Genomic DNA, 110,785 nt, shown 5'->3' on the forward strand with positions numbered 1-110,785 from the left:
AACATGGCAGCAGATAAAGGGAGCCGTCGTCATCAGTCATCTGTCAGCACCAGTAATTAGGGAGTTAAATCTTTGAGTCTATTCTTAGCCCATGCTCATTCCTTGGTAACACAGAGCTGAGCAGCAGACAGCTCATCAGTTTAATGCTTGACAGAAAACATTTAAAAACCGGCAGGAAGACTATAAATGAAATTAGGAAGTCTATTTATCTGCATTCGAATTTCACTACATTCAGTTTTTGTTAGATTAGATTAGCATTACATTTCTCCACTACATGCAAACGAGGGCAATGTTTATTAGGGTTTTTTTTTACAAAGAGTGTCTGCAAAGTCTGTTTGACTGTGCAAATACCAAAAAGCTTGTAAGGAAATGTTTTCAATAATAAACTGACTTAGATTGAATTAATCAATATTTTTTTGTTTTGCTTATCCAAGCTTGTCATAATTAAAGCAGACGTAATAAGTAACTTTGGTTAGAGTGATATGCAGAGATCATGCAAGAGCCATACTTCCATGATCTGAATATTTTATGTATATACATTCCTTTGGAAATAGCTATTTCTGTATCTAAATATGTTCCTTATAACATACAGGCATTAAATAATTAAATTTGTAAATTGGATCCAAAACCATGCAAAGCAAACAAAGTTAGAGTTACACAAAGTTGCAAATATTCACTGGGCAGTGAATACTGAACCCATTTCAACCATTTCATAACAGGTTAGCAACAACAGCAAGGTGAGACGGGGATGATTTCCGGCAGTACTTGCTAAGCCATCTTTGCTATAGATTGATGGTAACAATGTTTTTTCAGTTTTTAAAATGATCTGCATAATTATCTTTTTCAAACATGCCATATACGATCATTAACACAATATTTTGTCTCACTGTCCATAACTGCCATTTTTGGCCATCTTGTCAGTAACACATAATAACAAAACAAAATGACGTTGCTGCACCAAATAAACACTTTTGGTTAGTTTATTTTTGTCCAGGAATGACAATTACATTAGCGTTTCAGGTTGAGAGGTAGAATAATATGCCTCACAACATCACAAATGACCCTATTTATTTCAATGGTTTATTCTCCTGTATATACTTTTGTATTTTAAGTTACAAGCAAGCAATCAGGATCGGTGTTCTTCAAACACATGTCATCTCTATTAATCTCATATTATAGAGCACTGTTTCTGTTGTCTAGGCATTTTAATTAGTAGAAAGGTAATGTATTTTCACAAGTTTGCATTTTCTGGTGGAATCACGGGCTCCATTAAAGCATCTGAGGAGCATCACAGTCAGTGTACGTGAAGTAAGGATGCTTTAAATGATGGATGAATAATACGATTTTAGGCAATACGTAGTGGTTGCAAGTTGAAACTATACTGGCAAAAAATCATGCTATCAAAGGCTTTCTGTCCGTGAGCCACATGTATTAAATGAAGTAGCGTAAACAGTTAGCTCAAGGTCTATCTGGTCCTGTGTTAGGTTAACATTACTTTCTACGGAAGAAATAGTTTCTATACAAACTGATACAGAAAGGTCTGTGGACTGATCAAAACCTGGACAAATAAAACCATGGTTAGTACTGTAGATGTAAGTGAGATGTGTGTGGTTGTAATTTGGGTGAACTGAGCCTTTACAAATAAAATCTCAATACACTACTCAAAATGTTTTTTTCTGAAGTAAAATTATTAGTACAGCACAGTACAAGTCCATTCAAATGTTTACTTAAAGCAAAGAGTGAAAGAGGCAATCAGAACAATGTACTTAAAAATACGTCTGTTTAAGATGGAGCTTTCAATACTAATATAATGCTGGATATTAATAATGCATCATATTTTAATTGTTATATTTTGTAAGTAAAATCTGAATCTGCAACATAACCAGTAACATTTCTCTGTCAGGTAAATGTAGTGGTTAGGGCTGTCCAAATGAATGCGATAGTAAACGACTTAACGCAAATTTATTTTAACGGCACTAATGTTTTTAAGAGCGAGAACCCTCCTCCCCCTCACCAAAGGTAGGCCACGCTCGATAACATGTCATGCATATCTGCCCATCTGTTGTTGCTTGATGGGCTTGAGTTTGCCATATTATGCTTCCAGCATATTTTTTGAGCATACAGTACCTTTAAGGTTATTCTGGAGAATATTCTAGACAGTATTTGTCATTGTTTTGAATTGTTGTAATTAGGGGTGTACAAAAAAAATCGATTCACATTTGAATCGCGATTCAAGCTCTACCGATTCAAAATCGATTCATAGAATTCCAAAAATGTATAAATATTCAAATTATTATTATTATTTTATTGTATGTCTACTGCAATCACATGGGAAAAGTAACTACATTTACATACTGTGAATCGTGTTTTTGAATCGAGAATCGTGATATTCTCTGAATCATGCATCCCTAGTTGCAATAATTAACATTTGCATAAAGCAAGCATGTTGTCTGGTCCCATGTTGATAAGAGCATTCAAAACTTGAAAAATATCCCAGAACAGATAATAAATGTGTGGTGAATGAGTTAACTATGGACAATCATGCAATTAATCGCAATTAAATATTTTAATCGATTGATAGCCCTAGTAGTAGTACAATGTTTTCCTCTTAAGTAGAAGTACACAGTAGTATACAGTTGAGTTGCATATTTTTAAGTGCTTTGGGGGCCTTATGTAAGTTATTTCAGGGTACAATGAGTTAGAACAGCAAAATAATTCTATATTTTTCATACCTAAACATCATAATAAATCTATAGCTGTTTGGGGCTCCTTTACCTCGGGCTCCTAGGCAGTTGCCTAGCTTGCCTTTAGTAAAGTCTGCTCTTGATGTTTTTTTTCCCATGAACCAGATTGTATTTTACTGTTGTTTTTGACTGCGAGTAGCGGCGACTTGGGTATGTGACGCAACTATGTCATGGCAGGTGTATTATATGTAGAAAGCTGCAAGCAGCAATACCACGGGCCAAGCTAAAAAAAAATTGAACACTAGACTAGTACAATTAAAGCATAATACCTTATCTACCTTTCATTTTACATCTCAGAGACAGAAAATGATCACACAACAGCTTCTGCACACTGGACCATATAGGCAAACGGTTAACCATATGAAAAGCAGTTCAATTTCAAACAGAGTTACACCTGCTCCACACCAGTTAAGTCTAGGTGACGTGGGTGTAAAGATGTCGTAGGAACTCTCCTCTGGTGGTTGTGTCTCCGGGGAAAGCTGCCTGGCAGAACTCACAAACTTGAGACTGCAGTGCCACGTCTGACATCAGCAACCCACCAGACTGACTCAGGAAGTCTCCAACCAGGGAGGGACTGCCGGTCTGACACAAACAGAGAGGAAAAGACATGGAGTTTTTTGAGGGAGAACATGGTAAAATCTAAGGACTGATTTGAGAACCCCTGTCCACCAGAAAAGACACCTACACTCCCTGTGTGCTTTGTCCTGTCTCCTCTACGATGATCTGCTCGTCCCCGAGTATTGGAGACATCAGAAGAGGCTCCTTGACATCTTGTGAAGTCAAGGCTTAAAAGGGGTGCAACCATTTGCTCCAACGTCCCGTCTTCCTTTCCCTGACGAGGCACATCCACACAGAGCTTAGACATATCTTCAGCAAGGAGGTCAGAAAAAGTCCCCACATTTCTAGAGAGGTGATCAACGCCACACTGTGCTTCAGGGTTGCGTGCTGTGACTGTTAGTGGTTGAGGCCTTCCATGGAGATATACAGGGGTTTCTTTGGTACACTGGATGGGGATAGACATCATATCACTCAACTCTCCATTAGGAACAATGGCACCTACAGACAGAGAGTTTTAGATGTGTTAAGTGAATCATGACTGATACATGCTTATGAGCATTGGAATTACAATAGGTTTCATTTATGGACCTTGCTGCTGCTTCAAAGCCTTAGTGAGGTGATGTAGCAGAGCTGCCTGTCTCAGGCAAAGTGACCTTAGGCAAAGAAACTGCTGGTACAGTTCACTGTACGCTTCCTCCATCTCACTAGCTCAGGGATCTGCAGCTAGTAAATAGAAAAAAATACATGAATCTAATATACACACATTTTATACCGATGGGTGACAGGAACATAAGACTCTACAGCTGAGCTAGTGCTCCGGTACAGTGGAGCTTTGAGCTAAATGCTAATGTGAGCATGCTAACATGGTAAAAATGACAACGCTAAGGAAATATTTGCCATGATGGCCATCTTACTTTGCTTGTAAGGATTAAACAATTTAGTGACCCCTCGTACCCTGAATGGATAAAGGATATGAGGGGTCACTAAATAGCAAAGAGATTTTAAAATCCTACCTCTAACATACACTACACTGTATTGTATATCAGTACTGACCTACGTACCCCTTATAAACTCATCTGTCGCTGCTCCAAGAATTCAGGACTCCTCGTCATTTCTTACAGCTGTGTTCAGCCTCCTCCATCTTCAGCAGGTTTCCTGATCAGACAGTCTCGGTATGTAAATGTAGCCCATTAACGGAGCACCACAACAACACATTTGTGTCCAACAGATGAAGCCTTACCAATTACAGTGACTGTATGACAAGTCTGTTACTCCTTAGGCAGGCTAATGGAAAGTATGCTTTACTCATGTAACAACACTTGGTGTGTTGGAAAATGTTAACATAAGGAAGTAGCTGTTGAAAACAGGGAAGAGAAACCACTTTAGTATAAAAGGAACCTCACCATCACTCAGTACTGTAAATGAGAGTCTGCAATATTTTAGCATGACTAAAGAGGAAAGAGCCAGGCTCTATTTTTGTTCTGTGCTATTTTGTAAAATTTTAAAATGTTTGACTGTCAATGGTTTTACCCTCACATTGGTCCACAGTGTCAATTCTTTGTTTTTGAATGAAGCTATAGCATAAGTTGAGTCAATTCAATTCAATTTTATTTATAGTGTCAAATCACAACAGAAGCTATTCCCAAGGCAGTCTCCCGTCTAACCAGGACCGACCCCGCTTAACTTTCGAGATCAGACAATATCAGGCGTGTTCAGAGCCACAGGCCGTAGGCCTAGTCAGGAAGACTATCCTTTTGCATGCTTAGGCTTGTAGTTTTATTTCTCATGTATCCGCATTCAATCTCATCTATCCAAAAGCTGAGCAACACACGCTTACCTATTACCTTACCCATTATCTGGGTACCTGCTGCTGCCTCAGCCCCATGGGGGGATTTATCTTGCTGCTGCTCAGGGCAGACGCGCTCCTCGATTACAAATCTCCCTGTAGAGTCTAATTAAGCGGCAAGATTTTCTGCCAAGATTTTCTGCCAAGATTAATTTCCACAAATCATCTGTTATAATAAACATTTATCTTTACTTCATTCACTTATCTCTCCTGATTACAATTATTTTAACGAGGAATGTTAGAAGAAGATAGAAGATAGAGGGGCAGAATGAAAAAGAGTGCTGTCGAAGTTACACGGCATGCAGAACAGCATGCAATACTTGTCAAGTATCAGCAATTGGTTTTTTTATTCTTTTTAGTCTCACACAAAGATGCAAATCAAAAATGCATCCATCATCAGCTGCCTCGAAAGCTGCCTGACAGGCTTCTTCTCAGTAATGCTTTACAGAGTGGCCCTTATGGAAGTGTCTCTTTAGTTTCCTTCCTTTTCCTAACTTATTTTGTTTCTTATATATGTTTGAACAACAGTAGGCCTACAGAATCAGCTTCGAAACGTTTAACTGTGTAGGCTCTATCCGACCTTACATGAATCCTTATTGTGTAATTGTCTCTGTAATGTGAAAAGTCACACTTAATCTTGTTTGCTCAGTTTCACTGAAAAAATGCGGAACTCAAACTGAAATTCGTTTTGCTTTCGGCTTCTTTTCCTTTCCAGCTGTGAAACTTAAATAATGCGAGTACGATTTCCTCTGTAAATCATATATGGAAATATTAAAATGTACTTACTTTAAGTAGCCTATACGAGTATCCCGAACCAAAATCTTACACACCCATGACCAAAACACGAGTTCACCTGCGTCAAATTCACACAAACCTGCCGAAACAATACTTCCTGCTTCCTTCAAACTAAAAGGCACAACCTTTTCTCGGGTTATGCTGGCCGCAAATTCGTGTTTCCAAAGATGGCATAAGCACCACCCGCCGTCAGCTGCCACTGATTGACTAGCCTACTGGTTGCCTTCGTTGGATGGATTGGTTAGGTTTATGCATGAATACTAGGATAAGACAATCAGAGGTAGATTAGGGCTGGCCATGCCTTTACCATCCTAAGAAAAGAAATACCCATAGAAATAACATTATTTTATTTATTTATTATTAGAATTATTTTATTTTTATAGCCTATAAAAATAATTGTATTTCTATGGAAATATTGCTTTGTGGACATGCAAAAGATATCTCAACAAAAGGCTTTGGATTGAAAGTTTGTGTTGTGAGGATGTAACATTGGATGAGCATGGACAGTTAGTTCACATCACCAAAAAAAGGCCTTTTCTATTTATTATCTTGTTTAATTATGTTGTTTTTATCATGCTATCTTGTTTATTTCTTCTTATCTTGTTTTTATCTTGTTGTTTTCTCTGTTGTTTTTAATGCTAGTACAGAGCTAGTATTTTATTTTGACAGTTAAAGCTAGTGTGTAGTTTCTGTCGCCCCCATGAGGAATTCTAAGTAATGACACTGTCGGTGCGTCTGTAGTAACATTAATCCCTTAAAGCTCCATTGTGTAATTTTTTGAGTTGATTCTTAGCAAAAAAAACCTTTGTTCTTTCACAAATATGTGCTCATTCATGTGTAATTACTTCCACCAACTAATCAAAGTATTCTCGTAAGCGTAGAATCTGCCATTTAGAATCATTCAGAATACATGGGGGCGAGTCGCTCGAATGACGGCTGCCATGTTGCGCCTCCATCTTTAAAGGTCCCATGGCATGAAAATTTCACTTTATGAGGTTTTTTAACATTAATATGCGTTCCCCCAGCCTGCCCATGGTCCCCCGGTGGCTAGAAATGGTGATAGGTGTAAACCGAGCCCTGGGTATCCTGCTCTGCCTTTGAGAAAATGAAAACTCAGATGGGCCGATCAGGAATCTTGCTCCTTATGAGGTCATAAGGAGCAAGGTTACCTCCCCTTTCTCTGCTTTGCCCGCCCAGAGAATTTAGCCCACCCATGAGAGAGAGACATCATGGCTTTCAAATGAGCAAAGTGGCAGTTGGTCAAGGACACACCCCCACCCTCCACCTTGCCCCCCCTCTCTCCTCCTCAATAGCTACAAACACAGAAATGGCACATCCTAAGGAAAGCTCATTGAAGGCTGAATTTCGGGAAAGAGACTTCAGATACAGTATTAGGGGACCACTAAGGTCTATATAAAAGCATCCAAAGAGCACCATGTCATGGGACCTTTAAAATACATTAGCCAAAGAGGGACATACCTCCACCTTTCGCGCTTTTTCACTTAGTGGCACCATGACGAATGCCAGGGGGAGATTACTCACGACTGCTGGCAGATTTGAAAGCCTGTTGAAGAAGGAGGATCACTTAAGGACATGTAACGGAGTCACCAAGGAAGTTAAAAAGAGAATTAAAACGACAACGCGACAAAGCAACAAGACCAAAGTTAATGTTGGAGTGGCTTTTCCAAGATGGAAGGAGCAAGGATTTTAAAAGGGACGCCGAAGTTGCCTGCTTTCTTCTCAATAGGTAATTTAGCCTATTTGTGTATATTCGAAGTTTTATAGTTGCTTGGCTAACTATAGTATGGTTGTGCATAACGCTAGAACGACGTCTAGGATACTTTTCCTCGCGTCATTGATGAAAAAGGATTGTCTACCTTGTAACATAAACGTAATCTTATGTGTCGCGATTTCCCTGGCAGACAACTCACGTCATGTGCAGTTGTAACACAGACTAGCTACAGCTAGAACAGCTGCGTGTAAACAATGGAGATACTAAGAGCTAATTTCGGTTTCATTGACATTGTTCATACTGCTCAGAGAATATTAAAAACACAAACCTCCGTTGATTCTCTCCTAAGCTGTAAACATTGCCTTACACTATTAATCTCGTACAATATACAGAATAACAATAGCACTGATACTTTACTAACATTAGCTTGCATATGTTTTGGAACCTGCAGGTTCCAAAACATATGCAAGCTAATGTTAGTAATGTTAGTAATGTTAGCTGATGTTAGCAATGAAATGGTATCAAAATAATGTAAAACTATTATTACACTGGAAGAAACACTCATGGACGAAGTCATACTTCTTGGAATAATACGACCTCCGTAGAAGTTACAACGCACTCGGAATGGGAGGGGCTAGAAAGTAATATTCAGTTGGTTGTCATATGGTCATATACAATTTCACCGCTAAATGGGAGAAATTCTTACACAATGTAGCTTTAAAATCAAGGAGGACACGGAGGATTAAAAAAAACATGGACTCTTCAGGAGAGGTAATTTTCTTGTAATTTTTATGCAATATAAATGCGAAATAGTATGTTTAGAACTTAGTACCCTGACCTACAACATTGTTATAAACTGAAGCAGTCCTCTTCATCTCAAAAGCTAAACGCTGTTTCATTTCTCAGCGGTGACGTAAAACGCATCACTAACAAGTGAATGTTGCTGGATGACACCATTTTGTAAACATAGCGAAAGAAATAGATATTTAAAAAAGAAAATAAAGAAATAAAGAGAGTTTTGTAGAGTTGATAATTAATTAGCTTAGCATCAACTCATATCCAGTGGGTGGGACAAGGGTAGCCACTAGTGCCCCTCTAATATTAAGACTCATGACACATTTGCACGTAGCCCCAGCCTGGCCCCTCTATTTGAAATGGTTTAGATCCGCAACTGACGATCTTCACAATGGTTGGTACAGTCATTAGTTTTGCAGGACAAATTAAAATTTTGACCTGATGATCGCACTAGAAAAGTTAAGGGATCACCACAGTTATTAATTCTGGGGATATGATAACCAATGTGAGTACCAAATTTCATATCAGTCCATGAAGTAGTTGTTGAGATAATTCAATCCGGACCTACTGTGACAAGAGCTCTCCAGAAAATGTTTAGTCATGTTGAGTCCTGTTTCCCATAGGGGGTATTCAATGTATGTGCATGTGTGGCATTTTAGATGTTCAGTCATGTGTTAACTGTAGCCGATATTGATTTAAAAATAGACCAGCATTAAGTCAACAGAGTCCTGTGGGTGGCAGACTGCCTTGAAGGCCATCCAAACACTTAGAAGGAGCAGCAGTTTTTGCCCTCAATGTCAATCCCTGAAAGCTAAGCTCAGAGCCGCCTTGTGATCAGAGAGGTGCTAGCTCCCTTTGCTTCAGGCTGGTTATGTAACTCTGTGAGAGTGATGGGCAGTCTTCATCTCTCTGATACTGAGTTGTGTCTTTGTCAAGTCTCTTCTGCTCAAAAGGATCCATTTGTGCCATTGCCTAATTTTTGGCCGAAGAAACAGCTGCTAATATGCAGTATTTGCTTTCTTATTGTTAGTTTATTGTGTATAGCATAGCATAGCATCTGCTTGCTGACCTGGTACAGTGTAACGCTAAGTCAGAGATGCATTGATTAGGGGTAACACTTTATAATCCATTTTGCGGTTTACAGTGTAATTTTGTTGTGAATCAAATACCAATGAAATACTTACAGGTTCTTACAGGCAATCAATTTTGGTGCTTCAAGTTAGAGTTGCAGACTGGTCTGAGACAGGTTTGTCAGAGGGAGAGCAGGAGTGCGCTTGTGAAGTTTATCATTGGCGGTCCCCAGAGAAGAAGTTTGTTATTTCATGGCGCAGATTAGAACCCAAATTGAAACGTAAGCAACTAAAATTGCTGAATGTTAGAATATTGTGTCAAATTGGTTGTTATTACTGTGACTTATAAAGTGTTTAGTGTTTAGTGTTTAGTTCCATCATAGTGTTAAAGGAACACGCCGAGTTATTGGGACTTTAGCTTATTCACCGCGCAACACCTGAAAAGCACCGTTGTTACCCTCTGCTCCTCACCACAGGGCTTCTCAGGTGCTGCGAGCAAATCACTCCGGCCAAGTAGCAGAAGTGCTTCACCTTCTGAGAATATAGTACAGTATACGCACAACCGGCACATACGGGTACTTCGCTAAAAGGCTAAAGGTTAGGCTGAGTGTCGTCTGTAATTAATCAACCTGTTAATAATAACCAACTGTTCGATCTGTAAGCTGAGATCTAGTTGGAGACGACAGTCTGATGCTGCTAAACTGTTCCCTTCCCACTAAAGCTAACGTTAGCTATCCATCAGTAGTAACTGTCACCAGCATCATTTACCACATTGACTGACAATATTCACGTTTCTTATGAGCCTCATATATCAGTGTGAAAGTCTCGTTTAACCCGCTACACAACATCTGTTTCTCTCCTGATGTGACAGCGCGATTCTTCCCTCTCATAAGGAGCCTCGGTGATGCCGGTCTGGTCTATAGCCTGGAGCCAAAGCCCATCTATCAGGATCTATTTTAGGACATGGCAAGAGGACAAATCGAAGACCGGGCTTTTTGGATGTATTGTTGGTGCAACAAACTACTCAGCAACCTTTCAGCATAGTTATTAATTCAAAATGGTTTGTTTAAAGTAAAAGTTTGGAGCGATTTACATTTCCTCTTTCGCTATGCTGTTGTCGTCTATGGGGAACGCGGGATTGTTTTCCCCTAAAAGTGGGCATGAATCTGTTCAGAGACGGTTAGAAGATGGCTGTGTCTCATGTGACCTTGTTATTTGTACACGCTGTGACTATATAAATCACAACACATAAATAGGAAAATGTCGGGGTTATTTTGTCACTTATTGGGAGCAGTAGGCTAGATGGAGCCGGTTACCTCCAGGATATGTGCTAACAAGGCTAGCGGTGGGTGCGCCATACAGAGTTACGACACGCACGGAGATGAGAAGGGTATGTATGGACTTATCTAACTCTGGAGGATACGGTGAATAAGCTAAAGTCCCACTAAGTCGGCGTGTCTCTTTAATTGTGTCAAAAAACGTTAGCTGACATTGTTGTTCAGTAGCTAGCTCAGAGATGATCAGATAATGAAATTATTGATTTAGCAGGGAGGGTTAACACTTTTGCAAGGCACTGTATCCATGTCACATTCTCATTAGGGGCTAAGCCCCCCTAAAGGTTGGATCCTAGAATCGCTCCTGCTTACAGGTACTTAAATTTACTGTAAAAGAAAAAAACACTATGGACAACAACAAAATAACAACTAGGTATTTTAGATGAATGTAGATGGATTAAACATAGCCAATCCAAACCAATTATTTCTCATTCTTGTAATTACACAGTAAGAACAAATTATGGGGGCTGTGATCTAAAGTGTTCATGTTTCTCTCCTTTTTGCTCTTTAATTAAACAGCATTAACAAGGCAGTAATAGCAGGTGTTTGTAGTATATCTCTAAAGCAGTTTTTTGTCAGATGGACAACAGATTTTCTGTTGGGGTAACCTTCTAACTGCCATAAGTAAAGGGTAAACATTTTTTTTTACTGTACTTCATTGCGTTTTACTGTTAAGTCCACTATAAGTACATTGCTGCCCATCAGTTTAGCTCTTTGTCACACCCCCACAACATGACATACATACTAAAGAGTATATGTGATCATACAGTTATGCATGCTAACAAACAAGTTGACATGTTAAAACTTGCACTCTGGTACAGTAATAGGCTGCCACAAATGCATCGTACAAAAGTAAATAACCCTCATACTCCTTCTTTACAATGTGTGAAAGCCTATACGTTAATTCCTATTTTTAACAGCTCCTCATGTTTCCTCATGTGTGATGCTTTATCCTTTCCACAGCTCTCAAGGAGAAGTATCCAAAGCTGTTCAAGAAATGTTATTTCTCGTAATGGTTATAAATTACAGTTAAAGTATGTAAATACATTTTTAGCAGTCAGAGTGTGACTTGTTGATTGAGGCAGTTATTTAAATATATATGATGTACCTTATACCAACAGCCTATGCTAGTTTCTGGTTTGCACCATGTGTTTCCTCTGACCTTGAACCCATCCCTCAACACACACACACACGCACGCATGCACGCACGCACGCACAGACACACACACACACACACACACTACACCCTGTCCACCAGCCCCCTTCTTCTATCGCCATCCCCTTGCACCTGATCCTTGTGTCGGGGCTATGTGTGTGTGTGTGTTGTGTGTGTGTGTGTGTGGGTGTGGGTGTCTGTGAATAACTTCTCAGGCACGCAGCCAGGAACTGTCATCTGCCAGTGCAACACTATCTGTCCTGTCAATCTTGTTTTATAATTGTAACATTCTCATATTCTGCAGCTGACATATGCACGCGTACACACACGCACACACTCACACACACACACACACTTGTATTGCTAACTGCTTCTTCAGCAGTATATTCACATCTTTATAGTTAAGGTTAGTTAAGGTTTTAAAGGTGTAGAGGTATAAAGTTTATTGTTTGTAAAATAAAACTGTCTGTGATCTGTTTGCACTCAATGTTTCAGTCTTTTTCTTTTACCTGTGTTGCTCCAAACACCTTTTTTCTCGTTTTATACAGTAATAAATGAAAGGAAAAACTCAAGGCAAACAGAATAAAAGAGACTTAAACTCTTTGAACACATTGTATACAAAACATAATAAAATATATAGTATAATACTTTTAGGCAAAAAGCCAAACTGTTTACCGGTGTAATCTTAAATCTAGCATAATAAGAGCATAATTATAATTTTAGGGTTACTAGCTTTGAAGCATGTTATACGTCTTTGAAGTGCAGCACTGAAAGACCAGTTAATACCCAAGGACACAACAAAGACAGGCTGAGTAACTAGGTTTCCACCGTCCTTTCCTTTCTTACACTTCAGAATGATAATTCAGCCAGCTTGCCATTCACTTATGAATTTAATCCTGAGGAGACTAAGAGTTTAAGACAGTGATGTGGGGCGTACAGTTATCACAGTGATGGCATGAGCAATGACGTCTGCCAACTAATTTATCACCGGACTCCCTTGCTGAGACAAGATCCAATTACAGAGGTTTCTAGGGGCTCAACAATAGCCTGCTATAAATACACTCACAGAGGGTTTTCCAAACTCAACACCACACCATACATAAAAGTACTGTTGCATGTATATACAGTATGTGTACAAATGAATGTTTGTTTGGATGAACATGTGAGATTCTGTGGTCATCACTGGAACAAAATCATCATACCAACTTCTCTTAAGACACCTTCAGTGTTGTCTTTTTCTGAAGCATAGTGAGGGATATGTTCAGGAAAATAAATAGGATAAAAATCTGCAGAATGTTATGTGCACCTGTGCATAAAAGCGTACAGAAGAGGAAGAACAGTGAAGAAGAAAACAGAGGGAAACACAGAAGCCCCCAACGAGCGCTAAACAGCATCACAAAGCTATTTACAGCTCAATCCATCAACAAACGACAGGTGCAGCATCCTCACAAACAAACCTATTAGCTTTCCTCCCGCTGGAACAATATCCTCTCCAGCAATCAGCTGTTCACACACACACACACACACACACACGCATCTTTGTGACAGGCCAATATCTACAATTTTGATGACTTAAAGGTGCGGTACACAACATTAAAGGCTTGATTATACTCCCGAACAGACGTGTATACGGACAGCTGTGGATCCTACAGGTTCAAACTAGGTCTGTTTATACTATCCACTTGAAGGACTCGTTCCGCAAATGTAGTGAAGTGTCTACGCGTCACAAAAAATTGGCTGCATGCAGACATCCGCACAGAGCTCACGTATATACCCTCTGATGACGACATTTACATTACGGACTGTATTATTTGCTTAATGGTGCGAGTCCACAGTGGCATTTTTTGACGGGAGGGATCACTCTGCTTTTCAGCATTTGTACGCTGGATGGGCTTACCACTAATGCAAGTGTCATTTCCACGCTTTTCATTCACTGTCTATGTGAGCAGCTGGGCAATGCATTCTGGTAGCGTTGTGGCGATTTTCAAGAAGTGGGGCGTCGAGTTCCCGCTCCTCATTTGCATAAAGTTGAGGTCCAGACTACTTTTTGCAAATCAGGGGTGTCCAGCTCGACTCACCGCCTCTCGAAAACACACAAAAATCTTTAAAACTGATCATTGTCGATCTAAAATGAAGACTGATTCCCCAACTACATAGCTTATTTCTCGCATAAATTATTTCGGTGAACTATTTTCGTAAAATAAGAGAAAGTTTTCCAACTGAGCCACCATGTTAGTCTGCTTTTTTTAAGATTATTTTTTGGGCATTTTTAAGCCTTTATTTGGATAGGACAGTTTAGACATGAAAGGGGAGAATGACATGCAGCAAAGGGCTGCAGGTCGGAGTCAAACCTGCGACCGCTGCATCGAGGAATAAACCTCTACATATGGGCGCCTGCTCTACCAGGTGAGCTAACCAGGGGCCCCCGTGTTTGTCTGTTTTGAAATATGGGAGCAGAAAGCCCACGAGAGAAGTGTTTGTCCAATTAGATGCAGCCATTGCAGTTTTGGGAGGCTGTAGCCAGTTTTCTTTGCTTGTCATTAAAGCGAAATTGACAACTGCTAGTGGCAAACCCACCAAGCGTCCAATGCTAGGAAGCGGGCAATCACTGCCGTCAAAAAAACACCACAGTGGACACGTACCAGTTATCACTTTCTCTTCAATGACCACTGACAAGCAAAGGAAACAGGCTACATCCTCCCACAAACGCAATGGCCGCACCTGATTGTATGAACACTTTACTCGTGATGTCTGCTCCCATATTTCAAAATGGACCAACATGGCGGCTCATTGGGAAACTTTCTCAAATTTTACAGAAATAGTTCACAGAAATGTGTTTTTGAAAACATTTTATGAGAGAAATAAACATTGCAGTTGCTGAATCTGTATTCATATTGTTTTACTAGAGAACAGTTAGTTGGTTGGTCCACCACTTTAGTTTATACCAAAATATCTATATTTATCTAAAAACTATTGTATGTATTGCCATTAAATTTTGTACACACATTCATCAGCCTCAGAGGATGAAGTTAATGATCCCCTGACTTTTCCTCTAGCGCCACCAGAAGTTCAAAGTTTTCACCTTTTCTGTGAAATATTTCTACTGAATGTATTGGCACCTCCTAGTGCCCCCATGTTTGGAAACAACGCAGCAAAAGAACCCTCTTGGATGCACCTATGGTAAAAAAAAACATGATCAAGTGTCATCCACGTTGGCTCAACGTGCAAGAAAATGGGATAAAGTGTCTTCCAGTGGAGAAAACACGGTGCAGTGCAATATAGGCTGCCCTACATGCATGGGCAGCGACAGGGCTTGATTGAACTACAGCCCCACTAAGAAAACCGTGTGAAAAGAATAAGCCAACTCGTTCCATGTATTGAGGCTTACTTTGAACATTATGCTCTCCCAACATCGCCTACACATACCACAGCAGTACAGTACTTGAGTAAAAGTACTTAGTTACATCCTGGTTAGAAAGCTAAAAGAAAATTCTGCCCAAAAAATACATCTGTCCTAAATAAAATACAGCAAATATTTCACAAATTACACGTTATCAAACCATTCCTGTACAGTGGGAGGTGGTGCAGAAGCAAATGGGGTTCAGCATGTTCTTGCAACAAATCACCATGACAAGTGAGCCATGCAGAATGTTGCATGTCAGGGCACAGGTCAAAAGTTAAGGGTCCAATGGCAGCTTCAGATAGTACCTTTCCACTTTTGGAAAAAGATGGTGTGAAGAAACGCTGTGAATTTAAACATGACAAATAGACAGGGGGATGTATTTTGAGTTTGTGAAGAGGCAACGTGTCTGACTTGTCATGGATACGTGACCATAAAGTATGAAAAGTCAAAAGGGATTAACACAGTAGATAGTTCTGATTTAAAAAAAGCTGCCGTATTCATCTGAATCCTTCTTATGAAACTGTACTCGTCTGCTGTTCCCATTACATCTGACTTGGGCAGCATGCTTGCCATTTTGTAACATAATGAACACCTCAATGCAAGCTAGCTTTCATATTGCCTACTCCTTTTTTCTCCTCTTGTCCCTTTTTTTCCGCTCTGTCTGCCAACACCAAAATCCAGATGACCGGAACGTGGTGTACAGTAGGATCGGGTGTTGAGAGGCTGAATGCTGTGCTGCTGCAGTCTGCTCTGGCTGAGAGTGGCACGGTGTCGTCTTCCCTTTGGTCAGGGATGTTGCCAACATTAACACCATGTGTGACAAAACAACAGACTTAGTGAAAATGAGATGAAGGACTACTTTTGGTCACTTTTCATCACAACATTAATATGTAACAAGCTGCAGCATAGTGAGTGCTGTGTTAAATAACGCCTCAGCTTTGTTTCCCGCACTGCACCATCTGACTGAAAAACATTTTCTAAACTCTTCTTAAAGAATATGTCTGGTGATTTCTTTTTCTTTTTTTCTGTCAACAAATCATATAAAAACCAAAAACATCAATGAATTGATATAACTCACATGTTTTGCCCATGGATGTAGCCTGTGCACGGTGTCAGCATGTTAGCATGATGACAATGCTAATGCTAACATGCTGATGTTTCCGATGTTCACCATCTTAATTCAGCGTGTTAGCATGCAAACATTTGTTAATTAGCATTAAACACATGCTGATGGGAACGTCTTTAGTTCTTCGGGTATTTAGCAAAGTATTGGACAAATAAAATTTTTGAACTGGTGATGGCGCTAGATGAAAAGTCAGGGGATTACCAAAGTTATTTCAATTCATCCTGAAGGGGGCGAGCATGAATGCTGTATCAAATTGCATGGCAATACACCCATTAGATGTTAAGACATTTCAGTCAGAGTGTCAACCTCCTAGTGGCGCTAAAAGAAAAGGCAGGGGGTCGCCAAAGTCGTGAGGATTAATCTTATGGGAGGAATGAATGTTTGTACAAAATCAATGAGCCACATTGTTACACTGAGTGACATGTTCATTCATTACGATGAATCTGGGCACTGCAGTCCCACAAACACAGTTCTGCTGCTGCAAATACTTACTAGCACAAATCCACAGCTGAAAATAATTTACTTGTTGAAGTAACATTTGCTAAAAGCTACAGTGCCCCGCTGTTTGAGGAAATTATTTAGCTTTAAAAAAAAAATGAAAGTATATATTAGTGACCTGTTTTTAAAAAAGATGTACATCTTCTTCAGCAAGAACCAGTGGGCTTGGGGCTGAGAGCCAGAGACAGAGTAGGGAAGTTGGAAAGTATTGAGAGACGGACACATAACACATTGTTGATTTTGTTTTTTTGGTCAATTTGTTGATAGTCTACTGTATATCCTTGACGTTCCACTTCCGGGGTTGCTCCGTTGCCGCCGGAAAATCAGCCGGATTTCACTCATTTAGGTCGGATATCCGTTGCCTTGGGCTTCCTTTGTGTTGGCATTTTAAACTCCGGTCAATTTATGAGGACTATGGTTAACGTTTTCTCAGATAACTATGGGGTAAATCCAGACAGCTAGCTAGACTATCTGTCCAATCTGACTTTTCTGTTGCATGACTAAAACAACTTTTAAACATACACGTTCCACCAAAACAAGTTCCTTCCGAGCCTATTTTGCAGCGGCACCACAGCTTTTCTCCGGTGCTTAGCACCGCCCAAGATGATTGTGACTGGTTTAAAGAAATGCCAATAAACCAGAGCACGTTTTCCTCCTATCGCCGAATGCTATGTGGAGTAGCCAGACTCTCATCCAGCGCGCTTTGGAGGCGGGTCTGGCAAAGCAAAACTAATTTGTTGACAATAAAATCTAGAATATCGCCTGCCTTATCCTTTAACCATTTTATATATACAACCTGTGAGTTTTATACCATAATTAATTAAAACAAACATATAGAGAAATTGGCACTTATAGTAAATACTCATCTTCCCCAATAGAAACCAGAAGAAAATAAAGATATATTCGGACAGCATAGAAACTACAATATGGCAAAGGCAACAAGGCATACAGGAAATATATCACTCCATTCCCTAACATTTAAATAAAGGCAGCAAGTGGTGTCTCTTAACACTTCTGCACTATTTTACGAAAGCCCTGGCAGTATTTTCAAAGTCCACACACGTCGCAAACAAAACACATACAGTAGGAGAAAGAAGTGTTCTTCATATTGTTAGAATACTGTTTGAAGTGCTCATAGCTGCTCATCTTTTCATCACATTTCACTGTGATTCCTTAAGATATTTATTTAGCTCATTTTGAGATGAAAATACAAAATAAATCCAACCGCACAACTCAAAGAAATAATGTGGAAGACTTTACGAACACATGTAGGGTAACAGATTTGCAACCAAAGACAAGTAACCAGTTGATGCCAAACATGAAATGTCTGCTTGTGCATGTGTATTTTCAAGCAGTGTTGGGTAAAAACAAATCAGGGTATACTATATTGTTGTAATTGTGGATACAAGCAGACTTTGAAATGTGCTTTGACTCTATTCAATCTTAAACTGGATGGCTCATCACCTGATGTCCTCCCTGTTTAGCCGTGTGTCAAGTTCGTATGTTTTTGTCAAAGGGTATTGACAGTCGCATGCCTCAGGCACTTCATCTCAAATACAAAAATAATTTTGATGGTGTAAAAGATTATTTAACATCTGTAATAAATACGGCTATGTGATATTTGGAATTAAAACTCACTTAGTGTTACTTATTATGATTCGAGGAGTGAGGCTTTATAAAAGGCACTTTGTATTTCCATTCAGCAAGTCCATTTTTGTTCTTAAAAGTACAACGTATGTTGTTACAGGAACATGCAGTTCAACAGGAACCCTGCTAGCATCAGCCTTTACAAGGTGTTGCAAAATGGCAGGAAGGAGTTATAGCAGAACATTTTGATTAGCATAAGGCAATAAGGTTTGTAAGTGGCAGTATCAAAATAAGAGTAAACTTTGGTCCAAGACCTTCCACAGGAGCATGATTGGGACTAAAACTATCTTTTGTGATACAAAGAAAATAGTAAAATTTCCTTTTTGAAAAGTAGGGCTATCTCAGCTTGGATTAAAAAGCAAATCATGCTTTTTTAAGAGATTAGTGTGTTTCTTTTGTTTATAAGAAAAGCTGAGTATGTAACCAGGGATTGTGTTTAGCCAAATATCCATGTCTTAATAGCTGCATAGCAGGACAACATTCACACATCCAGCACAGCAATAAAGTCATTTTACAAATGCACACAAACATATATATAAACTGTGTCCTGAACTGTTAATAGTATTTCCGCTCTGTCTGTGACAGTTTCATTAAACTGAAATACATCTTTATGCGGTACTCACACAGGTAACATATTCAGTTTTTAAACTTAATGTTAGAAAAATAATGGTCTCTTGAACAATGCCAGACATTTGTCAGCACACAAGTCAGTGTGATAGAAGGAGGTTCACCAGTAGAGTTCAATGATAAAACCTCACATTAGGTGCTTTGTGTCTATCATTTTTTACAAATAACACATTTATGTTCGTGTTTTTTTCAGAACGGCAGAGTATCCATAAAGATTTTCTCCACTATTGGTGGAGGGGGAACCAGGTCCTCCAGTTTCAGGTAGAAGATGCGCTGTAGGCCCTGTGTGCACAGAGTCCTCAGTTCAGGGAGTTTGCCCAGAAGACGAGAAAGATAGCTGGACTGGGTGCGACTTGGTTCCGATCCGTTTCCGCTCATGTGTTCCCTTAAACAAGTGATGAGATGAGTCTGAAAGTCCTCGACCCGTTTGGGCTCTTTGAGGCCATGGCGATCTAGATGCAGAAGATGGTCTCATGAGAAATACAGTCCTGAATATAAACATAAAATTCAAATGCAGTGAGATTCACTGTAATGAAAGGCAAACAGAAGCTCTCACCGGTGATGATAACTAACGCTGCAAGGCAGGCAAACAAGGAGACATCTAAGTTCATGCGGTGAAGGCTCTGGGAGAAATCCATGATGGAGTCAATCCAGTCACCAAAACTGCGAATGCACTGCAGTCGGTGGAGGACCAAACCGTTACAGAAGATCAGCTTGTTCTTCTCAGGATTTGACCTGCACAGTTTCAAACCAACAGTAGAGTCAGCATATTGAAAAGGTGCACATTAGTCTAGTAAAATATTAGTTAACGTGGCTTTTTTTTTTTTTTTACTGTAAAAGAAGCTGACCTGTATGCGAGTCGCAGAATGAAGAGTTCAACAAAGCCTGATTCAAGGAGCAGCTCCTGGTCCTCTGTGCAGAATTCTGTGAATCCTGGGATGGTTTCAGCCCAGCTCCTTATTACATCCAAAGCACCAGTCAGCAAATCATAAAACTGCTGAATATCACCGGCATCCTCCTTTTCTTTCAGGTTGTCCACTGTCTCCTCGTACTGAGGAGGAAGAGAAGGGAAGGGTTAATGCTACTGAAAAGAACTGCAGATACCATCACTGAGCTGTTCACTATCTACGCTTTTATTCTACATCCTGTGTTGAGGTAATTGTAAGCGATCTGATTGGTACAAAAGAGCTCTGAACACGCTGCAATTCTTGAGATTTACCTTGGAGTAGTCGAGCTTTCCAATGGTTGGGTTTGAGTCTAAATGAGCCCTGACAAGAGAGGCTATGGTGCTGACACTGTGGGTTGTGGATGAAGACTCGGCCACAGTCTTGGGTTTGGAGGGAAGACGACCCCGGCGACCTTTAAGGCTGTCTGTGCGAACAACTAAGAGAGGGACAAAAAAAGAGGAACACTTGAAGCACATGTTTGTGACTCTTACATGGTCGTCGCTGCACCCCGCAATTTGAAAAACAACCGCTGTATCGGTTTCATTTTCTCTTTTTCTGCAGATGGCACTACAAGGCTCTGGTTTCATATGTCTGTCATTACAAACAACGGTTTCTGGTTGTCATACATGAGTCACTGAAAGTGAGTCTGACATTGCATTACCTTCTTTGACCATTCCCACTGCAAGACATTTCTGGAAACGGCAGAACTGGCAGCGGTTTCTCCTCCTCTTGTCCACAGGACAGTCTTTATTGGCAAGGCACACATACTTTGCATTTTTCTGTACAGTTCGCTGTCAAACAGAGAGAAAATTACATTAATACGGATTTATAATACTGCACACATAACAATGTAAATGACAAACGCCAAAAGAAAGCTGCATACTATCTTATGTAACTCAGTAATATAGTCCAACCAATACTGGATTTTTGAGGCTGATATCGATATCAATATTTGAGAGTTAAAAAAAATCCAATAATTGCTTTTTTACACAAACGCATGATAACATAAGGAAAGACTTTTAATAATGATGCCTTAAATATGTCTTGTGACCAAGATATTTACTTCCTTGCTACATTGTACAGTTGAAAAAATAAACTTGTCAATGCTCTCTGGTGGACAAAGTTTGTATGGTGTCACTTTTTCTAAACTACCTCAATCTTTGGCACTTCTGTAATGCATCTTATTGTTGCTTATCGCTCGACATATACGCTGATATATGCAAAAAGCTATAATCAGCCGATATGTCATCCCAGCCAAATTATCAGACTCAGTAGAATAAACCTGCAAAATACTGTCCAGCTATTTACCTTGAAGAAACCTTTACAACCCTCACAGGTGCGGACTCCATAGTGCTGACAGGATGCATTGTCACCACAAACTGCACAGCGGCCCTCACTGGATCCTGGGTTCTGGGTTTTTGGAGACGTCATGGCCCCCTCCGCTATCCTGGGGCTTTCCAGGGGTATGTGCTCCAGGGAAATGGGGGGACAATGAAGTGGAGAGACATGCTGCTGAGGAGGCATGAAGAAAGGGTCGTCGTGGCCCGGCTGAGCATCCTGATGCTGTCCCAGGGGAGAGTGCTGCTCTGGTGCGGTGCTAAAGGTGAAAAAGGAGAGCTGCTGGGCCATAGAGGCCTTATCAGCCACAGAGGAGGGGGGGGCTGAGGGGTAGGGGCTGAAAGGGGAATCCCAGACAGGGGCAGACTGGGCCTGAAAGCCAGATGATGGAGGAGAAGCAGCGGTATAAATTGGGCTGCCGTAGTAGTCAGATCCACATGACGTTTCATCAAGGCAGCTCAGTGCAAAGGCACCTGGGTAACAGCCATACACCTGAAGATCATCCAGTTTGAAGGCTTGGCTCTGCATCTGAGAGCAGGAGCTTTCAGCTACCGTGGCGTGGCTAAATGAAACTGTAGAGGCGGGAGGAGCACTGGTGGATATCTTGCAGGAATAAGCATCAAACTCTCCCACATAGCCATTTCCCACTAAGGTGTTGATGCTGGGCAATGAAGATGTAGACAGCTGGTCCTTTTGGCCACTGATGTCCATCACCAGTTTGGCACTGAGGTCAGGATTCAAGAACTCAGAGCTGAAGTAGGTCTCATGCGGCAGGGATGCATACAGGGTTTGTACACAGGGCATCGCTAGGACAGAGCACAGCAAAAAATACTACTGATGAAAACTCCAATGTTTGTCCATAAAATTTTGTTTACATGTATGTGTCATTAAATCGAAGAAAGTTTTTTTTGTAATTCAAAAAAAGTTTCTATGTATGAAAAAGTGTTGAAGGCGATTGTCACACATTCAAATTCCAAATTTGTACTTAAAAGTGTGACTTTTTATGCTTACTTTTTTCCAAAGAAGTTAAATCAGTGGGGATAACGAGGGCTGATAAGGAGGTGTCTGTCTGAACATGTTGTTATACATGCAATGGAGTTCAGGCATCCCAGTAAATTAGATCATGCATAAATCATCTAGGTCAGCATTTTTTAGTCCCCACTCTGCAACCATCCAAACAGTAGCCTACATTTACACCTTGAACGCACACGGTTTCATTTCCCCTGCATGCCATTTTTATAGCTTCAGGGACAATCCGTCCTCTTTATAAAATGCACAGGGTGGTCCAGTTGGGCATTCAGATATAATGTTACTGGCTGTTATTGCTTTGAAAACCTCTTTCAGCGGCAGGGCAACCCTCTTTCACAGGGACTGTACTAGGGAGTGTTGCAGATTGTATTTCAGGGTGGGCTGAATGCCAGCATGCCAGCTTAAATGGGAAAGGTAGGCAGGGAGGGGGGGGGGTGAATGGGTGTGTACCAACAAGTGCGTACTTCCTCACTCTGTAAAGTTTTCAATATAAAAGTGAAGCACACCTGGTCACTCTTCAAAAATTGTTCAAACTTAAACCTGATTGTTAAATTATATTCGTAAACTTAAGCTTGACTTATAGGGAGACCATGCTGCTCAAGTGTCCAACATGTATTTGATGCCCTATAAATATACCCTACTTGTTACTTCTTCTCATATAGCAACAGTAATAGACCCATACATAAAACGTACATGTAAAATCATGTTAATTCATCAAGATACTGACATACACTCTGACCTATTAATTTGAGAATGTTGATGAGACAGCTGATAAAACTCTTAGGAAACTACTGAACAGTACAGTAGCAGCAGTAGTAGTATTACTAGCAGGAGTCACTAATGACAAAATATACTCTATTTTAACAACATTTTATCATGTAACAAGAATTGCTCTTTCCATAATAATAATATTACACTCAGATGCTCAGCTTTATTAGGTGCACCTAGATAAAACTAATGCTCAGTTTTGGTTGAAATTGTTGTTTCATCTTCATGGTCACTTTGGAGGCTGTGGTTTGTTCTGCTGTATGGTGTTGTTTGTAATATGTTTCCACCCAAAAGGAAGTCTAGTTGAATCAACACATCACTAAAATGCTTTTAACAAAACTTAACTTTATAACTATGAATGAAAGGTTTGTTGCAGTGATGTTGTATTAGACTGCATTAGTTTTAGCTAGGTGTAGCCTACCTAACAAACTTGCAACTGAGTGTTAGCTGTGATTGCTACCCAAAGAGGGAGGCTGAGGCACATATGGCATCTTTAAACATTATTTGAGTATAAGGGTAGTCCAGTCAGCATTGTTCTATAAGCTTATATTATTATGGTAGTATAGTTATAATTAAGCATACAGGTAGGCATTTGATATCAGCATGAATGTGGCCCCTTGAATAAATAGCTTCAATACATGCAAACAAACAGTTCACTTTCACTTACCTGGTTCATGTAAATATCCGGATTTTAAAGCTTTTCATTTATTCCAAACGAGTGAAACTGAATGTCACCTTTGTCAGCTGCTGTCAGCGCACACACTCATTCAAACACACTCTCACACACACACATACTGGGTCAGACCAACGCAGGAGGCTCCATACGCTCTTGTTTTATTTTGGCTGCGTCGACAAAGGCGGGTCAATGCCCAAACATGGTGAACAGGGCGGTGGAACTTTCCGGGTCGTGAGCCAATCAGGGTCGTGTTCGACACAGACGTTCTTCCGTATGACGCACACACGGGATTCCATTGACGCAAGAGCCGGGGGAGTGTGCGTTCTAAAAATAAACCGACAGCGTCGTTCACGTGGGGCTATTACTGGATGAAAAATGCTAAAAATAGGCGTAGTTTGGAGGTGCAGACGTTTTATGAGTGGAAATGTAGATGTTATACACGTTTACAACAAGGAGGTGTGTGTGAATCCGACAGACCAGGAAGCACCTGTAGGGTTTTTTCATAATAAAGGAAATTCCCTACCCTCTCCCATCTATCAACTAAACTCTTGGAGGAAAAGGTACAACGAGCACACAATATATTCAGCAAAACACTTAACTGATGATTTTATACTTTTTAAAATGTATGGAGACCCAAGCAGTTTCTATTTAAAAGGACATTCTGAAATAAAAACTGCTGGAATCCTAGGCTACAAGTTACCTGCGTTAAAATCTGTTACGTCATATGACCTAGGGATATATGTTTTTTTTCTTCGTTTAGTTCATATGATTATTCATTCCATAATGTTTTATTTGTTTGCTATTTAACACTTTGGATCTCCATAGTAAGCTTGTTTACATTTGAGAAAACAGTCCTCAAGGTCCATTAGCTGTTCTTAAATCATCAGCAAATGGAGTTGTCCAGTTGGCATGGGATTGTGGACAAATGTCCAAGGACTTCTCGTCCATGTAGGCCTAAAAGCTGTATTTAGTAACTCCTGTGGAGCTTTCCCTCATACCACATGATCAAAAAATATGGACTCATTAATCAAATCAAATGAATGTAAATGTTAACATCTACATCATCTATCTATAAATTGCATGAACGTCTGTCTGTCTGTGTGTATGTGTGTGTGTGTGTGTGTGTTATGCGCATATCTCTCGAACCTTTAGTCCGATGGATTTCAAACTTGACAGGTGTCTTGCTACGGGCACGAGTAAGTGCGGTGCCAAGTTTGACGTTGTTTTGATTATAAATGCAGAATCCCACACATGCAAAGCACAACCAGCTACAGACAAGTGGCAGACAGCGTAATGCCACTTATAGGCAGGCTACCAGACACTGTTTTTGAGTCACATTGTTGTGACTCAAAAAACGCCACACGCAGACGCCACATGCAGAATGCTTTACAACAGGGGGGGAGGGGGGTGTTACTCCCTTTTGGCGTTTTTTCCATTACATGGTACCTGCTCAACTCGCCTCGACTCAACTCGACGCACTGTGCGTCCGTTTTCCATTGCAGATTTTAGTACCGCCTCAGCGTGGCTGTCCGTCATATTGACTGCCGTGGGCGTGGCTTGGTAGCGGTGCATTGGCATTTCCCCCGTCCCGACTCATTTCCTGGTTCTTCGTCTCCGTAAACAACATGAAATCAACAAGATATTTAACTTTTACTGCTCCAGATTTCCCACCGTGGTCAGAAAGAACAGAGGAGACACTTTGTTTCTCTCACTATATGACTCTAGAGTCACTACTCGATCCCTCGCTCACTGATCCCTCGCTCACCCACTCCCCACACGCACATGCACACACCAGCGCACAAGTATAAACATCAGGCCACTTGTATATAGCATATGCTACGGAGAAAGCTGGAGGCAGCAAAAAAACACCGCTGGCTAAACTATTTAAAAACGCTGGGTTGGTCAGGACACCCCCGTCAATTCAGTGATCAGTGACGATTCTTTCCCACCAATCTGTAGCCTGCAGGTTTTCACGCACACCTCGCCCGCCTGCACCCTTGCGCAAACTCCTCGACTGAGGTGGTACTAAAAAAAAGTATCTGTTAGCAGTTACCAGGTACTTTTTTTCGTAATGGAAAACCAAAAAAGGCGAGTAGAGTCGAGGCGAGTCGAGCAGGTACCATGTAATGGAAAAGCGCCATTAGACTCTTTTCCTGCTTACAATGTTAGCTACATGATTGCGGGATACACCAAACTTACTTCTCTTCACTTTCCTGGAGCACGGGCGGATAGCTGAAAGGAACATCACGACTGTTGTGTGGAATAAGGTTGGCGAAAAAAAGGCGCTACGCTTTTCCGTGTCTATTTTTTCGCTAAGAGGAAACTCAACAAAAAGCCATTTGCCAACACTAAATATCAAACAAAAGCCACACACTATATAGCATTAAGTTGCTGTGAGCTGTAGCCTACATTCACCACTTCTAACCAGAGGCAGAATATATAAAGTAGGCTAATCTCAGAGATTATTCCTTCACGGCGCTGTGCAATGCAAGAAAATCTCGGAGCTATCAAGCCACTAAATTGTTAAAGATCCTACAAGAGACAACACCGTCTCTCTCTCTCTGCACACACACACACACACACACACAGTCCGGTTATGGTGGTTGATTAACGCAGATACAGTATGTACTGATTAGCTCTCATAACGGGCCGGGGACGGGTGGATAGCGCACTGCCATGAGTCCATGAGTCCATGAGGCTAATGTCTGGTTATGCCACATTTTCATTGTGATATTTTGTGATTAGGCTACATTCTGAATCTGCAACGTTCTCTGTCGGGTAAATCAGTAAGTTAGTAGTAGGGTATACAGGGGAGTTGCATATGAAGTGGTTTGGGGTCCTTCTGCAAGTAATTTTGGGGTACAATTTGGTTTTAATGAAATCTACAAGCAGTAATACCACAGGCCAAGCAATCGGCCCTTTCCAAACAGGTACATTTTCAACGGGCACTGCACTAGTATTGAAAGCTCAAAAACAGCAGACAGAGACTTTTGACTCAATATGAACTTTTATTACTGCAATCACTCATGTTTCCTCTTGAAAAGTGTCTAAATGCAGGATTTTCTTTTTTAAATTCGATTTATTTAGATTTTTTTTTACTTTTAAAATTAATACTCCAAACTATATGTTGTCATGCTTTGGCATTAGGGAGATTTAAGCAACTTTCGATTTCAATAAGTGGGCTGCATGCAGAGTAACACTGCATACCCACAATACTTCAAATAAATACACAAGTCAGTACTTGCTGATAAACTTTCTTTATGGCAGATAAGCATTAGGAGTGCACTACACTATGTTAAAGATGTTTTTACAGGCAAATTTTTGTATTGTTCTACTTTACAGTATATTTCAATTTAAATTTTATTTATAGTATCAAATCATAACAAGAGTTATCTCGAGACACTTTACAGATAGAGTAGGTCTAGACCACACTCTATAATTTACAAAGCCCCAACAATTCCAGCAATTAAGTATAAGCAGTATGCAAGTCATATGGCCATGTTAACATTTGAATATGCTGCCTTTTGTCCTTTAAAAGTTTAAGATTTCGTTGAACATTTTCTGTATCCTCATAATAAACACTAGCACCTTATGGTAAAAGTCTCCATTATTCCAGTGTAACCAAACCATTGAGAGCATATTATTCAGCTGCAACTAATAGTGATATTTCCACAAATATAAATAGGTCAGATAGTATATAACAAAGTTACTTGTAATGGGAGCAACATATTGTAATTCTTTCTGAGAACAATTCAATGCTGTATGAGCCTCACTGAAACTGAATATGCAATATTGTCGAAACACATGCGAGCAACTACACAATTTAAAATTAAGACAAGATAATACAATAATAAGAATAATGCAAGCATGTTACATGTATATTCATACACTGAAAATCCAACATAAGACTGACCCCAGAAGGTTGAAGACACATAATGCACATCACTGAAACACAATCTTAACATCAGCATTTTCGCCCAACATTTCTCCAGTCACAAAATAGAAATATTGGGTGGGAAATATCTGACTTCATTAGATTTCTGAAGGTATCTCTGTATTGTTTGACTGTTTTAAGAAGCATAAGCAATGGGAGAATCTTGTTACAAAGATGATGCAAATACATAAATTGTCAGCAAAGCTACAGGACAACAGCTAGAAAACTAACGCAACTCTTGTCCAGTGCACCTTAATGTATTAAATTCAATGGAATGCGTTTTTTTACACTGAACTTGGAAAATTTGGGAAATCTCTATCAAACCCCCTCTGCCCAGCACTTTCAGGACTCAGTTATAACTGTGGATCAAATCTTTATGTCGCCACATTTATATTCTGTCAAGTGTTTCTCAAATAATTCTCCTCCTATCTAAGAGACAGTAAAAAAAACACTGACATTATTACATTATATATTTTTCTTTTAGTTGGATGAAAACTGACAGTGAAAGACACAAGAACAGACAGGTAGGATAGTGTTGTTGAACAAGGGTGAGCTGCTGTGAGCTTCTGAAGGCAAAAGCAAGTTTATCACTAGCTGCATTAGGAAGTACAGATGAAACTACTGTAAATTTGATTAAGCACAAAAAAGCTCTCACGACATACACAATAAGCAAATGTATTCTGTATCAGTCTACCGTAGAAGATGCTGTGCTCTTTTATTTACAGAAAACAAAAGGATGCATTGCATTTAAGTTGGCACACAATAGCAGTGATCAGACTGAGTAGTGCAATTTGCACTTTTGATTTGGCCTGTCAGTGTGGTCTCTGCCTGAGTGCAAACTGTCTGTACTTTGAAATTATTTAGAATTTTATCAGGAATTAGAGTGCAAAAGACATACACAATAATGCTTAATAATAGAAACACACAGTTACACACTCAGCGATGGATGCTCTCTTTTAAATACTCATCCTGCGTCATTCAAGATAATATAGATGTTCTGTTGTGACTCAGCAGATTGGAGGATGTAGTGGACGCGTTAATTTACTTGAGGTTAAAGAAGCCAGTTGGTTTTGTTGGTGCAGCCATCAGCATTTTAGCTTGGTTCTTGTGAGTTATGTGGATCTATAATAAATAAATAAATAAAACAATTTTGGTTTCATTATTTGTATTCAAAATTCCTTTAAAGTGATGCATAATATTTGATCAGCTCAGTGAAATGTATAAGATGCCTTAAGAAACCTTGATAAATTAGAAGAAAACAAACCTTCCAAATTGTCTAGTGAAACAAATATTCTGTCTGTAATTAAATAAAATTTAAATTGTTCCATTTATCCAAACATTTACAAAATGTACTTTTACTTTGAAGATACATCACTTCCTGTGTTATTTCAGCTTTTTTTGGCCAAGTTCCAATATCCACCCTCAGCCCTGAGCACTGAATTCTTCCTCACTGTAAATGACGTCACCTGCATGATCAGTGAGTATAACAGGGTGAAAGGGCTCCAAACACTCAGTTGCCAGTTTATTATGCAGTCTAATATAACAGTCCTGCAATAAATCCTCCCTTCTTCATGAAGGTTATAGCCTGGCATCGCTAGACCTATCCTCACAGGGCTGTACCAGTGCTGGTATATGGTCTGGCTACACCACTTACTGTATATATTTTGGGATAGGTGAAATTGCACACAATGTATTGGTGCGATAACTGTAAGTCACTTTGGATAAAATTAATGTAATATAATGTACAAAAAAAAGAGAACCCTCAAACACTTGCAGATTTTACAGTATGACAGCCCTGATCCCTCACAGATTAAATTTGGCTTCAACCAGCTCATACAGATAAACATAATCAGGGTGAATACTAACTGTGTTTGTGCTGTAGTGGCAACGTGTCTCTGCCACAGTAACCAAATAAATCTATGGATGAATTGAACTGTGTTGTACACTACGATGCTGTAACCACTGGCTTTATCAAATCTAATATGAGTCTTGACCATAGAAATAACATGGTCTTGACTCTTGGCACTGAATTAAATTGGTTAATAACACTTACAGTACATGGAGGCTGCATCCAGGGCTCCCCATCAATTTGCATGGGCAGGGCTTTGATTGTCCTGCACACAGGGAGGAGAGAAAGTGAGATTTAAATATACTGTACTATTTATACTGTACCTGAACGTTGTGTCAAATGTGTGTCTGTTTGCATCAGACTGCATAGAGAGAAATAAAATACCAGGAACACCTGACAATAAAATGCAATCCAAAACAATAACCACATAAGGTACATGCTTGTTGTTGTTGTTGTTTTTGTTTTATTATTGTCATGATCCACCTGTAGGTAAAAGTAAACAACCTGATGGTAATTTGGTAAGTCTGTGCCAGTCTGTGCCCGGCTCTCTTCAGTCCACTGTAGATCTGTCCCATCTCTATGGCTCCTTCCAGCCCCACCACTTCCAAACGCTCATCACTCATATCTGCGGAGTAACGAAACACACACACACAAAAAAAACCAAAGTGTCTAAAAGATTAAATCAGCTTTAAAAACAACCAGCTTGACGGGATCCACACGCACGCAGGGAGGGCTAACTGACAATATTCGGACACAAACAAATGTGGTGATTTATGAAAGTACAGACCTTGAGAGATCGTTTTTAAAAGGTCAGCGTCAGTGATAACCTCACTGTGCTCCACCTCTGTCACGCTATCAGGCTTCTTGGACTCGCCCCAAAGGTTGGAGCCTCCGTGCATGCTGGGTATGTTGAGGACAGCTATGCCCTCCAGAGACATGCTGCTCAGGTCCAGGGTCCTCCCACAGCACTGGTGAAGGCAAAAAACAACAACAACTTGTTTACGCAACTGAAAAAAAAGCAATTATGTGAATTACAAATAATTACTTTGGGCACAACAGCTACATGACTATATCAGATATTCTAACCTCAATCGTTAGACACTCCTTCAGCTTCTTGCAAGACGCAGAGATGGTCTCCGTAGTGGCAAACTCAAAATACCAAAGTTTGTTCTTCATTCTTAAAAACAATAGAAAACAACAACTTAACCTGTATTGATTTTAAAAAAGAGCTCTGTTACACTTTTCATCAGAAAACACTCTTTGTTTACAGTTAGCGTGAATCCTCACCTGCTGTTGAATCTCTGGGGGTGTTTCTCTCTCATGGAGTGGAAGCGATGAGCGATAGAGGCATCCTGTCAAAGTCATATTTTGAATAATGTATTCACATTTCTGTGTACGTCAATAAGAAATTGTAAGAAATGTTTTTTTTTGCACTTTTTTTTTTGGTTAAAGAAATCCATCTATAATCATATGTGATGTTATCATTCTTTCCAGCTGAGGCAGTGACTCACCACTCCAATAGAGAAGTAGTTGTTAATGATCTGGAAGGGCACAGGGTCTCCTGCCTCTTGGGGGTCGTCTGGTATCACCTGGATGCTCCAGCGGTCCATGAGAACCAACTGGCTAGCTTCGATCTCCTTCAGGATCTCTCTCAAGTCTGACCCATCGTAGCCTTTCGCAGGATTACAGAAGAAGTCAACAATGGCTCCAAAGTCGGTGCAAATACCTCAGTGATGGTGTAGAGTTAACGTGCTGATGGTTTTACCTCCTCCCCAGCGAAGACAGCGAGCCAGGTCATTCCCGGTGCCCAGAGGCAGGACAGCTACTGGAGGACGCACCTGCAGGTTTTCTTTGTCTGAAATCACAGGTATATTATTTAGCCTTAGGGATGGTTATCTTAATTACCTCTCGGAAACCCACAAAAGGAGCCACAGTACCTATAGCATCCAGTAGCCACCCAACGGTGCCATCTCCTCCACACACCAAGATCCTGTACTCACGCAGGTTGCGGAAGAAGTGTAGTCTGAGGAAACAAAGACAACATTAATGTGGAGAAAGTCAAATGTGTACGCGAAATATCTGAAATATCAGTAGCCTTACTATGATGTCTGTGGGTGCTATTTGTAATTACAACTTTTTTCTCTGAGTCCCGCCCTTCTGTCACTTCCGTCTCGGATCTATAATATTCTCTAAACTATATAGTTAGAGAATACACACAGGTATAGTGGTAAACGTTTACTGTACCCTGGTGCAGGACCTCCGTTGGAAAGGTTGTACACTTGACGTGGGTTCAGCAGGTACTGAAACTTCCTGAGCACTCTGTGAAACACATTGAGATGCACACACACACAAAATGACACATCCAGGAAGTGACAGGGACCACATTGATATTCTAAGTGACATAAAAATGAATACACTGTAGATTTATTTTACACTAGAAGGGAAATAAAGTTACATAAACATATCAAGACTTTAAGCTGCTTACCGTTGACCCTGCTTTCCTCCACTTTTTGGGTTCACAAACACCAGCAGAGGGTGGGTGTCTGGAATCGGGACAATCTGAAGAAGAATACATGACAGATTAAGATCTGATAGATTATATGTGTCTCATCTGAAAAACACATACAGTAGTACATGATATGTAAGGATACATGGACACATGCTGTGAGTCAGGTTACTGTACAGATTGTATATAATAACTTTTGAGGCAGCGTCATTCAAACTTCTGCTGCTGTTGAATAATGAAGACTTTGGGGTTTTCAAAGAAAATAGTCTTAGTTTATACATGACCACCATGCGCCATCTTTGTGTCCTGTCTCGCACTAAAAAAGTTGGATTTCTTTAATATTCAAACATTATGATGATATATAGTAATTGCCATGGTAGATATTTTTAGATTTTAGGAATATTCAACTGACACAGTGAAGCAGTGTATTTAGATATATTTTGGATCGGTGGGCTTGTCTCAGCTGAAGCGGACATAACCATGACAGGCGTATTTGTCCAGGACTTCATTCAACACACTGAACAGAACCAATCAGATTACAAAGACACTGGCACATTCTTTTTTAACATGAAAATCTTGTGAAAATAACATGACAAATCACTAAAATTACCTCTTCCAAAAGCAATGATATGGAGATGGTAGTTTGAGCAGACAACTTGAACTAGGCCTCACAGAAAAAACACATGAGTGTAAAGTTGGAAAAGGAATGAGAGTGTAGGAATATGTGACAACAGCAGACCTGCAGGATGTGGCCATCAGGGGTGACGTTTAACAAGCTAGTGTCCTCCTCCTGCAGGAAACATAGGACAATGAAACAACAGACAGACAATTAACTGACAATAATCCTAAAAATCTAAATCTGCTAAAGCCAAATATATGGTGCTGTTCATATTACCTTTGAGACAGCGTATATGGCCCACGGAGGCAGTATATGATCTCTAAGTGGCCCACAATCACAGGACGACAAGCCAGACAAAAGACACTCATCATGACGCTTAAAAGGAGACAAGACTCAGTGAACATAGAAAAAAAAGAGATCCTCCCTAATTCATTCATTAATGTCCAAACACGCACACACTCCTCACCATCTCCTGGCACCACACACAACGCTTCCCCGCTACAGTTTTGATCTTCTTGTGGCAGACCTGACACTTGGAGGAGTTACAGTCAGCTCTGATCCAGTCGTGAGCCGCTACCTGAGACACAGAGGAGTAGAAAAGGAGAGGTTGAGGAAAAGGTGTAATTCACTTTTTAATAAGATGGACAGTTTGATCAATGGAAGCAGAACCATGACTGTTAGTTCCTTGTCCATTTCTAACTACTTAGATTATATCCAACTTCTGCTCCAGGACCAACGTTCATGTTCACTACAGTGGTGCCAACCCAACCCAAGCTCTGAATGGCTGCAGGAAAAATGATGTTATAGTTGAATTTAAAATAATCCGAACAGATCACACCCTTCTTAGAGCAGCTGTGGAAGTTAAATTTAGATTTATGAATTTTTGGATAACCATTGACAACAGATCAAATATAAAGCACACATGCACATCAAACCTCCGGAAGCAGCTGACGAAACTTGGCCAGTTCACTGTTGTGAGCCATCACAGATCGTGAGTTGTGGTTGCGACACTACACCGGAACAAGACAGTGAACACATCATTGTCCATATTTGAGCAAAATCAGGACATTTAGCAGATGGGCAGAGCAGACTGTGCCGGCTGTAATCTGCACTTAAAAAACATGGATGGGCTGCACTTATTACCGACTAATGCACTTTGGTGTTCCCTGTCGGTAATGTGTTTACTGTTGCTGCCGTTTGGTTTTTGGTCAGTAAAAAGAGAACTGACAGGGATATATTCACATGACAAATGTGAGCCTTCAGTTCATTATTGACCTTGACAACAGTAGTTTGACAACAACAATAACAACAAAAACTCAAGGTCCATTTGCTAGCTTTTTTTTTTTTACAGATTTGGTTTAAAAAAAAAAAAAGACTTTAAAAGATAAGAGATATTTTGTCATTGTCAGCAAATGTCATGAAATGACCAAAACCAACATGAATTAATCATCAAGTATTGTCTGTATATCCACAGCCTGATTTCATTTCCATAGAAGTAAAGCTTCATTGTTGTCCAAAAACACCTTCATTACGATTTACATGCACACTGTAGTTTATTTTGAGTCAATCCCACATACACCAAATGTATATCAATCTTTTTTTTAACTATATATTTGTGACTTGTTTAACAGTAGAAAAAAAATTGGATCAGGGCCAGATGCCACAGACTGAGTAGGGAAGTTGGAAGAAATATTGAGAGACGATCTAATGCATTGTTGGTTTTGTTTTTTGATTGGTTTTCATACGATTTGTAGACAATAACAAAAACATAGATTATCACCGGACTTATCCTTTCACTTACAACTCAAATGCTCGTGTAAATGTAACTGTAAGTTTGAAAAACAAAAATAATTCCAAAGTGAGTGGAGTAGTTGTGTGTGTCCTTACACCAATCGTCGATTTAGATTTAACAAAAGTACGAGCACAGGGTTCGGGATTCTTGTTGGCACACTGACTGTGGACGGTGTACTTGCAACCTGAGGAAGAAGAACAAATATTACAGAGGTGACTGAGGTCAATATAAAGCTTCCGCCGCTAAAACTTATAGGATTATATATATATATATATATATATATATATATATATATATATATATATATATAGAGAGAGAGAGAGAGAGAGAGAGAGAGAGAGAGAGAGAGAGAGAGACAAATAATACAGTGCAAGTGAACTAGAAAAGGTGTGACTCCTCCACTTCATTTGTACTGTGTGTGAGGTGCGTGGCTGCCCCCTGATGGTGGCTGTGAGCGCTTACAGGTGCAGCAGAGTCCCTGCTTCCCGAGGCCGAGCAGCATGCTCTGACACACATTGCAGTAGGTCGGCCTGTTAAAGTGCTTCATCCTCCAAATATGCTGTCCATCCCTCTCTGTCATCTGCGGGTGAGGGGAAGACAAAGGGACTAAATAAAAGAGAACAGGAACCATAGTTGATCAAACTAAAATTAGTCTATATCCACGACATTCCACTTCCAGGATTGTTCCAGTGCTGTTGGAAATTCAGTCGTATGTCTGTGTATCTCGTATTTATGGTTAACTGCTCCTCAGATCTCTGTAGGGAAAATCCAGACAGCTAGCTAGACTATCTGTCCAATCTGAATTTTCTGTTGCACAACTAAAACAACTTTTGAAAGTACACACGTTCCACCAAAACAAGTTCCTTCCCGAGGCTATTTTGCAGCGGCACCGGGGCTCTGTCTGGCCCATGGCGATTGTGATTGGTTTAAAGAAATGTCAATAAACCAGAGCACGTGTTTCTCATATCCCAGAATGCTGTGTGGACTAGCAAAGGGGGTAAGCTTCGCTTCAGAACTCGAACCTCCTAAAGTTACCATTTGGAGTTGGCTTATTCCTAGCAACATTAACAAAACAGGGAATGTTGTGGGGAAATGTAAGTGTTGTATGTGGCGTCAAATGTTTTTGTTCTGTCACCTTCAGTCCAAGCAGAACAAGTAAAGGCACGTTGGTCATGCCTCCCTTCACCCATTCCTCCAGAGTGACAGTCCCACTGCCATCCACATCGATCGCTGTCATCATGTCTTTGAGCACCTGTCCAAATACAAAAACAGCTGCTTGTTATTTTTCGTCTAACTCCTGCTTAGTAAACTTCCTTTTACATTTATCAGCTGCTGTAATTAAGCGTTTTTTCTTATGTAAAACAAATCCTCCTACTACCACCCCTCATGTAGACTTTTTTTCTGAAAATTCAGAAATAATTCAATTACAGAATTAAAATCAGCTTTAAAATGAAAAAGACATCAAAATGAGACTCATACTGGTCTGAGTTCAGTCACGTCCCAGCCCAGGTAATCAGCAGCTCGCATCATCTGGGTGATTATACGATCCACCTCCTGATGGAGAGACAACAGGGTTTATATTCACAGTAACCACATTCATCTTAATCAATGTGCAAAATACTGTTTAACACCCTACACCTTTGCCGTGTGCAAAACCAGCCACTCAATCTAAGTAAGTATACAACTTCACAAAATTCAAATTCCTGTAAGTTAAATGTAGTCAAATTGCAGTTGGGTCTTATTATTTGATTATTACTTGTTTGTTTAGTGATGATATTATTATTATTATTATTATTATTAAAGGTTTATTTAGATAGGGACAGATACAAAACACATAGATAAGCTTTAACAGTCATCTGATGTATGTATCATAGTGTTTTTAGCCGAAGCTAATTCACAACACTTGTCCCTTGTAGGGCTTTTGGTGAAAAGTAATAATACAGATTAACATTATTAAAAATAAGACAAAGATGAAATAAAATGGAATGAAATGAAAAAGGAAAGAAAGTATACAGAGAGAGAGAGAGCACAGTGTAAAAACTAAATATGAGAGCAAGATTGTTCCCGAATTAGCCACAATTGGTTGTTTTTTTTGAAGATGGCTAATGTTGGGATAAGGTTGGCTTAAGAAGTGTTTACATTTTTTTGGCCTTCGTATAAATAAGGATAATGATTCTGCAAATGGATTGGTTTAGGATTATTGGACTGTTTATTGGACGCTTTTCAAATATGCAGCGGAGGAGCAGCACTGTAGAGGTTGAATGTATTAATAAGCCTTTATTTACTGTTTGGACTCATTTGTGGGCTCATATTGTATCCATGTTGCCAGCTGTCGCACCAGCAAGATACACGTAAGCTGGATGTTCACTGTCAGAGGCATTTTCTGTGCTGCTCCTTCAACTTACATATATAGAGAGAATAATCAGCTTACTTATTGAGAACCCCCAATAACTTGACTGTTCAGGTGGGTCCTGTGTGTTAGTTATGGGGTCCAAGACCAACATTACATTTTGCAGAACTAATTGCAAACAAGAAATGTATGTCAAATCTTGTAAGTGAATAAAAAAGCATCCCAAATATCATAAACACAGAGCAGTTAGAACAACTTGTCAGTGATTCTGAGTAACTTACTGAGCTGTCCAGGAGTTGGTTGCAGTCTTTATCATAAAGTTTGAAAGTAACTAGAAACAAAACAAAGTCAGTCAGTGATCCAACCATTGTTTTTTCACCTTTCACCTTCCAAATCATTAATCTTAATTATTTATCAGTGTTAAAAATTAGCATTAAATGCATTTGCACTATAATAAATATGTCAGAACAAGTTCAAAAGAAAGATGAAACCAACATTCAAGCTTCTCCCGTGGCTGTCCTTCCTCCAGCACTGAGAAGTAACAGGACACATCACGAAGAAAGACCCCACCTGAAGATAAAGAAATACTGAACCTTTGGACCAAACTGGAAACCTTTATTACATTCCTGAGGTCTAAAACCACAGGGTCTTTTTCAGTTCCAGATGAAAATGTAGAACTGCAGGAATAAAACTATTATGCAAATATGTTACTAAAGGTTTGTTAATGGAACAGGTGCACTAATCTCCAAAAATACTCCACACCTACGGCTTCATTCAAATGACGCAGCACTACAAGATAATAAAAAATAAAAAAAAGAGACAATAAAAGTGTCCAAAAGGAAATACTCTTCGTATCATTCTTTCTTTCTTTCTTTGATTATTTTCAGCATGTTATGTGGTGCATTCACAACCACACTCTGCTGAGCTGAGCATGACTGTAAAGCTTTTCCTCTTAGCACCGGCTCCATGCTGTCATGTAAAAAAAGATCGGGCTTTCAAAATGATTTACCTCCTTTGGGCAGAGGGCTCTTTGTGGACCCATGCTCCACATGTTGAAAATACCGAAAAAGGCGTTGGCAGAAATCTGCAGGGAAGTCATCCACTTCTAGGTAGGTCTTGAGAAACAGACAGAAACCCACTGCATCGACGCACTGTGGAGAGAAATGTATCTCACTGTTGAGACTCAAGGTCAGAACAATAATGTGTTAACATTTACATTTATTGTAATGCTTTATTTTACCACAACTGTAATTTCTAGACAATTCTCTAACAATTTCTGAGAGAAGACTATTTAATAATAACAACAGGAAAAAAGACAATGTTCAATTGATTCACTTCAAATTAATAAATGTCATATAACGGCTAGCGCAACCAAGAGCACAAAAATGTGAATTTATCTACAGTCAAGCAGATAAATCGACATATACTGTATGTAGAATACAATTTCCAATATTAAATAAATATAAAATCGATTTTAATTGAAGATTTCCGTTTGAAGAAATTCCTGTTTTCCATATCGTTAATACCAAATTAAATGGTTATTTTTGGGAAACGTCATACAAAATGTATTTAAGTGCTCATACTATGCTTTTTGGCTTTTTCCCTTTCCTTTATTGTGTTATATATCTATTTGTGCACATTATAGGTTTACAAAGTGAAAAAGCCCGAAGTCCCCCCTAAAGGGACTTACTATCTCCAACAGAAAACACTGTTCACCAACTGCTCCAAACAGCTCTATTGTAGCACACGTTATAATGCTCGTCTAGCTGCTAGCATGGCACTACCTCATACTCCACTTCTGACTGGCTAGTAGTCCTTACCTAGCTACTGCACATGTGCGACTCCCAACAAAGATAGTACAGAAGTGAGATGTCTCACTTTGTAGCTAAAACAAAGAGCTCAACACACAGGGTGAAAAGAGGCGCTGCAGCAATGTGGAGTACAACAGAAATATAGTGTTTTTTGAAAATTAAACCTGAAAATGAGCATAATATGAGCATGTTAAGTAAAAAATGGGAAATTGCCACCCTGTAAAATAAAGTATCATGACTTACCTCTCCATTGCTGTGCTGGGCCAGCCGACCCCCAGGATGAAACTCCTTGATCACATCTTTCACCCTCAAACTGCTGTCTGCAAAGAGAACATCGGAAAGGTCAAAAAGTGAGTGAATTGACAAATCAAAAAGGACAGTCGAAAAATAACTATATTTAATGCCATTAACATTTTTCTGATATGAATCTGTGCTATCTGTCTGTTCCATACATGAATAACAAGAAAATCAAAAGTTGATTAATTAAAAGTTGTTAAAAATGAGAGCATAATAATTACATGGCTCCTAAATGCTAAAACTGGAAACAAATGTGAGATCATCACTAATTGTGGACATGGACGTACTGTGTGTATCCTACATTAAATCTGGGACATGCTGTCGGAGGTAAAACAGATGTTCTTTCTGAGGTCCAGAGGGTGTAATAATCCTTTCATCCATTATCCCCCCCGACCTCGACACTAAAAGCCTAAAGTACACACTCATTTCATTTCTTTCAAAGCTTCTGAGTGTATAGCAGAATGTTTTTAGCCCCGTACCACTTTTTGTTTCCTGTCAACAGGTCTACGCAGTTCTGCATTAGCTCGAAAAGCATGCACTTACAGCCTGGAGTTGTTGTTTGTGTTTTTGTGTTGATGCTGAATGACCCTCAGAGGATCTATGTGGAGCAATTTTGTGTTGAATAACTTCCTCAGACATTTATTAGATGTCCGACGCTTATTGATTACTGGTGCTTTCACTTTCTGTGAAAACTGATCTCCCCAAGGAGAGATTCTCAAGTTTGAGAGTAGCTGGAAACACATTAAAGTAAGTCAGTGATCCATAAGGGTATAAGAAAAGTCTGCACACCCACATCAATCAGAATGTGCTTTTAAATCTAGTCTCTCAGTTTCTATATATTTAGCACACAGGAGTTACATGCATAGAAGTTTCAGCATTTTCCTCCCATTTACTCTCCTGTGCTGGACATGAACTGAAGAATAAGTATTCTGATTGATTTAAGTGTGTGAGCTCGTCTTCAAAGTTACACTCTCTTCTTGACTTTGTTTTTCCCTCTACAGTGGTGAAAGTATTCAGACCTTTTCTCTTAAGTAAACGTACTAACATCACGCTGTAAAAACAGCAGTCAGCCAATAGCACACCAGCCGTACATGTATATACTGTTGAGTTTCAATTGTACCAAAACAACAAATTTTATAAGCTTTTAATATGTTTCGTATGCAAAAATCTTAATTTTTAAAGTAACTAGAAACTAAAACTTTGAATAATTGTAGTAGACTACAGGTAGAAAATGGTATGAAATAAAAAAGACTCAAGTACATCAAGTTTGTAGTAAGTACAGTAGCTACTTGAGTCAATGTACTTAGTTACATTCCACCACTGCAAAAAATACTATTACATGTAAAAGTCTTGCATTCAAAAATTACAGACGTAGCAAAACATACTTGAAAAATCAAAAGTAAAAAAACTGTGATTGTTATACATTTCAGTAAATGATTTGACAATTGTTACTGATGCAGTAACGTGAAGTAGTGTTCTACTGTTTTAGTTGGTCTAGCTGGAACTTATTTCAATTACATTATGTAAATATGGGAGGTGTAATCTGTAACAATGCGTTTGTGATTTTATGAGCTGATAACATGTGTTGTATTTACAATCTTAATCTGCAAAGTAACTTTTGGCTGTCAGATAAATGTGAAGTAAAAAGTACAATATTTCCCTCAGAAATGTAGTGGAGAAGTAAAGTAATATAAAATGGAAAAGTACAGCATACTTGAGTTCACATACTTAGTTGCATTCCACCTCTGCAAATTATTATTATTCTTTATATACACATATTCAGTCATAAGTGGACATAAAGGCAGTTTTACATAATAATACATATTTTGACTTTATTGATGTACTGATTTCCCAAAAGAGAGATTGTGTTTTTGTTTGCCCCCACACTCCACAGCTCCCCAGCAAGAAATCAGAAGAAAACCATCTCATTGGCTGGTGCAGTATTGACATGCCGGTACTAATAATAATTGTTGAAAAAAAGTGAAGTGAAAATTTAAAACTTACATTCCATGTAATGCTGCAGCTGGATAAAATCCACAGGAGTCAAGGACCCCTCTGTATCGTCAGAGGAGGCCATGCCGATCAGCTGACGAGCATAGAGAAGACAATGACAGTGAGGGGAACAACAACAGGATGAAGTGTTAACTGTATGTATGTGTATATGCATGTACAGTATGTATGCATGTGTGTCTATGTGTAGGCATGTCTATATGTGCGAGTAGGTGGGAAGATGTACTGTACATTTATGTATACATATATAGTACAAAAATAGGAAAAGGGGGTAGGACAAGAAAAGGGGAATCCTTATTTGAATCATTTACAATAATTTTGGAAGATATGTTTGCTGGGCACCTTGTTTTTGTTATTTTTCTTGCTTATGCTGAAATGTACATTATTTATCTTTTATTTTTTAAATTTAAATTATTTATATTTTATATATTTTTTTGGCATTTTTGGCCTTTATTTCTGACAGAGCAGCTTAGACTTGGAAGGGGAGAGAGAGGGGAAATGACATGCAGCAAAGGGCCACACAAGTTGGAGTTGAATCCGTGGCCACTGCGTCAGGGACTAAGCCTCTTTATACCAGGTGAGCTACCCAGGCACCCTTAATTTTATTTTTTAACATGTTCAAAATAAACTAAACTAAAAAAACTGCAAGAAAAGCTGCAGAACCATGGGGGTATAGTCTTTCATATAATAGGTATTAGGTCATCCACTGTGTGCATGTACATAAACTGGTTTTCCTTCATTCTTTAAATACATATACCAGTAGTGATTCTTTAAACACTCCCCTCTTTAGGACCCACTGATCAACCACAGTTTCTGGTTCCAGATATTTAGACAGTCTGGGGCTTCCCTTCTAGCTGAATAATCTGAGGAATCACCAGCGATGACAATTAGACCTACTGTACCACACGCTTAATGAGTTATGAAATGTAATCATGCAGATTTTAGTTGACACCTTTAGAAACATGGAAATGAGTCAAAGGTGTGTGACAAGCTCTGATAAGATGAGGATTTGCCAACAGGGACTTATAAGTAATAACATAAGAGCAGGGGCGGATCTACTAACTTTGGTGTTCTAAAACTGTACTTCTAAAAACAAACCGCCACTATGTCCACAAGCTTTTCAAAGCATTTAATTAAACAATAAATTGACCAAAAGTGAATAAATGTGAATGTAATCTTATGCCCCTGGCCCTCAAATATGTCCATGCATCAAACGTGCAGAGCGGCGTTTACACAGTCTGGCTCACACACAGCGAGTCTGCTGCGGTGGCCCTGCATCCCGGCAAAGACTGGAGCGAAAAGGCAGAAAAGGCAGTCGGACTGATCAGTCTCCCAGAGTTGGTCAAAAAAGTGCCTCGGAACACACCGAAGCAACGCCGACTTGAGCGTACGTTCTGCGTACTGTATATTGCGTAATCTGTATTGTCGACCAAAAAATGAAAACCGGCAGCTGATTGGACGAACGCGTCACGTGGGTCTTGCTTCTCCCGAATTTCTAAGCCAGACAATAATGGCGGCTCGCTCGGAATACGATCTCGTATTTTACAAAAATAGTTCAGCGAAAAGTGTTTCTGAAAACATTTTAAGCGAGAAATAGGCCGTGCAGTTGCTGAATCTGTCTTCATTTCAGATCGACAAAGGTCAGTTTAAAAGATTTTCGTCAGATTTTGAGAGGCGTTCGTCACGCTCATCCCGCTCGTCATTTCCAGTAATTGGTCATTGAGTCCGACTGCCCACTGACCGATTCAACAAGTCAAATCAGCCCAAATGAACGCCGACGGCTCCTCCAACGGCACGGAACACACCAAACAGACTCGGGTCACCGACCTCGCCAGACTGTCCGACGGCCAATAATCGGGTTTGTGTGTCAGCACCTTAAGATGTCCCAGAGCATCTGAAGGTGAAGTCAGTGTCCCCTGATAAAGTTTAAACACACCAATGTAACTTAAAGTTTAATATGTAATAAATGTAATGTATTCTAAAGGTGATTCAGCATCAGCAATAACAGCGCGTCCATTAATTAATGTTAGCCAAAAGTGAAACTGCTCCCTTATGATTTGTAAGTGCATTTTGCCTTCTGATTAGTTTTGATTTTAGTAAAGATAAGAACAGCTTAAAAAATGGCACGTTTGAATCCATAACGTTTACAGAGGATGGCCATTTTGGCGGCGTTACGTTACAACACACTACACAGTGAGGCGATCACTAGGAGACTGATCATTTTTACTTGATTAGCTAAGCAGTAACATTACTATAAAATCCCCTTACTCTCACATATCACGGCAAGGAGGCTGCACAAATTAAACCATGTTACATCCTTTACTGTCAAACTAGGAAAATAACAAGTACAATAGGATTAAGTAGTCTAAACATACAGTAACTGTTGTGTGCATGTGATAAATCTTTTCTGATTTTATATTTGTTATACTTATTAGCTACATGGCCCTACAGTAGGCCTATAATGTAATACAAGGATAATCAGAGCTTTTCACATCTTGACTCTTGCAGGCCAGAGTAGTTGGTGCACAGGAGGAAGAGAAGGAGGGAAATAAAGAAGAAGACAGTTAACAGGAGAGACCATGAGGGTCAGAGCAGAAGAAGGCTACAGAAGGAGATGAAGAAATAAGTTAAAGAGAAGAGGAAAAAGAAGAATGTCGCTTCAGTTGCTGACAGACACTGTCCAAACGTCCGTATTTTACGAGTTCGGAGTGAGAACGGGTTGACTTGGTATGTTTTTATTCTCCTTCCATATACATTGCAGTACAGTAGCATAACATGTCATGTGGCCATAGTAAAATTACAAGTTTTTTCTATTGCTGTCAGTTAAATGCGTTATTAACGGCGTTAACGCAAACCCATTTGTAGTTTTTTTCACATGCTGTTGCAACAACTAGTAACGTTAGAAAACTACAACACCACACCGGATCTCGCTAAACCGGAAACAAAACAACAGGCACGCCGCACACACTTGTTTGGGCGTGCGAGCCGGCCAAAGAGTAGCAGGCTAACGTTAGGTTTTGAGTAGGTGGCGAGCGCGAGACGCCGAAATGGATGCCAATAAGATTCTGAATGGAAAGTTTACTTTTAAAAAGTTGCCAAATGGTTCCATTTACATAAGACCAAAGTGATCTGTGTGTTTTGTCGTTGTGAACTGAACACGTCTAGTCTGAAATACCACTTGATGGCCAAGCACATAGCTGATGCAAATTCTCCGCCCCCCCTCGTCAAAGCCAGGCGACAAAAGCACAAAGCAAGCCGATCCACTTTTCCATGTTGATAAGAGCATTAAAATGAGAAAAAAATAATGGGACAAAAAGAAATCAAGGGACATTTAGAATAGATAAAAATGTGAGATTAATTGCGATTTATTCAGAGTTAACTATGAAATTAATCCGATTAATCGCGATTAAATATTTTAATCATTTGACAGCACTAGTTTTTTCAGTTATTGGCTATTTTCTGTTGTATAGGATTATATATGTAAAGATTTACAAGTGTGTCTTTTTTATCAGTGATTATAATCACATAAAGGTAAAACAAATGCTATGATAGAGAAACTTTTAATAAATTTGATAATTCTATTTGCCACTCATATGGGGATTCCCACCTACTGTCTTCCCATGCTACCCTGCCAAAGACCTCTTTGCCACCCTGTGTAAAATTTTCTAGATCCGCCACTGATAAGAGGCTATATGTTGCAGAGTTTCAGCCTCGGCTCCAACGATGGATAATTAAGTGTCATCATGAATTAAACACCATGCCTGTAGAGATATTGACTGTGCTGCTACATGTATCAACCTATATTCTCTGCACAAGTTGTGGGATAGGAAACTGTGGGCCACAATAAACGTTTTGTAATACCGCACAAGCTTAATCAGCAACGTACTGTAGCCTACAACTGGCGAAGCAAATCTCAAATTCAATTAAGACCAATTTTTAAAAGGGGTGTCTATCAGGCAGGATTATAATTTAAAACCAGGGTACCTGACGGCTTTTTACTTTACTATGCTCTCTAGTGCTGCATAGGTGTTGTTCAGTCATCCACACAGGAAGATGACCGAAACTGAACTCTAAAGGCTCCTTACCTTTCTCTCTCCTCAGACGTCAGCGGAGGTAAATAAAAAGCTGTCCCAAACTCGGAGCTTCACAACAGGAACTTTGATAGCCTATGTTGGTTGACGGCAGCTGGGGCTTTAGTGGGGAAATGTTTGACACGGTATTAGCGGATATAAGGGATTAAGAAATGGGCGGAGGAGGAGCTCTCAGCGACATAATTACAGTGAGTGGCACCACCTCGCGCGTGAACGCATACACAAACGCAGTAGCCACGCACAGGCACGCGCACCTGTTTGATTTATTGTACCCTGCCAACAAGTCAACACATTTTCTAAATACTGCGGCTTTAAGCCTCATACTCAGAGTGAGGTTTAGGCTCTCTAGTTCCCAGCGTTAACAAAGTGAATGAATGAGCAGATGTAGATTAATGAAATAGAAAATGTGAACTCATAAATTGGCTCTGAAAAAACTCACACGCATAATGTTGTCACGGGTCTTTGCAGAAAAGCTCACAGACTGTTCCTTACAATTCAAAATAAACTGAAATTTCGCCGACACATTCACTGACACTAGATCGGCTACATGAGCAGGCCTATACAGAGGGACATAAAATCAAACTGTGAGCTCATTTTGTTTAAGGGAGGCTGAGGTCCATGAATCATAGATAAGATGTGCTGAAGCAGTGAGTGTAAATGAAAGCATTGGAGGCCCGGTTGGCAGGTCAAAGGTTTTCTGAGGCAGTGACACTGTAGGCTGCATGCTCATTGCTCCAAATACCTGTGGCCAACTAAAAGAGCAATAGAATATGTAGGTCTATATATATGTATACACTGTAGGCCTAGCTGTTATGGCAGGAAAATGGAAATTAAAAAAATTAAACTTGAAAAAAAATGAACTTTGATGCTTAAAGATATTCTCCAGACATGTTTTAGTGATGGTATAGGAAATATTCTGCTTGACATAAACTGATAGCCTACTCTCAAAAAAAAAAAAATCCAAAATTACATTTTCTTTCTTTTCTATTTTCCTATTCCTTATTGAAAAATCAGGAATCTATAAATATCCAACTATTTGTAATTTTGAAAGTATAACTACTGGATACAAGACGTTTCCTACTAGGCCTACTTCACTGAAAAGTCCAATCGCGATGTGTGGTTGAATCATGGATGTATTAAGGGGTGAATGTGTAAGAACATATTATACTAGGCTATACAATAACATATATAATATACTGCTGTCGCCTCGCCGCGGCGCTAGGCGGCGAAAACGGACTCCAATTGCAATTGGCAGCCGCAGAAAATCAGTAGTAGAAGAAGAAGCATTCGCTTAGCGCAGGTGTTTACGTTTTCCTACTTCCGTAGCTGCCTAAAACGGAATAACGTTACTAATCTAACGTAATCCATAATTTTGAAAAGTAACAGTCGGTCATGTTCCTCATTTTAATTTAAGCATTAGAAATGCCTGAAAGATAAATACAGTTAAGGTCGTTTGCTGTCCACTGTAGGCGCTGTACCGCGAGTTTACTTCATCGTTCTTCGCAGGCAAAGCTAAAGCTAAAGCTAGCGGTGTGTTAGCAGTGGGTCAGCGGCAGTGGACATAATATAATAATCATCGCCTGATCCGCATTTTGTCCAGTGTTAATTTAGATATCAAACAAGGCAGTCATGGCCACTAGGCGTCTGACCGATGCCTTCTTGTTAATGCGGAACAATGCAATCCAAAACCGGCAGATATTGGCTGAGCAAGTGAGTACATACGACCCCCGTCTGAGTACACGTAGCAATGCTGCGGTGAGTGGTCTGCATCGTTTTGACATTTTACCGTGTGTGTTTGCATGTAGCCAGCCAGTCACTGAGCTGTGTTAGCTAGATACAACAGTGTGTTAGTAGCTGCTAATCATTACTCAGGAAGATTTCTACGCATTCACCTCAAGACTGATTGATTCATGTGACTCAGTGGGATGATGGAGGAGGCTGAAGAGGGATGTGCAGGCATATTTTATTTTTCAGCTCGTAATAGCTAAATTTCTACAGTAAACAATGGAAATAAAAGCTAAATATTAGTAAGTATTCCCTAATGTCTAAGATAAAAGGGTAGCTACGTTTGAAAAATAAAATAGTGTAGATTGAGTGTGTTTTTGTGAAAGTTAAAGCATTTCCACATAGTGGTCCTACTCTAGTAAAAAGTGTGCTGTGGCAAGTACACCGTAATTTGATGTAGTCTAGATTAGATTCTGCCTGTAACCTGTACTAACTTGTTCAGTAGAATGCTGGTGTTCTCCTGTACTTCTAAACATGTTAGATGTTAAACCTAGGCAAGGGATATTGCTGTATCCTGAAAACTACTGTGAATCGTTAAGAAATATTAATAATCCTTGAGTTGGGTGCATCTCTAGTGAAGCCATTATTTAAAAAAAAAAAAAAATGTTGATCAGGCACACTTGACCAAATACCCAGTCCACATGATAAGGCACAGTGTCAGGGTATGGATCCAGCGTATGGGATCGGTGCAGAAATGTAGGCCTACAAGTTAATTCACATTCAGTCATTTTTAAAGGAATGACCCCTATATACAAATCCTGTCATTGTCTACCTGTGCACTGTCCATTCCATTGCAGTTTTGTAAAGCACAAGGTAGTCCACAAAGTTTCTTCATATTCATGGACACTTTTTTTTTTTTAAGCTTGAGCATGAACAGTGTACAGCTCTCCTGTGTTTGTGCTGGAGTTGACCTAACGTCTCCAGTAGAGGAGGCCAGGTGCAGGATACAAAGAACAGCAGGCCGGTGCAGGGTGTGTGTGACCATTCACACTCAGTTGTGAACATTTGAACCAGTTAACCACACATAGAGGTGGATTTATTAACCTGTACACCCAGAGGCACTGAGCGATATCCCATCAGTTGAGCATGCATTTCCCAAAATATTCTGCTGAATTTTAGCTACTGAACAGGGTGAACACTGACTTCTCCTGGACGGACACTATCGGTTAGTGCATCTGTGTATGACAGTGTGGAGTGGTGTGCTGGGCTTTACCTCAGGACCAGGCTCAGAGTAGCATAAACTAATAGTGATGCTGTGGCCTGGTTACTCCAAAGTGATTCAGCCTGCCGACAGTGCAGCTGCTGTGTTTGTCAGATTCACTGCTTATACACTATCTGTAATTTCTGGAGAGCAAAAAACATTACTGATTCATTACTCAAGTCATTCACCTACATTTCTACTAGAGCCCCATCAGCAGGTGATGCAGTTAAAATGGAACCAGCCCAGCAATTTGGTTATGGATAGATGGCCTTTTCTGGCTCATTGATTGATGCTTCTGAACCTGTGGGATCTTCAGCTCTCTGTACATAATCTTTCCACATATTAAATAGAAATTAGCTTTAGTAGTTTTTGCCCAACAGGTCTCCATAATGTTACTTAGTAGGTCCTTAGCTGTTAGTAACCTTCTAAAAAGTACATTTTAAAAAGTGTGGTGAAGATCTCTATGGATCCCTGAATAGAGCTATATTTTTAAGAGCATCTGTATTTGCAGACGGTAGTCTCAAGATCTTCTAACCAAGATCTACTCTTTAACTAGACCTCCTTCGACTCCTTTTTGAGGGTTTGTTATTGTCTGACCTCATTGTGTATCATGTAGCTCAAATGGAGATGTAAAATGTTACATGAAAAATTCTGATTATAGTAATACGTATATCTTGTGATGCACAGACTGTTCAGTGTATGTTTGTTCCTGTATCAGACTTTAATTGTATATGTTGTAAAACTGTGTTGATTTAAATGTCTCTGCACTCTCCATTAATGTCAGTTTTCTCATTTTACAGTAGTGCAATTATGCTCTAGCAACGAAAACAACCACTTTGACATTGGAATTCACACCTTCAGATTTTAAATTAAAATTAAGTTCTTTTTGCCTCAGCCAGCTCAGGTGATCTTGAGGCTCAACCTTTTTTTCTTTCTCTTTATTCTCACTGTTTCTATATGATTTGTCTAAAGTGGAATTATTCTGCAAGTTGTTTCTAGATAAGTATGATTTATTTTTGCCTCCAAACTCCAGTTTTGACACCGTTGCAATGCACATCCAAACAAAAAACTCAGGACAAACAAATGATTAGATTTAATTTCAACAGCTAGACCTTATGTACCTCTGCTGTACAGTTCAGTAATTATCATTCTCATTTCAAATTAATGAATTGTTTAGCTTATTTGGTATTCACAGATTTTTCCGGGGCTCACTTTCTGTTGCTTCTGTCTTTCTCTCCTTTTCCTTGTTCCCTATTGGATGGGACCAATCTGCTATCTGCCAATCACATTAGGAGCTTGATGAGGTACTGTTGTTTTTCCTTAGTGGTAGATTTACTTAAGACACATGAAATGTTGACAATGTTTTTATAGAATGATTTGTTGTTTTTGTTTTTAAGTTGGCTGATGATCGAATGGCCCTGGTGTCGGGCATTAGTCTGGATCCTGAAGCAGCCATTGGAGTCACCAAGAAACTGCCCCCCAAATGGGTAGAGTGGGTTAATGAGGTGAAACAAACTTGTAACAGGAATATAGAAACCTATCTGTATAAAGCTGACCCATAAAAATACAGTAGCCCTAATTATAAGACTGAAAGCTCACACATGCATGCATTTGGAATCCTGTAATCTTAAATTGTTGACATTTTCTGTATGACCCAATAAGTTGTGTACAAAGTAAAGTCACATGGCTTTTAACCTTTAAGCATTTTCTTACAGATCCAGTACGAAATCACACGGGTTCGGCAAAAAATGAAAGATCTGGCCTTACTTCATGACAAGCATATGAATCGACCCACACTTGATGACAGTAGTGAGGAAGAGCATGCCATAGAAATCACTACTCAGGAAATTACACAGGTACAGTAATTTATTAGTGTAGTAATAGAGTTAATGCTCCATTTTTAGATAAAAACCGTACACACCGTGGCCGGGATGGGTCAGTGGGTACGGAAGGCGCACATATACTGAGAGGCTTATGCCTTGACGCAGAGGTCCAGGGTTCGAGTCTGACCTGAGACTATTTCCTGCATGTCTTCCCCCTCTCTCTCTCCTAGCTGTCCTATCAGTTAAAGGTGGAAAAGCCCAACAAAATGCATCTTTAAAAAAAAAAAACATACACACCTTTTAATTTGGCATGGTCATAAGAACATGATATAGTACTGACTGTGTGTCCTCTTGATTGTTTGAGGGAGTGGATATGAACACATTTGACAATATTTCATGTTGAAGAGTTTGAAATGAAATTTGAAATGAAACCTGGAGTTTGTTTCTCCTTGCTCACTAATTTTGTGTTTATTGCAGATGTTCCACCGATGCCAGCGAGCTGTGACAGGCCTGCAGTCTCGTTGTGGCCACTGTACCGAGCAGGAGGAGAAGCTACTGCGAAACGTGGTCTCGTCCATAGCACAGAGCCTGCAGGATCTGTCCACCAATTTCAGGCACACACAGTCCGGCTATCTAAAACGTAAGGACTGCAGTAAAGCTGGGATTGGTTTCCTGTGTTCTAATTTCTCAGATATTTGTAACCATTACCAAGGTTTTATCCCATGTTATATCTCTTTTATTCTCAAGTTGTTTGTTTTTCATGCCACCTAAGCATCACGTCATTGGTTTATATTTCAGGTATGAAGAATCGTGAGGAGAGATCAAAGCACTTTTTTGACTCTGGACCCCTAATGGAAGAGGATGAAGATTTAGCTGTATATGACAAGGTGCTTTTTAGTTCCACCACCATTTTCTTTGGCTCAGGCGTCCTGTATACAGTACAATAACAGCAGAGACACTTAATATAAACATAAGATAAGAAAAAAACTAAGAAAAACATCCATTATAAAAGTCTGGGTGCACACTCACATATTGATGCAGGTTTCACCGTGTTATGCAAATGTAAATTTAGCATTTGTACAAATCAGTTTTTGTCTCTTTTTATTGATCCCGACTAGAAGACAGGAAATGACAAAGTATATGTCTGGTGGAATAAAACCGTAAAAAAAGAAAAGAAAAAAAGATCTCTGCTGTCTGTGAAGTGAAATTCAAAAAAAAGAAATTACCAATTTTTCCAAATATTATTAAGCCATTTTAAAATATATTTTGAATGCTATTAAAAACACTGACTTATTCAAGAGACTCCGGAGATGATTTTTTTAAACACAATGGCACAGTGTTATTAGTTATTTTAGAAAACAATCCTAAACATTATGCTAAGATGGTTTAAACCCGTGCCCAACTTTTTAAGTGCAACACTGGCGTGCAGATCGATGTCTTTTTGCCTTTGCCATAGGGGTGGATGCTAAAATCTACTGAGTGGCATAGTGAATCTGTTTTTTCTTTTCTTTTCAATTTTGACAAAGGAAAATGTATCTACAATTTGGCCCGAGTAGTGTCTGCTAAGGCTGTGGCTACATGTGTTGTTGCATTTGGAGTGATAATTGTGTTACTATAAAATCACCGACTTTTATTCTCTCTTGTTTCAGGGGTTCACAGACGACCAGTTGATGCTGGTTGAACAGAACACCGTTATGGTGGAAGAACGAGAGCGGGAAATCCGACAAATAGTGCAGTCCATCTCAGATCTGAATGAGATTTTCCGGGACTTGGCTGGAATGGTGGTGGAACAGGTATTTGAAACAGTACTGACCTGCTTACACATAGAATGACTATGACTTAATAGACCGAATTTGTAACTATGGCATGAGTCCAGTCCCTGGGGTACCAAAGAAAAATGTTACTGCCCTCCACGTACAAGCCTCGGGTTGTCAGTGAGTTGCACTAATGACTTCCAAAATGTAAAGCATCCTGACATATTAACAATTTGAATTTGTATCAACTGCTTGAATGAGAAGTCAGTGGCAGTGCTACACCAAACTGTTAACAACATTTAACTGTTAACAACACTGCTAACATACAACATAAGGCTCGTTGGAGATGAACTGCGCCTTGCCTGTAAAGTAGACGAGAGCAGGCGGCAGCAGCCGGGGGCGGGGACAAAAATCTGCTCTCAAGTCGGACAGTTTTCCAGCTGATTCCAGCCAGCAGCCTTCAGGCTGAACAGGAAGTGACAGAAACACTGTGGTCCAATTCCGATTTAATAAAATGTTATCAGACCAATATATCAGCTCACACAGTCTCCAGTTGTTTTTATTATGACAGAGTAGGTGTCAGAATTCTCTACATGCGATCTGTTGCTGATTTTAATAAACAACAGACTGTAGATGATCCGTAATCTGAACAGATTTAGTCTCTCTGACTTCTAAACGTAACTATCAGCCTCACAGCATGTGTTCGGTACAGAATAAGCTTTTAAATCAGACAAATCGCAGTTAAAAGCCCTCCGATTCAAAATCAATAAAAAGTTTATATAAAACGTCAACATGTTGAGTCGATTCTGAACCAATCAGCTGTTCGATCAGCTGAGAGGCCGGCGTTTCCCAGCATGCCCTGGGTCCACCTGCGTACGCCTGGCTCTTGCAGTCGGTGAAAAGCAACAGCGCTGCCTGCGTCTCAGAACTGCGGCCGCCTTGGTCTCGTGAGATTATCGTTGCCCACGTGTGCATGACGTCAGAGCAAGTCGGGATCAAGTCGGACAAGAATCTAACCGGCATGCGTTGGGCGGCGATCGCCGGTGATCGATTCTGCGCAGATCTGGCTCATCTTGAACGAGCCTATTACCTTTGTTTAAAATAAAGAATTTACAACTAAAATTCCCTCTTCTCCCTCTAGGGCACCGTTCTTGACAGAATTGACTTCAATGTGGAGCAGTCTTGTGTGAAAACAGAAGAAGGAATGAAACAGTTACAAAAGGTACTATTAAACATGCCAACAAATAATACACTCAGTTGGCTCTACATTTCGATTATCGATTAGTCAGACCGCTATTGGCAATGTTAGCTTAGGCTAGCTCAGCTTCAGGGTACAATCGGCAAGGACATATGAAATTACTTCACTGTCATTTTAAAGGCATCACACATATCCCAACAACAGAACGGACGAGAAAAAAAATTATACATTCCTTTATTTATGGTGCTGTAAGTAAGGGAAGTTGACAATAAACCTAATTCTGATATGTTGCGCTATGTTGTCAGTAAATACATTTACATATATAAATATACATTTTATGGCAGTATTTGTAAAAGAAATAGGTCCTTTTGTATATGCATCAGGGCAGGGTGCTGTGTGACAGACGGACAGTGGCCTACCACTTTCAAGCGGCCCCTGCCGTTAGGGACCGACCGGTACGTGCCGGAGGAACGAGCAACATACCACTTCAGGGATCGGCATAAGCTGCTGAACAACATTTGTTTTTTAGATACATAACAATTTAGTTTGGAAGCTAATAATAAATGTAAATAACCACAAGAGAACTCAAAAAAGGAAACTTACAGCAGGCTAATGACACAATTATGATATTAACTATTTACAGTATTACACAGTTATTAAATCTGTATAAACTCAATTTGTTGCATGATGATGATAAGACACTGATTTTAATTTTCTTTGCAGGCGGAACAGTATCAGAAGAAGAACAGAAAGATGCTGGTCATTTTGATCCTCTTCATCATAGTCATCGTTCTAATTATTATTCTTTTTGGAACAAAGTTTTAATTATGCATTCCTCTGGCTTTTGTTTTCTGTGTGGGTGTTTGTGGTGCATCTGTGTGGACTTGGTCTTGTTGGTCTCGGTCCTACTGAAAACAAAGCTGACTGCCTTTCATTCCCACCAAAAACGTCAAGAAGAATTCCTCATCCCTTTACAGGTGCACGTTGGGCTGTGTGGAGATATTTGTGGTTGATTTAATGAAAGAAACAATCAACAATCTGTCTGAGCCGTGGCTATTTTATCAAGTGACTCGCACCCAAATCGCCAAGACTCTGTGACAAGAGGTTTGTCGAACCCGACTATGTTGACATGTGTGTCTTAACAAAAGAAAAACAGTTTGTGTTGTATAAAAATGGACTACCAATGTTTTAAATGCTAAAGCAGAGTGTTTTCTGCTTGAACTTAAAGCATGAATTGTGACGTTTGTTGTGCGACAATGCATAATTTCTTTCCAGTCATTGCAAAAATGTTGTTTCTGTAAGGAAGATGTGACAAGAACGAATGTTTGTGAAAGAGAAATATGCAGTAGATATCATTTCACTGCAAATTAATTTTCATTTCGACATTACATTTATGCCCAGGCTCAGTATTTTACGTTGGAAGACTAAAGGAAAATGTTTTGTATTAGGACAGTATATGATTAGAATAGTAATGCGGTACCAAAAATATTCCTTTGGTTTAAGGACCACCTGTTTTTTATCCTTTTACTCCGCAATTTAAAAATCATACCGAGATCATTGTTGGCCTGAGGAAGATGTCGACAGCCGTGAGCTTCCTCCAATTTATCCTGTAATTCACACCTGCTGCACTTGTCATGAAGTGCTTATTTTAAAACACTTAATCGTTAATGTTTTTAAATGGTCCTTGCTTAAAGTGCTACCTTTTTTAAACACTTGCAGTTTGCACATATTGAGGCCTAAGGGGTAGGGTGGTTGTGTTATGGATGTAATACTACTGTCATCTGTACGATGAAAATATTTATTTTTAATAACTTTAAATAATCAAGAGATTCAGAGTTGTTCTGTGTCAGGCAGAATTATTGTATATTGAGTAAAGTGTATCTGTAGTCTAAACCCAACAGTTATTGTCCACTCCACTGAGAAAACTGCAATGTAGTCCAACACAAGCAGACATGAAGACAGCATTATCATTTTCTTTTCAGATTGGACACATTTCATTTTAGTCGGCTTGGCTCTGTTGGAATTTCTTTACGTGTCCTTGTGTTCTATAAAGACTGATTAGCGGGAACGATGAAGAGCTTTATTTAACATATCTGTACTGGACTCTACACTTTATACACCTATTAAATCATCTTTGTCTTGATGTGAAGTTATGTGTGAAAAATGGTTATGTCTTAGTGGTACTCTACCTAAGTTTTGATTTCCAAGCAAAACGGGTGAGGAGATGGCAACTTGTTTTTTTAAATAAACCTGGAACATGATGGTGTTTTGTGTGTTTGAATTGCACCGTTGGTGCATAGATACAGCCAAAAAGATTTGAGTAATTGACTATACTATTTTGCTAGTTGATTAAAATGTTATGGTTTCTGCTTCCCAAATGTGAGGATTTGCTGCTCGTCTATAACATCGTGAATTAAATAATGTTCAGTTTTTGACTTGGTTTGGACAAAATAAGCAATTTGAGGACATTCCATTGGACTACTGTGATTCCCATTTTTACTATTTTCGATGTTTTATACACCAAACGATTAATCAAGTAAAAATTAGCAGATTGACCATGAAAATGATTGTTATTTGCAGGCCTAACTCATAAGTAAGTCAACATGAGATCAAGGTATTGTTTTGAGAGCAGACAGACCCGACCTCACTCAAAAGCGTACAAATAACACGGGTTTCTACCGTGCAATGTGTACGCGAAAGTGAAATTCTACGTGCATTACATACGCGGAGCGCTCCAATTGAAGTCATGGGGACCGGTGCGTTTTATATGCACGCAGCTCGCGTCACCACGTTGTGTGTTATCGCGAGAACAGCATCACACACAAAAACCTAGATATGGTTGGGTTTAGAGAAAGAATGCAGGGAAAGGCTTTAATAACACAAGAAAATCACAAAAACACACTAATAAACGGTTGGGTTTAGGGAAGAAACATTGGGAAAGGCTTAACAAACGGCCTAAAATCGCCAAACACGGGACGCGATCCCCGGTCTCCTGGGTGAAAGTCCTGTGTTTTACCCATCCACCACTTCAACCAACCTCCTCACGCGGCCACACGTCACTTCATACTATAAACGCAGTGGTTTCCATTGCTGTAATTGGAGCGCTCCGCGTATCTGCTGTACGCACAATTTCAATTTCGCGTACACATTGCACGTATTTCACAGGTAGAAACCCGTGGTATTTGTACGCTTTTCAGTGAGACTGGGCTGCAACAAACACCTTGAACTGTTTCCCTTTTGACATTTTTTCATTCAGAATACATGACAAAATAAGAGTTTACTTGCAAAATGTAATGCGCTAAACAATTATTTTGTTTTGTTTTTATGATCATTATGAGCCGAAATCGTAATCACGATTAACAATTACGATTAATTGCACAGCCCTAACGTTACATGAAGTCATAGTAGTAGTTTTCTCCCTCAAATAACATCAGCAATTTGGGATGTACAAGTATTAAATAAATATATAAATATAATGTCATCAGAGCATCATATCACTCCTTTACAAATATTTTTTAAGGTAATATATTCAAACAAATTCAACACTACGGTTAAATTGTGTGGTGCAAACATAGACAAAAAGAAGGGTGCAAGTGCTCCTTTAGCAAAACCATTTGCTTTTCTTTGATAGGTCCTCTAACCCGGAAACAAAGTGTGTTTGTGTCACATTTCAAATCAAAAGCTTCGTATAACCTTACATTTACAACACTGAGAAAGCTGTAATTAAAGTTTCAGTTAATACAAAAATATTCAGATAAAATAATTCACAGCACCCTCTCTGCGGAAGTGCAGGCTAAAATTAAAAAGCCGAAACACAACACCATCTAATTCAGCTGTTAACACTTGTCATATACTGTAACACTTGTTAGCTAACGTTAGCTAGCTGGCTTAAAGACAGCGTCACATAGATAGCGAACCGCCTAATAAAAACTGTGAAAATGGCTAATTGACTAGTCTCAATTTATACTAATTTCGCGACGACCTCGCATAAGCTGTTTTTACATTCCCCATAAGCTACAGTTAGTTAGCTAGCTAGCTAGACCTGAAAGGGGACCAACAAGTCTGGCTGTGGCTGGTGCTCATGCTCGTTAACGTAGCTGACTTTATATCAAGTGAACCGACTGTATAACTTACCAAACATGACTTGTGCAGGCGATGAAGACGATCCGTTCCCTGTTGATGACGGTCTGTTTGCGGAAACATTTTCTCAAGACACCGTATACACTTTAGTCGGCCAAGAGCTAAAGATAAGACAGCTGTTCGGTGCCAACCTCGGCGTAGCTGCCCCGGTCTGGGAAGCTGTAAGAGCCAACTTGGTTTATGTTGATGTTGTGAAAACATATCAGCTAAATCAGCGTGAGCTTTGATTGACGATAAAGGTGTGCATTTGTGTGTGTACAGGCGCTACACTTGTGTCGTTACTTCGAGGAGCAGTCGGTGGAGTTGAGAGGAAAGCGCATCATAGAGCTGGGAGCAGGGACTGGTGTGGTTGGTATCTTGGCAGCACGCCTCGGTATGTTGTTGTTGTTGTTGTTGTTCCCTTCAATTGGTTTCTGTATTGCGGAGGAATACATTCACATTAATGTTTGGGTTGCATTTATATGAACCTTTCCTGACTGGTTGTGTATGTACGTGGAAGGTTATTTTATTATGCCGGGCTCTTTGCTCCCTTTATTTGGGAGTGACGCCGAAATCGAAAAGTGGCTGATGTTATGCCACTAATAGTATAGCGCGTGGATGCATTATAGCGGCGGATGGGCTTATGCCGCCGTACCACCAGGCAGCCACTTTTCCATCTCGGCTACTGTCATTTAGCTCAGTCAGTTAACTCAACCACACTTACAGTCCACAGATGTGCATCACAAGAGGCGCTGCTTGTCAACATTTTTTTATATTGTTACAGTACCTGTTCTATATGGTGCATCCATCTGTAAATAAGATATAATTGCATCGTTTAAAGCCTCTTGAGTTTAGAGTTTCATCAACATCATACTGAAATAACATTTTTGTATCTTTACAGGTGCAGTCGTGACCCTCACAGACCTTCCTTTGGCTCTTCCCCAACTTCAGGTGAACATCTCTGCTAACATGCCATCCAGTGGTTGGCCTACCAGCCCTCCCACCGTTCTCCCTCTGTCCTGGGGTGAGGACCACATGAACTTCTCTTCTGACTGGGATCTGGTGCTCTGTGCAGATATAATTTACCTCCCAGAGACTTACCCACTGCTAGTGGAGACACTATCCCATTTGTGCAAGAACGGAGCTGTGGTATATCTGTCATCCAAAATGCGAAAAGAGCATAAGACTCCAGGTTTCTATGAGGAATGTTTGCGAAGCAGATTTAATGTGGAGCTTGTTCACTATGATGGCAATCAAAACATTAACATCTACAGGGCATCTTTGAGGAAAGAGCAGTGACAACCTGCTACAGGCATTGGACTTTGGTTAGTTACTGCACTAAGACCATTTGTGACTGTTTTATTGGTGCCTTTTTAAAAAAAAAAAAAAACGTTGAAAAAAAACTGTGGAAGCTGGGTTTTACAAAATGCACAGCTGTCATCATGGATAATCCAATGTTGAGGTCAGCCTTCTATCAAGTGACTGTAATTTGAGATTCAGATCATTTTTAACTTTAAGCTGCAATTTTGTGTTTTATAATGCAACTTGTTACAAATATTTGTACCCTTGTCAACACTGAAGAGAGCTTGCTATCATTGGGTGTCCCCTGTATTGACAGATGTTTTAGTCAATACATTCTATAAGTCTAAAGATTAAAAAAACAAAAACATTGTGCTAGGTTTAATGTCAGAAGTCATGTCAGAGTTGAGTTTAAATGGACGTTTGAGATGCACCAAATACTGGAATGTTGTTGAATAACTACTTGTTGTCTACTTAGTTGACCATTGGTTTGGACAAAAACTTGCCACTGAGGCACCGAAGGAATACATTTTATACAGGGAGTAAAAATGTTGTCCAGGCAAGCATGGAGTATTTGTGAAGTACATTTCACAATTTTTGGCAAGCAAATAAACAAAGAACAATGGCATCTCTCTTGCCCTGGTAAAAAAACCCTGAGCACTCCCTGGTGTCTACCTGATATATTAACAAAAGCACTAACAGGTATTCAAAGTAACCGCAATAATGATACTGATGTCTAATCAAACACATTCAACCGTATAATAAAAACTAAACCGCAACAAAATAAATGAGCGAATATTTAACTATTAAATATAAACTAATAGCTCCAACATAAAGTTCTACTTTAATTTATCGCTATTATTTATATACAGTTACTTGAGAAATCTGTAATACTGTTAACCTTTCACAATACATGTTTTAATGATATTACATGTGGAAAAAAATTAAATGTGTAATATATCATCAATTAAGTATTCTAATGATTTCACAATTGTCTTCAAAATGTGTATAAAGTGTGATTTTTGATTATTTTAAAAAAATAGATTTTAGTTGAGAGATTTGTCTATCTAAAATCATATTTTCTTCTTTTTGTGTGTTTTTTTGCCCACAATGTGTCCCCTTACCTACTAGTTAAGTTGATGGCTGCCACCTTAGGTAGTCCATTACACAGGGGAAAAATACTCAAAACTAGAATTCTAATGGAACCGATTAGCAATGGTACATATCTTTTTGTTATTTCTCACTTGCATCAAAGCACTTTCTGTGAGCACATTCCAGCTTGGGACCAGTAACCATGGAAAAAATGCAAGTTCTAATTGTGATTTTATGTTTAACAACTTTTATACTCAACTTGTGTTTGTGTCAGTTCTCAGCCTCTCATGTCTCGACTTGTTTTCACTGAGATGGGGATCAGCTCTGCCGTTACAGCTTTAGGCTGCGGTGCAGGTCTACTCATGATCACCTGACTGGAGATATCAGGTTCTGCCTTTTATCACTTGTCTAGATCTTCATGTTGACTCCATGTTGTCATTATCAGGCACAATGTAGTTTCAGACACAAGATTGACAGTGTTATCAGTGCATGTCTTGAAAAGGGTTTAAAAGGCCCTGAAAACCAAGTTAGCTGCTTACTATGAGTGACTTGGTCCTGAATACCGCATTTTCTTGAAAAAAGGTGTGACATTATGCATGCACTAATCAGGGTGCAGGCACATTTGGATTAAAATGTGATGACATCTTTGGGATCGGGGACAGAGCCTGGCAGCCCATAGAAACTCTCTCCTGGCAAAAATCCGCAATGACACATCAGTGGAGATATAAAAAAAAAATAATAATAAACTACTTAAAACCCACCTGTTCACTACAGCCTATGGATCCTGCCTAAATCCTGTTATTCCCGGCAAACTTTGCCACCACTAAATTCGTTCATTTATTTTTTATGAGTTACTTGTTTTGCCTTCATGCAAAGCGTCCTTGGGTCCCTTGAAAGGCACTAAAAAAATTCAAGCTATTATTAAATTAAAATACTTTTCAGGGGCTTTCAATTTAATTAACACCAGTCCTCCCTCCACACAAGTTGATGGAGTCTCATGAAACATCTTCATTATCTATCAATCAATCAACCAATTTCTTTATTTGTCACGTGACATATAAAAATACAATTTCGGTTAAATGTAATCTGTCAGTTGGGTGCCCGGATAGCTCAGTTGGTAGAGTGGGCACCCATATACAGAGGTTTACTCCTCGAAAAAAAAATCTTTAAATGTAATCTGTCAGTTTCTTCAATTTATGCATTCAAAACAGTGATAATAATAAATATATATGTGTATGATGGGGGAGGGGCAGTCTTTAATATTTTTTTTTATTGAAATAAATAAAACCCAAAACAAGTTCATCCCATCCCTAGCTATTCTGTCAACATCAACAGATTGCCCTCCCTGCAGCCTGCTGTCTGTACGTACTTCATCCCCTCTCTCCTGCTCTCTGCTGATGTACAGACTTTCTGTTCAGAGAAGGAAAGCCTGTTTGTTAATTGCATCAGTCTCAGAAAAGCACAATGCATGTGATTGCAAAGTTTTTGTCATTCATGATTCTTTGTAAAAATTTTATGAAAAAAATAAATTATGCGAAGAATTTTAGGTAATGTTTATATTTTTTTGAAAATGTGTGTGTGTGTGTGTGTGTGTGTATGTGTGTGTGTGTGTGTGTGTGTGTGTGTGTGTGTGTGTGTGTGTGTGTGTGTGTGTGTGTGGAGTGGGAGGGGGACTGAAAACCACTGTCCTTTCAAAACAAGTTGTCCTGTTTGGACTTCATTAGATCTCATATCACCTCATGAGCAGCAAGGACAATAATCTGAAAACAGCAATTAAAAAGGTATGTGTTGTATGTGTGTGCCTTATCTCTCCATTTATGTAAGACTTTTATACTTTTATTTTAGTTTTTTATTTAGTATATCATGTTATATTTAACATTAAAACAAATATATTTGTCAGTCTGTTTTTAAATCTTTCGATTTTAGGCACTCCAAGATATATAACAATATAAATATATAACATACTGAAACAATTTTTTTCCATGTTTCAGATCTGTGTATGAAAACAACAGATGGAGTTCTGGCCCGAGAATCAGGGGCAGTCCCCTCTATACTCCAAATTTGGTACTGTTCCTGGGCGAAATTGTACACATAAGTGAGTTCAGTGCTGGGATTACTTTTGTGTATGATCGTTGGATGATAGTTTGTTTTTTTCTATGCTTGTTTGACCAACTTAAACTTGATTTATTCTGTACTTGACAAACTTAAACAGTTACTGCACAGTAGTCCTAGGTTCTATAGATTGCTGTTCCACATTGCTGTTATAATCATGAGAAACTGCACGATTTTTAGCAACACGTTATTATTGCTGAAATTATTTACTTACACATTTTCCACCATTTCATCCACAGCTACCATGACAGACATCAGGTACCCCATTATCCACTGTACTATGGTGAGCAGCAGGATCAAGGCAGGGAGTCCAGTTACTGGACTGTACCAGGCTCAAGAACAGGAGGGGCACCACAGGAGTACACCAACTGGATGGACCAAGAGCTGACTGCCCCTACTTCTTCTCACTTCCCTTTTATTCTAGACCGTCACGTTCAGCAGCACCAGGACCTGGGAGACTATCAGCCGCATGAAGCCAGAGACAGGGAGTGGATAGCAGCTCAGCGAGCAGCGAGGGAATATGAGAGAGGATTTCTGAGGGAGGCGTGGCAGAGGAGGTGGGAGCCCTGTGGTCCTGTTCGCTACAACAGGGACATTTCTGCCAAGAGGAGCGACAGCAGCTATCGAGAGCTGGAGGCTTGGGCAGCTCGATACAGCCATTCACTTCCAAGGAGGAGACGTATAGAGGCAGAGTTGAGGGGAGCTTCTAAGGGGCTGTTGGAGAGCAGCAGGGCTCCAGAGAGGGACAGCAGGAGTGGGACAGATCCTCGAGTGGTAGCACTGCAACAAGTCAGACAATCTGCAAACATCAGAGAATCAGGACTGTGGGATAGAGGGGGCAGACAGCAAGCGCCAACCTATTATTCATCACAAACTCCTGCCACAGACACAAGCCACATGTTGGACATCAAAGAAAAGACCGGCTACCAACGGAGGATGTTCAGCCAACCTCCTGGCTATATTGCTCCTCCTCCCTATGACAACTCACATAAAGGTTCACCTGTATTGCATCACTGTGACACCAGTTGGGAGCAAGAAGGTAAGAGACAAGCCTACTGGTCTCAGCCCGCACCCAGAAAGCACGATGTCTCTGTAGACCTGCAGGATCACAGAAAAGGAGAGAAGGATGAGCTTACAAAATCAGATGGAAATCAAAGAAGCTTCCCAGATCACAGACGACAGGAATCAGATGCTTTACATGCAAGCAGTCCTTTTAGTATCCAGGAAACACACCTACAGTATGAGGGTATGATGTATCTTAAACAACCACAAGTGTTACAAGTAGTTGAGAATAAAAAGACAAATGAGGAACCATCCTCAAAAGTCATTGAAGGAAGGAAGTTCAGGTTAAACAAAAAGACAGGTGGGATGACCATATTCTGCTTGGTGTCTCGAATAGCAGGCACCACAGAAACCCCATCTTTGCCACTTTGTACCTCGCAAACAAACATTCAAAACACAGAATTAGGAGGCGTTTCTAAAGGTCTAAGGGACAGTAGTGGCAGTAATCAAACACACAAACTTGCAGATGAGGTAGATGGCAGAGAGCCAACACCCACAGAGCAGTCAAATACTTCTGATGCGAGAAATGTCAAAGCCAAACAGGAGACACCAACCTGCGTAGAAAGTGAGATGCTTGAGGATAATATATTGAACAAAGCAGAGACAGATGGTGTCGTCCCAGAAAAATTAAATACAAATGATGCTGATTCTACATGTGGGAGACAAGTTGCGGAGTCAGTGCAACCGGTGTCAGTTAAATACCCTTTGTGGAGGGAGCCTAGTATCACAAGCAGATCTGAAACTAAGAGTTCATCCAAATATTTGAAAGCAAATGGTGAGGAAAGAGAATCAGATGGTGTGCACAAGCAAGAGGACTCGAGTAAAGTTAATCCAACTGATGTTGAAGTAAGGAGACTGGACACCGAGACAGACACAGAATCTGAAGACAGTAAGGTTCTACTGGTTATCGACACAACCTGTGTTGTTGTTAAAATGGAGCTGATTCCATCACCCAAGAAAGAGCATGTTCACTATTTACACACCGAACACAGTCCACTTGATATTCAATCGACCGGCTCTCCTGAATGTGTCCAATCAAACAGTCAGCTGAATCAGGATGCGACAACTGACCAAAACTCAGAAAGCAACCCCTTCCAAATTAATGGAAGGTCTGAAACCAAACTACACTCAGATCTCATAGAGAAAAAGGCACCTGAGGGAGAAAGTCAAATCTCTTCCTTCTGCACATCCTCATCCTCAGTTTCTGAAAGGGAAACGTTGGAGGAGCGTGCTGAAAGGATCTTAGGAATCCCTCTAGATGACTGCATTACTAAGCAGCAACCTGAAGATGCAACGTTGCTTCTTGACTTGTGTGTGGAAGACCAGGAGGTTGAACCATCTCCAGTTAAAGACAACAACGTTGATGATGCAGTTGAACAAATCCCAGAGGACACAAAAGAAGAGGAACAGTCACAGAACCAGTTAGAGGTTGGCCAAACTGAGGAGGCTGTGTGTTCGCAAGAGAATGATGATGCCAAAGATCAGGCAGCAAATGAAGGTGCTGAGGATTTTGCAGGGCTTCAGGTTCAGGTGTCTAATCTGTCTGAAGAGAATGACTCCCAACTCGAAACTGACATCAAACCTTCACCTGAAATTGAAATGACTGAGGATCCTCTGCTTAAACCCGCTAGTGAAGAGAGTACAACTCAGCAGGAAGAAAATCAGCCTATTGAAAATGATACCTCCTCTCACATTCCCTCTAAGGGTCTCAGTCCACCCAGCAACCTCTCTTATACTTCTTCGCTTTCACCCTCCCCAGACTGTGAAGTGTCGAACCCTGCTCTTTCTCTCATGCTCTCATCCTCTGATCTTACCCCTCTCATGCATATTTCAGAATCAAACATAGAGGAAGGTCCTGATCCTGAGTTGACTGCCCTCAATTCCACAGAAATCCTAGCTCTTCACCCTGAAACCTCATCTCTGCCTTACACCCCATCACCTCTTCCTCCAGGATCTAATGACTTTTCCCCAAGCTCCATTCCCCATACAGACCATTCCCCAAGCCCATCTCCTCTTGATTTAATAGATAAAACTGTAGAAGCTGTGTTCAGTGTTGAGGACCAGGTAAAAGAGGATGACACATCACAGCTAATAAACGAAGAGATCAGTGACTCCTTTGAGGACCCTGCCAAAGATATGACAGAGGAGCTGTTATTACAGCAACAATTTGAAAGTGGCCAACCAGATGATGATGCTTGTGTGAATAAGAGCAATGTCACAGATGAGCAACAAACAGAAGAAGCCGATAAGGATCCTACAGGCCACACTATGGAACAGATTCTTAAAATATCCAAAGAAAATGCCATGGAGGTTGATATTCTGCAACAACAACTTGAATGTGCCCTAGCAGACGATGTTACTAGTGTTAAAGAGAGTCATATGACTGAAGAGCAGCTACCAAAAGAACCCGATGATGATCCTACAGGTCTTTTGGAACAGACAATATCCCAACAATGCGTGACTGACAGTCAAACTCAAACAGAGGTCAACATTTTGCAGCAACAATTTGATAATGGCCAAGAAGAGGTTGCTTTTCTAAAAGAGAGTTATATGACTGAGGAGCAATCACAAAAAAGAGCTGATGAGGAGCCTACAGGTCTTATGGAACAGACACTATCCCCAGAAAACGCTACAGAATCTCAAACTCAAACAGAAGTCAACATTTTGCAGCAACGATTTGATAATGAGGAGCAATCACAAAATGAAGCTGATGTGGAGCCTACAGGTCTTATGGAACAGACACTATCCCCAGAAAACGCTACAGACTCTCAAACTCAAACAGAGGTCAACATTTTGCAGCAACAATTTGATAATGAGGAGCAATCACAAAATGAAGCTGATGAGGAGCCTACAGGTCTTATGGAACAGACACTATCCCCAGAAAACGCTACAGAATCTCAAACTCAAACAGAAGTCAACATTTTGCAGCAACGATTTGATAATGAGGAGCAATCACAAAATGGAGCTGATGAGGAGCCTACAGGTCTTATGGAACAGACACTATCCCCAGAAAACGCTACAGACTCTCAAACTCAAATAGAGATCAACATTTTGCAGGACACTGAACCACAGACTGAACCCTCTAACTCTTCTCCTCCCTCAACTTCAGATTCAGAATGCGAGGTGTCTCAATCACCAGATGTGCGCTCACCCTCCAAGCTTTCTTCTCGGCGACACACATCAAACGAGTCAGATGCAGAGTTCATCACTCTTTTGGAAATGGACTCAGTCTGTCCCCCAGCTCTAAATCCTGATGCTGCTTCGGCTGCTGGCATCCCAGAAACTGTCCCTCCTCCTCTTCATCTGGACTCTTGTGAAGAATCCCTTCAGTTCTCATCTTCCTCTTGTACGGATTCACCCACAGAGCTGCCTTCCAGCTCTTCAACTCCTCCACTGCAAGAGGGAAGTGGAAGTGTTGACCCTGACTCAACCCTAAAAGAAGAGCCCCAGTATCCCAAGTCCCTGTGGGATGCAGTTAATCGCATTAGGAAACATACAGCGCCTGACTCTGAGAATGAGGAGGAGGAAGTGAGTGAGCTGTGGGATCCAGAGAGTGTAGTGGAGGACTTGGATGTGATAGTGGGCATATATTCTGAGAGGATAGTCTTTGATGGAGCAGGGCAACAGGACGTTTCAGCAGAAGGAAGTGTTGAGGATGTAGAAGTGGGACAAATCCAGGCGGATCCATGCCATGAAGAGCCTTTACATGCTGAAGAAGACACACTGTCATGCAGCAGCACCTGCAGCCAAGGCTCTGGGGACACCGTTATTGTAGCAGATGAGGACGAGGTTGAGGAATCTCCACCTGATGCCGGGATGGAGAGCAAGGCTGAGGGGGAGCGATGCTTCTCTGCTAAAGTAAAAGATGAGACTGCAGCTAAGGAAGAGGGAGATAACGATGGAGACGAGAGCGTCACAAATAAGTCTAGTCAGAGGGAGGAGTGCCTGGTTGAGATGGCAAATATAACAATGCAGGCAGTGGAAATGACAGAAACAGAGCCAGGAGAAAAGGAGGAGGTGGTTTCCGTGCCCTCCGAGGTCTCTGTTGAAGGGATGATTGAAAGTATGTCTTTAAAATAATTGGATAAACAAGGAACACTAGTCTGATGTTGAGCTGAACATCTAACAACTCTGTACCATCTACAGTTGTATTGTGCCTGATAAGGAATGAAAGTCATTTCCTCAATAACATTTTGTGGCAGATTTTGAATGTATGTTTTAGTTTTAGTGTAATCTTAGAGCTTTTATTTTTGATGGGTAAGTGACGATGCATTTACTGTTGTTGTAGAAATTTAGGAATTTAACATTAGGGAAATATAAAATATCCAAATCATCAGTTTGACAAATTTATTTTTGTAAAGCAGATCCTACATACTTTCTTTAAATCTATGTATCTGCTTTTTCTAGAGAGTAGAGTATTTTAGGTAGATATGTGGCTGTGAAATTATGAAAGTTGATATAATAAAATATTTGATTAGTTGGAGTGATTCATGGTGTGGTGATATTTCTGGCTAAAATCAAGCCATTGTTCTTTATTATAAGTAGATAAAAAGACAATACGTCCTTAAGAAAAATGGAAATTTAAAAATGTACAAACTCCATCTGCTGAGGAAAATTGCATGATACAAGCTCCAGAACCGCTACTAAATGTACCTTGTCAACCAGAAGGAGTCTAAAAAACTTATTTTTTCTAGTGATGATATGTTGAGAAAAGTCCTACATTTCAGTATTTTCATGTTTGTCGGCAGTCCATTATTTTAAATACAAATATTATGTAGTAAAGTATTGGCTATATGTGTCCTCTCATCTCAATCAATTTACTTATCAATTTGTCACGTGAAATCATATAAAAATACAATTTTAGTGAAATGTAATGTCAGTTCCTTCCATTTATGCATTAAAACAGTGATACTAATCATTCTCAAAGAAATATGTCTAACAATACATTGCCACAACACATGAAACAGCAACAAACTGCCTACAGTATGTAAACATTTTAAATGTTTATTATCAGACTGTTACCAGAACTTTTGCTTTTTATAATAATTTGGATGATATCTATTTAAATCAATCTATGGAGCAAGAGAAATATTTTAGTGAATTAACCGATTTATGATAGTTTAGAATTTAGAAGGTAAACTCGTGTCAAATATATTTCCATTGATTAAAGACAAAACAGATGCAGAGAACTTACAAAATTTATATATAAAAAGGAAATATCAGAATGTTCAAATCAGACAGCAAGTTAATTTAAAATATATATATATATATATACCAAAATACTTTTAATCTACATTGACAGTACAGCATGAAGACTTTCTAACGGAGTATGATTCTTTAACTCAACAATCAGCTTGTGGACTACAGCACACTCTGGTGGGCTTACACTGGAGTTCAGTTTTACTAGGCTGAAGAAAACAGAACTTTAGTCTTGATGATTCAAAGTAATAACAAAATGCTTTAACTATCATAATTCATGGCGATTGCAGCTGATTTCTGTAGTGATTAATGGAAAGAAGGGGTGTCCTTTGCCTGCTCCTGAAGCTATAAACTATTACATTACATTTCATCCTTGGGTGTGTTTTAAAATGTATTGGCTACAAAGAAGCATAAAGTCCTAATTACACACAAAGCAGAATTTTACTTCCTTCCCTAATTTTTTTTGTTGTTGAGTTTGCTGCAACTTGCATCTGATTTTCAATTGCCAGTTTCTTGGGTGAAAAATGTTTGATCAGTTCATGAGGACATTTCCAACATCAACCCACCCACCAAAAACAGCAACATTTTATAGGTTTTCTTAACTGTAATATAAATTTCACATCAACAGTAACAATTCTTATGGGGCTAATGGTGATCAATCTTTGAAGAGTGTGACATTACATAGCTAGCCACTCAAATCATCTTAATGTATCACCTTACATAATGTGTCTACAACTTTTCAGTTTTTTCAAATGGAATATTCAACCAAAACAAGTTATTCCTGTGATGCTGTGATGCTGTGATCTTGGACAGCTCCATAAAAACTGGTAAGCATTAAAAACTAAAGCTAGAACTGAAAATATAATTTGGCATCAAATGACACGTTCATTGATGAGCGGGCAGTATGGGTGAATAAAAAACACTAATGCACTTTTTCCTGACTTTAGTAAGGACTTTATCAATGTAAATTAATATTGACTTAGGGACCACTTGACCAAATTTCAACCTGATCTCTGTGTACTTGTGTCTTAAATTACGACGCTTAATCTATATACACAATTAGTCCTGTAAATAATTCAATACGTACTGGGAAGTATAACTTAATTTTTGCAGTTTCACAGTTTCAGTTTTATCTGATGAAGAGCATTTGAAGGCAAGACAAGAGCCTCCATATGAAACACAGATTATTGAAAAGTATAATAACTTACAGTATATAAAGAAGTGACAAGATGGTCCAAAGAGATACGGCTAAAAAATGGCAAACTGGTCCTTAAATTGTCCCAGATCACAGAAATAACACTTTTATTTTCAGGTCGATTTTCTATTATCTTACATATAAATGTGTGTACATCTTCCACCACTGCCATGGCGTAAACCGGTGATAAGAGACAACTGAAAACATCACCCAACGTCTCCATTTCAGCTGAGGAGAGACGGCAGCCATGGCAGGATGATATCAAAGTTCGTCGTGCTGCAATTTCAGAGCGTGGTCACAGAGGTCTGCAGAGCACACAGGACAGGAAAACAATGAATTAAAATACAGCTGCTAGCGCTGCAGTGAAACAACATAACAGAAATGTGTAATAGGGCGTAAAACTAAGGATGAAAATAAAAAATGTAATGTTAAGTCAAAAACACACCTGTCCTCTTGCTACAGAGTTTGTCTTTGACATTATCTGTCTCGTGAGCGAAGAATTCAATGACTTCATCTTCATGCTGCTCAACAATTGTTTCACACTGGAGGAAAAAAGTTTTTAAAAAAAACTGTGCAACGAGCTGCACGCTTCACAGCATAAGTCACAAGATTTTGGGGTGTGGGTTGCAAGAAAACTATTCTTATATATTATCATCATTAACAATAAAAGCATAGAAATGAAAGACCATTCAAACTAATTATGGTGCATTTAATGGAATTTTGTACTCACTGCAAATTTTAAACTGCCTGTAACTCTTGAATCCAGGGTGGCCTCTGAGAGGTCCATGGCCGCGCCGCTCCGAGATTTTATCCTAATATAGGACTTCCTGTTTGTCGAAGAATCTGTGTGCTCGCCGTAGTCCTCCATCCTCTCACACACATTCTCCATCAGCTCAAGGAGGTTTCCCTCTGAGCGAGCCAGAGGAACCTGTTGGCATCAAAGGTCATGAAAAACTCTGAATTTAAGAAGATGTGAAGTTTCTCTACAAATGTAGTAATAATACATTAAGTAACAACACTTTGTTTTGCAGTCCAGTTTTGTTGCTCATTTAAACAGTAAGGTGACAATATGTGTTTAATTGCCTGATTTTTTTGTTTCTCTACTCTCACTAACACTTATGACAATATCTCAGAGTACAGGGGGATGCCATCAGGTGTCTTGTGTTGTCCGACCAACAGTCCCAAATCCAAACATATTCAGTTTATAATCATATAAGACAAAGACATTTGAGAAGCTGGAACCAGAGAAAATCACTTAAACGATTAATCAAATCCATCGTTGCCTAAGTCTATTTAGTTAGGTTAGTAGCATCTCATCCCAGTGAGAAACAACTGATAAGCCAAACACTGCTTAAATCAAACAAACGTGCAGCACTACAGTAGTAAAGTGGTGCAGCCTACAGAGTGGGTTTGACACATTACTACGTGGCTGTGCTGCAGCCTCACCTCTCTGATGGACTGGCTGCCGTCCGGGTTGATCCTGAAGGATCCCGTCTGGATCATTTTCTTTGGATCTATTTGGGAGATGGCCCACTCCATCTCATCTACCAGAGCCCTGCAAGCTGCGGTGAGCAGAAAGAAGGAGAGCACCCACGCATTAGGACATTTTCTGTCCTGAACAGAGAGTGAGCGAGGCAACATACAGTAGCCTACAGACGTACATACCTCCACATCTGATGTCCTGTCCTTGTCTGGCTGCCTGGCTGAAGCTCAGAAGGAGACACAGAACCACACATGTTGTGAGCAGAACGGCCGCTTCCCTCATCTTGCATCTAAACACAGATTTCACCACAACAAAAGCTGACACATCAACCGGCAAAAGAAACATTCAAGTGACTCTAGCCCCTGGTAACCTCTTTAGCCACTGCTAGCTACAACAATGTTTATGTCCGACCACCATCCAGCAACCAGAGAACAATTCAGTCACAAAAACACACATCTTGTTGTTACATTTTCATTCAACTTACAAGTTTCTGGCAGTGTTTTCGGAGACCACCTTTACGCTTTTACACGCTGTTCCATCGCATTCGGTGGAATGTGGTGACGTAGGCAACGGAGCTGCTGGACAGGATGGAGCCGCGCGCTCCAGACGCGACAGTAAAAGAAAGACGGCGCCCTCGCGTGGCCGGGAAGATGCCAACGGCTTCGTTCCTTCCGTTTAACGTAACGTTCCTCTCGGAGTCAGCACCATGCCTAGTTGACCTTACCGGTTTATTATACATGATTAGGGTGACCAGACCAGACGTCCCGAAAAATTCGGGACAGTCCCGAAATCCAAAGCAGTTGTCCCGAATCCCGAATCCTGCCCTAATTGTCCCGAAAATTAGAGCAAAGTCTCGAGAGCAGACTCTCGAGTAGTCACAGTCTGATGGAACATTAAAAACTGGTGGTTTTTAATTGCTGCAGCCAGCTGCCGTCATCACTTGATGATTTTAATGTAGGCTATTATGTATGATAAAGTAAGTATTTGTATTTTCGGGCTTACAAGACAGACAGTTGAGTTTCTGAATAAAAATAATTCATGTTACACCCACACCCCCCTCCAGTCTCGTTCAGAATTTTAGGCTACCCATTCTCATCTTGATCCATGACAGTAAACGTTACTCCAAAGGTATTTTGTAGGTTTATGGCGGCGGGTGAGAGTATTTTTCCTTTAGCTCTCATAAAAAGCTTGGTTCAGTTAACTTCTAACGTTATAGGCCTACTTTAGAAGCAGCCTCTATAAACTAGTACTAACGTTACTAGCCTACAAACAAGGATAGCATATATTGTGTGAAACCTTGAAAAAACTAGGCCTACCTATAAAGTGATTTAACAAAAAAGGAGCAAACTGCTCATAGGTGCAAGTCAGTTTTGAAAGTCAGTCACTACGTTAATCGCTGGGAGCCCTATCAAACCCCTGCAGGCTATCATGCTTATTTTGTGACAGGGTCTAAAATGTGCGATGTAGGCTAGCTATTAGGCCTACTGCTCCTCAGCAATAACATTGGTGCTGTCAAATCAGACACTGATGTAGGTGAAATCCCCAGCAGTCATAGTAGGAAAAGCAAATATGCTGTCTTAAAAGAGCAACATGGTGTTTGGGCTTCAGAACCTATATTTTTTTATATTCAGCAGGCTGGATGTTAAGGGGTCGACAATAACAACCTATACACCTAGGTCAACTTAGTCACATTTGGGAAAATGAGCAGTATCTAAACTAATTTCAAGTAAGAAAGAAATAGCAACATAGATTCTGTTAGTGGGGATACAGAATAAGGAGCAGTTGAGTGTAATTCGTTCTGCAGTGTTTTTCTATAAGATCTTTATGAATAAGATCCAATATACACCCCAGTAATTAATTCTTTTCTAATTTATTTTACTAAAAGAAGAAATAATAGACAGATTTGGAAACAATGAAGATTTTAAAAGTATTTTTCCTTTTTTTATTCAACAAGAAAAAAAAACATTCACACATAACAGATTATTTAAAACAACAAATGTCATAGAAATAATCAGGAAAAAACACTTTCAGTACGGTCTCAATACTGTATCATACTGTACAATTGAATCAAATCAGAAATATCACATTTAACAGAAACCAGAAAATGGTCTCTGACAATCCCAGCATATTCTGACACTTTAAAATACTTCACATGCAACAAATGACACAGTTATCAATAAGAAATATGGTTTAACTGAGGGCAGTGCCATGTTTTCAATAGATTTCACTAGAAGCTAGATTAGAACACAGCCAGGCCATGTACGCGTCACGCGTGACTAACATACTCCGACCAAATGCACTTCTCCGGCACGGAGATATGTTGATTGAATGTTGAGTCCTCCTAACATAATTTGCTAACTTTCAAGTATTAACCTAATGCTGTGTTGCCATCAATGGTCCTCCATAATGTAAAACTATTTTATTATACAAAGACAGCGGCCGCCTGTATACGAGAACTACTGTCTTTCTAATCTATCTTTTTAATAAACTGTCTGTACACTTACAAAGTTCTCAATGCTTCGGTTAACATTTAGGGACCCTCATTATGCTACCGTTGAAGTTTGGTGATATTTTGAGCCTTTTTAGTGGTATAAATAGTGATTTTTTACTTTCCCTGTGCCCCGAATACTAGCGTTGTAAGCTAATCAGCGGTCTGCGCTAGCTTCTTTCAAACTACAAACACATTCGATTAGCATGAAAACATATCCCAGAGAACGATTGAGTGGGTACACATCTGTTAATAATTAAAATTAATCGTTTGGTGCCGGAATAGTCCTTTAAGCTTCCTGTGGACTTCTAAACTCTACAGTTAAAGATGCAGTAGGTACGTCTTATAAAACTAACTTTCTGTCATATTTGCTGAAAATGTTCCAGTAGAACGACATATAAATTAAAATGTTACCACCTACAGCCTGTATTGCGATTGGCAAAATTCCCCGCGTGATTTTCCTCAGGTTGCTTTTTTCAATCGGTGGATCTATCTGCGTCTCTATCATGTACTCTTGCAAGTGTGAATTTTGAGAGGCTTTTCAGGAGATTTTAAAGATCCGAAGAACGATGCAGATGTAGCCACATTTCTTCTCAACAGGTAACATAATTACGATGAATGATTTATCTTTCACTTGGTTATTAGTAGTCAAAAGTCCACAAAGCTACGTTGGTGAGGATAATAGTAACGTTTGCACAGTGGTCGGTCTGATGTGATGCTGAAATGGCTAACGCTAGCCTGCTAGTAAGCATCGTTTTAACGGTTGGTGAGTAAACATTGTGTTAGTGTTTAGTTATTGAAAATGTTGTCTGACATGCCGGCCGGCAGTTCTGTCAAACTCCCTTGTGTGGGAGGGGCTTAGGAGACGGTTTGGGCTGCAGCAGAAAGGGGGGAGGGACTGAGAAGTTGTCAATGTTCAAATTTGTTGGCAAAGTCCTGGATCTTCACAATCTTACCTACAGCAGCTTTAATAGTAATAGTAGTTTATTCTTAGTGGAAAGAAACAGACATACACTTAAAAATAAACTAACAACGTTGAGAAGGGAGAACAAAAACATTTCTGAAGTTAGTCTTAAATGAATCAGTGCATAGCGCTAAGCACACTGTAATTAACAGATGCACCAGAATTAGCGTAAACATTTTGTATATTTGAATTAATCTGTTTTGACCTTATTTTATTCGGAGCTGTAGCATTTTTGAAATGTAATGCACAGAATTGCTGCTTTCGAGGGTTTAACGATAGATTACAGACTGTAAATCCCTCTGAGACAAACTTGTGATTTTGGGCTACATAAGTAATCTTGACTTCCTCTTTACTTGTTTTGACTTTTGTTTTCAGTTCTCCTTTAAACAGCTTTGTCATGAAAATAACAATTATGACTACAACATTATTTTGAAGCTACCACATCACATAAATTACTTTCCTTCTCTGCATAGCAGTATAAATAAGTCTCAAAGTTTTCAAATTATAACCATATGTATCGCAATATGACATATTACAATGCATTTCTATGAAGCTTTTACCCACAGACAAACAATACTAAATAAAATGTGGAGTAGAGGTTTACCATGGTTTCACTAAAGAGAAGCAAAAAAGATCCAACACCTAATCTCTCAGTCAACAAGAGATTAAACAACATCTGCATCAATTGCACAGTGCTACAAACTTATCTTCCTTCATCATATATGTATTATCTTTATTTCATCTTACATGTTTGCTACTGTGTATACTACCGCATTACATTGATGTGTAGTTATATTGTTTTTACAATTGTCATTGTATAATGTTTGTGACTCATCAATGTGTAAGTAATTGGTCATTGTATTTCATTTCCCAGTTTCACCCTTTCTAAGTCAAATAAACAGAGTCATGACGATCCCAGTCTCCAGTGCTTGATGGTGGAAGGTGTTTAGCTGCTCGTCAGATTGCACAGGGTTACAACTTACATGTATACAGGACAAGACACATTTCATGATAATATTAGAATAACAGAGGTGCAGAGATTACCTGGAAACTACCAGAAGCATTTCCAGGTAATCTCCGCACCTCTATATTCTAATATTACCATGTAATAAAATAGAATAAATGCATTTTGCACTGCTGATTCATGGTTGTTACACACAAAACTACCAGAAGCATTTCCAGGTAAGAAGTCACAAGATAAAACATATCATTTGTAAAGTATTACCTTGAAAAAAAAGGGAAATACATGGAACATAAAGGGTGGATGAATTATAATATGGTAATTACCAATTTTAAATTCAAGAAGTTTTATCTAATTTGGAAGGTATTACACTGATAGTAGCTTATAATACTGTGAAAACAACATATATTACCCCATTATTATCATGTTATTACAATATTAATATAACTATATTACCATTACCCAGATATACATATGGTATCATTGAACCCTTTCCTAGTTATTACATCTGTTACCTTCTTATCACCTTATTACCCCAGTTTTACATCTTATTACTGTGATGTATTACCCAGTTATCGGGAATGTCTTTCACTAAGATGTGGTGAAAATACAAGCTGAGTTGCTATTTCCTTTTTTAAAGTGTAGATAGAATTTTATAAAAATGGAAAATCTGGTTTAAAGATATAGATCATTGGGTTATTAATCAATAGAGTTACATGTTGTATAAACCACTCATGTCACAGTATGCTACTTTACAAGCAGAGGTGAATATAGATATTGCCTTTGAGGATTGTAACACTAATTGACTTGCCAAATTATGTATATACATTTCCTAGAAGTCTTCGTAATCATCAAACACTGGCCTTGAATTTTCTGTGCTGGTTTACTATCAATTTGGTTCATTGGGTACCTAAATAGCACCAAATTCTGATACCCAGCCCGACACAAAATAAACACGTGACATTAGCAGTAAATGTGCTTTCAAGATCCTACATGATCTAGAAAAGTCTTGGTTGTGTACAGGGCTCAGTGTGTCCAAGAGGAAAGAGGAATGCTGGTGGTTACTGTCCTGTTTGGCTCTAGGAGTCGTACTCAGACTGCTCCTCTATGAGCACAGCAGGTCGATTGCTTACCCTGCTGCCAAAGTCCAGGCAGGAAACTCCCAAGGCAACCAAACAGTGCCATGCCTGCAGACAACAACACAGGAGAGAGAAGTCACACTTATGCATGAAATATGTTTTTAATATTTTTTTTTTTAACTAAAACAACAGTGAGACAGAAGACCTCAAAACACCAAACACAGTCCATTTTCAAAATAGAATCTAAGTTTACTCCATTATCTTCCTGCAAACAAATACTATTTAAAGCATTAGAAAACTGTCCAATACATCACAATTAATAAAACAGTTTTTATATTTATCTTTTTGTAATTATGTTATGGTCAGGTTGAGTTTAAAAATCTGATTAACAGCGCCTTTAACCTTGTATTACTGTATCCTAATTACAGCAACATTATGTCACTATTTTACCTTAACATCAGCTTCAAAATCATTTTGATGCTACTCTGACTTGTAACAGGGAGAATGGTAAGAGCTTTGCGAAAATAAAAGGCTGCAAGACAGACGCCGAGCCCGCCATCTTGCTGTTGGACCAGCGAGTAATTTTAGCTATGTCTTGTGTTGTTGCACTTGCTTAATGTTTGGCTGTGTTAGCAAAGTTGTGGACTCTCTAGTTTTTGATCCTAAGTAATGTAATCGTAACAAATGCACATGTACAGCTGTCCATATTTACCACATCAGTGTATAAATTGCCTTCTGAAACTAAAGGGGCACCAAATCGCAGAAAAAACAATGTTAGGCAATGTTGCTTAAAGATGCAGTAGGTAAGTCTTTTAAAACTAACTTTCTGTCATATTTGCTGAAACTGACCCTATGTTCCAGTAGAACTACATGAATTATGTAAAAAAAAAGAAAAAAGTCCAGCTCCTCTGGCACCACCTACAGCCTGTAGTGCGATTGGCAAAATTCCACCGCTCCCGGTCGATTTTCTCCAATCAGGGCCATAGGGGTGGTCTATCTGCCTGTCAATCACTGCTCAGGCACACGCATATATAGCGTTCTCCCCTCCCCCCTCCCCGCGCATGAGCTGCAGAAAAGTTTTCCAAAACTCTGTGAATAATGGAGAGGCTTTTCAGAGGTGGCGTGGCTGCAGGATTTTAAAGATCTGAAGAACGATGCAGACGTAGCCACATTTCCTCTCAACAGGTAACATAATTACCATGAATGATTTATCTTTCACTTGGTTATTAGTAGTCAAAAGTCCACAAAGCTACGTTGGTGAGGATGATAGTAACGTTATCACAGTGATCGGTCTGATATGATGCTGTAATGGCTAACGCTAACCTGCTAGTAAGCATCGTTTTACTGTTGGTGAGTAAAGTTAACGTTGTGTTAGTGTTTTAGTTATTGAAAATGTTGTCTGTCTGACATGCCGGCAGTTCTGTCAAACTCCCTTGTGTGGGAGGGGCTTAGGAGACGGTTTGGGCTGCAGCAGAAAGGGGGGAGGGACTGAGAAGTTGTCGATGTTCAAATTTGTTGGCAAAGTCCTGGATCTTCACAATCTTACCTACAGCAGCTTTAAGTATGAAGTTTGATTTTGATTTATTTAAATTGCTTTTGTTTGTGCTTGTGTATGTGTGTGTTCTCACAATTAAAACTAATTCAAATATAAAGATTAGACATGTATTCATTTAAATAACACTCGTTAGTTTGAAAATTGATATTTAAAAGCCCGTTAGTAGGCAATGTACTATAAACACATCTTTGTGTAAAAAAAATCTTAAAGAGCAAGAGAGACTGAAGTAAATAAGATTAATTTAAACTTAGTAACAAGTTTATACTACTATACTTCGTCAGAGAATCATTGTCTGCATTAAAAGAAGGTTACAAAATGTACTAAAAGTGTCTGAGAAATGAATGTAGTGTTGTAGTAATCATACTCACCAGGTAGCCTACAAAGCACAGATAGGCTATGGAGAGCAGAGCAGCGAAAACATAGAGCAGCACACTGTTCAGCGCCGTCACGTAAACCACCACAAAGTACATGTTGATTGCACAAACCAACAGGATGACGATGCCTCCGGAAATCTTCCACACCCTAAAGAAACAGGCAGTTTATTTAGACCATTGAGAAACAATGTTTTTTTCTCAAACTAACAGTCTCCTGGAAATATGTCCTTCTGACAGTAACACTGAGGAAATTCCTAGTTTGCGTAACTCAATCTTGGCCTGTCTAAAAACAACTTTGGATGTGTTTTTTCATAAACAGCATCAAATTACTGTAAATTATCAGTCTACATGTCCGAAGCAGGTGAAACGCTCAATAAACATCGTAGTTCATAATAAACTTGTCTGGAACAGAGTCAATCAAGTCACATTGAGCAAACAAGTTGCATTTGATTTGTCGATGAATAACTAAACACAAAGAAATTCACCAACTGGCTGTCAAACCAAAAGAGATCACGTCTTTCACTTTCTTAGTTTCAACTTGAATTGAATTGATCCTAAAACACATCCTGAGGAATGAATGATAAAGAAACGTATATCTTTCACTCACATTCCGTTTGCAAAGTCGTTCATGATGGATGTCAGACTGGTAAAGGTCAGAATTGGGATCAATGCAAATGGTAGCTGTTGAATGGAAAGTCAAGTCAAAGTCAATATTTTTACAGTATTGTGTAAAACACAATAGGACAGAGTAAGAGAAGGTTATTGTTATAAATTTCTTTGACAGACTTAATTGTGAGGGCTTTCTTAAATGATTCTTCCTGACCAGTATGCTTTGAAGCACGTTGAGGAAGTCGTTCATCCCGGTCAGATGCTGAACATCCTGAAAAATGGCTACCAGCAGTGTAGGTAAGATGGCGAGGGAGCGGGTCAGCAACACCCGAGCAAAACGGGACCATCGTAGGTTCAGGAAACCCTTTGCAAACACAAAAATAAACACATGAGCACACACACTTGTCTTTGTTTTAGTGTTTACCCATTTCCAGGTATATAACCAATAGGCACTCTTACCTCCATGACAAACTGCCCAGAGTAAGTGCCTGTCATGGTGGAACTCTGTCCAGCTGCCAGGATCCCTATTGCCCAGATGTAGAGGGCTGCAGGCCCAAAGACACAGCCCAGGACCACTCCCTGAACAAACAGACATAGCCACAGAGAAATTAATTATCTATCATCAGTGGTTGAAATGCGTGAAGGAAGGGGAAAGCTGTTCAAGGAGTAAAAGTCGGTATGAAATATTCATTATTTTTCCATTGTCTGTCATTTGTCTTTTACAGAGAGGAAGACAGCATGAGAGCAGCAGAGAATAGTAGGAGAACATAAGTCTCAGGTCATCGACATATTCTTTATGTAGCTCTAATGGTAGAGTAAAACTTTTATATAAAAAAACAAAATAAATAAATAAAAAACAGTCAAGCATCTGGCTCTTGATTTGATCAGAATATCCTACATTATTGTGCCACACATGAAATGCACTTGAATAGCATTATTATCTAATTATCTTAATTTTGCAGAGTACCTCAGCACCCCCAATCATGCACATATTGCATATTTTCCTGTTAGTATAAATGGTTAAATATGTTGATTTATTGTATACTAACTGCAAAAAAAACAGCACAATACAGATTAGTATATAACATATACTACATACAATTAGTATGTAGCATGGAATGGGGACACAGCTCAAATGTCTGCCATGAAAAGGTTTGTCTCTGTTCCATACTACATAACTAGTTGTATGAATAGTATACCAACAGGAATTGAAAGTACTGACAGTAAGTGATGTTCTATGTCCTCCGACGTCAATACAACTGTGATTTATTGTTGTTGTGGTGCTGACCAAACATACCCCTTTGTAGATGTCCACCTCCAGTGTGCCGTTGTTGAGAGGGAAGAGATCTGAGTGAGGGCTGCCGGTTGCATTGCACTCCTGATTCTGCAACCAGGGACACACACACATAATGAACCACAACTTAAAGCTCTGGACACTGCATGTCAGCAGTACTTATCAGAAAACAATTACTCCACTGTGTTTCCATATGAAAGACACAGGCTTCAGCAGTAAAGAGGAGTGGATTCTTAATATTGTACACCCACCATTTCAATATTGGTTTTCCCGTAGAAGGCCTGAGCAAAGACTGCTACGACAAAGACGTTGATGAGGAAGGAGACGAAGAGAGCGACAGCTGACTCGATGAAGTAGTACTTGTTGGCTTCCTTTACTTCTTTCTTATTTTTGCGATCGATGTCCCGAGACTGGCACATAAGGAAGTAAACAGAAAAACTCTCAAATTTCATCAAACACCCAGAGTCTGCTTTAGGAATGTTTTAAAACTGCATTCATACAGCTGAGCTTTATGGATATAATTCATACTGTGTGTCAAAATGTATACTTTGTGTCAAACACTGACAAATATGCTGTAACTTTTGTAAATTGTATAAAAAATATGGATGGGACGGCTAATCAGTTTATCAAAAATTATTGACAAGAGTCAATTTGACATAAACGTGTTTAGAAATACTCTAGAACAAAAAAAAGTCTTAACTGGTTTCTGTGTTTGTCAAAAAATTCTTCAGGTTCTCCTAGAGTCAGTGACAAGTTCTAATATGCTTTTTAACCTTGACCAGCGCTGAGTGCAGGTAGATGTTGTGGGGCATGATGACGGCGCCTACGATTCCCACCGCCTGCTCCAACTGCGGAAGCCCACAGCCGGCACAGTACGGCAAGAACATCCCCTTCAGCAGCTCTCCTTGGTCTGGACTTACCAGCACATACTACAGACAAACAGAGTCAAACATGTCATGGTGTCATAAACGTCTTGGCAAAAACTCTGTCAGCTGTTAACAAACACTTGAATTATATTGGAAATTGCAAGGTCCTATTACCTCGTAACCAAAGCTCAGAGCCATTACGGTGATGAGGAAGCCAAAGAAAGCTTCAAGTTTCCTCAGGCCTACAAGGAGATACAAACTGTATCAATGCTGAGATGCACAGCTTCTTTAGACATTGATTGATGAGTAAGTGATGGTGTATCCGTACCGTATTTGTCTAGAAAGAGGAACACAAATGTGTCTGTGATGGTGATGAGGACTCCTGCCCACAGTGGAATCCTGCAGGAGAAAGAGAAGAACTACAGTAACTCCGTCCTCACCATCATCAGAAACAGACTCTTTGTAAATCTCTAAAAATGTTTGCAGTCACTTTTCATGGACAAGCAGTGAAGAAGGTACCTGCCCACAGAGAGAAGGTTGAACGCTATGGCACAGCCAATGACCTCCTGGATGTCTGAGCCAATAATTGCCAGCTCCACCATCAGCCACAGGATGATCCGAGGAACCTGAAAAAGAAAAGAGATTTTACACAAGTACAATCCAACGCATAAAACGTTAATGTACAACAAGAAAAGGGAAGTTCATGTGTAATGAGAGTAGGGAATGCTCACCGTGGGATATTGGCGGTTGCAGACTTCAGCCAGGTGCATCCCAGTGACGACCCCGAGGCGTGCAGCTAACCTCTGCAACAGCAGCCCAATGACAGTGGCTCCAAGGAGCACCCATAGGAGCTAAAAAAAGAAGGATACAATCAGCATTTCCTACTTTTGTAATACTATCCTACTATGTAATACTTCCTATATGGGAAGTTTTACTTGGGCAGACTGCCAAAGTTAAATAATAGCTCATGTGTAAATTCTTGCTCATGTTAACATTCAAAACTGGCATTTTTGAGATGCCTTTCCTTAGAGAAATATTTTGATCAAGCTCTAAGACACAAACACTAAGAGAACAAGCCGCATTGTCATAGAAAATATGACCAGAAGTATGGCCATTTTGCCTTCAAATTTAAATAATGACACTTTTAGGGAAAAGGGGAGAAGATATGTATCGGTGTGAAGAGAACAACAAAAACCTGTGGAACCACTTCCTCAAATATGGAGTTAAAAATAAAAAAGCTAAAATAGATACCAATCAAAAGGACACTGTATTATGGTTCACATTTTGTCCTAAACCCACATCCATTACCCAGCAAAGTAAACTTGCAGAACAGCCATGTTTTGTTTGGATATCTAGATTAACATGGTTTTTATACTGTACATCACCTTAAAGCTAGCTGTAGCTCCAGACTGCAGGTCAGACTCAATGTTCCCTGGATCCAAGTAAGCAATGCTCATCAGAAACCCTGGTCCGGTGAAGGCCCAGAGCTTACGGAAACTGAACACCTGAATAGAGGGACAGCAGAATTTCATCATTATTACCTATGTTGTAATTTGATTAATATAGTATTGTTTCAATTCCAAAAGAAAATGTGTTTTGATTCCCAAATCTAACAAATTCTAATAAACTGTCCAACAAGGGTTAAAGGTCCCATGACATGGTGCTCTTTGGATGCTTTTATATAGACCTTAGTGGTCCCCTAATACTGTATCTGAAGTCTCTTTCCCGAAATTCAGCCTTGGTGCAGAATTACAGCCTCTAGAGCCAGTCCCACAATTAGCTTTCCTTAGGATGTGCCATTTCTGTGCCTGTAGCTATTGAGGAGGAGAGAGGGGGGGCAAGGTGGAGTGTGGGGGTGTGTCCTTGACCAACTGCCACTTTGCTCGTTTGAAAGCCATGATGTCTCTCTCTCTTTCTCTGGGCGGGCAAAGCAGAGAAAGGGGAGGTAACCTTGCTCCTTATGACCTCATAAGGAGAAGATTCCTTATTGCGTGTTTTTGCCCATCTGAGCTTTCATTTTCTCAAAAGGCAGAGCAGGATACCCAGGGCTCGGTTTACACCTATCACCTTTTCTAGCCACTGGGGGACCATAGGCAGGCTGGGGGAACTCATATTAATGTTAAAAAACCTCAAAGTGAAATTTTCATGCCATGGGACCTTTAAAAGGATTATACTTGAACCAAAATTTAAAACTTCAATTTTGCTGCTTATTTGACACGAAACAGCGGCTGTGAGACAGTACCTGGCTGACATTCTCGGGAATGGCCACCTTGTCTTCAAAATATGTGGAGAAGGGTTCATCCTGGGCCACTAGGGAGGCCGGAGGAGAGATAGAGCTGTACTGGTTAGTCTGGACTCCATCCTCCTGAGAGGAGTCTAACAAAACCAAAGAGGAGGAAAACTAAAATTAGTGATGAGAGAAGAGTAAGAGTAACATAAACACAGAAAAAGTTTAAAAAGTTTTTTTTTTCTACCTGGATAACTTCATTCTGATCAGTTACAATAACTTTTCACGGACCCATTCAATGCTGAAATTTTCATGGATGTGACACAATTACTGCAACAATGTGCTGTTGGCCCTGCAACATGATTTGAGTGACCTTATTTTATATTATGGCACCTGCGCTGTATTGACAACTTAATAAGTGAACCTGAATTTGCCCCATAAAACTATTTATCTCATGGAAATTAAGAATCATTTCTAGAGATCTGCTGTGCTACACGATTAACACTTTTGCAAGTGCAACCTTTGCTTCTTTTCAACAAATCCATAACCAAACTCTCCTCTTCAAGTTAAAAAAAGAGATAAAAAAAAAACTTTCTTCTGAGCTAAACTCAATTTTTTTATTTACGTTATAAAAAGAAAGAAAGTGGGATCTCGCTAAACTGGATTTTCTTTTATAAATTAGGCTGCCTTCTAAAGAGAGACCAGTGAGATTTTATATTTGAACAGAGATACAGCAGATACATGCAGAACAGCAACAGCTCTGCCAATAAAAATAAACCAAACCAGACATTTCCAGCTTTCTTAAGTAACTTGAAAGACCAAAAAGCACAGCTCTATTAAATCTTTAGTCAGAGTAGCGGAGACGTGTGTGAAGGAGCTTTACTGCATACACTTAAAGATTAAGCCATTTGAGACAATTTAATGACCAGAAACCTCACTGCTGATAAGCAAAAAGCAATTCAACCTTGCTTTCAAAACTGCTACATAAGTGATTTAGTTAAATTTACATGCATTTGCTCAGTCAGTAATAACCTGTGATTTGGGCCACATCATTCAAATCTTAAAACCAATGACTTCATCAACATCGGTTATAAGAACACAATTAAAGAAAAATGATTACAAACAAAAGACTATTCAATATTTACACACTTAAAATCTACCAGTAAACAATGTGTACTACTCACTGAGTTTGGACTTTTCATTCTTTCCTCTCTTCATCTCCAACTCACTGCTGATCGCAAAGTCCACTGTTCCCTAACAGTGACTCGGCTTTTATACGACACTGCCTTAATCATCACTTTTTTTGTCATTAGATGTCACAATGACATCACATTTCTATAAATGACCCGCAAAGAGAGGGACCTGCCCTTTACACTTCAACGAATCACACAGCAACAAACAAGCAGTGATAAAGTTCACAAAAGAAGCAAGGAAAATTAAAAGCATTTGGATTTTTAAAGAATTCCAAGGAATGAAGAAAAGAAATCTTCCTTTATGTAAATATGTTGAGTTAAATATATATATTTTTTAAATGAGGATGGGATAATGGACAACAACTTAGAGTGTAGGCAAGAGGGCAGAAAAACAAACACAAAAATGGCCAAAAGGAAAACTAAATATAATGTTGTATACATACACATGATCTAATAAGACATACATAAAATAATTAAAATAACACATATAGGCTGTTCATCTACTTTATCACATTACATCTGACCACCTCATGTTTCATGTTCTAAGAAGCCAATTATCCACTTTTAAACATAACTGAGCGTCTAACATGGAAGATTACTGTGAGAAAAGGTGACTTTCACAAGCATGTTTAAGGCTTAAGCATGGAATGACTACAAAATAAAAACCTCAGTAGACAAAATATTTCATTAAGACTTGTGTGTGACAAATACTGTATATGTCAAAATCTAAGCTTTGTGTAGCTGCTTTGTCTAGGAAGTGATTAGCAAACTCTGAGTAGCAAACTCAGATTCATATGTACTGTATATTTTTAAAAATCATGCATGGAAATGTACAGTACTGTGCTTAAGTCTTAGGCTCGTGTGAAAAAATGCTGTAGACTAAGAATGCTTTCAAAAATATAAATGCAAGTGCATGAACAAAAGAAAAATCGAAATCACATCAATATTTGGTGTAATAGCCCTTTGCCTTCAAACCAGCATCAATTGTTATAGGTACTTGCAAAAAGTCTGGGATTTTGTAGGACTGTAGTCAGGTGTATGATCAACCAATTATAGTATAGGTAGTTATACTGCATCAGCAAGATCTCTCCCAGACAAATATTTCAAAGCAGACTGGTGTTTCAAGATGTGCTGTTTAAGCTCTTTTCAAAAAGCACAAAGAAACGGGCAGCATTGAGGATCGTAGAGGCAGTGGTCGGCCAAGGAAACTAAGTGCAGCAGATGAAAAACTCATCAAGCCTATTTCCCTTCAAAACTGGAAGATGTCCAGCAGTGCCATCAGCTCAGAACTGGCAGAAACCGGTGGGACCCAGGTACACACATCTACTGTCCGAAGGCCGGTTGTTCGCCAAAGGGCTGGAGAGCGGTACAATAATGAGTGTCTGCAGGCAACAGTGAAGCATGGTGGAGGTTCCTTGCAAGTTCGGGGCTGCATTTCTCCAAATGGTGTTGGAGATTTGGTCAGGATTAATGGTGTCCTCAATGCTGAGAAATACAGGCAGATACTTATCCATCATGCAATACCATCAGGGAGGCGTATGATTGGCATAATTTATTCTGCAACAGGACAACGACCCCAAACATACAGCCAAGGTCATTACAGTTTTTCTTTGTCGCTTTGGTACATTTCTTGAATCATTCTCAACATTTGCAAAACAGTAAGTGCATTTCTCAAAACAATTCGTACAAATAGCAAAACACCATGGATTACATGCAAAAGCGAGTCTCTTGCTCAAAATCCTTAGTTCATCTCTCAAAAGTAAATATCTGTGTCAATGAACATGTCAGTGCCATCAGAATGACAAGTCCTTGTATCATTGTGTACGGATAAGACAGTCAAATTGCTTAGTCATTGTCAATATAACCGTGTACTCTGGAGGGATGTTCTGATGTAAACTATGGCTAAAGTTTTGATGACTATTATTGTAAATTGTAGGTTACACCTTAGCAGTGTTGTGCCTGAACACATTCATTGATAGTTCATGAACTCGTTCATATTTTGGGCGAATGTGAACTGAACGTCCATCCATCCATCCATCCATCCATCTTCGTCCGCTAATCCGGTGTCGGGTCGCGGCGGGAGCAGCTCCAGCAGGGGACCCCAAACTTCCCTTTCCCAAGCCACATTAACCAGCTCCGACTGGGGGATCCCGAGGCGTTCCCAGGCCAGGTTGGAGATATAATCCCTCCACCTAGTCCTGGGTCTTCCCCGAGGCCTCCTCCCAGCTGGACGTGCCTGGAACACCTCCCTAGGGAGGCGCCCAGGGGGCATCCTTACCAGATGCCCGAACCACCTCAACTGGCTCCTTTTGACGCGAAGGAGCAGCGGCTCTACTCCGAGCTCCTCACGGATGACTGAGCTTCTCACCCTATCTCTAAGGGAGACGCCAGCCACTCTCCTGAGGAAACCCATTTCGGCCGCTTGTACCCTGGATCTCGTTCTTTCGGTCATGACCCTGCCTTCATGACCATAGGTGAGGGTAGGAACAAAAACTGACTGGTAGATTGAGAGCTTTGCCTTCTGGCTCAGCTCTCTTTTCGTCACAACGGTGCGATAAATTGAATGTAATACCGCACCCACTGCGCCGATTCTCCGACCAATCTCCCGCTCCATTGTCCCGCGAACAAAACCCCAAGGTACTTGAAATCCTTCACTTGGGGTAAGGACTCATTCCCTACCTGGAGTAGGCATTCCATCGGTTTCCTGCTGAGAACCATGGCCTCAGATTTAGAGGTGCTGATCCTCATCCCAGCCGCTTCACACACGGCTGCGAACCGATCCAGTGAGTGCTGAAGGTCACAGGCCGATGATGCCATAAGGACCACATCATCTGCAAAGAGCAGCGATGAGATCCCCAGCCCACCAAACTGCAACCCCTCCCCACCCCGACTACGCCTCGATATCCTGTCAATAAATATTACAAACAGGATTGGTGACAGAGCGCAGCCCTGGCGGAGGCCAACCCTCACCTGAAACGAGTCCGACTTACTGCCAAGAACCCGGACACAGCTCTCACTTTGGTCGTACAGAGATTGGATAGCCCTGAGAAGAGACCCCCTCACCCCATACTCCCGCAGCACCGCCCACAGTATCTCCCGGGGAACCCGGTCATACGCCTTTTCCAGATCCACAAAACACACGTAGACCGGTTGGGCATACTCCCAGGCCCCCTCCAGGATCCTTGCGAGAGTAAAGAGCTGGTCCGTTGTTCCACAACCAGGACGGAATCCACATTGTTCCTCTTCAACCTGAGGTTCGACTATCGACCGAACCCTCCTTTCCAGCACCTTGGAGTAGACTTTACCAGGGAGGCTGAGAAGTGTGATACCCCTGTAATTGGCACACACCCTCTGGTCCCCCTTTTTGAAAAGAGGAACCACCACCCCAGTCTGCCACTCCTTTGGCACTGTCCCAGACTTCCACACAATGTTGAAGAGGCGTGTCAACCAAGACAGCCCCTCCACACCCAGAGCCTTGAGCATTTCTGGATGGATCTCATCAATCCCAGGGGCTTTGCCACTGTGGAGTTGTTTGACTACATCAGTGACTTCTGCCTGGGAAATTGACAACGATCCCCCATCATCCTCCAGCTCTGCCTTTAACACAGAGGGCGTATTAGTCGGATTCAGGAGTTCCTCAAAGTGCTCCTTCCACCGCCCTATTACCTCCTCAGTTGAGGTCAACAGTGTCCCATCCTTACTGTACACAGCTTGGATGGTTCCCCACTTCCCCCTCCTGAGGTGGCGAACAGTTTTCCAGAAGCACCTTGGTGCCGACCGAAAGTCCTTCTCCATGTCTTCTCCAAACTTCTCCCACACCCGCTGCTTTGCCTCTTTCACGGCAGAGGCTGCAGCCCTCCGGGCCCTTCGGTACCCTGCAACTGCCTCCGGAGTCCTCTGGGATAAAATATCCCAGAAAAACTCCTTCTTCAGTCGGACGGCTTCCCTGACCACCGGTGTCCACCACGGTGTTCGTGGGTTACCGCCCCTTGAGGCACCTAACACCCTGAGACCACAGCTCCTCGCCGCAGCTTCAGCAATGGAAACTTTGAACATTGTCCACTCGGGTTCAATGCCCCCAGCCTCCACAGGGATGTACGAAAAGCTCCGCCGGAGGTGTGAGTTGAAAGTCTGTCGGACAGGGGCCTCCTCCAGACATTCCCAATTTACCCGCACTACCCGTTTGGGCTTACCAGGTCTGTCCAGAGTCTTCCCCCACCCCCTGACCCAACTCACCACCAGATGGCGATCAGTTGACAGCTCCGCCCCTCTCTTCACCCGAGTGTCCAAAACATACGGCCTCAGATCAGATGAAACGATTATAAAATCGATCATTGACCTTTGGCCTAGGGTGCTCTGGTACCAAGTACACTTATGAGCATACCTATGTTCGAACATGGTGTTTGTTATAGAAAATCCATGACTAGCACAGAAGTCCAACAACAAACAACCACTCTGGTTTAGATCAGGGAGGCCGTTCCTCCCAATCACGCCTCTCCATGTGTCTCCATCATTGCCCACGTGCGCGTTAAAGTCCCCCAGCAGAACAATGGAGTCCCCCACTGGAGCCCCATGCAGGACTCCACTCAAGCAGTGTGTCTCAAATTGCGCACTTCCCTTAGTGCACTAACTGAAGTGCACTTCGTACACTATGTACTTACTTGCATAGTGCGTAAAATTTGACGGGGGAGTGTTGTCTCAAATCGCGCACTGCCTTATGTACTTACCGGAAGTGACGATCAAAACATCTCAGTCCTCCTCCTTCTTCTTCTGTGAAATTGTGAATTATACCCAGGGCAGAGCATTCCCACCACCTGTTGTCACTCGTGAAAAATACATTTCTGCCTTGTTCATCAAAATGAATGTGATTGTTTTTATTGTTGCTTGTTTTTGCCCTCTCTTTTATGCAACCGTAAACATCCAGGTATGATGATATTCATACTTTTGCTTAATTCAAAAATGGCCATTTTTAGTTATTTTAGCAAAATTGGAGCAATTAAAATGGTGTCCAACTGACATATAATGTTAACATAGAAAATATTCATAATATGTTTATATAAAGGGTGTTTATTGCAATAGCAATTAATTACAGTGACAACACAAGAGTGAAAGCAGAGGCAACCCAATAGACATTTGAATAGATCCTATTGTTCTATTCATTGCTGGCCCTGTACTTTGATGGGGAAAGTGATATGATCTGTACATCCTCGGCACAGTGTGTGACCATGGCTGGGGACCCGTCATCGAGGGCCTTGTCTTCCTCTTTTGGCTAGCCAGCGGTACATCTTATCGTGGTTCTGATCGTGGTTTAGCCAGAGCCTTTGCTATGCCCCGGGCCACTGTGCACCGTGCTGTCCACAAGATAAGCAGGGAAATCCTATCTCTCCTCCCCCAGGTCGTTCGCCTTCCAGCAGAGGAGGACTTGGCTCAAGTTGGCAGCATTGACGGCTGCCACGTCCGTGTCCCTAACGATTATATAAGTCAGATCAGGACAGAAACAGCACTGTTAATACGATGTAACATAGCATACATTAACGTACTGTAACATTACTACTAATGCTCGCAGCTTAATGTATATTTACAAGATCACACATCTAACGCTAAAATCGTCTACAGTGAGGACGATAGTTTAAAACAAACAAACGTATAACACAACACATGTAACGTTAGCTAGGTTATAACTTATTTGCCAGTGGTTAAACCAAAGAGTACCGGTAACTTTGCCACTGTTAGCTAGCTAAGGTTAGCTAAAGCTAGCTTGATAGCACGTCAAATTATGGTACAAATAATAGTTATAATTCGCGGTACAAAAATCATCACGACTGCAAAATTAACCAAATATACATAAACAGGTGGCTTATATGTTAAACAAGTATAGCAAAAAGACTAATGTTGAACTTACATTTGGGTCTCGCTGTCGCGTATTCGGCCGCCATTATCGAAGGTTTTTCACCTTTTGTTAGCTCCGCCCCTTCCCCTACGTAGCCAAGATGGCGACCGTTGAGTGTGGAAAGTGTCCATCGATCCACACTCAACTTTTTGACCGTTATGAGTGCACCATCCGGGTACTTGTAGTGCACTGCATTGACCACACTTTGACGAGTTACATTTTGAGTGTACTCAAATATCTAGTATAAGTACAGAAGAGCACAATTTGAGACACACTGAAGGTCTCCAAGAAGGCCGAATACTCCGAACTCCTGTTTGGTGCATATGCACAAACAACAGTCAGAGTTTTCCCCCCCACAACCCGCAGGCGTAGGGAGGCGACCCTCTCGTCGACCGGGCTAAACTCCAACGTAGCAGCGCTCAGCCGGGGGCTTGTGAGTATCCCCATACCCGCCCGGCGCCTCACACCCTGGGCAACTCCGGAGAAGAAAAGAGTCCAACCCCTATCCAGGAGTATGGCTCCAGAACCGAGACTGTGCGTAGAGGTAAGCCCCACCAGATCTAACCGGTAGCGCTCCTCCTCCCGCACCAGTTCCGGCTCCTTTCCCCACAGAGAGGTGACGTTCCACGTCCCCAGAGCCAGCGTCTGCCGCCCGGGTCTGGTCCGTCGAGGCCACTGACCTTCACTGCCAACCATGTGGCAGCGCACCCGACCCCAGCGGTTCCTCCCACAGTTGGTGAGCCCATGGGCTTGAGAGATGGGAGCCACGTAGCTTTTTCGGGCTGTGCCCGGCTGGACCAGACGCTCGCTGACGAGCACGCCATCTGGGCCTGGCTCCAGACGGGGGCCCCGGGCTTCCTCCGGGCAGGGTCACTCCATCTCTACCTCGTTCACTCATAGGGTTTTTGAACCACTTTGCCTTTGGAGACCCTACCAGGAGCACAAAGCTCCAGACAACACAGCCCTCAGGTTCATAGAGACACACAAACCTCTCCACCACGATAAGGTGATGGTTCCCGGAGAGAACTGAACGTATTGGAGCCTATTACTGCCTGATGAACGTTACTGTGAACTCGTTCATTCTGGTGTCTGTGAAAGGCACGCTCTCTCAGTTTAACTTCATTCTATGGACCTTTTTCACAGCAGACATTTTGACTTGTCATAGTAGGAAAAGCACAGCTGAAACTGATAACCTTAACGATGGCTCAATTCCATCAAGTGTCCCAGTAAGCTGTTTCAGTGAGTCAGCATGCACAATACCAGGGTCTCTCCTAAGTGGAATGCAGCCATCAGTAATGGTTTTGAATACACCTGTGCTTTTCCTACTATGACATGTCAACATGTCTGCCGTGAAAAAGGTCTATAGGGTGCCAGATTTCTATAGAGCCTTCCAGGCGAAAACCTGGCTAAAAAACAGCGTAAACAGGCATTAATATGTAGTGGAAAAAACAGCCAATCTGGCAACACCAGCCACCAGGGTCGCACCGCTGCATGCGTCATCAAATCAAAAAGCAGCATGGAGGCAATGAAGCAGCGAGGAGGCTTCGTATGATAATTTAAACGGAAAAAAAAGGCCAGTGAGGATGCGAAAAATCTTACATTTCTGTGCAAACTTTGCCCGCCGGCTTTCAAAAAGAAAATCCACACTTCAGTCACATCCACAGCAAACCTGAAACGGGACATTGAACTGATTGGATATGAAGATTAAATCTGACGCATAGTTTCAGTGTTAAAACTGATAAAATAATTGCTGTCTGTGGTTCTACATGGGCTGTGGAAATAATTCTGAAAAATAATAGCTCGCGGCAACATATGGAAAAAAAGAACTGTGATCTTAGTTCAACATTTTTAAGTATGAACTATGAACTGAACTAGTTCATTTTAAAATTTGTGAACTGAAATTTGAACTAGTTCATGTAGAAAGGGAACTTTCCCAACACTGCGCCTTAGTGTATGTGGGAGTTTGATTGCAAGAAACTGGAAAAGATTCATATTTCCGCTTTTACTGTTTGTACCGTAATTTGTTGACAGACCATGTCATTGCGATAGAGAAAGAAAAAGACAGCACTGTATAGCACAAAAACAAAAAACAAATGTGAACATAGGACATCTCCTTAGGGAAAACTGTACATGCAGTGCTGTAGGAATTGCAGTCTTCCTACACCGCCTGACGTTCATTGTAACACTGTGTTGTGCTCCGGCTATATACGTATATACTTGCCATTTAATGGTTCATGAGATGCACCTTCGTTGGAGAAAGTCAAGATTCACCTGGGAGCAATTTACCAATTCAGTATAGAAAAACTGGAAATGTATAGAAATATAGTTGACATATGACAACTTGTTCAACCATTTTGCATGTAAAGACTTATGCTAATGCCTAAATGTTGTGGGGGGTGAGACTATTCAACAGAGACCCATTATAATACATTTTGATCAACATGACATAAGTCATTGATAATGTAGGAAACAGCAGAATTGTACATAATCATTTGCATGGATGTACCAAAGCATTTGCAACTTGTTCAAAGAAATGAGAAACTGCTTTTTTGATGTGCACAAGTGACACAATGAAGTGAAGACTGAACAGGTAGATTTGAGAATTTCAATTCTGATCTGAGAAATGTACCAAAGTGACTGAGAAAAACTGTAAGAACTATCTTTAGCGTAAAGAAGAACAAGAAGTCCTGGAAGTGAGCCCTGATCTCAGCATCATCGAGTCTGTCTGGGATAACATGAAGAGACAGAAGGATTTGAGGAAGCCTACATCCACAGAAGATCTGTGGTTAGTTCTCCAAGATGTTTGGAACAACCTACCAGTTCCTTCAAAAACATTGTGCAAGTGTACCTAGAAGAACTGATGCTGTCTTGAAGGCAAAGGGTGGTCACACCAAATTATTTGATTTAGATTTCTCTTCTGTTCATTCACTGCATTTTGTTAATTGATGAAAATAAACTATTAACACTTTTTGAATTTTTGAAAGCATTCTTAGTTTACAGCATTTTTTGATTGTTGCATCGAGATGCATCGATAATTGGTTTAGAATCGAATCGTGGGGTGCCAATCGATTCCCACCCCTATTCAACATGCATACTATATAAATATAAATAAATATTGCAGCCTGAACCGAATGCCCAGAGTGTTTAACGTTGGAGAACATGGCAGGTGTGTCTGTAATGTGATGGTCATATTTCTGTTATCTTAAGCAGTTACCTTCGAGGAGGTCTCCGTCTGCTCGGCCTTCATCAGGGCAGGCTGAGGGATCCCTGGGAACTTGAGGGATGAATATCAGCCTCCCTGGAATAAGACAACAACAGTTACATAATCTGAAGATCAGAGGTGTCAAAAGTATTCACATTCATTACTCAAGTAGAAGTACAGATACTAGCTAGGGTTTGAAAAGACTTCTGTAGAAGTTGAAGTATAAACTCATGCTTTTTACTCAAGTAAAAGTACTGGTTTCAAAACTACTTTCAAAAGTATAAAAGTAAAAGTAATGTAAGGGGAAAAAAATGCCATTAAGAACAAAAGCTTAACCCGCCCACAGAGGCCTATAGTGCACTACCCATCCTCCACAAAAAAACATTTTTCTAAAGGCCATAATGACTATAATGTTATATTACAATCATACGTGCAAACTCAGAAGGGCTGAAAAGGTGACACATCTCTTCTGTGTTTTTCAGACAATCGCAGCTACAGTCTGGTGTTAGAATCCTCATCAGTGAAATACAGACACACTTTTACACCGTTTAGCAGTATTTTAACCGTGTTTACGCCAGCTGCTAGCTAACGGTAGGCTAACGTTACCTGCTGTCGAGCGATGTTTCAGTTCCCTCTAACGCCCGTTTTCGGAGCATCAGAGAGAAGCGCAGTCATTTAAGTGGCACCTAAATAAGGCACCGAAATCCACGTTGCTATTCGGTCCGGTAGATAATGGTCGTTAAAGCACCAGTGCCGTATTAGCACCGGGTCTGTACAGGGGCAATGTATCACGTACGAACCAATAGGGTGTCGGAATGGTATATGTTTATACTTTTCATCCAACAACAATCTAATTCACTCTATCGCGATTTATTATTTATCTGGATAGGGTTTTTTTCATTGACATATATATAATGGACCAATAGACCCCGTTGCTCTGAAGGCGGAGACCAGTAAAAGGCTATAAAATAAATTTTATACAGTAATGGCTATTGCTAACTAACATGCTAGTTAACATTAGTAATTAAACCTAAACAGCTAACGTAAGTTGAAACTGCCTGCAAGCTTTTCCTGTACTATACGGTAATTCCTCTACTGTGTGACAGTAAGTCTCGTGGTTATGACACAATCGTTAGCCTATTTTTATAAAAACGTCTGCTACGGAGCCATAACGTGAGGTACAAGGTAATGGAGCCTTTTATACATTTTCGTGTTTATTTAGAAATAAACAACGGACAAATAGAGTCTTTAAACCGTTCAAATGTAAAGTTATCCGCTGTCAAAGTGGCGCCAAAATGTATGCTAGTCAGTGAAATGCTAACGGGAGGTGATCTCTTTGTAGCGTCAAAATGGCGCCATAGGAGGTTCAAGTTCTGAAGCGAAGCTTACTCCCTTGGTTTTTTTTGTGTGTGTTTTTTTGAATGATGACGAGCCTGAATGAAACAAGCCAAACTGAAACAGGAGTAACGAGGCTATTTTTAAAATGTAAGGAGTAGAAAGTACAGATAATTGCGTGAAAATGTAAGGAGTATAAGTAAAAAGTCTGCTGTAAAAGAATTACTCCAGTAAAGTATAGATACCCAAAATTTCTACTCAAATAAGGTAACGAAGTATTTGTACTTCGTTACTTGACACCTCTGCTGAAGGTGCATGAAAGACATGAGGGGTAAAACAGTAATTATCACGTAAGTGACGCTTTGCTCTTTAAACTAACAAGCTTAAATGACTGGTTTTGTATTCCTTTGTTGGATTGTCAAAGGAACTTCAGGTATTTTCACGAGGAACAAACAACTTGAACATAAGACATGACTGTGCAAAACTTTGTTATGTTATTCTTTCCCAGCTGAGTTGACCAATGGCGTCTGAGTGGCACTTTAACCTCATGAATCCTTCCTCTCACACACAGATTCACTTCTTCACTAAACTAACCACACCACCCACAAAATGAAATACAACACCTCAGTCCAGCCAGAAAACTGCATTTTATAACACTACATTCTGTGAGAATGTAGCTCCTCTAAAAGCACATGACTATGGGACCATGTGAGGTCGGCCTGATGTGTCCCGGCCTTTAAGACGAGCTGAGGCAGCAGACGGAGCAGCTTTCCCAACAGTCAAAGTTTCCATCAGAGTGCCACTTCCTCTGGTTTACAACTTAACACAAGGTCCTTGGTGGTACTTTGCTTAGTAGCAACAATTAAATTCAAGTAATACTATCAGTTACCAGCAAAATATGAGCGGTTTCTTGTATAAGAATCACATAAACCCCTAAAACCTCATATGTCAAAATGAATCAACCTTTCCACATTGCAAGAAGTTATTTTGAAATGAGCGGCATTTTTTTACTAAGACTATCAAAATAAGGTAACTTGTTGCAAGCTAGCTAGCTGAATGACGAGGAGACGGTGGCTGAAGTTTAACCAGATAGACTGGGTTTTATTACCCAAGATCACAGGCTATTAACAGTGTTGGAAGAGTGCCCAAAACAACAAAAAAGGCTGGTGGCTGTAACTAGCTAGTTAGCTTCCTCTCCTAACATAACCACCTCTCTCTGACAATTCCCGCCTCTTCTCCCCCTCTTTCCTCCCTTCCCCCTGCCCTTTCTGAACCTGACCAATCAGCTGAACTAGGGTAACATCTTCCCTCAATGAACACCCCAAGAGTCTCCCCTATATTAGTCCTGCAGGGTCGCTACACTAAACAAATTATTTGGAACTGTTGCCACAGGCTTGAACTAAAGTTATGGTAAGGGTACATGAATTATGAATTCATGCATGAATTAATTCATGATTTGTGCATTAGCCTACTTCATTCCTTTATATCTTATGAATCATCAGGAATTGACATTAGTTCATAGCCTCTCATTCATGACCTCATGCATGAACAACACATCAACTAAAGCATTAGGTAAAGGTGGGTAGCCTACATCATTATGCACAAGTTGTGTTCAAATTAGAATTCTGCGTCACGTCAAATTAATTTCCTTGTTTCTGATATGAAGACGAGGCGTGTGTGACTCGAACATCTCACATTTACCAACAAATGTACAGCGGAAAGAGATTTTTTTGTTCACTCTAAAGTTGCTGAAAGCTGCTGCGGTTTCAAGCCTTTCGGCTCTCTGCAGCAGCGCGAGGCTCATGCACGCTACACACACACACACACTCACAACGATGGATGCAAGAAAAATTGGAGATGAGACGACCTTTGAGGACAGCTCCCGCAAAATCAGGCATTTTGGGCCGCAACTATCTCAAAAAAAGGCCGCGAAATCCTGGAGGGACTATGGTTAAAACGAGACAGATAAGAAGAGGCATTGCAACAATGTTTACAAATATTGTAACCAGGGTTCTAAATTAGCACCGTTTACCAGCCAAATGCTGGTGAAATATGCAAGTGGCTGGTAGATTTGCTTCACTCACCAGCCAAAAAACCAATGGTAATCTATTGAATGGCTGGTAATATTTGAACATTCATTAGCCATTTGGCTGGTAGACGAAAATGTTAATTTTGAAGCCTGATTGTAACGCTGGCTGCACAGATTATGCAGACGCAGACCGCTACGATTGACTGACACACACATATTGTTAAAATCATTCGCGGATGCTTTATTAGTCTTTCTACATGGGTTTAGTTAATGATCAGGTTATAATAAGACCACGCCTGTAGCTGGCCCAAACCGGACCAGCGCTGCTTCTGACACGCCCCGCGGCTGCCCTCATCCCGTCCCGTGCCTGCATCCCGGTGTAGCAGTCGTGCCCCTGAGCCGCAATGCGGACCAATCCATGTGCTGTCCAACTTAGGGCAGCGGCCCTTAACTCTCTTGGGGTCCATAAACCCAGGCAAGGTCCCCAGCCTGGAAGTCCTGTCCTTTGACATGCACGCGTTGTTGGCGCCTAACATAAGCACCTCTCTCTGACCCTTCCCGCCTCTTCTCCCCCTCTTTCATCCCTTCCCCCTGCCCCTTTGTCCTTATGACCTCATAAGGAGCAGATTCCAGATCGGCCCATCTGACCTTTAATTTTCTCAAAGGCAGAGCAGGATACCCAGGGCTCGGTTTACATCTATCGCTATTTCTAGCCATTAAGCTGGCTGGGGGAACTGATATTAATGAGTCATCAAGGACTCATGAGTTGTCTGCGAGCCGAGCCGAGGCAAGCTCGCAATGTTTCGGACTGTCTGCTCGACCTCAGTGCATTCTAAGTGAAAGAATGGCTTTTGTTGTGGATTTGCTTAACTCTGAGTTCGAGGAGAGACTTCACTCGCTCGTCTGAATCAGATCCCCTCATGACCAGTGATGCACTCTAATCTGACCACTCATTCAGTAACGAGTAATTTAACGCGTTACTATTTCCAAACCAGTAATCAGATTAAAGTTACTTATCCAAGTCACTTTGCGTTACTATTTTTGTAATTTTGTAATTGAGAATTCACTCGCTTGTCTGAATCAGATCCACTCATGACAACGTAGCTGGCTGATTCGCAGGATTGACTGACTCGCGCGAGCATCGACAATTCGCGAGTCATCGAGGGCTCGTGAGTTGTCGTGTGAATCCCATGGTCTGCGAGCTTCTGGCTCTGAGTCTGCGGGTCGGATAACCTGTCTCGGACTGTCTCTCAGTCGCTTGAGTTGATTTGTGGAGTTGTTGTTGCCTATGAAATTGTAAGTTATACAGCTTTTGGCAGCTAAGATGGTTAGGATTAGTAGTAGCTAATGTTGCAAGAGGTTTGTGTGTGGCACTGTTATCACTTTAGATTGAATTGTAGTAGGACTCAACTGAACCGGGTTAATGATACTAGAGACTCGCGCTTCAAACAGGTTTAATATTAGTCCTGCATCGCTACAATACATTAACCTATATGACTCTCTACTACACCAAAAAATTATCAATTGTCCACATCTCTTGTAACTGCCTGTGCTCCTTTTTTTCAGGTTTAAAAAAACAAACATTTTCAGTTAAGGTAAGAGTATCAGCTAAAACGCTTATGTTGACATGCGCAGTTAGAGACAGCTTGCGAAATATTAAATCTTTACCCCCTTGACGCTTTTTTAATGATCATTCCACAAAACAAAGATACCAAAGAAAGCTATCACTTGGCCGCACACTACAAATAGTACAAAATGAGGTTTCAAATATTATATTATTGTGTACAGTTATCGTGGCTCATAAAGACCCATGATCAAAACCACGCAAGCTATGATCCTAAACTAGTACATTTATCAGTAGTAGTACCATTATCATTTAGACATACATGATGATGATGGGTGGTTCAGGTGCATCAGTTTGATTCAATCATTTTTCCCAAACTCAATCAAGTCCAAACAGAGGACGAGGTAACTTCAGGTTCAACCCAGTGTTTTCTGTATCGCGACGGTGGATCACTTGTTACTGGGTTCAATTGCTGTGGTAACTCATGCTGAACGCCTAACCTGGTCGGCAGCAGGTTATGTTGGAGATTAGAGATCAACCAGTGTAAAAGCATGGTCTACTGACCAATCAATACTCGATTGATAACGGTGTCACCGTTCTTAGAAGATCAGGTGGAGCCCGGTGCATGGAGAGAGAGATCGGTACACGATCCGTGCTGCCTGCACGATCCGTTCTGCGCATGTGCAAGACGTTAAGCGCATGCGCAGATAAAAATCCTGTTTTACGAGGATTTACGACATTGCACTAGCGGTTAGCCGAATTAGCTGTTAGCTATATAAACTAACGTTAGCTTCCCAGTCGAGGCTAGCGGTAGACTGCTACAACTACGACCGGAAGTGTGGAACAAATCGTGCAGTGTCCACTATCCTCGGTAAAAAACAGGATTACACTGCACGATCTGTTCCACGCTTCTGGTCGTTGGTTTAAACGTTAGTTTAGCTAGCTAGCTAACAGCTAATTCAGCTAACCGCTAGCTGAGACAGCATGTAATAATTTCAAAACACCCTCAAAATAAAACCTGAAAATAACCGTTAAAATATATAACAGCTGTAACGTCGGTTCTACTTTACTTGTGCTCATTCATTTAAAATACAATCAAATCAATACTTGTCTTTATTGTTATTACTGTAAAGTCTTAATTTAGCTGTAGCCTGTTTTTCCCAGTGTTTAGCTTGAGTTAACGTTATTTTAGACTGAATCAAGCTGTCAGCTAGTTAGCAGTTAGCCAAATTAGCTGTTTGTTTAGTTAAACTAATGTTTAGCTTCACGGTGGAGGCTAGCATGGAAGGGTTAGGGTTAGCGATGTTTCAGTTCCCTCTAACGCCCGTTTTCAGAGCATCAAGAAGCGCAGTCATTTAAGTGGCACCTAAATAAGGCACCGAAATCCACGTTGCTATTCGGTCCGGTAGATAACGGTCGTTAAAGCACCGGTGCCGTATTAGCACCGGGTCTGTGCAGGGGCAATGTATCACGTACAAACCAATAGGGTGTCGGAATGGTATATGTTTATACTTCTCATCCAACCACAATCTAATTCACTCTATCGCGATGCATTATTTATCTGGATAGGGTTTTTTTCATTGACATATATATAATGGACCAATAGACCCCGTTGCTCTGGACGGAGACCAGTGAAGGATATTAGAAGCACTTTTCCGGTGATGGCCAGCTTTACTGCGCAGCCTCCAACTGAGAGAGACAATGTAAATGTGACGTGAGCACATCTGGTAGCTGTGCCAAGAGAAATCTCAATCATTCCCAATTTTACAGAGACGGAGAGCGTAGGTATATGTAAGGAGATAACATAAGCACAGGCTAATTATTGCTAACTAACATGCTAGTTAACATTAATAATTAAACCTAAACAGCTAATGTAAGTCGAAACTGCCTGCAAGCTTTTCCTGTACTATACGGTAATTCCTCTACTGTGAGACAGTAAGTCACTTGGTTATGACACAATCGTTAGCCTATTTTTATAAAAACGTCTGTTACGGAGCCCTAACGTGAGGTACAAGGTAATGGAGCCTTTTATACATTTTCATGTTTATTTAGAAATAAACAATGGACAAATAGAGTCTTTAAACACTTCAGATGTAAAGTTATTCGCTGTCAAAGTGGCGCCAAAATGTATGCTAGTCAGTGAAATGCTAACGGGAGGTGATCTCTTTGTAGCGTCAAAATGGCGCCATAGGAGGTTCAAGTTCTGAAGCGAAGCTTACCCCCTTGGTTTTTTTTTGTGTGTTTTTTTGAATGATGACGAGCCGGAATGAAAACAAGCCAAACTGAAATAGGAGTAACGAGGCTATTTTTAAAATGTAAGGAGTAGAAAGTACAGATAATTGCGTGAAAATGTAAGGAGTATAAGTAAAAAATCTGCTGTAAAAGAATTACTCCAGTAAAGTATAGATACCCAAAATTTCTACTCAAATAAGGTAACGAAGTATTTGTACTTCGTTACTTGACACCTCTGCTGAAGGTGCATGAAAGACATGAGGGGTAAAACAGTAATTATCACGTAAGTGACGCTTTGCTCTTTAAACTAACAAGCTTAAATGACTGGTTTTGTATTCCTTTGTTGGATTGTCAAAGGAACTTCAGGTATTTTCACGAGGAACAAACAACTTGAACATAGGACATGACTGTGCAAAACTTTGTTATGTTATTCTTTCCCAGCTGAGTTGACCACTGGCGTCTGAGTGGCACTTTAACCTCATGAATCCTTCCTCTCACACACAGATTCACTTCTTCACTAAACTAACCACACCACCCACAAAATGAAATACAACACCTCAGTCCAGCCAGAAAACTGCATTTTATAACACTACATTCTGTGAGAATGTAGCTCCTCTAAAAGCACATGACTATGGGACCATGTGAGGTCGGCCTGATGTGTCCCGGCCTTTAAGACGAGCTGAGGCAGCAGACGGAGCAGCTTTCCCAACAGTCAAAGTTTCCATCAGAGTGCCACTTCCTCTGGTTTACAACTTAAAGTGATGGTTCGAGTAGGTACTGGGTCCTTTGTACCATGACCTCGAAAGCCAAAACTTTTTCACCTGAAGTCTTTCTGGTTGTGATTAAGCGAGCTTAGTCGCTGAATAGCTTAGCGGGGCTAATGGGCCCCGTTTGTATCTCTTAAATGACCCACTAATAATGTTCGAAATGATACCAAAGGTCTACACTAGTATAATATAAGTTATGCCCACCACAAAACGATGGATTGGAAAGTTTGTTTAGTGCACACCAGAAGTTTATGTAAATAACACTTGCCTGCTGGCTTCTGCTCTCTGTTGCTGTTGTTGCGGCGTGAGACGAGTGCTTAGGGACGTCTACAAATTACAACACCGAAAAGAGATGCAACAAAAATATTTTTAAATTTAACTTATTTTTTAAAGTAAGTGCTGTAATATAACTAGCAGGAGACAAGTAATAATTGAGGTAAGTTTGGAGACATTACCTTATTTAATCATTGAATTAATACATATTTTTGTTGTATCTCTTTTCGGTGTAGTAATTTATAGACGGCCCTAAGCACTCGTCTAACTGCCGGCAGCAGCAGCAGAGAGCAGAAGAGAGCAGGCAAGTGTTCATAAACTTCTGGTGTACTTACAAACTTTCTAATCCATCGTTTTATGAGAGCATAACCTATTTGTACTAGTGTAGACCTTTGGTATCATTTCGGGCATTATTAGTGGGGTCATTTACGAGATACAAACGAGGGTCCATTAGCCCCTGCGCTAAGCTAATCAGCGGCTAACGCTACTCTACGCTAACTCGCCCAATGTTAGACCCAGGTGAAAAAAGCTTCTGGGGGGGTGTTTGGCTCGAGGTCATGGTGCAAAGGACCCTAGGGTGAATTACTCCGAACCATCACTTTAACACAAGGTCCTTGGTGGTACTTTGCTTAGTAGCAACAATTAAATTCAAGTAATACTATCAGTTACCATTTAGTGAATGTGACATACATAATTCACCTTATTTGTTAAGTGTGGTTCTACACACTGTTGATTATTAACGCAGCACCTTGTTCTTAATATGGTTCTACATGCAGTGATAAACGTAATACATATACATGTAATTTACTGTCCTTAGTCACTTCATGTAATTATGACTGTTCAGGGACTGCGGCCCCTTTAAATGTTCTGAATGCGTGATAACGTTAGACCCTACGGGGTTTTGTTGCTGGTCAGCGCCTTTTTCCTTGTAGAGTTGTTGTCTGGTTTAAAAAAATAAACGACACACGCACTTGTGTGATCAACGTGAGAAATTGCCTCTTGTAAATCTACTTCAATTTCCACACTGGTGACCCCGACATTAGTCTGCTGGACGGATCCAGAGACACGAAACGATCATGACCACTAACGCTGTTACCCTGAAACTCCCCGAATTCTGGGAATCGTCGGCATCGGCATGGTTCGCCAAGACTGAAACGCAGTTTGCTCTGCGTGAGATCACCGCGGACACAACAAAGTACTACTACGTGTCGGCTCTCGGAAATTCAACGGCATCTAGAGTGGTGAGCCTTCTAAAAACTCCACCGGCAACTGAGAAGAATGCGACGCTCAAAGCCCACCTGTTGAAAACGTTTGAACTGTCAGCCACTGGCTTTCTTCAGCCGTCAGTTGCGCCCCAGTGAGCGGAAGTACAGCACTTTCGACCGGGAGCTGCTGGGTCTCTACCTCGCCATCAGACACTTTCGTTCCCTGCTGGAAGGTCGACACTTCACTGCTTTTGTGGACCACAAACCGCTGACTTTTGCTATGGCAAAGGTGGCTGAGCCATGGTCCGCCCGCCAGCAACGTCATCTGTCCTACATTTCAGAGTTCACTACGGACTTGCAGCACGTTGCCGGTAAGGACAACCACGTGGCGGACTGCCTGTCGCGGGCTGTGGCAGGAGCAGTCCATCTTGGTTTGGATTACACCCGCATAGCAACGGATCAAACTACGGACCCGGACGTGCAACGCCTGAGGACCTCGACTACGGGGCTGCAGTTCGAGGGCGTGGTTTTTGGCAAGGCCGGCGCCACACTCCTGTGTGACGTCTCCACAGGCAGTCCTCGGCCACTCGTTCCCACGGGATGGAGACGACAAGTTTTTGATGCCGTCCATGGTCTCTCCCACCCGGGTTCGAAAGCCTCACAGAGACTGGTTGCAGCAAAGTTTGTTTGGCACGGCCTCAAGAAGGATGTTAGGGACTGGGCTAACACCTGTGTTGAGTGCCAACGGGCCAAAGTACACCGCCACACTAAAGCCCCGTTGGAGTTTTTCCCGGTTCCGGAGAGACGTTTTGACCATGTCAATGTGGATCTGGTTGGTCCCCTGCCCTCCTCCCATGGGTTCACATACCTGTTAACCATGGTTGACAGGACCACCCGCTGGCCTGAGGCTGTGCCACTGACATCAGTGGCGTCTGTCGACATGACACGGGCATTTATCAGCACCTGGGTTGCCCGTTTCGGCACTCCTTCGGACATATCCTCTGACCGTGGCGCGCAGTTCACGTCTGAGCTGTGGAACGCTGTTGCACAGAGCCTCGGAGTGAACCTCCACCGCACGACCGCATATCACCCGCAGGCTAATGGGCTCTGTGAACGTTTTCACAGGTCGATGAAGGCTGCCCTGCGGGCCAGCCTTAAGCACAGCAACTGGGTCGACAAGCTCCCATGGGTGATGCTGGGCATCAGGACTGCGCCAAAGGAGGACCTTCAATCCTCTTCCGCGGAGCTTGTTTATGGACAGCCGCTGCGGGTTCCAGGGGATTTTGTCCCTAGCACCACGGTTCCTTGGTCTGCTACACTCCAGCGGACTACTCTAATGGACAAGGCAAGGCTTTTCGCACCTGTCCCCACTTCCTGTCACGGCCTCCCTCAGTCACACGTCCCCGCCGGGCTTCAGACGGCCGACTACGTTTTCATTCGCCAAGATGCCCACAGGGGACCGCTACGCCCACCGTACGAGGGCCCATTCCAGGTTTTGGAGTCAGGGGACAAACATTTTGTGGTGGACAGGGGCGGTAAACCGGAGTGACTCTCCATTGACCGCCTCAAACCAGCTCACTTGGACGTGGCCAGGCCCATCGACCTGGCTCAGCCCCCACGACGCGGACGGCCTCCGGCCCTGTCTCCACCTCCTGTTTCCCCCTCTCCCAGGCCTCCCATACTACATGCCCCGCACCCGTGTCAGGACGGGAAGCCGGCCTCAGTGGGGCCTCCCCGACCTGCGGTGCAGCGCACCCGTTGTGGTCGGTTAATACGGCCACCTCCCCGTTGACTGTCTGGTTATCTTCTGATATGGTGAATTCTGGGGGGACGTGTGTAGTGAATGTGACATACATAATTCACCTTATTTGTTAAGTGTGGTTCTACACACTGTTGATTATTAACGCAGCACCTTGTTCTTAATATGGTTCTACATGCAGTGATAAACGTAATACATATACATGTAATTTACTGTCCTTAGTCACTTCATGTAATTATGACTGTTCAGGGACCGCGGCCCCTTTAAATGTTCTGAATGCGTGATGACGTTAGACCCTACGGGGTTTTGTTGCTGGTCAGCGCCTTTTTCCTTGTAGAGTTGTTGTCTGGTTTAAAAAAATAAACGACACACGCAAAGGCTGGTGGCTGTAACTAGCTAGTTAGCTTCCTCTCCTAACATAACCACCTCTCTCTGACAATTCCCGCCTCTTCTCCCCCTCTTTCCTCCCTTCCCCCTGCCCTTTCTGAACCTGACCAATCAGCTGAACTAGGGTAACATCTTCCCTCAATGAACACCCCAAGAGTCTCCCCTATATTAGTCCTGCAGGGTCGCTACACTAAACAAATTATTTGGAACTGTTGCCACAGGCTTGAACTAAAGTTATGGTAACACTTTATGGTAAGGGTACATGAATTATGAATTCATGCATGAATTAATTCATGATTTGTGCATTAGCCTACTTCATTCCTTTATATCTTATGAATCATCAGGAATTGACATTAGTTCATAGCCTCTCATTCATGACCTCATGCATGAACAACACATCAACTAAAGCATTAGGTAAGGTGGGTAGCCTACATCATTATGCACAAGTTGTGTTCAAATTAGAATTTGCGTACGTCGCCAAATTAATTTCCTTGTTTCTGATATGAAGACGAGACGTGTGTGACTCGAACATCTCACATTTACCAACAAATGTACAGCGAAAGAGATTTTTTTTGTTCACTCTAAAGTTGCTGAAAGCTGCTGCGGTTTCAATCCTTTCGGCTTTCTGCAGCAGACGGGGCTGCGCGCACGCGCGCGCACACACACACACACACACACACACACACACACACACACACACACTCACGATGGATGCAGGAAAAATTGGAGATGAGACGACCTTTGAGGACAGCTCCCGCAAAATCAGGCATTTTGGGCCGCAACTATCTCAAAAAAAGGCCGCGAAATCCTGGAGGGACTATGGTTAAAACGAGACAGATAAGAAGAGGCATTGCAACAATGTTTACAAATATTGTAACGCTGGCGGCACAGATTATGCAGACGCAGACCGCTACGATTGACTGACACACACATATTGTTAAAATCATTCGCTGGATGCTTTATTAGTCTTTCTACATGGGTTTAATTAATGATCAGGTTATAATAAGACCACGTCAGCTATGTAATCGCTGTCCGACACTGGGAAAGCCAGCTGCTGGATCCCTCGGTACGGTGCCATCCTATCCCGGTGTAGAACCACTGTGCGTCCTCTTGGAGCCAGTTTGACGTGGTACACAACCTGGCCCACCCTCTGGACCACATAGCAGGGACCAATCCATGTGCTGTCCAACTTAGGGCAGCGGCCCTTAACTCTCCTGGGTCCATAAACCCAGGCAAGGTCCCCAGCCTGGAAGTCCTGTCCTTTGACATGCACGTTGTAGCCTAACATAAGCACCTCTCTCTGACCCTTCCCGCCTCTTCTCCCCCTCTTTCATCCCTTCCCCCTGCCCCTTTGTCCTTATGACCTCATAAGGAGCAGATTCCAGATCAGCCCATCTGACCTTTAATTTTCTCAAAGGCAGAGCAGGATACCCAGGGCTCGGTTTACATCTATCGCTATTTCTAGCCATTAAGCTGGCTGGGGGAACTGATATTAATGAGTCATCAAGGACTCATGAGTTGTCTGCGAGCCGAGCCGAGGCAAGCTTGCAATGTTTCGGACTGTCTGCTCGACCTCAGTGCATTCTAAGTGAAAGAATGGCTTTTGTTGTGGATTTGCTTAACTCTGAGTTCGAGGAGAGACTTCACTCGCTCGTCTGAATCAGATCCACTCATGACCAGTGATGCACTCTAATCTGACCACTCATTCAGTAACGAGTAATTTAACGCGTTACTATTTCCAAACCAGTAATCAGATTAAAGTTACTTATCCAAGTCACTTTGCGTTACTATTTTTGTAATTTTGTAATTGAGAATTCACTCGCTCGTCTGAATCAGATCCACTCATGACAACGTAGCTGGCTGATTCGCAGGATTGACTGACTCGCGCGAGCATCGACAACTCGCGAGTCATCGAGGGCTCGTGAGTTGTCATGTGAATCCCATGGTCTGTGAGCTTCTGGCTCTGAGTCTGCGGGTCAGATAACCTGTCTCGGACTGTCTCTCAGTCGCTTGAGTTGATTTGTGGAGTTGTTGTTGCCTATGAAATTGTAAGTTATACAGCTTTTGGCAGCTAAGATGGTTAGGATTAGTAGTAGCTAATGTTTCAAGAGGTTTGTGTGTGGCACTGTTATCACTTTAGATTGAATTGTAGTAGGGCTCAACTGAACCGGGTTAATGATACTAGAGACTCGCGCTTCAAACAGGTTTAATATTAGTCCTGCATCGCTACAATACATTAACCTATATGACTCTCTACTACACCAAAAAATTATCAATTGTCCACATCTCTTGTAACTGCCTGTGCTCCTTTTTTTCAGGTTTAAAAAAACTAACATTTTCAGTTAAGGTAAGAGTATCAGCTAAAACGCTTATGTTGACATGCGCAGTTAGAGACAGCTTGCGAAATATTAAATCTTTACCCCCTTGACGCTTTTTTAATGATCATTCCACAAAACAAAGATACCAAAGAAAGTTATCACTTGGCCGCACACTACAAATAGTACAAAATGAGGTTTCAAATATTATATTATTGTGTACAGTTATCGTGGCTCATAAAGACCCATGATCAAAACCAAGCAAGCTATGATCCTAAACTAGTACAAATGATCCTACAGTTTAATACCATTGTCATTTAGACATACATGATGATGATGGGTGGTTCAGGTGCATCAGTTTGATTCAATCATTTTTCCCAAACTCAATCAAGTCCAAACAGAGGACGAGGTAACTTCAGGTTCAACCCAGTGTTTTCTGTATCGCGATGGTGGATCACTTGTTACCGGGTTCAATTGCTGTGGTAACTCATGCTGAACGCCTAACTTGGTCGGGAGCAGGTTATGTTGGAGATTAGAGATCAACCAGTGTAAAAGCATGGTCTACTGACCAATCAATACTCGATTGATAACGGTGTCACCGTTCTTAGAAGATCAGGTGGAGCCCGGTGCATGGAGAGAGAGATCGGTACACGATCCGTGCTGCCTGCACGATCCGTTCTGCGCATGTGCAAGACGTTAAGCGCATGCGCAGATAAAAATCCTGTTTTACGAGGATTTATGACATTGCATAGCGGTTAGCCGAATTAGCTGTTAGCTATATAAACTAACGTTAGCTTCCCAGTCGAGGCTAGCGGTAGACTGCTACAACTACGACCGGAAGTGTGGAACAAATCGTGCAGTGTCCACTATCCTCGGTAAAAAACAGGATTACACTGCACGATCTGTTCCACGCTTCTGGTCGTTGGTTTAAACGTTAGTTTAGCTAGCTAGCTAACAGCTAATTCAGCTAACCGCTAGCTGAGACAGCATGTAATAATTTCAAAACACCCTCAAAATAAAACCTGAAAATAACCGTTAAAATATATAACAGCTGTAACGTCGGTTCTACTTTACTTGTGCTCATTCATTTAAAATACAATCAAATCAATACTTGTCTTTATTGTTATTACTGTAAAGTCTTAATTTAGCTGCTGCCTGCTTTTCCCAGTGTTTAGCTTGAGTTAACGTTATTTTAGACTGAATCAAGCTGTCGCAGTTAGCAGTTAGCTGAATTAGCTGTTTGTTTAGTTAAACTAATGTTTAGCTTCACGGTGGAGGCTAGCATGGAACAGATCATGCAGTGTAATCCTGTTTTACCGAGGATACTCAAGAGGATCCTGGACACTGCACGATTTGTTCCACGCTATCGCTTCCAGACGTAGTTGTAGCGGCCAGCCGTTAGCCTCCATTGGGAAGCTAACGTTAGTTTATATAGCTAACAGCTAATGTCTAATGTCGTAAATCCTCGTAAAACAGGATTACGCAACGTCTTGCGCATGCGCAGAACGAATCGTGCAGGCAGCACGGATCGTGTACCGACACGTGCAACGCTTCTGTTGCGCCGCGCTCCACTCTATGCCTATGGGTGACATCAAGCGACTTCAACGCGCCTGCAAAGCATTCCGGGAAGGCGGGAGAAGTGGGAAGATGGCGCCTCAGTAACCGTAATAACAGTAATCCTTTCCATGTGGCTCTGCAATGTGAGGAATAAAACTGACGTTTTGAACAACTAAACATGAATTAGGGCTGAGCAGAAGAAACCTTATGGAAAAGACAACTCTCAAGAAGAACTTCTCATAGTGGTTTTTTTTCTTCACTCTATTCTTGAACAAAAGTTGCTAGTCGAGTTAACTAGTTAGCTAGTTACCCAGAAGGTTCGAGCAACCTGCTAATTCAGCATGGTCAAACTAACCTGACATTGTTTTGTGAAACTAACTCAGTAAGTGCCCTTTTTTACTCATGGAAGAAGCGGAAGATATGCATACTGTAATGCACTCTTATGCCAAGAAATCCCAGAGTGACCAATTTGAATCAAACACTTCAACATTATCAGCGCAAACTGAGATGTGTGTGGAGCCTTCAAAGTTACCAGAAACTCCTAAACCGCGAGCAGCAAAGAAGTCCAAGTTACGAACCAGCGACGAGAATGACTCTGAGCCTGTGTCCAACTCATGTCTGTTAACGGTAATGGAAAGAATTGAAAAAAATGCAGGAGGAATCACTCAGACGACTTGAGTCATTAGAAATAACGGTAAAAGACAACACCAACTCCATCAAAAGCATCACCGTTGTACTTGACTCTGTGGGAAAACAAGTTGAATACGTGACTCATAAAGTTGTATCCCTGCAGAAAAAAGTTGACATCTTAGAAAAGGACAATGTCATTCTCCGGGACAGATGCGGCAACCTGGATACGTACAAGAGAAGATGGAACCTGCGAGTTGCTGGCATTCCTGAGCAAACTGGAGAGAATGTTAAGAGTATCATCGTCGACATTTTCAGCAAGGTTTCCTGTAAATACACTGGTCCAATTGAGTAAGGCCACGCATCATACAGATGTCCTTTGTTCATTTATTTCCACGTTTCATCGTAAGACACCGTGAAAACTAAAAGAAAAATAAACACATAAAATACAATAAGTCAAATGCAATTCCGCCAGTCATTTCACAGTCTCTCAAGCACGTTTCACCAACTAGACGGGCCCACAATGTTAGCTTCACAATAATACGTTAAATGTAAAGAAAGTACAACAATATTAAACATAAATATGACAAGGCTGAAATACAAGTGCAAAATTACCGTGTGCGCCTCTTGAACCGTGCATCATTTTAGTTTGAAGCCGTACATGTGTACTCTGTCCGTCTTCAACCCACAATGCCACAGGTGTGGCCTTCATTGAACTCTGGTCATTTGACCTCCGCATCAAAAATGGTATTTGTGCTACAGAACAACATTTTAAACCAACTTATTTTTAAAGTAAAATATTTAACATATATAACATCCCCTTTTTACTCTTATTTATTACATTTTTAATGTTTTTAATATGGAATTATCAAAAATATAGACCACAAAGCAAATCTTTATAACACTGTCCCTCAGACAGTTACATTTCCCCTTATATCGCTCATCATCTGGCCTACTCCGTGGACATTGTGCACAGACTGGGTCCCCGCTCTGCTCAGGTGAACTCCAGCCGTCGCATCATTGTGCAGTTCCTGTCAAGATCGCATAGGGAGAAAATCTGGAGGGATAGATCAGCAGCCATACGCAAGGGAAAGAAAATAAAGCTATATGAAGATCTGACTCAGGAGACCAAGGACATCAGAAACAAGCTGTGGCCGCTGGTTGAACAGGCGAGGAAGGAGGGGAAGAAAGCAGGCTTCAAAGGGTCCTTTGCATACATTGACGGTAAAAAAGTCACAGCTAATCATTTGTGAATGAAGGTTGTTTTACTGCTATTAGGCAGTAATGCCGTCCGAGATTTAATTTGGCCCACTCTTAAATGGGTAATGAAGTTATTAATATTGTCTCATAACAATCTAGTCTA

At 40.7% G+C, this 110,785-nt stretch overlaps 8 protein-coding genes across 18 annotated transcripts; 3 read left to right on the forward strand and 5 right to left on the reverse strand.

Moving 5' to 3' along the window:
* Window positions 1-944: 944 nt before the first annotated feature.
* Window positions 945-6,101, reverse strand: zgc:113184 (uncharacterized protein LOC553745 homolog). Of its 4 annotated transcripts, none has more exons than XM_039798698.1 (5): window positions 5,935-6,101; window positions 4,364-4,457; window positions 3,891-4,019; window positions 3,430-3,800; window positions 945-3,326 (listed from the first exon to the last, which is right to left on the reverse strand). In XM_039798698.1, exons 3-5 carry the CDS (start codon window positions 4,000-4,002, stop codon window positions 3,159-3,161), a joined length of 651 nt encoding a protein of 216 aa, XP_039654632.1. In that variant the 5' UTR covers window positions 4,003-4,019; window positions 4,364-4,457; window positions 5,935-6,101; the 3' UTR covers window positions 945-3,158. The 4 variants fall into 4 exon arrangements, with proteins under 4 accessions (XP_039654632.1, XP_039654631.1, XP_039654630.1 ...); XM_039798697.1 differs by having other exon boundaries at window positions 3,891-4,025; window positions 4,356-4,457; XM_039798696.1 differs by having other exon boundaries at window positions 3,891-4,025; window positions 5,935-6,099.
* Window positions 6,102-17,936: 11,835 nt separating this feature from the next.
* LOC120557941 (probable nuclear hormone receptor HR38) lies at window positions 17,937-24,711 on the reverse strand. The gene is made up of 7 exons (XM_039798666.1): window positions 24,081-24,711; window positions 21,587-22,422; window positions 20,940-21,069; window positions 20,551-20,714; window positions 20,180-20,382; window positions 19,888-20,066; window positions 17,937-19,783 (listed from the first exon to the last, which is right to left on the reverse strand). The coding sequence occupies exons 2-7, from the start codon at window positions 22,418-22,420 to the stop codon at window positions 19,521-19,523; spliced, it is 1,773 nt and encodes a 590-aa protein (XP_039654600.1). The 5' UTR covers window positions 22,421-22,422; window positions 24,081-24,711; the 3' UTR covers window positions 17,937-19,520.
* Window positions 24,712-27,077: 2,366 nt separating this feature from the next.
* On the reverse strand, window positions 27,078-45,500 carry dgkab (diacylglycerol kinase, alpha b). Of its 2 annotated transcripts, XM_039798653.1 has the most exons (25): window positions 45,343-45,500; window positions 41,252-41,333; window positions 39,194-39,270; window positions 38,149-38,290; window positions 37,635-37,709; window positions 37,421-37,470; window positions 36,269-36,343; window positions 35,925-36,041; window positions 35,252-35,369; window positions 34,885-34,973; window positions 33,933-34,007; window positions 33,464-33,574; window positions 33,274-33,372; window positions 33,118-33,168; window positions 32,358-32,431; window positions 32,117-32,191; window positions 31,810-31,895; window positions 31,638-31,727; window positions 31,384-31,544; window positions 31,160-31,224; window positions 30,959-31,049; window positions 30,660-30,840; window positions 30,377-30,497; window positions 30,077-30,137; window positions 27,078-29,145 (listed from the first exon to the last, which is right to left on the reverse strand). In XM_039798653.1, exons 2-25 carry the CDS (start codon window positions 41,322-41,324, stop codon window positions 29,065-29,067), a joined length of 2,238 nt encoding a protein of 745 aa, XP_039654587.1. In that variant the 5' UTR covers window positions 41,325-41,333; window positions 45,343-45,500; the 3' UTR covers window positions 27,078-29,064. The 2 variants fall into 2 exon arrangements, with proteins under 2 accessions (XP_039654587.1, XP_039654588.1); XM_039798654.1 differs by lacking the exon at window positions 33,933-34,007.
* Window positions 45,501-46,608: 1,108 nt separating this feature from the next.
* stx16 (syntaxin 16) lies at window positions 46,609-55,370 on the forward strand. Of its 4 annotated transcripts, none has more exons than XM_039798689.1 (9): window positions 46,609-47,103; window positions 49,627-49,638; window positions 49,732-49,839; window positions 50,050-50,190; window positions 50,635-50,797; window positions 50,956-51,044; window positions 51,807-51,950; window positions 53,053-53,133; window positions 53,833-55,370. In XM_039798689.1, the coding sequence occupies exons 1-9, from the start codon at window positions 46,978-46,980 to the stop codon at window positions 53,932-53,934; spliced, it is 966 nt and encodes a 321-aa protein (XP_039654623.1). In that variant the 5' UTR covers window positions 46,609-46,977; the 3' UTR covers window positions 53,935-55,370. The 4 variants fall into 4 exon arrangements, with proteins under 4 accessions (XP_039654623.1, XP_039654625.1, XP_039654624.1 ...); XM_039798691.1 differs by having other exon boundaries at window positions 46,609-47,058; XM_039798690.1 differs by lacking the exon at window positions 49,627-49,638.
* Window positions 55,371-56,834: 1,464 nt separating this feature from the next.
* Window positions 56,835-58,902, forward strand: LOC120557952 (EEF1A lysine methyltransferase 3-like). 2 transcript variants are annotated; one of them, XM_039798695.1, is made up of 3 exons: window positions 56,835-57,410; window positions 57,511-57,622; window positions 58,136-58,902. In XM_039798695.1, exons 1-3 carry the CDS (start codon window positions 57,249-57,251, stop codon window positions 58,525-58,527), a joined length of 666 nt encoding a protein of 221 aa, XP_039654629.1. In that variant the 5' UTR covers window positions 56,835-57,248; the 3' UTR covers window positions 58,528-58,902. The 2 variants fall into 2 exon arrangements, with proteins under 2 accessions (XP_039654629.1, XP_039654628.1); XM_039798694.1 differs by having other exon boundaries at window positions 56,845-57,410; window positions 58,130-58,902.
* Window positions 58,903-61,322: 2,420 nt separating this feature from the next.
* On the forward strand, window positions 61,323-67,280 carry si:ch211-159e12.5. Of its 3 annotated transcripts, XM_039798649.1 has the most exons (4): window positions 61,323-61,400; window positions 61,611-61,714; window positions 61,971-65,379; window positions 65,767-67,280. In XM_039798649.1, exons 2-4 carry the CDS (start codon window positions 61,632-61,634, stop codon window positions 66,871-66,873), a joined length of 4,599 nt encoding a protein of 1,532 aa, XP_039654583.1. In that variant the 5' UTR covers window positions 61,323-61,400; window positions 61,611-61,631; the 3' UTR covers window positions 66,874-67,280. The 3 variants fall into 3 exon arrangements, with proteins under 3 accessions (XP_039654583.1, XP_039654581.1, XP_039654582.1); XM_039798647.1 differs by having other exon boundaries at window positions 61,324-61,400; window positions 61,971-67,280; XM_039798648.1 differs by having other exon boundaries at window positions 61,324-61,400; window positions 61,611-61,683; window positions 61,971-67,280.
* Window positions 67,281-67,664: 384 nt separating this feature from the next.
* Window positions 67,665-71,287, reverse strand: cnpy2 (canopy FGF signaling regulator 2). Its single transcript, XM_039798701.1, has 6 exons — window positions 71,155-71,287; window positions 70,853-70,959; window positions 70,634-70,749; window positions 69,918-70,115; window positions 69,633-69,729; window positions 67,665-69,492 (listed from the first exon to the last, which is right to left on the reverse strand). Exons 2-6 carry the CDS (start codon window positions 70,950-70,952, stop codon window positions 69,449-69,451), a joined length of 555 nt encoding a protein of 184 aa, XP_039654635.1. The 5' UTR covers window positions 70,953-70,959; window positions 71,155-71,287; the 3' UTR covers window positions 67,665-69,448.
* A 3,538-nt stretch (window positions 71,288-74,825) lies between these two features.
* Window positions 74,826-84,373, reverse strand: LOC120557943 (natural resistance-associated macrophage protein 2-like). Its single transcript, XM_039798668.1, has 15 exons — window positions 84,272-84,373; window positions 83,103-83,236; window positions 82,246-82,365; window positions 81,592-81,711; window positions 81,380-81,486; window positions 81,189-81,259; window positions 81,035-81,102; window positions 80,768-80,923; window positions 80,246-80,404; window positions 79,998-80,084; window positions 79,160-79,279; window positions 78,915-79,064; window positions 78,699-78,772; window positions 78,086-78,239; window positions 74,826-76,270 (listed from the first exon to the last, which is right to left on the reverse strand). The coding sequence occupies exons 1-15, from the start codon at window positions 84,303-84,305 to the stop codon at window positions 76,163-76,165; spliced, it is 1,662 nt and encodes a 553-aa protein (XP_039654602.1). The 5' UTR covers window positions 84,306-84,373; the 3' UTR covers window positions 74,826-76,162.
* Window positions 84,374-110,785: the final 26,412 nt, after the last annotated feature.

The sequence above is a fragment of the Perca fluviatilis genome, chromosome 4 (genome assembly GCF_010015445.1).
Source record: "Perca fluviatilis chromosome 4, GENO_Pfluv_1.0, whole genome shotgun sequence".
Lineage (NCBI taxonomy): Eukaryota > Metazoa > Chordata > Actinopteri > Perciformes > Percidae > Perca > Perca fluviatilis.

Bases quoted from the DNA above. Each gene is read 5' to 3' on its own strand.
- zgc:113184 (XM_039798699.1), bottom strand. From the start codon at position 4,002: ATGGAGGAAGCGTACAGTGAACTGTACCAGCAGTTTCTTTGCCTAAGG. The intron at 3,801-3,890 runs GTCCATAAATGA...CTCTGTCTGTAG, and splicing joins GGCTTTGAAGCAGCAGCAAG to GTGCCATTGTTCCTAATGGA. The intron at 3,327-3,429 runs GTAGGTGTCTTT...TGTTTGTGTCAG, and splicing joins GGACAAAGCACACAGGGAGT to ACCGGCAGTCCCTCCCTGGT.
- LOC120557941 (XM_039798666.1), bottom strand. From the start codon at position 22,420: ATGCCCTGTGTACAAACCCTGTATGCATCCCTGCCGCATGAGACCTAC. The intron at 20,715-20,939 runs GTAATGCAATGT...TCCCTCTCTTAG, and splicing joins AGTGGGAATGGTCAAAGAAG to TTGTTCGCACAGACAGCCTT. The intron at 20,383-20,550 runs GTAAATCTCAAG...CTTCCTCCTCAG, and splicing joins GAAAGCTCGACTACTCCAAG to TACGAGGAGACAGTGGACAA.
- dgkab (XM_039798653.1), bottom strand. From the start codon at position 41,324: ATGGCCTCCTCTGACGATACAGAGGGGTCCTTGACTCCTGTGGATTTT. The intron at 33,169-33,273 runs GTAATATGAACA...TGTTTCCTGCAG, and splicing joins CCATATACGCTGTCTCAAAG to GAGGAGGACACTAGCTTGTT. The intron at 31,728-31,809 runs GTACTGTGGCTC...CTGTGATTTCAG, and splicing joins GTGGCTACTGGATGCTATAG to ACAAAGAAAACCTGCAGGTG.
- stx16 (XM_039798689.1), top strand. From the start codon at position 46,978: ATGGCCACTAGGCGTCTGACCGATGCCTTCTTGTTAATGCGGAACAAT. The intron at 51,951-53,052 runs GTATTTGAAACA...TTCTCCCTCTAG, and splicing joins CTGGAATGGTGGTGGAACAG to GGCACCGTTCTTGACAGAAT. The intron at 53,134-53,832 runs GTACTATTAAAC...TTTTCTTTGCAG, and splicing joins GAATGAAACAGTTACAAAAG to GCGGAACAGTATCAGAAGAA.
- LOC120557952 (XM_039798694.1), top strand. From the start codon at position 57,249: ATGACTTGTGCAGGCGATGAAGACGATCCGTTCCCTGTTGATGACGGT. The intron at 57,411-57,510 runs GTAAGAGCCAAC...GTGTGTGTACAG, and splicing joins CTGCCCCGGTCTGGGAAGCT to GCGCTACACTTGTGTCGTTA. The intron at 57,623-58,129 runs GTATGTTGTTGT...GTATCTTTACAG, and splicing joins TATCTTGGCAGCACGCCTCG to GTGCAGTCGTGACCCTCACA.
- si:ch211-159e12.5 (XM_039798647.1), top strand. From the start codon at position 61,632: ATGGAGTTCTGGCCCGAGAATCAGGGGCAGTCCCCTCTATACTCCAAA. The intron at 61,715-61,970 runs GTGAGTTCAGTG...TTTCATCCACAG, and splicing joins GGGCGAAATTGTACACATAA to CTACCATGACAGACATCAGG.
- cnpy2 (XM_039798701.1), bottom strand. From the start codon at position 70,952: ATGAGGGAAGCGGCCGTTCTGCTCACAACATGTGTGGTTCTGTGTCTC. The intron at 70,750-70,852 runs GTATGTACGTCT...TGCTCACCGCAG, and splicing joins ACAGGACATCAGATGTGGAG to CTTGCAGGGCTCTGGTAGAT. The intron at 69,493-69,632 runs GTGTGTTTTTGA...TGTGCTCTGCAG, and splicing joins ACTCTGTAGCAAGAGGACAG to ACCTCTGTGACCACGCTCTG.
- LOC120557943 (XM_039798668.1), bottom strand. From the start codon at position 84,305: ATGAAGAGAGGAAAGAATGAAAAGTCCAAACTCA. The intron at 81,712-82,245 runs GTGATGTACAGT...TTCTTTTTTTAG, and splicing joins GAGCTACAGCTAGCTTTAAG to CTCCTATGGGTGCTCCTTGG. The intron at 80,924-81,034 runs GTAATAGGACCT...GTTTGTCTGTAG, and splicing joins CTCTGAGCTTTGGTTACGAG to TATGTGCTGGTAAGTCCAGA.